This window comes from Hermetia illucens, chromosome 1, assembly GCF_905115235.1.
Source record: "Hermetia illucens chromosome 1, iHerIll2.2.curated.20191125, whole genome shotgun sequence".
Classification (NCBI taxonomy): Eukaryota; Metazoa; Arthropoda; class Insecta; order Diptera; family Stratiomyidae; genus Hermetia; species Hermetia illucens.
Genome location: NC_051849.1, coordinates 172,598,234 through 172,742,412, shown reverse-complemented (window position 1 = coordinate 172,742,412; position 144,179 = coordinate 172,598,234).

Below are 144,179 nucleotides of genomic sequence, written 5' to 3'. Positions count from 1 at the left end.
CATCGAATTGTGGCCAAATAAAAGAGTACGCAAAAAAACGGCGATCACCTAGAGAACCAAACGATTCCTAAGAGAAAAAAACGCATACAGGATATTCCGAAAAATGGTACTTAAAGTTCAAAAGGAAAGCATACGAGTATGATCAAAGTACGAACATCGGCTAGCATTGCGAAACCCAAAGGGAACGAAAACAATGAATGAGCTAAAGTTACCAACAGATAAGCGACTGTTATCTCCATCAAAGGCAACATGCCTTACGAGGAGATACTCAAAAAGTTCAAATTTGACCCCGACCTATTACAACATATGCAAGGCGCAATTTAATTTGGAGGAAATAACGGAGGGGTCTATTGTGAATTTTCGAAAAGCCTGTAGCGGTACCCAATCGACGGCAACACGATTGTCAATGAAGGCAGCAGAGAAGTTGTTGCCGGCTAGATTTGTTCGGATTGGATGGGCAGCTTTAGAGAACGGAGAGGTGCTTTAAATGCCTCATGTGTTCAGGGGCAAGAGAGACATACACCTTTCAGAGATCTCGGAATTTGAACTGTTGAAGAGATTTTCAGCAGAATAGGCGACAACAGAACTTCCGAGCTGAATCGAATGCTAAATAGGGCCTTTAAGCTCGGGTAAATTCCAAACCGGATATGTTTTCTGTTTGGAATGCGCATATCCACGCAGAAACTTGTACTTCTGTTTATGGGTTTCAAACTCCCAGCCATCCGAATACAGAATCTTATAGACACTATGGAAAAAATAAAAGACGAGCGGACAGAGAAGAACCAGCTTTAAAAACATTTTTTTACAAAACATTAAAAAATGATGATGATAACATGCTCAGCTAGAAATTTTCAGTGTTATTATTCATTCAAGTTCTATAAGTCTATATAAAGAAAGTGGAAAGACGGAAGCCATATTCTAAACCGGAGTAATTCACTGGGCAAATATAAAGTACCAACGGAACGAATGAGAAAAAATCCTGGTAGAATCCTAAAATTGGAGAGGGTTAAACCACCCATGTGACTTAAAATGAAATCAGGAGAACGTCAAACGTTCTTGATAATTAGAGCAAGGGATGCTTCAGATATAAATAAAATAATTTGAGGTGTTGCAAACACGCAAAGTTCACACCTTTAAGGAATGGTTGCGGCCGCCAAATTAAGTGATAATCGGAGCGAGTAACGTCAGAGAAAAAAGCATGTCACCAAATTCCAATAACGTTTTACGAAAAACGCCTTTGCTATTCATTAATTTCGGCCACTTTGTGGCAATTTCTATATTTAATTGATGCATGGATCCAGGAATGAAAACTAAAAAAACTAGCTGGGCTGCCAGTCGCATCAGCGAACAGGCTCAAATGCCTACAGTTTCGACGCTTGGCGGAAAACTGACAAATTGAGGAGATCCACCCAAGCTATTGTAGAAGATGCTGAGTTGGAGATCATTTAGCGAAGAACTACGATCAAACCCGTGATTAATATTTCGCAAAGAAAAAACGCTACAAAACACGCTAGTCACATAGGTAACCTAATATCCGGTGTCCACAAGCGTCCTGAATTCTATGAGATTATCATATCTGATCACTGCGAGATAGCTCAGGACCTCCCGACACAAACTATAGTAGACGAGAAAGCAGATGTTGCCCTAATCAACAAAATCATCAAAAATTGCAAAATATAATGCCTGCATTCAAGACATGAATAAAAGTTTGAAGAAATCTCAAAGCGATCCAAGGATTTGCAAATTGCGGTTTTTTTTCAGACAAATGCATATCGTAAAATCGGTATGGTTAGCGAAGAATTTAAGCGCAGCCATTTATTATCATCATCAACGGCCTAACAACCAGTCTCCGGTCTAGGCCCACCTTAATAAGGAACTCCAGACATCCCGCGCCTAAAAACGGGAAAAATTGTACGAACTGATCCTCCAGGTTGGGGGTTGGGTAGGGCTGACCCTACACGGAAAACCGATGCTACAAAGCCGCGAAAGGAACCTCGGACAAAATGGATTTTACAACGACAACAGATTAACGATTTGCGCATTCTCTCATGGAACATGCGCTCCCTGTATAGACCGAATGCTGCTGAGCAGCTAGCCGATTCCCTGTCCCAATATAAGGCTGATTTAACAGCGTTGCAAGAGATGCGATGGACAGAGACCGGTTTCCTGGAGAAGAGCCACTACACCATATATTATAGTGGCCATCCAGTAAACCATCTGCTCGGAATAGATTTCTTAATCAACCAAAAAATGAAAACTGCTGTTATCGGTTTTGAAAATATAATCGAAAGGCTATGCACTCTGCGTTTGCGAGGCAAGTTCAGAAATATAAACCTTATAAATCTTCACTCTCAACAGAGGAGACTGCAGAGTCGGAGAAGGATGTCTTCTACGAGGCAGTTGAGCCTGTCCTAAGTATGATATCAATATCATACTAGGAGATTTCAACAGTCAAGTAGGGAAGGAGCCCGTATTCAGGCGATACGTCGGCTCCCATAGCTTACATGAGGATACCAATGATAACGGGCTGGCATGGTGCTCCGAGCTCGAATTACGCCACCACCTACAATCCGCTCTGACAATCAGGTGAGAGTGACTATTGAAGTCATGCAAAACACGGCCCTCCGCGACACTTATAAGAGGGAAATGGATGCCGCAATAACGGCAGTCAACAGAGGTCCTGGAGATGAAGCATCAACAAATGATTTTCACAACCACCTGAAGAACGTTATCATTGATACTTGGACCCAGCCGCAAAAAAAATTGGAACGGCTGGTTTGACCATGAATGTAAGCTAGCTACGGAACGCACGAATGCCGCATACCGAGTAATGTTGTATTCTCAAAGAACGCGAGCCCGCACAGAGACTTATCACGAACTCCGTCGAGCGGAGAGGCGATTTCACAGACAGCAAAAGGAAGCCTGGGATAACCAACAAGTCTGTGAACTCAAAAAGTGCAGGGAGCAAACGCTCCAAGCGCGGAACGTTTACCGACAAGTCAGCAGGATGAAGCTTTATATACCTCGATGCCCATCCTACCGAGACAAAGAGGGAAATCTGATTTTCGACAGAATGGGCATATTGGAGCCATGGGTTAAGTACTTTGATGAACTACTGAGCAACCGGAACATCGGTTATTTCCCCAACTTGAATTGCTCCTTGCAACTTTCATAATAGGTCGGGGTCACATTTGAACTTTTTGAGTATCTCCTCATAAGACATGTTGCCGTTGCTAAAGATATGGGGTAAATGTCAACTCAAATGTTTCTATATAGAAATACATAAAAGATTTCATACCTGAAGCGTCTGTTTATCAATAGAAGGGTACTAACTTTATGCCTCAAGTGATCTTTGAAAGAGTGGTGCAATTTTTTTTCCCACGAATATGGTCGTGTGGAGTATCAAAGAGTTCAATTAGTCCTTTCTGAAACTGCTCCCATATTTTACATCGGGTTAAACGTAGGGGAATAAAGGCTCTATATATGACCCCCAAAAAGTGTAACAAGTCTCGTTCTCCGAATCTCTCCAGCCGAAAAATTTGAAAAAAGTCAAAACGGTGTATCGAAATGAAATCTAGGCCTCAAAATATATCCCGTTTCTAATCTACCCAAATAAAGTTAATAATAGAATACTAGCATATTTGAGAAATTTCGCTGGGAACTCTCCTTAGGTTCATGCCACAGTTACAAAATTTGACACAAGGATAAGGGATAACATAAGACATAACTTTGCGAAAATTGAAGGAAATCCAACTGTTATTAACAAAATTATAGAAGGTAAAACTTTCACATTTTATGTGAATTTCGTGCATTCCGCAATGTATATGACGTCATAACAAATCAATTCGTCAAAAGTACAAAAAAGTGAGCTCATATGAACAAGGAGTTGCAGGAAAGCATTTTGCGTTAGTTTTTCAATAATTTATGTATCAATATTATTTACTCGAGACAGATATATGTATATATTAATATGTATATGCTATTGAAACTCAGGGACGATGCCTAATTCTGATAGATATATTTGTAGATTAAACCAGCGGTATTCAATATACGTACTATATATGTATATATCTATGCTTTTGTACGCAAAGTAAATCGGAGGTTGTGTACGATCAATTTATATACGTGCATGTATAAGTACAGTATTCGGTAATAGGCAACGTTTGTTTGTTTACGGTGAGCACAATATCTACGTCTGCAATATGAACATATAACTTGTAGTCTGACAAAATATGAAGGAATATTTTGGGTGTTTAGCCATATACGAATGGAAAAATTTGCCTAGGAAGTTTCTCAGAAAGATGAACACCAAAGCTTTATACCCGAAGCACCAGCTTCCATTTTGCGTGGCGATTTTTATAATGAGTGAGAATATTGAACAAAGAGTTTGATCCAATTTTCTTTTTGAGATCACAACATCGTCTATGTATTAATTGAAAATGTTATAGAGGGTTTATAGTGATTAAGTGATATCTTGGGCATATGAGGGGTACAAAGCATTCAAACAGGGTCGATAAACTGCTGAAAACTTACCTCATTGTGAACACGCGTCGACAAGTTTAGCAGGAAATATCGTCGAAAAAGTGAAAGAAAATGTCTTTCCATCAATTTTGGTTGGTAGTTTGAACATAAAACGCGTCGTAGGAAAAGGGGTGAATTTCCTTAAAAGACGGTATCATAAATAGGTCCCTGTTGGCACCCTGCGGCAGAGCACCTTCGAAAAGTGCTTCCAAGATAGGAGAAACACATTCATGTATTGCTTCAAATTCTACAGACAACCAAATACATGATAGATTTATTTATTAAGTCGGGAAACCGGAAGATGGGCGCTTCAGCTACGAAAGCTTTTGTGTATTTCTTAGTACGTAGCACGTAATATATCCATATATTATGTGAGAGTATCCACTTTCGGGTGATATTGACATTCATAGTCTTCAATTTTCAAAGAAGCGGCAACTTTAACGTATTATACCTTTGTTAGTATCAGTGCAATTTCCACCAAACTTGGTGAAAACATGCTCAATAGCCTATATCACTACAAAATTTCATGGTGCTAGGATAAATTTAAGGAGTGTTTCCAGTCAATTACAAAAAATTATAGTAATATACTATTATTAACTTTTTTTGAACAGATATTGGTATGGAAAGTATTTCGGACCCCAGGCACCATATGGTGGCAGCCTCCTGATTTTTTTCAGATTTTTCGGTTTCTGAGAATGGCCCCCTTAAAGAAATTACTACTTTCGACCCCCCGCACTCCCCACCTTTCCAACAAATGTCAAAATTAAGACCGGCTTCAAAAAGTACTAACCGAGACCTTTAATTTGATACCCCACATGGCTATATTTAATGAAAAAAAAATGTACCCCCCCCCCCCCTTTTGCATGGGGACCCTCCTTAAATTCAACATAAGAAGTATCTCACTGTATGTATGAGAGTTCACAGTTCCTACCTTTCTACCAAATTTGGTGTCAATTGCTATAACCTTCTCTGAGAAAAATGCTTGTGACGGAGAGACGGACAGTAAACCCATTTTAATAAGGTTTTGTGTTTACATAAAACCTTAAAAAGGTGCGTTTTACTTAATAATACTTATACTTTTGTTTTTTGGCAGAATTAAAATATTTCAACTTGTGATAGAATTTCGTTTCATTTCGGCTTTTAATGTGTCAAGCTTTCTTGTTGTCTATCTTTGGATTTATATTTACTATTGTCAATAAAATTGATTTATCTAATGGAACGGTTCAATTCTCATGCAGTTTAGATGCTAGATGCTAGGTTTTCTCTACCTTTAAATCCCCCTACGGCCTCAAAACAGAACTTTGGATTTCCACACGAGAATGGATGAAAATCCTCATTCAAAAATGCTGAAACATATCTGCATGCTCAATAAATAGAAGATTAGGGTGAAGGAAACGCTTCCTGTTTCAGCAGTATTCACACTGAACTACTCAATCTTAAAAATTTGCATTTCGAATTTAAAACATTCGTGACAATTCAAAGCAGACCACTTTTGACTCTATTGAAAGTTGATTTCGAAATATCTTCCCGTGATAAAATTCCGAAAGCCAAGAGCTCTTACGCATGTTCATCATCCTGGCATGGTCATAATTCACATGCAAGCATTTCACCAGTGTCCTCATCATCCCCACACTCATCTTCCAGCACCTCTCGTCAGAACGTTTCAGTTTCATGTTCAACAAATATTTTTGCTGATTCGAACAGAATTTTTGCATATATGAAAATTCAATTTTTTCAAGTTAAATGTTTGAATTAGAATCATAATTTGCATGAGATTTGAATATTTGCCTATGCCTTGTATACAGTGCCGGGATGAACGGAAAACGCAAATTTTCCACCCCACAGGATTACCATATGCTTTTCAAAATGCGATAATATCATCATAATCATCTTTTCCCCTCTTTATTTTTCAGATAGTGACTATGGCCAGAATCACCATCGCTCCATATCGGATTTCCTCCAAATCCTAGCCATGAAGGCCTCCCCAATTATACGAGGCTTACCCCACCTCTTGCGCTCACTTTGACCGCAATAAATTCAAATTGTATTTTCACGTTTGAACGGTTCCGGGTGCCATCTTTGCCAGTCAATATAATTTGGAATTCGGCACAACTGTAATAATTTCGACACAATAAAATTTTATTGTGCGAAAAGTCACCAGATATGACAAATAGGAGTGGAGTGTTGTGTCCTTGTTTTCGTTTAGAAATGCCTCCTTTCTTATTGATATTCACTGGAATCGGACACTGTTGGACAAAGGGCTGGTTGCTTATCTTAACGGGACACATTCAAGGGGTTGAATCGATGAAAGAATCTCCACTGACCGATAGTCACGTTTTAACTGTCATGAGAAATGCAAAATACTATGTGATATTTGATGTCGTGCAGGAATCACTGGGTGATGTTTGAGTGAATATTTACTTTAAATTTGAATAAACGCTTTAGGAAGGAAGCGGACCTAGGAAATTAAATGTACTAAAGGAGTCCAGAGTTTAATTCATATGACGGATGGTGGGGAACGATAAATGGCTCTCATTAGGTAGGGCAAAGTTTAGGATGATTTGTTTATTTAGCTGCCAACCCTGTCTAAAATTTGATCTATAAAGAGTCAAAACAGAAGGAAAAAGCTGGTGATGACCGTCCTGAAAGTCTATGTTTTCAGTCCTTCGATGAATTTTCCCGAACCAACTTACAAAGGCCAACAAATTCGATATTTGACTAATCTAGTAATTTAACATGTCACCGAGGGCGACTGTAATTATCAGCTGAACAGCTGCCCATCTAATCAGCCGATCTCTCTCGCTTTAGTTCCTGATTCCATCGGTTTGGGCCTTCAACTTCCAAATTCAACGAAGACACAGCAAAAGCAACAACTACAAAAACCCTCCCCATGACGTTCAATATTCGCTTGCACTATTTGGAAATTATAAGTATCATAAATAAAATTTAGAATTGTTCAAATATAAATGGATTCTTGAGTTTCTGGGAAAGCGACCAATTGTTCGGTTTTTTAAAAATATAAAAGTATCCGGTCAAGACATGTTTTAATAACAAACTTTAGACATTCTGGGTTTGCCCCGATGCACACCAATTCGATATCCCTGAAAGCTGTCTGGAGTCCTGGGCTCCGCCATCACAAAATTTGAGACAGGGTCTACCTCGCCTTCTTTTTCTGGCTGGATCATCCCAATTCATACAGGTTAAGTGACAAGCCCACCGCAACGTGTTGAGTCGGATTTTGTTCACAACAAGACGGTCATAGTATCGCTCATAGATTTTGTCATTATAAAGGTTGCGGTTGTTGTTCCCATGATGTTAATATCGTCTGCATACGAGGTATGTTCAGAAAATAACAAGAATTTTTAAACTTCGTGGATTTGGAGAGTCTGATTGCCATTTTGTTTTTTTATTATGTTGGTATACATGCCCTGGAAGTACAATAAAATGTTCAGCTGTATTCATTGTTTACTTTGTCTGTGGTAGCCGCTATTGTTAGACGTGTTTGTATGAGGTTGGCGATTTTCGATAGTTAAAAAAATGAATCAAGGAATATAGAAATGTAACAACGTGTGCGAAATGTTAACAAAGGCTTATGTGAGTCTGTTATGAGTAAAACAAGAGTTTACAAGTGAAATAAGCTTTTTTAAGAAGATCGTGAAAAGATTGAAGACGATGAATGCCCAGGACACCGCAGCACATCAGCAATCGATGAAAACGTGGAAAAAGTGAAACAAATAGTTATGAACAATCGCCGAATCACAATCAGAGAAGCCGCTAATGATATCGTCATATCGATCGGCTAATGTCATGAATTTTTTTCGAGTGGTTTGGGTATGAAACGTGTGGCAGTAAAATTTGTTCCAAAATTGTTTAATTTTGATCAAAAGCAGCGGCGGATGAAAGTTGCTCAGGCTTCACCCAATGAAGTCACTGAAACTGAAACATGGTATAACAGGTGACAAAACATGAGTTTAAGGATATGACGTAGGAACTAAAGTTCAATCGTCCCAATGAAGGCATTCTGGATCGTCCAAGATCGAAAAAAGCTCGACAAGTGCGGTAGAACGTGAAGATAATGCCGACTGTGTTCCTCGATTTTAATGGCATAGTGCATCATGAATTTTTGCTACGAAGTCGAACGGTCAACAAGGAGTAGTACCTACAAATTCAATGCCATTTGCGTGAAGCAATTCGAAAAAACACCCGAATTTGTTGCAAAAAACGTTATGGCTTTTGCACCATGATAATGCACCTGCTCACACTTGTTTGCACCTCCAGCCTCCATATTCATCCATCATGGCTCCGTGTGATTTTTTTCTATTTCCAAAAATAAGGAGAACCTTAAAAGGGCGTCGTTTGCAAGTAATGATGGCATTAAATGCGCATCGTTGTTAGAGCTGAGAAGTGTTTTGGCAATTGGAAGAGCCGCTGCATAATCTCTAATGGAGACTATTTTGAAGGCGACAACATTCAAAATACGAAAATTTCCGCTATTGTCTGCACACCCCTCGTAGGTCAGTGGTAGAGTGCATTTGGAGAGGTGTTTTTTGCATTTACCTCAGCATCGCGGATCACCTTTTCCAAGGTCAGATTAAAAAGGAAGCATAATAAGGCATTGCCTTGTCTTAGACTGTAGTTGATGTCGAATGGTCTCCAGAGTGATCCCGCTGCATTTACTAACTATAGCTTCGCAGCATTGTTCAGGTGATAGTCAGTCTTATCGATTTCGTTTAGATACTGAATTTTCTCATGGCTGTGTTCAGTTTTGCCCAGGCTATGTTATTATAAGCGGCTTTGGAATCAATAATAAGATGGTGCAAGATGGACAGTTAAACCCTTGAGTGTTTAACGTAGGTACCTGTCGTGGAGACTTAATCCTACCGTCTTCTTAATACACGGATTGATTTTGTGACCACAATCAGAGCCCCGCTGAGACAAGCAACAACGGTACCAGTCTATACCAAGTGCATGGCTTAGCATTCATACTGGTGGATGCAAGACATACCTGTTGAAGCGCAACACCACGCCGAAGCCCGAATTTCTCTTCTCGCTTGAGCATAACCACAACCCCCATGAAACTCCCACTAGGGGGCCAACCGCAAATAACGGAGCTGTACTCACATACAACGGGAGTTCACCCGAAGTATGAGAGTCCAGGAGCTATCTCGGTTCCCATGGCACCAGTATACCCCTAGTAAGGTTTCCTGATCAATTGCCACTTCAGATGAGTTCCCGTGCATACTCGGGTCTGATCGCCCTAATTAGGCCTTTGGAGCATTCGCCTACTGCATCACGGCCGACAAACCAAAGTGAGTACAGCTTCTCCCGGTGCCACCATTATGGAGGTTCTTGGTTTTGGTTTGGCCGACAGGGAGTGCAAGATGGACAGATTCCAACAGTTTTTCCATCGCTTGCCGCCGAAAATCTGATCTATTGCTGTTTCGTCTGGAATGAAGCCTCTTTGGCACAGGCCAACGTTGTGGATTTCCTGTGTATATGGGGTGTTCTGGCCTAGCAAGATAGTGGAGAATATCGCATAGATGGTACTCTATAATTACAGCATTGCGTGGTATCTGTATTTTAGAGATTTTGTGTAAAACTAAACATTATTAAAATCGATTCATTGTCTCTCTGTCGGTCTGTCTGCCGGCTTTGTTTAGAGATGGAAGGTATCAGCATATAGAAGTTGAAAACACCGAAAGTGGGGGAGTTTAACCCACTAAAACCACCTCTATGATGTGGGGCTGGTTAAAGCCCTACCCCCTTATTCCTACGGTGAGAATTGTTTTCTTCCTGTAGCTTCGAAGGTCATGCATTCCATACTTCTTGGTATTCGATCATTTGCGGAATGATCGTCTCTACTTGTCAAGAGAAGTTGAAGCTGTTCCCTCTCATTTGCAAATCTTGGACTTACGAAAAAGGTCCTTCTATTAGTTTTTCTACTCAGGACAGAAGGGAGAATCATCATTTCCAAAACGATGTAAATACCTATGCTATACGGCATACAAACCATAGCAGTCCCAAGTACAAGTAAAGGAGGAGGGTTTGAGGCAACGTACTTTATTCTATCGTCAGTAGAACAAAAATAAAATGCTAAGATCTGGGAAAGAGATAAATAAAATTAGTTGGAGTTACTTCATTATGATAAATCCTACATGATCTCTCTCGGTGATCCCACGACAGGCCGAGAAATGGGCAAAGGTTGGTCCGTAAGCAAAACAAATACGTGTCTGCACGCTAAAAATTGGCACCTTAACTGGAAAGACTGAGGAACTCGCAAGAGCCCTTCGGAAAAGACGCACTGATATCTACGCTCTGCTCGATGGTCTGGCGGTGAGAATGGCCACAAACTTTTCTATTTTGGCAGCCCGTACACTCTACGACAAGGGGATGCCCTATCATGCTTCCTCTTTAACCTGGCCCTCGAGAAAGTAATACGTGATGCAAAGGTAAATGCAAGAGGTACCATCCTGTTTGAATCCACCCAACTACTAGCCTATGCTGACGATATCGACATGATGGGAAGAACCACCCGAGACGTACAAACTGCCTTCATCCAGATCGAGCAGGCGGCGCGAGATCTTGGGCTGCATATCAATGAAGGCAAGACAAAGTATATGGTAGCAACGTCAGCCTCGAAAACCAACCAAACAACAACATCAAACCGCACTGGTCAAACAAGAAGAATAAGGATAGGAGAATACAGCTTTTAGGGCGTAGATAATTTCTCCTTTCTAGGGTCGAAAATCATAACCGATAACAGCTACGATGATGAAATCCGCGCACGGTTGTTGTCAGTCAACAGAGCCTATTTCAGCTTACAAAAACTGTTCCGCACGAAACATCTCACCATAGGATCAATGCTCTTACTGTACAAGACAATGATCTAGCCAGTCCTCATGTATTCCTCGGAGACTTGGGTTCTTAGCAAGAAGAATTGCGACCCTTTGGCCGCGTTCGAGAGGAGAATCCTCCGAAGAATTTTTGGCCCCCTACATGAGGCTGTTCCTTATCAAGACAGGCCTAGACCGGATACCGGTTGTTGCACCGTTGATGATGATACACTCAATACTGTGTTAGCATTGCCATCTGAGAGGGTTTCTATGATGCCATTAATGAAGTCGAACGATTCGATGACCGGCTGATGAAGCTCATAATTATATCAGCTGATTGCACTGTTCATTTCTTCACCGCGTACACACAACAAACAGGTCGTCCTGATGCCGACAAGGATGGCAACTGCATGCAAATACCTGCAACATGCATGCTGATGACTATATCATCATTGCAGGCAACCTTAATCATGTGGGCCACGTGGGTGAAAAGGCAGACGGTAACAGGTGCCATGAGAGAAAGGGATCATCGATTAAGAAATCGCAATGGGAGTGGCGAGCGCATAATCGATTTTGCCGAAATTTTACCTACGTCACTGATTGCAAAACCGTTTCCTATGAGACCATCGCACCTCAACATCGGCCATTGATTGCCGTCTTGCGACTCATCGTGGAACCAATTTAAAGACACAACCCATAAAGCGGCCTCTGCAACCCTCGGGGTCACCAAACTAGATAAGCGGTACATCAACCGAGATACTTGACTTTGGACTGACGCTGTTGAAATAAAAGTTCGTGAAAAGAAACGTCTCTACAACAAGTTTCTCGACGATAAAACACTCGCAAATTGGTAAATTTATAAGAATACCAACCAAAAAATTTGGACACTCGGGATGGCGGGAGAGATCTGTATCGACTTGTCGAAAGCCGACACACAGGATATCGAACACTTCTGTTACGTTAATGACAAGAGCGGTACTTTGAATTCGTGTTGTATGTGCGTTCAGCTCGGTTGTTGCGGTTGGCCCCCCAGTGGGGACTTCATGGGAATTGTAATCACAGTTGAGGCGAACAGAGATCTTCGGGCCTCAACGTGGTATTGCGTTTCAACACGGGAACCGGACTCCTTAGTTCGGTAGAGAGTTATGTAGGGCTCTGATTGTGGTCACAAAATCAATCCGTGTCTTAAGGAGACCACGGGATTAAGTCCTCGAAACAGGAACCCTCGTAAAACCATAGAGACGAAACTGTCACCGCAATTGAAGTCAAGGAGCAATAAAACGGCATCGTATCTGAGCTCTAGAAAGCAATGAGCTTTGACCCAACACTGTGTTGAGTGAATTCTCTAATCGGGTTTTTCAGAAAGGTAGAATACTGTCTGACTGGCGAGGAAGTACCACAGTTCCAATATATAAAAAGGAAGGCAATACACGCTGCGCGGTTACCATCCAATCCATGGATAGCCTAACCGATATCCCACATGCCCAAATAATATCCTCGAAGTGTTCGTCTACTACAACAATTACGATGTCGTCTGTAGAGCCGATAAGGGTAGCTTGTCGCGGGGAGTTTGATGCAGAGCACATGGTCATACATCACGTCCCAGAGCAATGGGCCTAGCACTGGTCCTTATCGGGTACTGTACTTTATTACCCTTAATTAATTCCGTCTCTGTATTATAAACAGTTGTTCTGATAGTGCGACTTCGTCTAGCATCCGCTAGCCTGTAATCAACTCTAACACCTTTGAAATATAGATTGTCAAGTCGATTACTTCATTTGTCGTCAATTTCGTTTGCACTCATGGGATTAGGTGAAGTGTTGAAATCATATAGCTTCTCTCCTCTAGGTGTGCATAAATATGTCGAGCGTTTGTATCCCATCCTATTAAGGTCCCTTAGTTCTTGCGTCAGTGGAGGACACAAAGAATCAAAGGGTAAGTAAGTACAGGCAACTACATCTGGACACAAGCTTTCGGCTTTACGGATATTTGATTGTAAAAAATTCTAGCTCTCATAACTGATTCAATGCCATACATAAGGGCCGTCGTATATTTTTTGACATAAGTCAAATGTGTAATAGAAAACATTTTAAAACGAATGCCACGACCGGTTTCCCTCAGACCGTACTGTCAAATATTGGATCCAATCACGTTTGGTTTCTCTGAGAATTTTGGAGGTGCAGCAGAGATCAAGTCCGTATCCCTATAAGGCTTCATCTCCTCGAGCGGAGCATTCTTCTGTTTTCAATTTAACGCCTTATCAGGTTTGCGGTGTCCTGTTCGCGTAGATCCGATCTCACAACCTGGTCTCACGACATTTCCGTTCACATCTCTGGCTTCGCTTACTTCCGCTTATTCCCCAGAACCTGTAGGAGAAGTTACGGGTAGAACGGGTAGAATTTACTCTGTAGTCCCTTCGCTGGTGTGGCCACCCACACGAGGATTCCGACACCGTATACACTCTCCTCTACGCCTAGTTCCCCTGTGAGGAAGCACACAGAAGATACAGCAATTTGATCTATTTTGTATGAGTCAAAGACCGTAACTGTTCCTGAGTACCTTAAGAATCTTTTGATTCAGTTTGAACACCAAGCCTCCATGTTTCTAGATTAGTTCTTCCTGGCATTCATGAACTTTCCCCTGCAATGTCCGAAATTAATGCTTGGGTTCTGGTTACCCAGCATGCGGATGATGTTCCCTGCCTTCCTTCAAGGGCCAGGTATCCAACATTCAGCATGTTCTGTCCTTCACAGCTAAACTCGGGCCAGCCACTAGAAGTCAGATTACCTATTGGAGCCCCTTAAAGGGTTAAGCCAGCCTCGTCAGTGCACTCCAATGGAAGAGCCCACCGATTTATCCCTGATTGTTAAATCTTGACTTCGTTCCTCGTTTCATCATTGGACGATGTACAAACTAACATATGACAACGGAATGGCAATCCCTGGGAGGTGCATCAAATCCATTGCGAGAATTGAGACCTTTGGACATCTGAAGAGAATTGCACTCTCAAAATACAAACTAAGGGAAAAACCGTAGTGGAATTCAGATTTGAAGAACAGAAGTAAGCGGCAGCGGCTTTCAACCGAGCTTTAAAAATAGAGTCAGCTGGTATCTGGAATCATTACAAATATGCTGCCAAAACACCATATGGGTTATTACCCAGGCATTCAAAGCAAAGTAGAGTTTTTATAGAAGCAAATGAGAGAAAAACGTCAATCATCGCTTTTACTTTGGTACTCTAAAGCATTTAGCCGTTTGTACAGGTAGAAATGCCGCAATTTTAACTGTTTTAATCAGAAGAGTTGGATTACTTCCCTTGTGTCAATTCTAAACATACTGTATACACTTTATACCAATAAAAAGCTTCCAGAGGTGCATATTTTCAGAAAAATATCATAAAACACACAATTATGGTTCCAGTAAAACGAATTTCATTTCTTAATACTATAATACCTTCAACCCTTTCATCGCGCGAAAACAAACTCTCAACCCCAAAACACAACTTAATTGCATTCGCCGTAGCTCTGATTTCATTAATTTTTAAGAGACTGACATCATTATTATTTCATGAGTGGAGCTAATTAACAGAATAAGACAGACAGCACTAGAGTCGAATTATTTTTAATTTCAGTCTCAAATTACTCTGAAGCGAGATGAGACGAATTCCTTGGGGATTAGCAAGGAGGCCAGGAGGATTTCAGCCAGCCCAGTAAGATGTTCTTATTTGAAACATTCCGAGAAAATTAGAATCTCTTGAACAGTTGTTTTTGCGTGAAATGACAGAGTGTTTAGATGCTTATTCAGGATAATGACCAACAATCTACAAAAATTTAGTCGTAACCTAGTTGAGTGGACCGTTTCAAGGGTGAAGTTTCGGCGTAACTTTTGAAATGAAGACAAGAAATATGATAGCGTAGATGAAATGTAACAGAACAGTATATAATTAGATTCCACTGAATATTCTCTTCAGATATAACTTCGTAGGCAAATACGAACAACCAATCATAGGAGCAAATATTGAAAGACAAACATTAAATGTCGTAGAAGCGCGAAACGTTGCAAATGCTGTGCATCATCAAATTCAACACCCTTTAGAACCGCCTTAAAGCAAAAGATATCATACTCCCTAAGGATTTTCGATTAGCGTTCGGAAGAAAAAGAAATCTTGGGAAAACGGCGAAGGCAAACTGGCATATGTCACGCTCATCATATATCATTTTAGTGAATCTACGTCTCTCAGCGATTTTGTGGTTTTCTGATAGCTTCTCTCTCCAGATGACTTGGAGAAATCCTAAGGATCATACTATATTGAACTCAGTGATGACGGATGACATCGTTTATGTCATCCGAATGAGGGGTAGTGTCTGAATATTTCTCTTTCAGGCGTTCGATCCAATAGAAAATGATGAAAAAGGGTCGCCGGTACTTTTATAAGAAAAATGTTTTCGCGACATTGAGACATGACTGACATTAAAGTGAATCTGGAAATGGGAGGTCAACATATGTGTTGAAGGATTCAGGGATGTGACATGCATTGCAAATGTTCGCCTTGTGAGTTGACTGTGCGATATCAATGTCGGATATTTTAACTTCCTATATAATTTTTTAAAACGTTGTTTCTACTTAGCAATCCGGTTAAAATCTTACTTTTATAGATTAAAGCTACGAACGATTTTTTATTTATTTGATATGCATACTTTGAAAAAACGCTTTTTCCAAAGGGAGTGTCGACGAGTAGAATTAAGCAAAATATAAAATTTAAAGAATTTACCTTTCTCTTAGGTTAGCTCAATCCTTCGACACAGGATTTGAAGAAAAAGTAATTTTTGATTGCAATTAAAATCCTATTAACGAGAAAAACCAAAACGAAAATATAAAATTTTCCCGAAATACCGAATAAAAATTTTTGTTTTTCATCTACTGATATTTCCAAGACTGTCCTTTTTCTCAGTGAATTTGAGAATGATTAATACTTTTTCTTTACCAAACACGAGCCGGACAAAACGACATACACAACAGTAGATTTAAAATCCTTATGTTCGAAAATCGATTTGATATTCTCTTATATAGAAAGCAAATTTGAAAAATTGCATCGATTCTCGATTAAAAAATAATAATAAAAAGAAGGTCTAAGAGATATTGTGTAAATTTAATATGAGGGTGGAGCGTTGAGCTGAATAATTGTCCGAATGATGTCAGCTTGGTTGAGAATGAAGGTCCGCTCCTAAAGGTGGTAGCGAAGATAATAGTTAAAATAGTACTGCAAGATTCCTAAATATAACCCTAAAGCTTCATCAATAAAGCAAATTAGTTTCGTCAGTTCTTCTATTTAGTACTCCTCTAAATTCAAGGGGTTCCTTATGTAGCAGTGATTGCGAACGATTAGAATAAATTAGGAAAGAATCAATCTTTCTTTATATATGTATATAATCATCATCATCGAAGGCGCAACAACCGTTACCCGGTCTAGGCCTGCCTTAATAAGGAACTCAAAATATCCTCGCTTTGCGGCAAGGACCATCGACTCGATATTCCTAAAAGCTGTCCGAGTCCTGGCCTACGCCATCGCTCCATCTTAGACAGTTTGTACCTCGCCTTTTCTTTCTACCTTAAATATTCCCCTTGTAAACTTTCCGGGTTGAATCATCCTCGTCCATGCGGATTAAGTGATCCGTCCACCGCAACATATGGACATAGGTCGAGTCGTTATGTAGGTTACGGAATCGTCCATCCTTATGTAGGGGGCCAAAAATTCTTCCGAGGATTCTTCTCTCGAACACGGCCAAGAGTTCGCAATTCTTCTTGCTAAGACCCCAAGTCTCCGAGGAATACATGAAGACTGGCAAGATCATTATCATGTACAGTAAGAGCTTTGACCCTATGGAGAGACGTTTCGAGCGGAACAGTTTTTGTAAGGTGAAATAGGCTCTGTTGGCTGACAACAACCGTGCGCGAATTTCATCATCGTAGTTGTTATCGGTTGTGATTTTTGACCCTAGATAGGAAAAATTATCACCGGTCTCGAAGTTGTAGTCTCCTATCTTTATGCTTCCCGTTTGACCAGTGCGATTTGATGTTGTTGGTTGGTTGGTTTTCGGTGCTGACGCCATATTTTTTGTTCTGCCTTCATTGATGTGCAGCCCAAAATTTCGCGCCAATAATCGCCTGCTCGTTCTGGACGAAGGCAGTTTGTACGTTGCGTTCTTCCCATGATGTTGATATAGTCAGCATAGGCCAATAGTTGGCCGGACTTAAAGAGGATCGTACCTCTTGCATTTACCTCAGCATCACGGATCACTTTCTTCAGGGCCAGGTTAAAGAGGACGCATGATAGGGAATCCCTTTGTCGTAGACCTTTGTTGATGTCGAATGGTCTTGAGAGTGATCCTGCTGGTTTTATCTGGCCTCACACATTGGTCAGGTTCAGCCTAGTCAGTCTTATTAATTTCGTCGGGATACCGAATCCTCTCATTGCCGTGTACCGTTTTATCCTGGCTATGCTTGTATACCAATGCCAATGTACTAACTTAAGGGGGTTTTCGGGTGCATTTCTAAAATATATATCAACTTTATTTGTGAAGATATCGGAACGGGATGCATTTTGAGACCTAGATTTCGTAGACATGCATCATCGCGACTTTTCAAGATTTTTGGCTTGGATAGAGTATGAGAGCGTGACTAGATTTACTTTTTGCTTTTTTTAAACCCTCAATCCTCTATGTTTCACCCAATAAAAGAAACAATAATCAATTTAGAAAAGAACTAATCGAGCCCCATACTCTACATGGGCACGGTGGAAAAAAGTTTGCATCCCCCTTTCGCATGGAGCCCCCCTCAAACTCAACACAAAATGACGCCTCTTGCTGTATGTAAAGCAATTTACCGGCCACACCTTCCCATCGAATTTCCTGGCAATCATTTCAGCCGCTTTTGTTTAAATCGGGTGTGACAGACAGACAGCCAGGCAGATAGACAGACATTGAATCGATTTTAATAAGGTTTGGTTTCTCATAAAACTTTGTAAATAGGATAACCCCTGCACGGAATCTTCTCTCGAGACTGGTTCCATACTGAATCCCAAAAAAGAACGGTTGCAGGCCAGAATCTCATTGTAAAGTTGTGCAGTCCGGGTCGCGAGCAAACGTCTGACTTGTTTGATTGAAGAGAAGGACCAAGTGGACAATATATTATTTCTCACCATATATACTTTCTAGCCCAGATGACCTTTCTGGCTCAGATGACATAACACCAGTCATACTACAGAGGTAGCAGGGTAATGTTGTTCCAGCTTCACGAAAAACACTGCTGGAGATGCGTGTGGTAGTTTTGGTACCGAAGACCGGCAGATGTGGCAACGAGTCAAGGGAGGACTTTAAGGCAATCAGTCTAACCTCTTTGTTTTGAATACTTTAGCTTGGCGCATAAGAACCAGTCAGTGTTAGTACTAAAAACATCCAAGAAGCTCTAACCTGAATAGGATTGGAGGGGTATCTTACTCGCTGATTCTGCATTTATCTGGGTAACAGTCATGGGTCAAGACCTGACGACAATAGGTGGATGAATCTTTATATCCCAAGCCTCAAAACAGCTGAATGTAGACTTGGCATATATTTGAAATAAAGTGATGTAATGATATTCACCTCAAAGACGAAGATAGAGTTCCACTTCTCGCAATCGAACGGGCTCATACTGGAATTTTTCCCCAGTATCAAGTAACTTGATATGAACTTGTAGAGAAACTGAAGACTAAACTTTAAACTGTGAATTACGAACGCCAACATTGCTTTCCAGGCTTGAATAAACTAGTTCTTAAAAAGATAGACAATTCGCTCCACCCAAGCACTCTCAACATTCATATTCCTGCACTTCCTTCCACTCAATTTGCATAACAAGTTATTATTATATCATACAGTGCTGGAAGTTCCTAGAGTCAAAAGCTAGACTTTGGCATTTCCACCAAACAACCCTGCACTTAGGCTGGACTTCCGAAGAAACTTCGACAAATAAATTGAAAGATCCGCGTTTTACTGAAAGTTAAAAATGGATTTTGAAGCTGAAGCGAGAGTTTCAGCTACATATCTATATCGTAGAGTCTTCCAGAATACGCCAGAGGCTTTTAGGTGGAGTCGGAGTCACAGAAGGCTTGCCGGCAGATGAGTTGTAATCCAATATATGAAATATAACCATTTTAACCGACATTTAGGCTGCCATAAAGGCAGTGACGACATCCTTCAAGCTGGTATTTCAGGCCCCAAAGTATCGAAAGGGGGCACCAAAGCGCACTGTTTTACCTACATACCTACTCGTATCGGATGTGAACTACGTAGGGTTAACATTATGAAATAGGTCATAGCTATTATCTAAGGAACGTAGTACAATACTCTGACCCCAACACTACTTTTAGTCTGTGTCGTTCTGAATGCCACTCCCTCCAGAGGTCGAAAAAAGGCTCGATGGACCTTCAAATATTTTCTCACACCACTAATGTTACTCAAAACTTCTAAGCCTTTGTTAATACTTGTTTTCGTCCTATAATCGTAGCGCTCTGGTCAACACAATTTCTAACGAGGCTACAGGGTCAAATTTATTCTCAATAGAATTCACTGCTGCAGGATGACCGGCGTGTAGGCCACCTTAAAAATCCATAACGAGGAGCAGTATGCGAAGAGGGTGTGCACCTCAAGAGTTGTTGAAACAGATGGCACATTTATACAGTGAGCGCAATTTCTATAGGTGCTATGGCATTTTTAATAATTTTCAAAGAAGGCACAAATAACGCTTGCTGTATCATGACCACTTCCATTAATATCTGTTCTCGGGTTTGCTGGGAAGGCGTTTTGACATTTGCAATGTGATCAGCTGATTAGTTGTGCTAATTTCTATATTTTTATGGTGAAAATCCGTTTTCAACTGCGCAATTTCTATAAGTGCATACGAAAAAAAATTTATAGTGTGTTGTTTAGAGGGGGCTTTTTGTACAAAAAACGGTGTGTTATTAGTAATAGTATTGTTTAATGTTATATAGGTTAAAATCCATAGTCTTATATTATTGTTTTATATAGCAACAACAGTATGCCACGTGGAAAAGTATTAACTGAAACAGAACGAGTAAAAGCAGCCACTATGAAGAATCTGGGATGCAGTATGCGAGCTATAGCAAAGGAAATCGGCAGATCATTAAATGTTATCCGAAATTTTTTCAAATTAGGGGAAAAATACGCCGCCCGAAAGCACTCGAAAGGAAACAAAAAAGTTGGAAACAGGCTCATCACACAAATTAAGGATGAAGCGACGAAAAATAAATTAAGTCCGGCTGAAATTGTTTCCAAACTGAATCTTCCCATCAAAAAGAGGCGTGTTCAGCAAATTTTGCAGGCCGATATCAATTTAAAATACAAGAAACCCGCCAGTGCCATAAAACCGCCCGGTTAGATTTTGCACGGAAACATATGAAATGGGAAGATGAATGGAAAACAGTTATCTTTTCTGATGAAAAGAAATTCAATTTAGATGGCCCCGATGGGTTTAGTTGTTAGATAACCCTCCGCGTATGAGCAGAAACTTTGGTGGTGGAAGTTTAATGATTTGGGGTGCTTTCTCCTATCATGGAAAACTTCGTCTTGGGATAGTACCCACAAAAATGAACTCAGACATTTACACCGATTTGTTAGAGGTTATTCTTGTCCCATATTTAGAGGAGAAAAATAACATAGATTTTATTTTCCAACAAGATAACGCCGCCGTCCATGCTTCCCGATTCACAAAATCTTACCTAGATTCTAAAAACATAAAAATAATGGAGTGGCCCTCCCGTAGTCCCGACATAAACCCAATCGAAAACCTTTGGGGAATACTATCCAGAAGGGTTTATGCAAATGGGCGGCAGTTTAGCTCAGTCGCTGAATTAAAAAAGAAAATATTAGAGTGCTGGGGGGAAATCGATGATAATGTACTAAAAACCCTTATTAATTCAATGCCAAATAATAAGAAATAATGGTGCAAAAACAAAATACTAAAGTTTGATTGATGTCTTTTATTCGATTGGTAAAAGTGTTACAATGAAAGTGCACCTATGGAAATTGCGCACTGAAATGCTATTTTTTGTTAATTTTTTTTAAGAATAATATTTATTTCGTTATTTTTTGTTTGTATTATAATTTAAAATAAATGTGTCCACTTTACTTTGAATATAATATTTTGTTTTAACATGAATTTCATCTCAAAATTGAAAAAAATTGGGTTTGCCTATAGAAATTGCGCTCACTGTATAAGCCGGCATTGATGACAGGTTGGTCTAGTAAACGCACTATGCCCCTTGTAGGGGCCTCTTTTCTAATACAACTTCAGCTTTAATTAGGTAAAGGTTTATTCTATAGGCATTATCTTAACACCTTGATTTTTTAATTTTAGGAAAGAAATTATTCTCCACAATATCCCTCCAAAATCGCTTTCCTATGCTACCAACTGAAATAATTTAATCGAAAAGAGCACCCTGTTCGTAATCAACTGAAATTCATGAGTAAATGTAACTCCGCCTAAATAGTCATAAAACTGCATCGTCTACCAATGCATATTGTCGCATTCCATCCCATTAACTTCTTGGCTTGCCTCCATCACAGGTGCAGACGCCATAATCGTCGACAACTTCGCCATGTTCGAATATAAAGTTAATGTTAATAATCATAACAGGAAAAAAAAAGTTGAGGAAAAAGTATCCATAAAAGAAAGAACAATTTCGTGGACTGATGTTAGTGATGACGTTTTTATGCAAATTTTCTAGTCGCTGTACATGCACTTGGGTATGCGGTTCAACTAAAATTTTACTACAGGCGAGACGATAGTGGTCTGGAACTTTATGCAATTTCATGACATTCCCATTCTTTCCTTTCGGCAGAAATGGATTTTTGCTGAAATTATTATTTTATGGGTTACATTGAGTTAACATAACAGTCCGCCATGTAATTGGTACTGAATTTTCAAAATGGAATATAATGTCCTAACATCGGCTGAAATACCAATTCAAGGCTGTATGCACCTTTTTAAGGTTTTGTGTAAACACAAAACCTTATTAAAATCGATTTACCGTCTGTTTGTCTGTCTGTCTGTCTGTCTGTCCGTCACACGCATTTTTCTCGGAGACGGTTATAGCCATTGACACCAAATTTGGTAGAAAGGTGGGAACTGCGAACGTTCACACATACAGTGAGTTACATCCTTTTACGTTGAATTTAAGGGGGGGGGGGGTCCCTATACATGCAAAAGGGGGGTAACATTTTTTTTCATCAAATATAACCATGTGGGGTATCAAATTAAACGCCTCGATTAGTACTTTTCGAAGCCGGTCTTAGTTTTGACATTTCTTGGAAACGTGGGGAGTGCGGGGGGTTGAAAATGATCATTTATTTAAGGGGGCCATTCTCAGAAACTACCAAATCGAAAAATCTGAAAAAAACCAGGAAGCTGCCACTATATGGTGCCTTGGCTTCGAAATACCTTTCATACCGATATCTGTTCAAAGAAAGTTAATAATAGTATATTACTATAATTTTTTGTAATTGGCTGGAAACCCCCCTTGAATTCATTCTAGCGGTACGAAATTCTGCAGTAATATAGGCCATAATGTAGAGCATGATCATACCAAGTTTAATGGAAATCGCGCTATTACTAACAAATTTATAAAACGTCGAAGTTGTTGCTTCTTTGAAAATTGAAGACTATCAATGTCAATATCACCCGAAAGTGTACATATGCATATATTACGTGCTACGTACTAAGAAATACACAAAGCCTTTCGTACCTGAAGCGTCCAGCTTCCGGTTTCCCTATTTGTTAATTACCTATTATTGAATTGGCAGTCACTTGAGTGCGTGCTTCACTGTGCTCAAAAATAAATTGAGTAAACCAGAATTCATACATTGAAAGCGATGCTTTGATAATAATTAATTCTTTGCTTCAAAGAGACCAAAAAGAACAAAAGTTTCTAAACTTCCTCTTAAAGTTAAGGTTGTCCTGGACACGCCGATGTGCATAATTTTTACTCTTTAAGAGCACCTGCGACGACCACCACGGGCGGGAATTAGTTGACTCTTGATTGAGTTCTTTTCTCCTACACCCCCTTGTAACCCCATTCTCCGAATCTCCTTCGATTATCGCAGTTAATGCTGGATATATTCGACCATGGAATTCATCACATCTTCCCAGCATCTCAACATTCTCCGCACCACACCCGCGGGGATTACGTACCTCTGGGCTCCGTTGTCGGTGTTATACCACAGCCTCTGTGCGAATGTTAACAAAAGAGTAGAGCATGTTATCTGTGTAGATGGTCGTCCTTGGATTCATTCCATCACAATTTTAAAGACACTCCCTTAAGAATTTACGGCTGCTTCTCAGCAAAACTTCTTAACACATTTCCTCTTGTTTCGGTGTATAACCAGCTTGGGGATTTTGGGGACTTCCTTATAGGCATGCTCTTTTTTCACCTAATCGGTCTTGCCGTTCTTCCAGACAATCGCCAGACTCGGTAGCAAGCTGATCGCAGGCTGGTGAGTTCACCATTCCGCCAGTAGTTTTCTACCGAATAATGTGCTCCAGCTCTTCCCACTGTGACGCTTGGCTTAGTCGATTAGTTTAGCTGGACTTCTAAGAAGGTCTGTTCGTCCAATGCTCTTGTAATCCAGCCTGATATCCTTCTCCGCTTTGCGTGGGTTGTTTCTCTGCCTATAACTCTTTCCTGAGCTCAGAAATAATTCCACGGAAATCGCTATGGTTGTAGTCTTTACTACAGGACTAAAACAATTGAGCCGGACCAACCCTTTCCGATTACCGCCTCTCTGTCTGACACACACACACTTTTCTTAGTAACATTTACCTTTACTGTTTATCCTTTATAAAGTTAATGATTTCATTTCCTCTCCAATTTTTAACGTGCTTGCGGAAGAAAAATTTGACTGTTGGTATCGTTTTATAAATTTAAAGATATTCAAAACGCATCAAAAATCTAATACAATGCAAGCCTGGGGTAAAACCTTCGAAATTTATAACCTCGAAGTTGACTTGATTCTCATTGTCTTCACTAATTTCTTCACAGACAGACGTTATCGATCCTGGATTTGACGGAGGTTTAAGAATACAAGGCGACCAATAGGAATCGAATTTTCGAAACTGAATTACTACTGAAACAATAACTTGGATGGGGCTACTGCCTTTAGTTATTGAAAACAAATTCATCAAATATATTGATGACATCTGCTTCCTCTCATTAAGTCATGGACCTTAGGCAAATGGGTCTGGACTTGGAAAAAGAGAGAAACAAAGTCAGATTGACGATAAACAACAAAAAAATCAAAGTTTTCTGTCTGATGGATTATCATAATCTTCCAGTTATCACTAATAAGCAGACCGGCGAAGGGTTCGACCAATTTTTATATCTGCAGAAGTATTTTTTCTACCGACGGCGGCACCGAACTGGACAATGCAGCCCGCAATAGCAGCCTTAAATTCGTCTTCACTCTTTCACCCAACTTGGAGAAAGCAACTACATATTTCAACGCCGTCATCAAGCTGAGGCATTTTTCAGGTCAGCGTCCTCGCTGCTAAACTGTATAAGAGCAGTACGTTGGAAGTTACCCCCACCGTTACTGAAAAATAACCTCGTGTCTGCGTCGAATCATCGGGATTCTCTGGCTTGAGACAACAACTAATAAAGAACTTCGTTACTGCACAGATCAGATGCCCACTGACTTGTTGATAGAGAATGGATAAGTAAAAAGGTCACAAACCTTAAGATACTGTACGACTTTATTTCGCGTTATGCTATGTAATGTAATCCACTATCCCCGGATGCCCGGCGAACAGTGGACGAAAAATGGAAACTTCTTGGAAAATTGTGGAGTGGGTTAAACCAAATTACCCGAAACAGTTGTACCCGGTTGACAATTGTGCATCTTAAGTCATTAATAACATTTCACATGCCGTTTAGCCGATTCATGGGACCGCACCGGAACTTGAAATACAAAATGGGATATTGCATAAAGTTAAGTCTGAAACGGACTCGAAGTCAAAATGGGTTAAGTAGGAAAAAAGTATGGACTCGACCACGCATATGGAGTCAGAAAAACTAAAGAGTTTGCAGGGATAAATAGGAAAAATTAATGGTGGATTTTTAGGGGGTGCGTCCTAAAGGACCCACTCCCTCTTTTGGCGTCCTAGGAAGGAGGAATATAAAGAGTTTCTTCTCAAATCAAATATTTGGCTCAAGGACCAGCAAATACTTTTTCATTCAAAACTATAATTCAAAATGGACAAAGAAGAAAATCGTGGTAATTAATAAAATTAAAGCATAATATTACCAACTGAGGAGGTATTATATTGGGGAGGAAAACAAAACGTAAAATGAGAACTAAATAAGGTAAAAAATCAAGGAAATAATAAAAACTGAAGAGTAAAATGAAAATAAGAACTAAATAGAATAAGGAATGAAGAAAAATATAAAAAAATTAAGAAAACAAGCCAATGAAACAAACTAAGAAATAATAGAATCTCAGAGTCAGTCAGTTTTTCTTCGCCAAGAACAAATCATTATGGTTCCTATTACATGCATTGCTTCTACGCAATGATTTTCCCGAAATTAAATTGCTAGACTTAAAGATTATACAACCTTTGCCCTTCTGACAACGATCACCTTCTTTCGATCATTTCCTAAGATTTGCGGTCCACAACATGCCCGCAGCCACAGACAAAGCTGTTTTTCGATACACTGCCCTTTGTCGCCATGATTAATACTAAGAAAATATCCCGCAACCAACAATCCCCCGAGAGCTTTCCATATCCATTTGCCGTATAACCTTGCTTCAATGATTATGCCATAAGGCACGTTAAACAAGGACTTCTACAAAATGTTTTTGTTCAAAAACACGGAACTTCGGACTGTCGTAAGTTCACTTCAATCTTGAATTTGGATTCATAGTGCTGAGTATTTTATTCGCTTTTTGTACTGATTAATAGGGATATATTCAGGAGCAACTTATATCCTTTTACCTTCAGTACTGTCTAATTGCAACCCTCGTGAAATTCACTCTGTTTGTCCTTTCTCCCGATAGTTTGTCAAAGACAAAAACCCAAAATCTTCTCCCGGCGCTCATTATCCAAGCAAACAAATCTTCTTTGAACTTTTCAACTCTTAAACCTTCAACGGTTCTTATCAATGTAATCGCACATTTCCACTACACCTTTTTCGACACAGCTTCCCCAATTTACTTCTGTCAGTCGGCAAAACACCCAAAACACAGAATCAGCGGTACTTTCCCCGAGGCTGTCATCGCACACCCATGACCATCTTCGGCGCAGTATCCGATCAAATCCTTCACAACCGTGCGTGAATGCATAAACCCTTCACATTCCCAAGACATACCACTATAAGAAATGCATTTGCCTGCAGCCAGCAACAGCATTTGTATGTATGATCGGGCTATTTAATTTATGGGACAAACAATAACAAAAAAAGCTAATGATCTCTTTTAAATTGATTTGCCTAACTTAAGCTTTTGCTGTAATTTAAGCTTAATGAATTATTCTATTCATGAAAAGGATAATCAGAAATCCTTGTCAATACTGATAAATAAAATTTTATCAGTAAAAAAATGAGGAAGTAATAAATATTGGATATTGGGCCATTTCATCACGATAGTTTCAAAGCTATATATCATTTAGAGCTCGGTAGTATTATGTGTTGGGAATATTACTCTCTTAAGGTCACTGACCTTATAATGCCTAGAGGTTCGTCATTAGATTTATACCTGCCGAACAAATAGGACATGATAAAACCATGACTCGTTGAGCTGTGATCCTATGACTAGTTTCACATTGGGGGAGATCCTAAGGAAGATAGCAGTTAATAGTTCATGGACAATAGAAAATGGAAAAACCGTTAACTGAACCGAGACAATTCACAATAGCGCTTATAGGAAGGCTTAAAATTAGATGTAGCATTGCAAGAAACAAAAAATCCCTCTTGAATTTTATTTCATGCACTCATTCTAATATAAAAGTACTCTTATTGCCGAATCCCAATGCTGATCTTTTTTTTTCTTCAGTCTTTGTCCCGTTTACAAGCGGGGTCGGCTCGGCGTGATCGGTTTCGCCATTTTATTTTATCAAATGCCTGAGCTGAATGCAGTCTCGAAGCTTTTAAGTCCCCATCCAGCGTATCAAGCCACCGTTGTTTTGGCTGGCCTTTTGGTCGTGTACCATCGACTTCGGTGTTGGCAAGTGAATTCCCGTCAGCATGAATTACATGACCGTACCCTCGTAGACGTCTCTCTCGCAATTTTTCTACGATCGGTGCAACTCCATATCGATCGCGGATATCCTCATTTCGGATGTGATCGAAACGTGTCACACCACTAGTCCAACGCAACATCTTCGCCTCCATTACCGCAACACGCCGTTCATTATCTTTTATAGTTGGCCAACAGTCAGAACCATAGACAGCGATAGAACGGATGACATTGCAGTAAATTTTAGATTAGAGACGTTCATTGATACGTCGATCGCAAAGAACACCAGTTGTGGAACGCCACTTCATCCAGGTTACGTTGATGGGTGAATCAATTTTTTTACGCAGTTATGTGCCGCTAAAACCATCTGCTTCTCCTTCCACTCTCCACGTGGGACTCCCATATGGTATTGCGTCGGGGGGGCGGGGGGATCACAATTCATCCGGCGCTCGTATTAACATCTCTCTCATTCATTCTTCCCGCCGACTTCTTCCTGCCTAAGCTTCCAATCGATGGCTTCAATCACCTTTTCGACTTCGGTCCATACCCCCTTTGATTTCAACATATGTTCCATTATATTTTTTGGTGTAAAGTGCTCCCCGGTTGTAGCTTCCAATGCAGCCCTCTCTCCCAAATCGCTACAGATATGCTCGATAACGTCTGAACTAGGTTAGGTCGAAACCTACTTCGTCGTGGGTTCGTTCGATCCATTTCCGGATATCCCATATCATTCTGTGAGTTCAGCAGCCTTTTACTGACTCATCCGATTTCTCCTGCTATTACGCGATAGTTTCAGTTCATGTGTTGTCTTTCTTTCCCCAGAATCGCAATCGGGATCGATCCTGCTGCGCAACATGTTGGTAGTGCACTTATGCGATACGGAGTTCCAATCTTTCTCTTATTTGTTGTCTTTTTCAGTGCATCTGCCCACACTGGGGCTGCATACAGTAGGATCGAACTGACCACCCTCGAAATAACGAATCGATGGATCGGCCTTGGGCCACCTATATTTGGTAGCGTTCTCACAATCAGCGTTCCGATGTTATATGCCTTGGTTCTTGCACCCTCCACATGCGATTTGAAGTTTAGCTTCTGGTCAAAGCTACTTAACCGAGGGCGTGGAATGAATTGTTTGTGTTCCAGCTTTGATCTTCATGGATGCGCACTTTCTCCGTTTGGTAATAAGCACTACTTGCGTTTTATATTCTGCGAGCTGTAGACCAGCATTCTCTAACCAGGATTTAATGTCATAGACTGCTTCATTTGCACAAAGCTCGACTTCTTCGAGGAGGCGTGCAACAAACGTCACACCAATGGAGGTCACACCAATGGGATTCTCTCGCCTTAGTGTTCCGTTATACATAATAATCCACAAGGATGACCCTGGGACGGGCACTTGTGGAACTCTACATGTCATTTAGTATAATTTCATTCCTTCATCTGATTCGCAGCACAGAAACCTATTGAATAGGAAGTCGACAACGATAAGCACCAGATACTTCTGCTCGCCTAAGTTGACTAGGGGCTCAAGTATCTTGCCCCATCTCGCGGAATTGAAGGCGTTATTCACTACGAGTGTGATTACTGCACAACATTTGTCCTCGTCAAGTGCCGTCTTAGCAATGTTAACCACCAGGATAATTGCATCAATCCTAGACCTCCCCTATCGAAAACCGAACTGATTCTCAGAGGGACTGCCTTCCTTTTCGGCAATTGGAAGCAATGTGTTATAGATTATTCATTCGAATAGTTTGCCAGTATTATTTAAAAGGCATATCGGCTTGTAAGACGAAGCTTCACCCAAAGCTTTGTTTGGCTAGGGGACTAGTATTAATTTTTGCCTCTTCCATTGTGCAAGAAATTCTCCTTCTTTAAGGCATGTAGTGAACGCCTCGGCAAACATATTTGGTGCTATTTTCACTGCTGTCTTGAGAGTTTTATTGGGGATGCTACCCAAACCAAGTGCTTTATCTCCAACTATTTCTTCCGCAACGCCGAGAAACTCTTTTTCACTTACCATGGGAACTTCGGCGGTATCTATCTCCACAGTAGGAAGGTTAGCAGTATTCATATTCTGTGGGAAAAGATTCGTTATTCCATTAAGCAAATTAGGGCAAGAAATCGATGGAGAGCGATTGCCTTGATTGTCAATATTACTGTCTTATAGGCCCTCTCCTTCATCCGCGTCAGCTTCCTTACACAGGCGATTAAAGTGTTCACTCTTACTTTTTAAGGTAGCCACATGTACTTTCTTTCGAGCCTCTTTGCATTCTTTATGTAGTTGCTCGGATCCAAATCGGTTTCTCTTTCGCTGACTGCGCCTCCTGGCATTCAGGCAAGCCTTGTGGCGACCTCCGCTTTCAGAGTTCCTCCAAAAGCTTGGAGCTCACCACTGGGATACAACACGCCTTGGCATGGAAGCGTCACATGTAACTTTTCGTCGATCAGTAAAGCTTCATCTTCTGCGTTTTTTTTAGGCGCTTTATTTTGGTGCAGAACTTTTCCGAAAATCTCCTCGTCAAACTTATTGGCTTCCCATCTTTCAGCTGTCGTTCGGGACCACTTCATTCGTATGCCATGTATGATTTCAAAAATGATGGCCTGGTGGCCGCTATTTCTATATTCTTCACTGATGTACCACTGGAGATCCTTAGCTAAAACATCGGTAACAAATGTGACATCTATCACGGATCCCATTTCTCTCTTTCGAAAAGTGTTCGCCCATCCAGTGTTAGCAACGACAAGTTTTAGACGTGAATGAACTTCGAGTCTGCCGGTCTGTTTGTCTGTCCATCTGCCAGTCTGTCTGTCAGTCATATGCCCTTTTCTCAGAAACAACTATACCTATATCTTTCTACGTTGAGATTAAGAGAGGGGGGTCCTCATACACGCAAAAGGAGGCTGTAAATTTTTTCACCGAATATAGTAATACTTTTCGAACCCAGTATTAGTTTTAACATTTATTGGAGAGGCGGGGAGCATAAAGAACCAAAGTTTTTTAAGCTGTCTCTATACGGTGTCTAGGCCTGTTTTTGGGGATATTGATTAGAAACCTTGTTTATCCTAGAGTTACAAAAATGCAATGATGATCTCCCAAGTTTAATCAAAATCAGCCTATTACTAATAAAATTTAATTTATTGCAACCGAAAATACTAAACATCAATATCACATTAAAGTGAGGAGATTGCTATGCTAAATACGCTACGTACAAACGTACCTGGAAATCAAGAGATTGCAGATAGTTCTAATCGAATTAGGCATTTTGTCCATCTTCTAAATAATTGTTTTCTCCGCTTTTCCGTTGACCTGCAGACATTCCTATACAACATTTTCTGTATTATTCCAAATAATGGGGACTTCTCTTGCACAGCCATCTAGAATACAAGCCCCAATTCATCTGCAGACTTCTCTTAATTGCTTGGCAATAATAACTCATCCTCTTTCATATCAATCAAGCCATCGATTTTATAAAACCGTTTCGTTTCAGATCTGAAGTCAATCAATCTATTTGCAATTTTCATTGGCCTCTGGGTCTGATTCGTAGCTCCTCAGATGCGTCTGTTATCGATTCGTTCAAAACTTGAACATCTTGTAGAATCCCAGCGGACAAATGCATTTATAAAGCTGTCTAAAACCCATAATTTCAGATAAGATTGTATGCGTAAAATTGTGTTCCATATGCATTCCACATTGCAGTCATACTCTTAGCAGGCATCCTCGATTGCTTCTTATGGAAGGTAGTCCTCATATGAGTGAGCCCAATGTCCGGGCCTAACCATGTGCCTCACCAATACGCATTTCGTTCTGTTTTTAATCTTGGAATTAAATCAATAATTTACGTGACACGAATAACTTAAAAGGCCTTAGAAGGAGGCAATTATGCGTCCGACCAATCAGGGCAATGCGTCAACGGTCTTGCGAATGCCAATCATCCATGTTTCTTCTTGCTTTATGCTTTCCTTTAATATTTACGGCCGTAACTGAAATGAATAACAGCCATTTCACATCGTTTGATAATTTTCATCTGGATCTCAATTCAACTGACTTGAATTTCATTTCGGTTAATTTGATGCATACCAACTGCGCGGGGACTAACTCCGAGCAATTTCTCTTCTGGAACTCCCTGAGGTAAGTTGCAAAGTGGCAAATTACCCAGCTATGTATGTAATTACGTAATGTGTCACACATATTTTTTAATTTGAATTCAATTACCTTTCTGTGATGGTAATAACTCAGCATGGCTGTGGAGTTCTTGGGGAGTTAGGCGAGATGCATGTGACCCAGTGGAGCAATCAAGTGAGAAGTTGCCGCAGAAATGATACATCTTTGACTTTGTTGCTTGCAAATCAAATTAAAATATAATTTATTACGGTCTCCTTTCGGAATGGCTTAAAGATTGTGTTGTGGATATGCATTCAGTTTCAGAAAATTCGGAGTGCAATAGCGAGGAAAATTCGACCTTGGAAAATGTTTCTCTTTAATTCTAGACAGACTGGAATTTCTGCGTTTCTAAAAAACAAACTTTCAGATAAACAATGGTCTTACCTAACAGCAATCAAAGTTATCATGTTTTTATTCTTCCAATCTCAAAAATGTCAAGCGATGCCGGTTTTAAGGTTTCTTACCAGGGCAGAGGCAAATCGTCAGACGCTGCCTCACCTCTGAGGAGCACTCAATATCTGCGAGCCGCCACGGTCACGCTGCTTCCAGGGCAGAGGTGAAGCAGCGTGTGAAGATTTGCCTCTGCCCTTTTAAGAAACCATAAAGCCGTCATCGCTTGACATTTTTGTAAAGTTTGGGTGCAAGCCCTAAGTGAGGGGTCCATGGACCAGGAAAGAGGGAGTAATTTGCTCCCCATTTGGTTCGGTCCAGCATTAAGTTGATGCGGACTTAGGACCCCATCATCCTCAAAAAAATATACTTCCAATCTCAATTTCCCTTAAAATAACGCACTCGATACCTAAAATGCAGAAGCTTCCAGGATTTTCTGGATATGAACTTATTGCCTTGTACTTTAGATTTTCTTTTATATGGAGATGTAGAACAATAGCCTATTTACCAACAAATAGACAAAGAAGAAGCCACAATGAAAGCATCTTCCTATTAGAAGGACGATAAACAGGAGGTATGGGGAAGCCATGGAAGGCAAATACCATGTGATTTCAAGCCAGAATACTCGAGACATAGAAATCGAACTTACCCGTCGCCCTCAAACCAATGATAATTTTATTGGGCTTGAATGGGGTGATGGTTTCTCCGACATTTCGAATATGCAGTCTGCCATATCGAAACTGGAATCCGTTATATACAGAACCCAAATTTGTCTAATGGTGAAGAAAACAATGAAACAGTCGATTCCAAAGTTGCTAGATCTGGATCTCGAGAATCGAAAAACCTTAACATTTCAAAAAATAACCAAGAACTCTTGCGGAGAGAATTATGTAACCTTTACAAACAATGCGAACTTATTACAGAGACGCCGGCTTCGTCCAGAATATTAACTGATTGATTCCAGTCCAGACTGACGGACATTTCAACAGAATAATGTTGCACACCAACGAAGATTTCTAATGGGAGGGAGAAAAAACCTTCCTATAAGAAATTAAATGCGGTCCAAGATGATCGTGATGAATAATTTGAATACCAAGGCAAGCTCTGACAACCCTTGCTCGACAGGGAAACACGGTCTTGGTTTCAACATGGACCGTTAATATGGTCCAGCTGCCGGCCGACAATAGGCCAGCAATCCTGCTGTGGTAGATACGTTGAACAATCCGCCTGACGATATTAATGAGCATTGAGCGCCATTAAAAATGCTCTTTCCCCGGAATCATGGAAGCTGAACGATGAACAGAAGGGATTGAAGGTACTATTGATCGCTGTGGGTGATGACATTCCTGTCACACTCGACGTTATATACTGTGCGAAATCCCGTGAACTTCAACGTTCGCAATGAAAAAGAAAATATGTTTTTGCACTGATCAAGGAAGAAGAAACTTCTGTGGCAGTTTCTTCGAAGTGATTTCTGAACCATATACTGCATCAAGAAAGAGCTTACATGTGATCACAAATCTTTGGATGGTCCTGGCGATAGCCCTAGTAGTCGAATCCTCATGAAGAGGTGGAACAAGCATTTCACCACGGTTCTCAACTGTATCATATCTGATGAAGTTCCATTTCTTTTGGAAAAGATAGCTAGTTTGCGTAACATGCGGATACAAAAGAAGAATAATCTCGCCCATCAATGTACTCAGATGAACCAAAGACGCTAGCTTGCCAGTCTTTCCATAACGATATTTATCACCGTATCTGCAGTTTTTGCAGAGATTATTCTTTCACTTTTAAGGATATTCTGGAAATCGGAATTCTTTCCCATATGATGGCGAAAGAAGATGATTATTAAGATTCCATATAAGCGCACGTAATTTGAGCCTGGGAATTGAAAGGACATCTGCGGGTTCCCTACGTTGCAAAGATAATAATAATCCTGCAACACATAAAAAAATCACTAAACTTTGATCGACTGAGAAAAGATTGGTTTCCGTTCAGGATCCTCCTGTATTTACCACATCAATGACCACCTCTATACTTTCTGCATCATTTTGGAACCGTGCACAAAGTTTAGATTTCCGCCGCAACTATTCCTCGTCGATCTAGAGATCGCTTTCAACAGTGAGAACTGAGGGAGTAATTGCTGTTATCAAGTGGCTTATGAGAGCGCAAAATGTTATGTGCTGCATCGAGGTAAAATCTCACAGGAATTTGAGGTCCACGCAGAGTCCGCCAGGGTTGCATCCTGAAACTGATATTATTTCTTCTTGCTATCGATGATGTTCTTCATGCTGCGTTGTCCGGAGAATGTGGAGAGGTTCAATGGGTCATGACATCTTAATGGGAAGAACATCGCAGTCGGATCAATCTGGATGTCTCGTGAGAGTTGTTTCTTGAACTTGAAAGTATACACCCGGCATTGAAGAGGGGAACAAGTTGTTCTCAAAATCTGGATATTTGCGGAATAAAAGCAAATTACTACCAGCGACGGAAACGGTGTTGAGTTTTAATTTCTAAAAACTGTTTGCTAGAAATACCGCGAATACGTATTGATTATTGAAAGTAGAGCTATAGGAGGCAGGAAAGAATCCAGAATGTAACCTATGGGAGCCAATGTATCGCCTGAATACGGGCTCCGTCCCAACTTGGCTGTTAAAATCCCAAAGTATGATTTTGATATCACATCCTGTACAGGCTTCGAGGGTTCCTTCTACTGCCTCGTAGAAGGTATCCTTCTTCGATGCTGCAGCCTCTTTTATAGGGGCGTGAACGTTAATGAGGCTTATATTTATGAATTTGCATCAGAAGCACAGAGTGCATAGCCGTTCGCTTATGTTTTCAAAGCCGATAACAGACGGTTTCATTTTTTGGCTGACTAAGAAACTTACTCCGAGGACATGGTTTACTGGTTGGCCACTATAATATATGATGTAGTAGCTCTACTCCAGGAAACCGTTCAGTGTCCAAGGCATCTCTTGCAGCGCTGTTACATGAGCCTTATATTGGGATAGGGTATCGGCTAGCTGCTGAACAGCTTTCGATCAGGGAGCGCACGTTCCATGAGAAAATGCACAAATCGTTATTCCGTTGTAGTTGCTGAGTTCGTGGTTTTGAAATCCATTCTGTCCGAGGGTCCTTCTGTGGCTTCGTAACGTCGGTTTCCGTGTATGGAGGACCAGTTGATACATTTTGTTTTTAGGTTTTTAGGCGCGAGAGCCTCGCCTTCAGCCTCCGTCTGCAATTTTTCATTAAGAAATAACTCCCAGCGAGCTCACAGTAGAGGTGTTGGGGCTGGTTCAGCAAGCGTTTCCCAGGTTTTATGTTCGATCGTGGGTACCAATCCATGTTTCGTGCTGGGGCTTATACTACCCTTTGACCAACCTTGAAGCATGAAAAAGCTCAAAAAGGTTAATATGTTGTCCAAAGTTATGAAAGGGATGAGTCTTGTGGTTTTAGAAATTACTGATCCCCTACTGTTGACAATATTTGCTGCACATTTATTAGACGATGGACCAAATCCACTCAGCTAAAATTGAAGCAAATCCGTAATAAAAAAACTGTCTTTATGTTTCCAAACGGGGCAATGCACTCCTTAAAAAGATAAAAAATATTATTTCATGCTATCAACCATATTCCGATATTCCATAAATCATAAATCCCTGAAATCGTCACATTAGATTTCGTATCCGTATGGTGAAAGCCAATCTGTTGTCATTCTTGCTGTTCGCAAGCAACCATAGGAATTCAACCCCATAAACTGTAAATAATGAAGCTAAAAAATAGGTTTTCGTTGGAAGAATGATTAATGATCCAAGAAAATGTTCACTTCTTGTGATAATTTGGCACTACTCATCCAAAGAGTGTATGTATGTCAGCACCCCTAATTCGCTTCTTAAAATCTCTTGCATTCGCGCTTTTCCTTGTGGTTTCATGTTCCTAAAAAGAGTCTGTTTAGCTGCATCTTCCCAGAGAGTATATGTACGTGGACAAATCTTTCTTCCTAATTATTGTTCATCCACTCATATTGTTAGGGTGACGAAAGGCAGCATCATGCTGATATCATATTCTAGCGCGAGTATGAGCTTCCTAACACCACACCGTATCGGTTAGTAGCATCATTTGTCAAAAAAGTTTGTCACCGTTACAAGAGCAGAATGTCAAAACAATATTTCTGTTGAGAACTGTTAGCAGCGATTGACTATGTGAAGGCTGTTTTCAAGCTAACGATATTCCGCTGGGCTTTCTAATATTATTTTTCTTTATATCAATGTTTTGTCATATATTATTTTTCCACGATAATATTGGGATTCACGAATTCATTCATCAAACCCTCGCCACAATGTAACTTCAATCCACTTGCGCTCCGATGCAGTCACTTGTAGAGGCGAATTGATAAGAGATGAGGGATGCTAGGTTAAACGGGGGAAAATTGGGATTCATTTAGCGAAAAAGATGTGGAAAATAATAATAAGTAATTATTATAGTATGAGTTTCGAAATTAAAATAGCAAATGAGAGGTTTAAAGTTCGAAACTCACACAGTTGTTAAAGAATGCGACCTGATATTTAAGCATTGGTAGATTCCAAAGGGAACTATTTTAGACGAGGAAGGAACTTATTCCTACTTTCCGCAACTGATCCCTGACGAAAGGTCACCATCTACAGGAAAATAAGAAACACTGTCAAATCCTTCGCAGTGTCGGTCATTGGTCTCCCGAAGTCTTCGTCTCCACTTTTGGAAACAGAGCAGCTTTCGTCGTCCACCTATTTCAGGATCTTTCAGGTCATCGTTTACCTTCCATCCTGGAGGTTTCGAACCTTATTATGGATGGCGTCTTTTTCTCATTCGTTATTCGCCGCACAACTGAGGACTCGACTTTCGAATGCTCTGATTTTTTGCCCTCCGGTTTAGTTTATTGTTTATATCCCACTGTCGTAACAACGGAACGGACGAAACAGTATCGTATACTGTGGATTTTGTCGTGTTTTCTCTGATTGCCGTCTTTCTTCCGGGCTGTGTTATAATATTTGTCTTCTCTCCATTTATTTTAGGCATTTCACGAGGATCTCCGACACGCTCTTTTACAGTTGTCCCAGGATATTCATATCCTCCACGTAGGCCACTATGTGGGATAATTTATACAGTACTTTACCAGTGAGATGCACTGGCATTTTGCGGACTGCATACCGAGTGATTGATAACGTCGTTATATTCCCAATAATTCTCGAATATATGTCTAAATAAATCTCGTAAATCATTGAGTTGGGTTTGATTTTTCATAAATGAGGCAAAGCAGATGACATTTCTATGCAAATCTTCTGACATAGTACCGTCAGATCAAGCAGTTTTTTGAGCTTGTGACGCTTGGTTGCCACTCCCATGCCCTCTACTTTCAGTAATTCCGCAAATATTTCTTCCACAACACATATTTGTCTCGTTTGGCTCTGGTGGGTCGTTATCAATGGTCTGTCAGGACTCTTCATCAAACCATTCATTCCTTTTTCTCTAGCTTCGTATTTGATAGCTTTCTTCGCAGCATCCACATTGTATATTTCAGTTCATTCCAGTTGACAGCAATGTTGTCAGCTTTCTGAAGTCGGTTTAACGTCTCCCGACATTCCGACATATTTCCCGCGCTCAGTCTCGATCGCAGACGCACAATTAAATCGACCGTTTCCTACGAAAAGTCTGTCAGGATGCGAACTTTATGAGTATTCTTTATGTATGCATTACACATTGTCACCATCAACGACGCAACAATCGGTGACCAGTGTAGGCCTGCTTTAATAAAGAACTACAGACATCCCGGTTTTGTGCCGAAGTCCACCAATTCGATATCACTAGCAGCTATCTAGGGCCCTGGTCTATGCCATCGTTCCATCTGAGGAAAGGTCTGCCACGTTTTCTCGGTGTTCCTGGCATCTTTTCCTACCACAGATATTAATCGTAAGGGCTTTCAGGTGAGGATCATCCGTGCCCTCACGTATTAGTTACCGCCCACCGCGGCCTATTCATGCGGATCTAACCTTAACTTGATGGGTGGTCGTGGTATTGTTCATAAATTTCGTCATTATATAGGCTACGAAATCGTCGATCCTCCTGTAAGACAAACAGTTGTTGTGCATGGATGTAATATTCCCAGCACTTTTTCAGCACCTAACTAACTACATGTTGTTGTCTACTCTCAGTGTCTCTGTATACTCTCGTCATTCGATTATGTTCGTCACCACCTTCTAGCACATGCACAGCAATGAGATCCCCCTGTAGTTTTCGCAACGCAGACAATCATCCTTTTTACACACTGAATAAATTACATATTTCCTCCAGCCCAGTCCGCTGCTCGGTTGTCCAAATTCTGCTAATTAATTCCTCCTGTCCTGTCCTCACCTGTTCCACTGTGCTAAATGGTACCAGTATGCCGTTCCTCGTGAAGGTATCGTCTGCAGATCTCCTTAGCGTATCGCCTTAGTTGGTGATACTTGTCTATGTTTTTAAATGCACCCTGGATACCATCCTTAATTAATGCGTCGAAATGTGCCTTGACTGTACACTTCGACCGTGTGGTCTTTCAACTTTCCCACATTGATTTTAAAAGTCCAGCTCCCGTGGCTGGTTTTGACTATTCGACAGCGGTATGTCCCTCTAATCAGGATATGGCCGAGGCACAGTTAGCACCTCGTAGCGTCTCCATATCCAATATGTTTAAGGCAGCTCTTTTTCGATGAGGACGCTGTCGATTTGATTGGATGTCTGCCCGTCTGGTTATATCCACTTCATTTTATGTATGTTCTAATGGAGAAAGCACGCGGAGCCAAATTTTTGCTGCTGGCGAAGTCGATGCATCTTTGGACTTTACCGGTTGTTTCTTTATGGAGGCTCTGCCCTCCTCTTATGCCTTTATGGAACAGTTCGTTGCCAATTTTAATATTGTAGTCTCCCAATAATACCTTGATATCATTGGATGGTGGTGTGTCCGTATGGCTGAGTGGCTGGAGGACAATGCTATCGTATGGAAGGTCACGGTTCAAATCTCACTGATGACAGTTGAGTTTATATCGTGATTTAATGTCGGATACCTGTCGACTCAGCTGTAAATGAGTATCTGAGTCAAATGAGAGTAATAATCTTTGGCGAGCGCAATGCTGACCAAATTGCTTCCGACAGGGTAAAGTAATCCTATAGTGTACTGTTACGGTCTTGAATGGATTGTTGGAGGGCAACCCGTCCAGCCGGGTTTGGAATTCTTTTTTAAAGGCATCAACTTGGTCTTCCGTTCATGTATGGCCGTTATGTACCACACATTGAGAAACTTCATTTTGAAGCGAATTAAGTAGATTCGCTCATTAACCGGTTTGAAATCAATTACCAGCTGCGAGCACCTAAACGTGTCGTTTATGACAAAAGCGACACTGAATTCTGCTTCCTAGCTCCTTGCCGCTGCTAAATATTGTGTAAGGTCCGTAATCATTTACCTGGTTCCAGAGCCATTTCATTTCTTGGAGGGCGAGGATGCTGATGTTGATACGGGATACTTTCTGGAAAAGTTCACGCTGTGTACCCTTTCGAAAAAGCGATCGCACTTTCCAAGACCCAAAATAGGAGTCAATTTTATCTTGTCGAAATCGTTGCTGTTTGATCCGCCCAATCCAAGGCTGTATCTTGGCTTCTTGGAGACGTTGATACTTTCCGAGAAAGCGTTGTCAGGGCTTCGCTCAATCCCCTACCAAGAGGGCCGGTCTGGATAGTTTTATTCCGTTTTAAGGTGAGGAAAGCTCGGCTTCATCTACTTCGTCTGCCTTTTTGTAGCCAATAAAATACAGGAGAGGTTTGACAGGATTTTTGCTAGCGGTATACCAGATTACGGTGTCGCCCTATGATCCTTAATATCATTTGAGAAATATATGCTATGCTATCATGCCTGGTGAGGTTGTTTCTGGTACTCTTCGATTTCGCGGGTCAATTGGTTGTCTTAGGTTTCCTTCTTCTGCTTGTGAAACCGGTTCTCCTCTCGGCAGGGTTCGTGGTAAGTGGCTGCAGGTACCTCCATTCTTTGAAATTCTTCTTTGTCCGGTATACAGTATTTACCTGTTCCACTGCTAGCTTACAATCATCATCAAATCAGTCATTCCAACTTTTTCTGCAACTGGCGCCAACTCATGTTGTGGCCGTTCCAGAGATAACGCTCTTGAAGTGGTTGTGGAGAAACGAATCTCGAATACTTGTACTTCGAAGATGTGTTCTGCTGCCTAGCAAAGTGAGACTGATGTTTTGAAATTTGCCTCAGAAGCGCAAAATGTATAACCATTTGCTCATATTGTTGGCTAACTTCTCAATTTGGTTTCTTAACCTACTGCAAACGAATGGATGACCACAATAATATAGGGTGAAGTGGCTCTTTTCTAACAAACTGGTCCCTGTTGAGTTCATCTCTTGTGCCGCAGTAATAGCAGCCTTATATTGGGGCAGGGTATGGGCTAACTGCCTCTGTTCTCTACAAAAGACGCATGTATGAGAAAATGCGCAAATCGTTTGCCAGTCAAAGGCGGAATTACGTCTCCTTAAAATGGAAATGGTATGCCACTTCTGGACAAGTAGGAACTACCCATAAATCCGCTATTCCCAATAGTTTCGATGACCTCTTCAAGGCATTCCGCTCCGTTTCAGGGGTTTTCCTTCGCATTGCTTTAATTACAAATTCTATTCTATAACATCTTCCAGTTTTTGAAATCGAGCAGCGATTCACTATGTTCATCATAGACTCTGATCAAACTTCGCCACTGGTCTTTTAGGTTTGTATCTGATTGGTTATTGATCTGCACCAAGTTTGATCATATGGTCCTCTCAATCTTCAAAAATTTCTGGAATTTTTGTGTGTTTGCCACATGCTGCCATTCAGAATTTGTCAAAAAACAACAAACCAATTTTAAGCCAGGAACAATAAAGGACCCAAAAACCACAGAAGCGAATATAATTTAACATGAAAAATACTGAACCATTATGTCAAATAAATCAATTCGAAAGAATAACCCAAAGGCAAACATTCTTCTCACCACTCCCCTATATAATATTGAATAGAGAAAAACTTGTGAAAATTTCGTTTTCAGCCCCCGACAAAGTGATGTAAGGTGGCGAGATAAACGATTTTCCATTTGCTAGCGGAAAAAAGACGTGTCAAAATGAATCTTCGCAGACCTTCATTCAAATAAAAAACGTCGTTTTGTCTGCACAACGAGAAGGATACGATTCTCCGTCCCCACTGCGCTACTCATATAATACGTGGGGCCAAGTTGGCAGGCCCAGAGTAAGCGAACAAAGTGGTTGAAACCATTTTTGTCGAAACAGCACGACTTCGTGTAAAACTTGGTGGGATTTGTTTTATGATATGAAAGGTAGTCTCTCTACTTTCAGTGTCATTTATCATAATTTCTTACCCTCCGAGAAAAATGGAAAGAAAGAAAGATAAACCTCCTCTACTGTTGAAAAGTGATGACATAGACAAGTGAACTAAATTATTGTCTGTTTGTGTGCATTGGAAGGGATGTTATTCAGTTTTTTTATCGTTATTGAAACAAATATAATTTATTATTGGCTTCGTCTTGCCAAAGTGAATAAGAAGAATTTTTGGAAATTAAATGAATTACAAATAACACGAAATTATACTAGAATTAGGCTCCTATTCCTATGAACTCGTAAGCCAGTACAGAACTGGTAAACAAAAATATCTTCTAGTAAAGCTTTTTAGAGTTTAGAAACAGCCTTCAACAAAAATTTAGGTCATTGAAGAGCAGTCTCTACTTGGAGATATTCTCTTGAAAAAAATTGAAAATAAGGAGACGCCTGGAGTTCTCACTCCTCGTTGGCACCTCCTGGTCAAATTGGCGAATTTTGACATTTCAGTACCCTCGGAATCTGAGTGCAGCTCCAATGAATTGACATGGAATTGCTTCTTCTCAAATTGGCGATCAAAGAGGCTACCGATGATTAATGGTGCTTCTTTGGATCTGCGTTTAATTGCCTATTTTTCGATTAGTCGTCCTCCTGAATAACAATTATCGTGATCATTACAGTTTCTTAGAAAGGCCGATATTATAGTTAAACGGCATTTGAGCGTTAATTACAGAGGGACAGAGTGGCCGAGAGGGACCGTTACTGGCAAAAAAACCAAGATATGCCCATCCGACTAGTGAAGAAGCTTAAAAAGTCAACCACATTTGTGCGAAAATTAGACACCAAGGCCCTGACGAGGATTAAACCAAGCATAAGAACCGGTTACCCAGAAACACCACCAATAGAAAACCACTTGACTCACTTTTCCTATTTATGAAAGAGGACAATAAACAAAATAATTCCCATTATATAATGTCCTTAAGAGGAGGAAGTAAGAAACGGAACTCATGCTTAAAACTAAAAAATACGTCTGAGGGATCAAGCTGCAGAGCGTGGTAAATTCGACACAGTCTCGAATTAGGAGAGTACAATGGCGTGGATAATGACATCTAAGTATTATAACCCTCGAAACCTAAGAAAAGTAGACGAAATTCAACAGTTTAAATGTGCTAGCAATTACAACTCACTGAAATGTCCGTCGACATGCAGCTCAAAACTGTTGGGGGTCTTTTGAACACTCTAGCGCTGTTTTTAATACGGTGCGTTGAAATCACACCAGAACCTGAGAAACTAAAAGGGCAATATCGCAAAAGCTAATGCAAAGCTTAAAAATCGCAAAATAAAACAAATACCGACAGGATCATGGGTGTGGAAGATGCACGAGGCCTGTTCTCCCTGAGGTGATAATGGGGCACCGCCTTCTGTCCTGCATTATGAGTGTAAGTTCAATGGAGAGTTAAGAGAAAGGCGAAAGGGATTCTTATAATTAAAGGAAGGCCCCCCCCCCTAGGCCCGGTTGTGAAAGGAAGAGAACTGGAAAGCTTAAGTCTCAAAGGTAGGCCACTGCAAAATCTCTTTATGAACTACCCACTTAGGAGGATGTCTCCACACTTGGTAGTCAGGTACAAACTACATCACCAGAAAATGAGGAGAAGGAAGAACTCAAGCTCGGGTCGCCTGGATTAAGGTGAGGACAGCACGGCGTTGAATCTGCTAATCGTAGATCGATGACTGGTGACGAAGATTCGATAGAGACATAGGCGACAGGATCAGTAGCATCACGCCGCACTGCGACCAACTTCTCAATACTCGCCGGACTACTCTTTTAACCTCCCCTTGGACACCACCTTGTCATGCTGAAGCTTGTTGTAGTTTACTACTACTGCGAATTTTAACTTTCCAAGCGATCACAGGGCCATAGACTTCGAATCTACCCGCGACTCTGTCCAATCAAGTGATGGCGAGGCACGGATTTTGGAGCGCTCACCAGATTCATATTCTCATCTGTGGAAGACAGACTCCCTTAATGAAAGAAACTGGAAACCTGACTAGAGCCGCTCTGTCGGCAGTGTTACCTAAAATTTCCAGAAAACCTGATAGGAAGAGGCACGATAGAAACAAACTGCAGTCACCAAAAAAAAGGGTCTAATCCAGGTATGTGGAAAGGAATCCATCTCGACCGGACACTGTGAACCTGAGAACGCACCCAACTGACGATAGCGGTAGGCACTATGAAAGAAAGCGAACTCCTAGGATGCAGCAAACTCATTAGTGAATGTCTGTTTTCCAACATATATGCCTAGTTGTGGTCATCTTACAATACTAGATTATTGATAACTAGGTAAGGTGGTAGTTATCTCCATATACGTACGTCCTCTACGTAATCTATTTTGATGAACATTAAGCAATCTTACAGCATATATTGTGTCAAATGGTTTTGAACTGTTATCGCGGATGTGCAGAGTTGTGGACCTACGTTCGTGGAATCTAGAAGAAATGAAGTAATTAACCTAAAAATTTGCCCTCCAAAGACCTGAAAGCTAATCAACAGTCTGACTATTGCAAAACTGACTATAATATACAGTAAAAATCTTATTAAAACGGACGAAATGAAATTCAATGAAGTTCTCGGTGATAAAGTGTAACGTGCTTAGCAACTAAATACTCCCCTGTAAATAGAAGCATAATCGCACACTTTTGTAACGATTTGAAAAGGCTTTTCCTATTCTTCTTTTTCTTCAGTCTTTGTCCCATTCAGAAGCGGAGTCGACTCGTTATGATCGCTTCCACAATTTTTCCCCATCAAACATCTGATTTGGATTCAGTCGAGACTTCCAAATCATGCCAGTTTCTCACTTACGGGTTACAGCCCTAGTCTAACGCAACATCTTCGTTTCCTTTACCTCCAGGCGCCGTTACTTGTCTTTTATAGCCGACCAACACTCGGAACGATAGAGAGCGAGAAGGCGGACAACACTTAGGTAAATTTTAGTTTGCAGACGTTCGTTGATACGTCAATAGAAAAAATACCATTTCTGCAACACCACCTCATCCAGATTGCGCTTATGCATGAAGAAATTTGATAACGCAATTCATCATTGACTGATAACATTAACTAGAGATGTTTAAATCCCGCCAATTCTGCGCGGGTGAATTGCGCTGACAGTGATAGTACATGTTTCCTGGAGAGCAGTCGACAAAATTTCATTCAAATGCTGCTGCACTTCTTCTCTTTTTCCATGTTGGGACTGTGGTGCTTTCTTGTCAATCAGTATTCTACCTTCCTCAATAACCCAATTGAAGAACTCACTAAGCCCATTTCTTCGCTTTCAAGAGCTCAGATGCGATGTTATTAGGTCCTGTTCCTTTCCCCGATTTCAATCATTTTATCGCTTCCTCGACTTCAGTGGCGCTGACCGGCACTACCCGGGGAACAGCGATCGCTATCTTAGCTTTACTGGTGACAGTGTTGACCAGTGTTTAATCAACGAGATACTTACGGTAGAGGCGTTCCCTTTCACGGACCTTTATTTGGATATGGTAATTCCAGAGCGAAGTATCTCAGTTGATGACCACGAAGGTTGCCTAGGTCGCTTTGTGGATCATATTTTTAATTTGGTTCAACGATTCTTCTACATTCATAATGGTTGATAAACAAGAACTCAGAAACTCAACTTCTGAAACGCGCTTGTAAAAGTGATAAGAAGGAAGACCGGTCAATCTCATAGCGTGAGTATAAGAGGCTCCTAAGACACTGAAAAAAGGCCAATACGGTCAATACGGAGATCTTAAAAGGGATGAATTCGCTCAGTTGGACGCCCTTAGAAAACTGGATGGAACCATCACGAAGTCGAGACTTGAGTCTGTACACACACTCTTGGAAGTGCCATATACGGGAGAGCAGGAAGGAGAAGTGGTTAGTTTCTATAAACGGAGAAGCCGGAGCTGCCTTAGTATCCTTTGAACACTTCAAAGCATTTGACATACTCGTAGATAGCATTCTTTCAGCGATGCTACCGAAACATTTAAAGCACCTAAGGCGATTAATAAGAAATATTTCTCTAGTATGCCTTGCACTGGGCTACGTATCTACCATTTGACAGAAGATTAAGGTAGTCTCAATATCCGAAGTCCGGCTGGTTCAAGTAGTTAGAGGCTGACGTAGCGAACGGTCTTGGTTTAAATGTCACTGGTGGCAGAGGGATTTGTTATCGTGACTGGATATCGGATACTAGTCGACTCAACTGTGAATGAATGCCTGAATCAAATCAGGATAAAAAAACTCGCTGACCACATTGCCTCCTACGGTGTACTGTAGTGTAGGTTACGGTCTTGAATGAAGTGCTCTAAATACTTCAAGCCACTGGTGCAATTGGATTGTTGCGCCAATGATTATTATTATTAATACCGAAACCTGGAATAACTAAGCAATTCTAAAGAACTTCAGGCAGACTAACTTAACATCACCATCGCTGAAATACCTAAAGGGACTCTTTGAACGTTATATTCGTGAGAAGGTGGCAAGTTCATATTCGCTAAATGGAAGCCAACATGCTTACCAGCCTGAGAAGTCTTGTAAGTCTTCTTTTCCCTTTATAGTTTCAGAGATGGAGGACGCAATCCTGAAAGGCGAATACACGATGAGGGTGCTCGCGGACCTTCAAAGGCTTTCGACTATGCACCCTTCCAAAAACTTTGTAATGCCTCCAGAGAATATGGTGTTGATGAGACTTTAGTTAAATGCTGTGCTGACATAGATATTGCCAAAGTTAGTGTGGATCGCTGCCTCACAAAAGAAGTAATGAAAGACCGACTCCAAAGTGGTGTGGTACCCTATCCCTTCTGAGAAGTATATTGGTCGACTCAGTGCTATGTAAACTGTGAAATCTCACAATATACATCGAAGCTTATGCCAATGATGGGGTGTATTGACTGTAGATCAAAATCTCGGAACGGTACGTAGGAATATACAACGCGGGTCGATTTGACTGAAAGCCTCAGGCACAGGCTTCAATAAATCCGAAGAAAAGTACAATGATCTTAGTTACAAAACGGAGAAAAATGAATCGATCTTATCTTCTAGACGTGAGCGGAATAATTACAACTTTCGAATGAACTAAAATATTTATTTCAGATAAAAACCTGGAGCAAACATGTGTAGCCAGAAATAAAACAAGTTCGCTCAATTCATGGACTGTGTAGACCCCGTGTGGATGTGCGTAGGTACCATTAGGCATGTGTTCAGCTATGCACCCTTAGTGAAATAGGTTCAGGGTGGACAAAATAATTTCCCTGTAAACTAGCCTCATTGCGATGAACTGTATGTCCAGATATTACCGCAGCTATGAACATGACAACTGGCGTAGCTCTTGATGCACTACTCAATTTGTAGCACTTATATATCTATATTCAGAGCTCTGAAATGAGAGCAGTTCATAGACTAATTCGTTTAGGTGTATGGGGAAACAACTGATATGAAGGGCTCAGTGCATTGGAAGAAATATTGCGAGAACTGAATCCAATTCTTATAATAAATTCTGATCTTCGGATTCTCATACATCCATTTAGAAGAAAATGTAAAGGGATCCGCAAACGTACAAAAAAACGGGGGCGAATCTGAAGATTGCGTGGTAGGATATACTGAGGTCTTTTAAACCGATTAGTTCACAACCAGAACAGGATTCGGTTGAAAACGAACTAAGCAAGTATGGTGACTGACAAGTAATTTGAAGACAGCTGACATCTGCAATCTGTAACAACAGTCTGATCAGCCCCTTGTTATCATCACAAATCGTTCAGGGATCAGGGGTCTGTGAACTCAATATCTACATTTAATACGATGGAACTACTCTAGTGACCTGCTTACTGTGGGATAGCAGGAAATGAATTCAAGGGTGCCTTAGCAAAAGCACGTTCAATATCTCCTACTCCGAGACCGGCCCCAGCAATTTGAGTACCAACATCATTGCCTAAGGTTGCTATGAAAACTTGGGAACAAGATTCCTATTAGGTTGTTGCACATGAAATGGCAATCAACTGAAATTAATTGCGATTTTGCTATATCAAACAACCACCAGTTGACGCTGTTGCTGTCGGATAATGAAGTATAAATACTCCTACATTTAATCAAGAGTCATTCCAATCTTAACCATCGTTGTGGTAACAGTGAATAAAAAGGACAAAAGGACGAAAAGAGCCAAAAACGTGCACTCTTTCTGTATGAGTTTAAACTCAGTCATAAAGCAGCAAACACATTTGGAGCTGATACGGTAAGCGAAAGAAACACCCGGCGATGGTTTGAAAAATTCCGGTCAGGTGACGTAAGCTTTCAAAATGAGCAATGTGGACATCCAGGATCATCGATTGACAACGACGAGCTGCGTTTGCTACTCGAACCCGACACACGTCAGTCCATGAGAGACACTGCAGCGAAACTGGGCGTATACTATTCGACAGTTTCCCGGCACTTGCAACAACTTGGAAACGTGAAAACGCTTGACAAATGGGTTTCGCATGCCTTTACGGAACGAAACGTGGCGCTTCGAATGAAAATTTCCAGTTCTTTACTCTCCTGCAACAGAAGCGATTCCTTTTTGCACAGAATAGTGACATGTGATGACAAGTGGATATTATACATAATCGTCGCCGATTAGCACAATGGCTAGATGCTGATGAGCCACCGAAGCGTATGCCGAGACCGAGCCTCCATCCGAAGAAGGTAATGGTAATTGTTTGGTGGTCTACAGCTGGAGTTATCCGCGATTCTTTTTTAGCACCTGGGGAAACGACAATAGCACAGAAATACTGTGCCCAACTCGGGGAAATGCACCAAAAATTGAGTATTCAACAGCCGAGATTGGTCAACAGAGATGGTGTGATATTTCTTGACGACAATGCACGACCTCATGTATCCAGAACAACGGTTCAAAAGTTGAACGAATCGCAGTATGAGACTCTGCCTCATTCACCATTTTCACTGGACCTTTCGCCAACCGATTACCTCTATTTCAAGCATTTGAAATATTTTTTCGCGGTAAAACAATTTAGGAATGAAAAAGCCATCGAAATTGCCTTCGACGAGTTTATCAACATCCGAAAATTGGACTTCTACCAAACTGGCATACATGCCCTTGTATCTCGCTGGGAGAAGTGCTCTGAATCGACTGGCACCTATTTAGATTAATTAAATAAATTTTTGTAAGCTTTACAGTCATTTTAAATTTTAGTACCAAATCGGCCATTTCATGTGCAACGACCTAAGAAGTTTGTCCCGCCGAAAAGCAGGAAGATTTGCAGATTTATTGTGAGTTTTTGCTAGCCATAATTCGTAATTCTCTCTCCGGCAAGCTATGGAAAAACTGTGGGAATATGGACAACAGTTGCACAATCTTTTCATCGACTTTAAAACCGCCTATGATAGCATAGCCAGGGTAAAACCATGGGAGAATTTGGCATCCCGACGAAATTGATAAGACTAACTAGGCTGACCCTGACCAATGTGCGAGGCCAAACAAAAGCAGCAGGATCAATCTCAAGACCATTCGACATCAACAACGGTCTACCACTAGAGGATGCTTTATTATTCGTCCTCTTTAACCTGGCCCTGAAGAAAGTGATTCGTGATGCTGAGGTAAATGCAAGAGGTGCGATATTTTTTAAGTCCACCCAACTACTGGCCTATGCTGACGATATCGACATCATCGGAAGAAACTCCCAAGACGTACAAGCTGCCTTCATCCAGATCGGGTAGGCGGCGCGAAATCTTGGGTTGCGCATCAATGAAGGCAAGACAAAATATATGGTGGCAACGTCAGCACCAAAAACCAACCAACCAACAAATCAAACCACGCTGGTCAAACGGGAAGAATAAAGATAGGAGAATACAACTTTGAGACCATTGATAATTTCTCCTATCTAGGGTCGAAAATCGCAATCGATAACAGCTACGATGATGAAATCCGCGCACGGTTGTTGTCAGCCAACAGAGCCTATTTCAGCTTACAAAAACTGTTCCGCTCGAAACGTCTCACCATAGTCAAAGCTCTTAGCATTCGAGAGAAGAATCCTCCGGAGAATGTTTGGCCCCCTACATGAGGATGGACGATTCTGTTGCCTACATAACGAAGAAATCTATGAGCGAAACCATGGCCGTCAAGTTGTTGATAAAATCCGGCTCAATAGGTTACGGTGGGCGGGTCACTTAATCCGTATGGATGAGGATGATCCAGCCTGGAAAGTCTATAAGGGCAATATCTACTGGAGAAAAAGAAGACGAGGTAGATCCTGCCTAAGATGGAGCAATGGCGTAGGCCAGGACGCCAGACAACTTTTAAAGGTATCGAATTGGTGGGCCTCGGCGCAAAACCGGGATGCCTGGAGTTCCTTATTAAGGCAGGCCTAGACCGGATACCGGTTGTTGCGCCGTTGATGATGATGATAATTCAGTAGCTGGCTATGTGTTCAGAATAGGAGTTCGACAAGATAATATGTATCAGTCCTGTATTGAGGAACCGGAATGCCCCGCCTATAGACGCAAGCTCAAGCATCAAATCTTTGATGGCAATGTGCTCCAGTTGCAAATTCTGTGGTATATAATCGTATCTGGAATATTTCATTAGACGCTATGCCTCTCTCCCACTTCAAACACAGACACTCTGCAATTGAGCCAATTGAGCAGCTCCTTGTATCAATGAATTCATTTGCTGCAAGGATTCGGTGTTTAGTTACTACAAAGTCCAGTAGTGGAGTTTGGCGTAGTTTATGGCTAAGGAACCCTTTCAAATTCACTATATCCCATAATGGAAATCATTTTCACGAATCCAATCAAACTTTTTTATGCAAAATTTATACTTCCGTGATTCTACTGTGAACTTATTCACGTCTATCACACCCAAGTCAAGTTATCATCGTGGCCATAGTCAACGCATTCATTCATTTGTTGCTTTCGTATCCATTTGAAATGCAAATTTCTGATTAAAGTGTTACCACCTTCCACCCCGTACGAAACCCTTTGACATTAAAATTTTGCTACATTCGATCTTTACTTTTTGTGGAAAACATTTGCATATAAATTGCTTTCCTAAAACTATGTACATATACTTTTGATACCAATGCGGATGCCGTTCTCAATAATAATCACACCCGTAAAGATTTTTTTATTTATGGCGTTATGGCATCCTGAATAAAATGGAAGGAGTGCTGATGACTCGTACGTCTGCCCTCGTTTTTGAGGCGATGACTACTAAAAGTTTGTCCGTCTGTATCTCATTTGTCCGTTGGATGTTCTGTAGCTTATCCTTTTGTATGCATGATGGTTTCTGGTGGAGGCAAGATGGATGCGTTGCAGGCGTTTCCAGCAAAATGAGAAGTTTCTGTGAAAAATGTTTCAACTTTGGATATTAGGATTTCCGCTTATCTGGATTGATGATGGAGTTGTGGTTATTGAATTTCTACTGGCAGCAGAGCTCCTCACCCACTGCATGGAATAGATAAATCCCTAATTAATCGAAGAACTCCTTCAGTCCTCATAGAAACCATATAAACTTCCGATATATTTGAAAACTTTTCGATTGCTGGAAAGTAATCTGAACATTCTGCCAAGATAATGGAAATGTGTAGTGTTTGTCTGTGGTTATTCCATTCTGATATTGTTCCTTCGTGTTGCGATAGCTTCTGGCCACTTAGCACACTGCTTCCTTTGGGTACTCGTATTTCCTATCATTGCATAAGGATCTCCATTTAACAGTGGATTCTCTCAATCTTCGTAGGATGTATACCAAAAACATGAAACAATTTCCCAATCGATAAACCTTGAAACAGAAACTTGAACATACTTTGGAATCCTTAAAAAATCTGTTGCGTTCATGGCTGCACATCTTTGTGGTCATTAAAATCTCGTCAGTATATTTAGTTCACCTCAAAGGCGAGCCACTTTCTTATGGAGGATAGCAAGCAATATGGCATGAACAGAAATTATGAAATCAAAATAAAAGCAAAAATAGATGACGCATGGCATCTGTGCGACAATTTGCTTAGAACAAGACAGGCAATTTAGGGGTCGCATTACAATCATATCCTCGGGGCCACCACAGGCGCTTGTCGTCGACGACGAAAAAACCCCTTAATCTCTCTTAGACGATGGGTGGTTTTTAGCATACGCGCGCCATAAGATGGTCTTTCGAGGATGTTCCGCTTTGACGGATTGACGAAGATTTATGAGCCCGTCAACAATTGAAGGATGAAATTGAATGGTGGACCACGACGGGAGAAAGTACGTTAACAAATTTGAATTTACTGTATGTACGTTTGCCTGCCAACACCTTACAGGCAGTGTCAAGATGCTCAGTAATTTGTAAAGAATCTTGTTCATGTATCAGAATTCAGATAGTGTCTTTCATTTACATCGAATGTCAACTTTTAAATTGATGAAGCGACTAATGTGGTCATATGTATATGCATTTGGTGATGATTAATGTCTCGCATCATGATCAAAGAGAGTATTAGTTTTTAATTAGAACGGATTGGATTTCAATTTGTATAGACTTCAGATATGTGTTATATGGTCAACTAATTAGAGTTTATAGTATTTAGATACATTATAAACTAAATCAACGCTGAATAATTCAAAAATTCATGAATAGTGAACGAAAAAAAGCCCATATCAAATTGGGTATAGCATGCAACCTGTCTGGTTGGTCAGTTTTAAAATTGGAGCAAAACAAATAATACCAAATTTACACCCTGATATTGTCTGCACTCGTTTACAGACAAGGAAGACTTGGTTCTTTAGAAGCTCTCAAACTCCTGATAAGTGTACGAAATCAAAAGCGAATATTGCCTGTTTTCATTAATCATCGAAACAATTTGTCCCATCAACTTGAAGCCGAATTGATGAAAATTGGACTCAATATGGATACATTGGTGTCGGCAATCATTTTATATTTAATTTCCTTTTCCTTTTGATTGTGTTGCTCTTCGTGTCTCCCCGCCCAACTTCCTCCCGTTCATTGTTTCTTGTGTATATGTCCCTTCCAATTCCTTTCAACAACCTCTCCCATTCTTCCTTCCCAGTTTCTTCCTTTATGTACACTTGCTCTGCCCTGAATTTTAATACCGCCAAAAACTCCTTTCCAACCTCCCTGAGCGCCACCTCTCTTTATTTCTTTGCGCATCCCCGTATGTCAAAACCGACGCTCATCACCCCGCGGTTGAATTTGAAGCAGAACTCCTTCGTTCAAAAGCCAAAACCAAGCGTAAACCCACTAAGTTCAACTTCCGCAAAGCCAATTTTGACGGTGTGAACTCAGCTTTAGCTTCTTTCAACTGGGTACATATATTAAGCAATTCATCGGGTGATCAAGCTCTTAGCACCTTCAACAACATCCTCTCTGATCTCCTCTCCTGTTATGTCCCTTCTTCCCCTCCCTGCCTACGTTCGTACCCAACTTGGTTCACAACGGAATTTCATATCAACATTTGCTTGAAACATACACTGCGAAAGAAGTTTCGGGCTTCTAAGAATGACGCCGACCTTGCCCACTTTAAGGCTATACGCTCTATTGTGAAGTCAATGGTCAGAAAAGCGTGTAAAAGGTACCTATTGAGCGTCGAAGCCACCCTTGCCCGCGGTAACTTCAAACCCTTTTGGTCTCACGCTCGCAATTCTCGTAATCCCACTCAATATCTACCTCCTTCTATCAGCTTCGCTGACTCCACAACCAACGCCCCACAACAATCCTGCGACCTACTCTGCACCTACTTCTCTTCAGTGTTTTCTCCCTCGAGCCACCCTCTACACCTTTCATAACTACAGACTCCTCCGAATCTCTAGCCATTCCTCTCCTTACGCCTTCCTTGGTTGAGTTCCTCATTGGTAACCTTGACCCCAATGTCGGACCTGGCTCCGATGGGCTTCCTAATCTCTTCCTACTTAACTGTAGAAAACACGTTTCCCTCCCCCTGTGTATAATCTACAACAAAAGTCTTTATGAATGCTACTTTCGCCGTTTCTGGAAAGAGGCCCTTATAATTCCCATCTTCAAGAGCGGAGACCCTTCCCTTACAGTGAACTAGCGCCCCATTTCTCTTCTCTCATCTTGCTTCAAAATCCTAGAAAGATACGTCAACGACTGGTTGACCGCGCACTTCGGTCACCTCATTGTCAAATAGCAGCACCGTTGACCATCACATTCTCCTCTCTAAACTTTCATTGTTAGACTTCCCTCCCTCAGTCATCCCCTGGCTTTCCTCCTATCTCTCATACCGTTCCTGCAAAGTTTCTTTTCATGGTCACTCATCTGGTTCCTTCTCTCCTTCCTCTGGTGTTCTCCAAGGCTCTACACTTGGCCCCCTGCTCTTCCTGTTTTTTATCAATGACCTTGCTAACATCCTCACCTGTCAGAATTTGCTTTACGCAGACGACCTTAAATTGTTTGCCTCTGTTTTGTCTCCGTTGGACTGTGCTCTCTTACAGTCCAACCTTGATAATTAAGCCCGTTGGTGTTCGGTCAACAAGCTAACACTCAATGTCAACAAATGCCACTGGATGCGCTATTCCCTTAAACCCTCCCCACCATCCCCTTCCTACTCTCTTAGTAGACAACTCTTTTCACTACTGACCTCCTTCAAAGACCTGGGTGTAATATTCGACGATAAACTTCGTTTCAATTCCCACTTCGTTGACATCATCAATAGAGCTTCCAAAATGTCTGGTTTTATCCTACGTTCCTCCTCCGACTTTACCTCAATCCAGCCCTCCTTGACACTCTTCAATTATCTTGTCAGAAATATCCTTGAATATTGCTGTGTAGTCTGGTCCCCCAACCCCATCCGTCACTGCCGCGCTCTTGAAGCTCTACAACGCAAATTCACCCGGACCCTCTTTTACAAAAAGAACCTTCCACGAGTTGATTGTCCGTCACGACTCCGCACCCCCAATCTCCCCTCCCTCCAGCAACGCCGTATCTTCCTTGATGTGTGTACTCTTTTCAAACTCTGCAACGGTCTGATGAACTGCTCCGCCAACTCGGATACTACTTCCCGTATCGCCTCGTCCCATAACACACGTAGTGCGGACATTTTTGATGTACCCTTCGCGGAGCTCGCGATTTACTTTCACTCTCCGATCCCGAGGTTTTGCTGGTCCTACAATGCCCTACAGCTTGGGTCCTTTGACTCTATGTCCCTCTCTGGCTTTAAGCGTAAAATATGCCATGTACTTGCTCTTCCCTCTGAGGACAATATGTAATAAGAAATTTGCTTTCTGTGTATTGTCCTCATTAAATAAATAAATGATTCCGAATCCATAAAGAACTGGCTGTTTATGTGATGATGGTCGTAATAATCATCAGCTAGCCTATAAGTGAGTCTGTTGACTTGAGGCTTGAGCTCGTATTCTCTTCAACCATAAGGAATAAAAATTTGTAGTCTAGCGAATTTGCAAATTTCTAAACTTTTTGTACCACCAGAAATCTGACATCTTATGCGCCCATAGGCGCAGCACTCATATAGAAAATGTACCGTAAATTCCTCTTACAAGAGAGACATGTATTATATTGTAGAATTCTGACCATATCCCTTGCGGCCAGTCAGCCTCAATAGCCACAATACTTCTGCAAGTCCTCCTGATTTTCAGCAGGATAAAATTAGTGTGTTTGTTTGGTGGGAATAGTCAAAGTTTAATATGTCTAGCGACATTTAGGCCGTGCCCTTTGTCCTTATGGAACTCCTTTTCACGGCTTTTGATAGCAGCATCAGCCAATCCCACTGACACTCCAATTGCTGGATCCTGTCTCGACAACGCAGAAATTGAACCCTTTTTGCTAAAGCATCCGAGATTTTGCTTTCCTCTACCCCAGAGTGATAAGGTACTCAGCATAGATCCATTGTATTGAATCTAGAAGGAGAGTTAGAAGGATTTCCATGTTGCTAAATGATTTCTGAGGTTATCAAAGGGCTGCTTAATGCCCTCAGTGCTACTTCACTATTGTCGCAAATGACGACGCGTCTGCCTTTCAATCGTTCTTCAGGTTGCTACCCTTACGATTGCATACACTTCACCCTGAAAGACGGCAGTATATTTTCTCAAGGAAAAAGCCCCCATTTGTTTTTACACAAAAGGCAGACTCCTACTCCAAAACCCTATTGTGTTTTCAATCCAACAATGCAAAAGACCTAAGTATATATGGTTCGGGTAAGTTTTCTCCACTTTTGAAGATAACATCGTATCTAACACCAAACAGTTGTGTGGGGATTTGGAAATCGGGAGATTTTGATAAAACTGTACACAATTCTCCCAACGGGATGGGATCCAATCTCCTGTGCCCTTCACGTCCGTTACTTCCGCATAGACCAAAGCGTATTAGCCTATAAGCTGCTCTCATTGCAGTGCTCTGAATTTATATATCCAAAGGGTGCAAACTGAGCTGTACCGGATATTGCTCATGGCTCCGGTAACACCCAGACATACAATTCTTTTCTATGAGGCTTGCTTATACTAAAAACTGTTTGATCTCAGTTCGACCGACCACACAACAGATGTATAAGCGAATATCGGTCTAATGATGGCATCGTATGTATATCCAGATGACAGAAGCAAGTGGCGAAGGTCCGACTGCACAGCCCCTAGGGTGTGAGAGCTCGTTTCATCTTTGCGTTATATATCTTTTCGAAAACATCTTCCTATCTATAATAACATCAAGATTCTTTGAAATAATTAAGACTTGCTTTTTTCTATTCGCTAATGATATTTATTATGGCTGCAAATACCGATATTTTGGGAACCACTTGGCCTCTTCATCAGTGATCACAAGTCAAGTCAAGGATATTTTTTTTTTGAGAATTGTAGGGGTCCTAAGTTTGCATTAACTTGATTCCGGACCGAACCACCCTCTTCTTTTGGTCCACGTAGAAAATGTTAGGCGATGACGGCTGAAATTAAATAAAGGAGCACTTAACATCTGCGAGCCGCTTCGGTCACGCTGCTCCCAGGGCAGAGGTGAGGCAGCGTCTGACGATTTGCCTCTGCCCTGGTAAGAAACTGTAAAGCCGTCATTGCCTAACATTTTTCAAGTCAAGCACTTGTCAGCACTGATGAAGCGAACAAGTGGCTCCCGAAATATTGATATTTGCAACCATAATAAATATCACTAGTGAATCGAAAAAAGCAAGTCTTAATTATTTCAAATAATTTAATCGCTAAAAACACCGCGTAATTACACTTAGACTAAGATTCTTTTCCTCCGAGAGATTAAGGGTTACACTCCTCACTTCTGGAAGGCCAAGGCTATTCAATCTCCTCCTTTCCGTAAATGATCGTGGTTTTCTTTGGATCAATTGAAAGTCCGTGCACGAGGCATCAACTACCAATTAAATCATCGGCGCGTTACGATTTCTACTTACTCCTTCCAGGGTTTCGACCGACAGCTAGCACAACCACGTCATCCTCATAAGTTTGGGCATATATTGGTAGATTTTATAGTTCACATAGTAGTGATTCGATCAACATACTCCGAAAAATGGCGACAACACATCTTTCGTTGCCTCAATTCAGATCGGATCGGTTGAACACTTACCAGTTACAAGTTTTTGGAAACGGGCACAGTCAAAACCACCTTGAATATCCACGCATCAACCTCTCCTCTCTTCAATAAATGCCATTCAAGCCATTTGCTTTCAACGGTTCGGAGGACAGTGTAGCAGCTCTCGTGTTTTCACTGGTAATCTCTTCTCTCGCAGGACTCCAAGCCCACTTGCAACATTTCATGTGGAAAGGTTTGCGGTAACTGGTACACACCCCCTTGTGTTACTTTCCCTCCCAGATGAGGTATTTCTAAGAAGGTTTGCACAGATCCAACTCTGGAGCTCATTGAAGTTCCATCCGGTTTTCTAAGATAGTCCAATTTGGCCCTATTCCCTTTTAAAATCTCTGCACCTCCTCTCTCACCTTCCATTTTCTCACGGTGAGTGCTAAACGAGTTTTCTTTCGAACTTCTTATGAACGCTCACTTCTCCACGCTCTGAATTCCTGAAGTTTAGCCAGTCTTCATTTTTATTGCTTTTACAAGCACGATTCGATACTCATCTGATTGATTCGCTGAGATTTTTCGGTTTTCGTTTACACCAGAGAACCCTTTTACCACACTTCGATCAATCAAGGGAGTGTTCATTGTCAAAACTCTACCCGATCTGTTTTCCTATAGTTTGGTTTTTTCATAACACTCTATTCGCCGAAAATTGTCAGAAGAATCTCTAAATAACGGCGGTCTGATAGTGAAACATCATCTAGCACCCGGCAGTCTGAGATAAACATTTTTGAAGTGCAAATTATTGGATCACTTACTTCATTTCTCCTTGGTCTGACGAATTTGGGGATACACACCACATATGCAATCATGAGACCAACTGAAGTCTTCAAATTAAATAGTCCCTCTCCTCTAGGATTGCTTACTTCCCCCCACCAATAAGTTGAGCGTTTACATCACAACCTATGAAGAGTTCCGTAACGCTTCCAGACTCCTCAGTTATTGTATCGATGAAGGACCCAGAGAATCATACGGTAGGTAGAGAAATGTAGTTATGATGCTTTTCCTCTTAATAGGATGACCGAAGCTAAGTCTAAGATACAAAATTGTCTTAGCATGGTTGCTCCCAAAAAAAATTGATTCCATCTTCAAGATCTCTCATCATCGGATACTGACACCGTAACACAAATTTTGATAAACTGTACCTATGGCTCTTGTGCTAAAAAATATAGGGATAATCCTGCAAATTCGGTAGCCTTGTTGGAATGAGAAAAGAAGAGGCCTTGATATAATGCAAGTTCATTTGACTAACCTTCATGTTTTTAGTTGTAAGTATTCTAAAGTGAAAATCGCGACTTAATGAAGAGCCTGTCCAGCTTGACCTCGCTTTCCACGGAATGTTGCGTCCGATTTCTTTGAATATTGCCACATTTGGTGGTGCAGTGACTTTTGTATGTCCTCATTTCCAAAAAAACCTCGTCTTCTTCCGAGTATCTACCGCTATCGTCGGCTAAGAACCTTCCCAGGTTCATAATCTCTGGTCTGCACGAATTCACTTCCACATAGTGATATTAGATCAGTTTCCTTTCTTTTCTTTCTTCCCCTTTTTCCTGTAGAAACGGAAGAGAAAGTTCTGATAGATAAGATTTAGCCGCTAGTTCCCCTCGTTTGCGGTTGAAGAGTCTTTCTGCCGAGCTTTCCTCTTTTGCTAGTCGAGTTTTCAGTCTCTCTTATTCCCAGGGATTTCGAATCCTGTACACATGTTTTAATTAGGATGTACGCTTCACGAAAGCGGGTACAACTACCTTATGAAGGCCCCTTCGAAGTCCTCGAGCGAGGTCGACATCATTATAGCCTCAACGTCGGTGGCCCGGTCAAACGGGTCTCCTTGGCCCAGCAAGAAAACGCGACCAGGGTGAGAGGTGTGCGACCCATCCATTTTGACTTGCGGCAGCCGAGTTGGGGGAGCCGTGCGTCTGGTTTCTCGTTGAAACCCCCTTTTGGTTTCAGCTGGAGATGGAATGTTTTGGCGGAGCGAGCGGCTTGTGTGTGTTTTGACCATCTTCAGAGCAGTAGTGAACCAATAAAGGCTACCTTATCACGGCAACGTGGTGTCTTAGGAAGAGGTACCACCACCGCTGAAATGGGGTATAATACAGCGTAGTTAACGAACTCCTATAGGAATTCACAAATACCGAACCTTAGGGCCAGAGTTATGAAGAGGTCCACGGGTCTCTCACAACAAAGGGGTGGGCGCAGAGGTTATTGCTCCAGGGAAAACGTACTTCGAACCAATATTTTAAGCGTAAATAAACGGGTGTACGTTTCTGTAGCCTTTTTAGCCAGTTCATTCGCGCCTTCTAGCCCAATGTCTTTTAAAACGCAGTATATCCAGCCCTTATTATAAGAGCCAAGTGTATCTAATATATAAAGGTATGCTCACACCAGTTTAGATTTCGCTTAATTGGTTCTGAGCAGCTTGGCAGTCATTTGGCTGTCAGTCAAAATCGCAGATCTTAAAAATACTGATATGTTTAGCCAGCGGTTACTTTTCCCTGTGGCTAATAGCCCCTGCGCCCGTTCTCTTCGCTGCAAGGGACCTAACAGTATACCAGATAATCAGTTCCAATAGTAGCACAATTGTAGCAGTAGCTTATTGCTATACTCTCCCATTCCGCTCTGTGGCTGAACGATATTTTACATTTCTTTTGGAAATGAAAATTCATGATCATATTATACCTCAGCATCAATAATTCGATTTACCGTCTACAAGGAATGTTAATCTTTTTTCGTCAGCTCTTCGTCTTGCTGATACCCACGTCGTGTCTAATGGTTATTAAATATCCCAGCTTCCGCTACTTATTAAATGGTGCTATGCCTGTCTTCGCTAGACTGATGCCCAGTCCAGCCCTCCTGCATTAGTAACCTATGATTATGTTACCGATATCAATTGGATTCTAAAATATGCGATGTCCTCATATTTATTACCCTTACCGATGAATACCATATCATCAGCGTAACTCTGGGCCATCAAACCAGTATTAGCTATCTCTTCTAAGAGTCGACACCAGCGTATTAGTATGGTATCCTATGACATTCAAAGTCTTAAAATGCATGCATGGGGACTCCGCTTAAACTCGACATGAAATTATGTTACTCATTGCATACGAAGGAATTCACAGGTCCATCTTTGTACCAAATTTGCTAATAATAGGAATAATCGTTGCTGAGATAATAGGTATGATAAACAAGCAGACACATTTTAGTAAGGTTTTGTTTCAGACAAAACCTTAAAAACATGCGCATCCCTTTGGTGCCGCGTAATCACGTAATGCATCCATCAAGTGATACGAGGGAGTTTCAATTAACCGTCCTGCCCAATAATCATGCTGGCATGTAAATAGATGTAAGCGATTGCGCATTAAACGTTAGTTCTGATTACAACGTTAGTTTAGGCAAACTGGTCTGAAAAATTTAGAGTGAAAACCATTCTTTCTAGCCCGCTTTCAGAATGAAGGCCGCTTCTGTTCCCTCTCACTCCCTTTTTTTTGGGGGGGGGAGTAGGGTAGGTGAATGCGTTTACGCACAGAGTGTTGGGACCCCTTACCGTCCGATGCCTCCGCCGGTCGAGTTCAATGTTCTTCGCAATAAGACGAGCCCGAACATAATGCGCAATACGATTCCAGCTACCAGCACTCTTCAGCATCTCTCTGACAATGTTGTCTGGAGAGAGCTCCCCTGTGTCTGCATAAAGCTGCTGGCGAAGGTGGTCCCACCACTCGCAAGAGAAAAAGCTGTGTTCAGCGTCGTCCGCCACTCCGTTGCAGAACACACAATCAGGAGATCGCGCCTTCCTAATCCTGTGCAGATAAGACTGAAAACTTCCATGCCCACTTAGAAGCTGGGTAAGGAAATAATAAATCTCACCGTACTTTCTCCTCAACCACGGGTCTAAGTTGTCGATGAGCTGCGCAGTCCACCTGCCTCTTGGCCCATTTTGCCAAGAAAGTTGCCACTCGGTAAGGGTCCGTTGACGTTCTTCATGGGCAACCACCGGTAGATAGCTTTGCACTTATTGGCAAGGAGGGCAACGGGGATCACTCCCGCGATCACCATCACAGCCGGTTCGGAGACGGTGCGATAAGCAGAAGCCACTCGCAAAGCTCCCCGCCTCTGCACTTGAGCGAGGCATTTACGATGCACCTCCTAGTCAAGGGCATCAGCCCATACCTCCGCACCATAGAGAAGAACCTACTGCGTTGCTCTCATGAGGAAACGTCTCCCCAAGGCTGCGACTCCAGCTACAGCCCTATCCGCTGCTTCCACCCCCTTGGAGTGCGTCCCAAGGGTATACCGCTTATTATTACCCTCAGGAGGGAACCTTGAATGATTTTCAGTCCTTTTGGAGCGCTGCAAGGAAGATGTCATTCAATCTCAAGAGTTTCCACCGCCCATTTTACTCTAATATCGGAGCGTACCACTTTAGACACTTGCAATTTTCCAGAAAGTTAGTGTCTTCCACCGTGAGACAAAATGAGTTTCGAACAGTAGGTGTACCTTATACTCATTCTTTTCATTAAATGTCGCATCTCCTTTACCTCCTTTTGCCCGACAGACAAAGCATATTCATCAGTCTTTAACTAAGACTTCGTATAGCCTGAATGCTTTTGTGGCCTGCTCGATTCCCCCACAGAATTTCATGAATTTATTTCGCTGCTGACCTATCCTTGGTTTATTTTGTTCGGTTAAAGAGCTTTTGGACCTCTACCCTCATTGATTAGTTCCTGCGTATGAAACGCTCATTTAATACCTCTATAAAATATGTAACCTCCTTTTACATATGTCTGTATAAAATCGATTCATAATCCCCATAAATCCATCAAGTTTCATTGCTACACGTTCACCTGTTTTCAAGTTAATTGTCAGTCAAACATACAAAGAGCCAATAAATAAAAGTATCTAATTCTACAGAAGCTTACAAGGAAATTTCACTCATTGAATTGTATCTCTAGTAACCATAAATTTATAATATCATCTGCAATATATGAAAACACCCCTCTTGGAATTTATTTTGCACATTTCTCAAAGACTTCTTACTGCTTTTACTCGATCCATATCACTAAGCAGATTTTTCACTTACCTCATCGTCTATTGTCATCACAAAAAGAAAATTTTCTTATAACCTGAAAAGAAACACATTGCGCCCGAGGTAGCCGTCCCGTTTGCCATATCACAAAAGAAAAATGTCTAGCGGACCGAGTGCAAAGGGTGGATATCAATACGAATGACGATGATGATGATGATGTTGGCATGATGTAAATATTACCCCATAGGGATGCTTTGAATAGAATAAAACGAAAATCATGCTCCACATTCATAAAACCACAAAAAAAATCAAATGTCACCCTTGCGCGGATCAACTTTTCCACTTCTTGTCATTTCTTCGAACACTATTGCCTCCGCCTTCCAAGATTTCGGAAAGCTATCAATACGAAAAAGGCAATACACAGTGGCAAAGCATGAATTTGATGTTCATTGGGTTAAGGATATCACCGTCCAGAAATCCAGGGGATACGTTACCATTTCAATTTATTCCTTTTGCTGCTTTCAAATGGTGTCACCCAAAGGAGCAGGAGAGAGTTTTATCTGTTTATGACGCAAATGAGATATTCTTAGATGTCCCTGAAAGGTTAGCATGGATACTTGTTTTTCGAACAAGAAAGTGAAGTATGCTTTTGGAAGGAGTCCTAATTCTGATTGAAGAGTCATTTTAACAAATTTTTAAAAAAATACTCTGCAAGTTTACTACAAAATCCCTGAAATTGCTTGCAAAAGACATTGTGGAGGTAGGAAATACCTTTTTGCATCGGTGCAAAGCTATAGTAACATAGAACGGAAATAATATATTTAAAAGTCCTAAATAGCGTTAAGATTGGCAAGCAGGGCATTCCTTTTGAATGTGACAATTAGGGAATTATCTGGGCAAAGATAGTAGCTAAAATAATCCTGAACCACATCAAAGAACACCTCAGAAGCTTGACTGATAGAGAGCAGAGTGGTTTTTGTTTTAGATCCTCCTGCATTGACCACATCAACATCTTATGTATCATTTTGAAAAAGTTTGCGGAGTTAAAGTCTTCACTTCACCAGTTCTCATTTCGAGAAAGCTTTCGACAACGTGAGCAGGGACTGTATCTAGAGCGCTCTAATCAAAAGGGGCAATCCGACATATGTTGGCCCAAAATTACATGTGCTGCACCGAGCTATAATCTCCGAAGAATGTGAGGTCCTAAGCAGAGCGTGCCCGGGTTGCATCTTGTTGCCGATGTTATTTCATTTTGTTATGGGTTCTTCTTGCTACGGGCGTGAAGGATTTTAATGGAATATGACATCCTTTCTCAAACACCTCGACAACGCTGATGACATCTATTTGTTCTCTCACCGGTCACGAATATTGGCCAAATAGCTCTGGATTGGAAAGAAAGGGAACTAGGTTTTTTTGGAGTAGGGTAGGTGACTGCCTTTACGCACAGAGTGTTGGACTCCCGCAACGGTATCCCGTCAGGCTGCCAACTAAGCACCTCCCCGTCATCAGAAAACTAGCTTGGAACAGTTTATCCCTTTACCCTAGCACTTTCCTCCCGGTCTCCCGCCCTAAGACCCCTCAAGTCAGGAAACCCACTCACCAACGGGAGGAGATAGGAGGAAGGGAATTATTAGTTCAAGGAGCCCCTTACCATCCGCTCCATCTACAGATCGAGCTCAATCTTCTTCACAACAAGAAGAACCCATACGTAATCCGCAACACGACTGCATCTGCAAGAGCTCCTCAGCATCTCTCTGAATGTTGTCTAGAGAGAACTACCCTGTGCCTGCATAAAATCACTGATGAAACGCATCCCAAATTTCATAAGAGAAAAAGTTGAGTTCGGTAACGTGTGCTACTCCAATGTAGAACACACAATCAGGAGATCGGGGCTTCCCAGTCTTCAGCAGGTAAGACTGAAAACCTTTTACGCTTAGAAGCTGGATTTGGAAATGTTGGTTTTGGTTCAACCATGAATCTAAGTTAGCGATGAGCCGCGCAGTCCATCTACATTTTGGCTCATTTTGTCAAGAGAATTGCCACTCCGTAAGTATGCGTTGACATCCCTCACAGGAAACCATCATTCTTAAGTCTTAAGTTTTCGTAGATAGCTTTCCATTCCTTAGCAATAAAGCCAACGGGGATCACTCCCGCGATCACTATTACCGGAACTGAGACATTGCGATAAACAGACGCCACTCGCAAAGCTCACCGTCTCTTCATCTGGGCGAAGCTTCCTACGTGGAGCATTAGATCAAGGTATTTAACGGCTGGATTTGAGTCTATAATCAACTCGTAGATTGATGTGGGACCCAAGGTCGGGATTCTCTTTCTGGTCGAGATGACTACTTCTGTTTTCTCTACCAACATACCAGCCAAGTATCCTTGGCGGCTGTTCTACAATATGCCCGGCAACAAGTGCCGCAACTTTGTCTGCATAACCAATCAGGCGGGACTCTTCTGGCGTATCGAGTCTTAGAAAACTATCGTAGGAAGCGTTTCGGAGGTCCGCCTCTAGCATGGATCCCTGTGCCACTCTGACCTGATCTCTATCCTACTCTGGCCTGCTAGCGTCTAATAGGGTAGTGAGAGGTCTCTCAGATAATCACTCAATATCCGCAAGAAATAATTTGGCAAGTGGTATAAATTTAGAAAGCTTATCCTAATATGCCTGTCCATCTTACGGAATTAAAGGCATTTACGACATCAAGCGTTATGAAGAACAATCTCCGTCGAGACCAACGACTATGTGCCTCAACTTAATTAACCGCGTCGACGACCTCCATAACACCATCCACCGAGATTCCCCTACTCTGAACCTAAATCGCCTTACGATTAAGTCCCCAGCAGCACGGACTGCTGCAGCGAGTCTACTTCAGGTCAGCTTTTTGAGCACTTTCCCGGCCCTATCAAACATACACAGCGGTCGGTATGCAGACGGCAGCTCCTCCTTTTCCTTTCCCGTTTAGCGCTAGTTTCGCTACTTTCAGCGACGTAGAAAAATATTCTCCTTTAGGGAAGCGTTAAACGTCCGAAGCAACAAGTCTAACCGTTGGTAGAACGCCAGTTTATAAACTTCCGCTGGAATACCATCAAGACCTGACGCCTTCTTATTTTTCATAGTGAGAATTGCCTGTTCGAGCTCCTTCATGGTGAAAAAGGGAAGTCGTTGACATTAACCCGTACAGGACGACCAGAAAATGATGCCCTTTAGTTTAGTTTAATTCTTCCCGCCTACGGTGTTCGCAGGCTTTAGCGAATCTAAGAACATTCTCCAGAGGCAGAGAGTGTGCAGATTCTTCATTGAAGAAAACACTGCCGCGTCTTCGTCTGAGATCTGAGGATGCCGGGCAGCTACATAAAAAGTGCAGGGTCGTCTCCTCATCCTCCTCACATTGGCTGCACATACCCCAAACCACTACCCCAATCTTTTGCATATGGTAATTTAAGGAGCAGTGTCCCATCAAAAGCCCTACTAGGGTTTTCTTGTCCCACTTCTTAAGGGACAACAAAAATGCCGCTCTAGTGGCCCTAAGCTCTTTCACAAGGATTTTCGCTTGCCGGCAAGAGTCCCAATTTCTCCATTCGGTTGCGTGAATCCTTGCAATTTCACCCTTCAGAGTAGACTTGACAGTAGATGGTCGGATTCCAAGAGCTGGTTCTGGCCTCACTATTCTGGATCCAGACCCTCAGCGAGCCAGTCTGTCAGCTTCGTCATTACCAGCGATGTTAGAGTGCCCCGGCACCCACATCAAGAATGTTTCGTTCAGTCGGCCAAGTTTCAGCAGCACCTGATGACAACTCCACACCAACTGGCTTGGCTGCCGCCCGACTGTCGGAACAGATTCGAGCGGTGCGACCCCTCCACTTTTGTCGCAGACATTCTTCTCCTGCCAATGGAATGGCATATATCTCCGCCTGGAATGTGGTCGTCATTTTTCCGAGGGTTCGACCCAGTTCTATAATCGGATTCTCCGAGAACACCCCTGGGCCCGATGCACCCTCCGTGACTGACCCGTCGGTGAAGATTATTAAGTCTGTAATCTGAAAAAACTCATGGCCATTTGTCGACTATTCTCCTCTTTCGGTGATTACCACAGTATATGTCTTTTCAAAGACGAATCTGGAAACCATATGATCGGCCGGCATCAGGGCTACTGGATGTTTTTCATGGAATTTCCAGATAGACGCATGACCGTGTGATTGGCCGCCTTTCCACACCCCAATGGTATCGATGTCCTTACAATGGGGTACTAAGTATGCAGGGTTTCCGAGTTTATTACCAAGTCCCCACGGGTTCCCATTTCCTTTGTTGAATAGGTTCTACTAGCCCCGAGTTTTGGTTTTATTTTTTACGCTAGTTTCCTTTTGGCCGGTTTGTACCCTACCTTGGTGGTGCATGCCTCCTCGTGGGCGTGGCATGGTTGTGTCAAACTGCGGAGCTTATAACTACCCCTCAGTATTTCAGCAGTTTTCGTCGCCCGCCAGTACATAGGCTTGACAAAGCTGGTTGCCCCCGGGACAAGGAAGCTTCACAGACTATCATTACCAGATTCATATCTGAATTTACGACAGTGTCAGAAGCTACGTTGCCACCCCCAAAAGTGTCCTTCAGGGCGACTTTACCTGTTTCAAGAGCTTCGACGAATCTCCCGACCGGTGTAAGGTATGCGCTGAAAAACGTTATCCCTAAACAACGAGTTCAAAGCTATTCCATCCACTTTTCATGTCGAGGTCTTTAACCATTTCTTGGCCTGCTTAATAGTGTGACGAAAGCATTGTTTTTCTGCCGAAATATGAGGAAAAATTCCAAAGAATTCTCTGTGTAAATTTGATCGAGTTGAATACAGTGGAGTACTCCATCCATGCTACGAGTTAGTTTCAATAAGCTCAAAGCATGTTACATTTTAAAAATTCCACCAAACACACGGCAAAATGGATTTTGATAACGTCAACAGGAAGTATATCTAAAGTACTCTATGGAAAAGGGGCATTATGGAAAGGTTAATAACTGTTTGTTTCGTTCTATATAATAATATTATTAGTGTCGTATTTGTAATCAAATTTTAACGCTTTATTTAACATACTTAGAATTATCTGATTTAAGTCAAATATTTAACGTTTTGTTCGCAAACTTGTTGCTATTTAGAAGGCAATTCCATTATCCCCCTCTTATAAAACCCCCCTCCCTATTTGCAAAAAAACTCAGACAGCCAGTTTTCGCAAGCTTCGTTTGAGGCTAACTTAGTAGCACCAAGAGCGTTTTGCATGGACCGGAAGAGATGGTAATCACTTGGTACCAGGTCCGGACTATACGGTGGGTGTGATAGGACATCCCATCCGAGCTCCCGCAGCTTCTGGCGGGTCATCAACGATGTGTGAGGCCGAGCGTTGCCCTGGTGGAACAGAACACCATTCCTATTAACCAATCCTTGCCGCTTCAGGTCAATCGCCTGTTTCAAACGGTCGAGTTTCTCACAATAGAGGACCGAATTGAGCATCCGGGCCATAGTTGAGCAGCTCATAGTGGATGACTCCCTTCCAATACCACCAAACACACAGACAAACCTTCCTGGCCGTCAATCCGGGCTTGGCGATGGTTTGGGCCGGCTCACGTGCTTTGACCACCATCTTTCTCGCTTGAGATTTTCGTACATGATCCACTTTTCATCAGCAGTCACCATCCGCTTCAAAAATGGGCCGAATTCGTTCCATTTCAGCAATGCATCGCCGGGGTTGATTCAGTCCAAGCGATTTTTTTGCGTCAACTCGTGTGGCACCCAAACAGCCAGCTTTTTTTGGAATCCAATCTTCTGCAAATGGTTCCAAACAATTTTATGGTCCTTACCCAGTTCCTGGCCAATCGAACAAATGCTCACATGCCGGTCTCCTTGAATGATTTTGACGATTTTATCGGTTTCTACGACGATTGGCCTACCAGTACGGAGTATACCTTCGACATCCACTACACCAGAACGAAATCGATCAAACCAACCATTTTTACCTCTTAGTAAAAATGTAAAATATGGCGAGTTTCTTGCTTGGTGGACTCCATTTTTGACGCGCTATAACTTGAGACTGAAACGTACGATCATAAAACTGTCAAAGAGACGCCTGTAGTCCAGGTTGTCGTCTTCAAATCGCCGTATAGTACGACCCGATGCGATAAGTACAACACAAGTGTCGTCCTCTATTGACAAAATACGACATTACTTTTTCCTCAACCTAATATTTTAGTGGCATCTTTCAGAGGGCGTGGAGGGCTTCAATGGGCCATTTTGTCTCTATGCAAACACCTCTCAATCAAAGATATTGGGGAATATGTGTGGTGAAGAACTTGTTTCTCTTCTTCAATATTGAAAGTAAATACCAACAAAACCGAGGTTCACAATTTGATGGGTCACCACACCCTTCCTACATATGACATTAATGAGCATTAGGTATATCTAGCAAGCGTTGTTTCTGCCGGCAACGGCGCCGAGAGTAATGTTGGTCGGCATATCAACAGCGCTAAATGCAGCTCTATCCAAAATCAGGAAGTACACCGTCATCAAGCTTTCTTGGTGCTGCTATATGGGAGCTCCACGCTTTCTAATTTTCGTTTGGAATTGAGGGAGCCCCGCCATCCATTTTGCGGTGGGCCTGAACGAAGAGAAAAACCTTTTCCCAACTTTTCGGCCATGGGCCGTTCTTTTAAAGCACAGGCAAAGTTCAAAAAAGCACAGACGACTATGAACTCATCAGAAGTTACCTCAGCTCTGCAGCTTGACCGAATTGGTTAGTGGATGTTGTTCATTTCCATATATTAATCTAGAAATACGACATGGATGTGAATTATATTCAAACGACAAATGATCCAAGAAAAGAGGAGAAAGTTCCTTTCCAACTGGTCCAGTCAGGATCCCTCAATTCGAAACAAAAATTAGTTCAGCTTCATTCAACTTAGGACAGAACTACCAAACGGCTTTTCATTAGTAGGTTACTTGTGCCCTGGACGAAATTTGGTATATATTTTTTGTAAGTTTCCATTAACTAATGCCTACGTTATACCTTCGGAGTACTCTGGCCTAAGTTCTGATTGGGCCACAAATCTGTAGATGTGTTTACGAAGTCTTGATGATAACAGGTGATAGGTCTCTCATCGAAAGAGGTCGGTAGGTTCACTGAAAGTTATATCATGCAATGGTGCATATTATCTTGGGATGGTCGACAAATAGGACCCCCTATAGCTAGGTGACACGGAACTGCGGAGGAAGAATTTAAGCTTCTCGAGGAGCATTTTTCATTTACCTAGGTTTTTTCTCCGCGGCAACTGAAGAAAAAACTTTTGGAATATTTACATTGGTTGCACCAGCATTCATCGACTTCAATGCCGTCTTTGGCTGCGATTAATAAAGGCAGGATCATATAGATGGTGGCAAAGTCAGCGCCACAAATCAAACAAACTACAACATCAAATAGCACTGGCCAACTGAGAACAATAAAGATAGGAGAATACATCTTTGATACCGCTGAAAATATCTTCTATTTTGGGTCGACGATTATAATCGATAACAGCTATGACGAAAAAATTCGTCCGTGGTTGTTGTCAGTCAAATGAACCTAACATAGCTTACAAAAAATTTTCCAATCAAAACGTCTTACCATAGGACCAAAGCTCCTTCTGTACAAAACAGTGATCTTGCTCGTCCTCATGTATTCCTCGGAGACTTGAGTTCTTAGTATGCAGACTCTAGCCCCCTTTCGAGACAAGAATCCTTCGAAGAATTTTTCGCCTCCTGTTAGATGATTGATCATTCCGTAGCCTATATAACAACGAAATTTTTCAGCGATAATACGACCGTTTCGTTGTGGATGAAATCCGACTGAATAGAATGTAGTGAGCGGGTCACCTGATCCGTTGAGGTGAGGTTAATCCAGACTGAAAGATGCTTAGGACAATATCTATGATAGAAAAATAAATTCTGCCTCAATTTGTTATTAAGGCAGCCGCAGACCGGACACCGATTTTTACACCGTTGATTATGATCCAAACGTCGTGTTTTTCTTGACAAAAAATTCATGGAAGAAAGTATAGCTAAAAAGGCAAGGTGAATTGTCTTTCACTAAATTATAGTATACCAGACCAGCGTTGGACGGAAGTGGGTGCCTGTTTAAAATAATTATTGGGGGCGGGCGATAGAATATATCGAAACTAAACGCAGCAGCAGCTAGCCAATGAAACGTTATAAAGCCTGGTGTATGTTACGGGTAACTACAGGTAACTACCCTGCTTTAATCTAATGAGCACTTTATCAAAATTTCAAATTTTCGTCAAGAAGTTTGCTCAAGGTGATGCTTATCATCTAACTTTCGGCACTTGTCGTTGATGAGTTGACAAACGCTCGTTCCATACTGAGAGACAGACACTCATTAGATGCTACTTAGAGACATGTTTGTATTCTGTAAATGTCAGAAACACATTTCATAATACAGTTCGTACTCATCCTTTTCTCAGCGACAGCGACCACCCGTCCTAGATATTGAAGCGAATATATGGTTGCCAGCTTTCAATACTGGGCATAAGGCATACCCACGTGCCATTGCTTCCAGCACCTGGCAATCGTCTTCAATTCCGCTCAGGGCTTTTGGTTTACTAGAGAGATATGTTATGCATAACAAATGTTTTGCCGTCCGTGGTTGTATATTTAATCCAGTTCGAGGACCTTTTGAGCCTTCGTAGAAACTGCTTTCTATCTTACGCAACTCCTAACTTAAAGAAACAGTTTGTACAGTTTGTCCCTCCTTTAGGCGCGGGAGGCTTGTCTGAATCCTTTCCCACCTGCAATTTTTCATTAGGAACAACTTCCAGTGATAACCATGGGGAGGTGGAGGGATAATTTGGTAGTAAAGCTGTTAGTGTTGATTCAGCACGCGTTTCATATGTTAGACCAATAATACCCTTTGGCCTCTACTTTCATTTTTCGGTAAATTTGCATCCTTAAATCTAACGTAAACGTCGATATGGAGTAGTCGGCATTAATCCAGACAAAAATAACTTCATGTAACCTTGAAGAGAAGTACCGCCTACTTTATAACAGACCACAAATAGTATGGCGCTTATGTGATGTCGGAAATTTCAGATTACCTTTGCTAGATTTATAAGATAAGCAATTCTTTTAAAGGCTGTTTTAGAAATGTTTGTTTTCTGAGTTCATTTAAAAAATGAAACGTTTTTATGGACCTCAAATAAAAGGTTTCATATGAACGAGTCAACCCTAATCTTTAATAGAATAATCCCAAGTGCAGATATCTCATTCTCTTTACAAAAAGATTTCGAAAACGAAGAAGCTCACAAGCCTCCATATGAAAATAAGATTATCTACTCATTGTCTTGGAAGCTATCTGTAAATATGTATGAAACAACCCGAAATAAACCCGCATACATCCTCCCAATGTCTGATGTCTCTCGAGAATTGACTACGATTTATCCAACTAATCTTGCACGTAAATATCCTTGAGTCCTTAGCCCCGTTAGCATCTCAAAACGTAAAGTTTTATTTCACAAAAACCTTGCTACAGACACGAAAAGGGAAATGATATTATTTTAGTCTCAGAATGTGATTATCTGTGAAATTGAAAATTAAATGCTCACACAAGGATCCCCTGATGTCCTATCCTTTCCTCCTTCCTCCGCGCACGGTAATTTCTCACCACACCCGTTCCGATCCCATCTCTCTCTCTCTCTAAATCCTGGAAGTATAACGGAATAATTGACTAAAAAGCATGCATATACATTATTCTCTCCATTTTTAACTCCCTCAATTCGCAAGGCTTAAGAAACAGAGAAAAAGGCACTTACGAAGGAAGGGCAGAAATGTTACCTCTGCCATTCCTGGCTGGGTACTTGGTGCTGACAGAAATGGGGGTAAACAAAAATGATGAGATGGCAGCTGATTATTTCGAGACTAGTTTTATGCTCAAACGCATTTTGAGGTAATTACATCATGGAAACGATCTTCTGGAAATAGTTCGAAAATATAGGATGGATGCTCTCTAATCAGCTTTGCACTCTTCAATGCCACTAACTTTATAAATTAGAAATTGAATAACTCTTACACCGCAACTATCCTCCTACTGGCATTAAACTATCTTGTAATTAATTTTTGTCATCGGATAAATTGTGACCCGATGATGGGAAAGAATTGAGTTTTTAGGATGCGATATAAGGTGGGAGCCGAATTTAGGTTAATCAATTTCTACTCATAACAGATTAGTTTTCGCTTGCAGAAAAGTGATGCTAATTTTATAGAATCTTTTAAAAATTATGTAACACACTTCGGCAAGGTAAGTCACGCCATAATACAATAAACGACAGAAGTGCCACCCTTTGTTAATATGGAACCATTGCTTGCTTCGTCTTTTGATCGTTCGCAGTAACCCCTGGCGAGTAAGTTGAGCGTCAAACTCTCGATCTCACTATCCCAGATCGTCGTGCAAGTTTGTGTAAGCCTTCGTACTGTGCCGCTAATACACGGCTATCACTTGTACAACATTAAGTGGGATGATAATGGAACTGAAACACTGTCCGATTAAAAATCAGATTGAAAAAAAATAACATCATCATCATAATCAACCGCACAACCGGTGTGCAGTCTAGGCCGACTTTACTAAGGTATTCCAGACATCCCCGTTTTGCGCTGAGGTCCACTAAAATCCCTAAAAACTGTCTGGTATCCTCGCCGCCTACCAAAAGTTCTTCAGAGGGTTCTTTTCTAGGAGGTGGCTAAAAGTTCAAATTTTTTATTGCTCCCAACCCAAATCTCCTAAGAATACAGGAAGATTGGCTAGGTCATTGTTTTGTTCAGTAAGAGCTTTGACTCCTCGCGATGCGCAGGGCAAGCGCCGGACGGGTACACGCCGATAAGTTGCGTCAACCACTCCGAACACGATGTACTGACGATAACTTACGGAGAAGTTTTCTAGGACTCGCCAATCGTCCACAGATGGTGCCAGAGATTCCATTCACAACGTTGGCTTGGGTCAGGTGTTTAAAGCTACGAGCCCGGTTCTGGCTGCCATTTTCAGGATCCGTTTCTCTCTGGAGTCCGGCATGCCCATTCGAGGGCCCTAGCATTAAAGTCACCGCCTACCAGGACGTGACGATAGCCCAGGCACTTATTTAAGGCCACTTCCACTTCGATCTTTTCTGTGAGCCAGCCAAGATAAGCAACGAGAGCCTTCTTTCCCAGTAGCCCCTTGACCACCTCGAAGAACGTATGCTTGCTCGTTGTCTTCGGGCCTAGTTCCACAAGGACTCCGCACTTATACTACATTATCTTCGAGTTGTATCTTGTAGCGGGTTTTGCAGCAAACCCGAGTTTCTGTTACTGATTTTCGGTTTGTAGCCCTCTTGTCTATGGACAGATGGGTCTCAGGTGGCGTAGCGAGTTTTTTCCTTTTGTTCTTCTTCGCTTTCTTTTTTTGGGCCCTGGAAGCTACTTGTCTCCGTCATGCGCGTCTTCCTCTTACCGCTTATTCCCCAATTCGCTTTGCAGCAGGCAATCTCGGCAGGAGATGCGGCTATTTCTATTTTCAGTGCGTCTTTCGTTGCTCTCCAGGTTCGTATATAGAAGGAGATGCTGTCTGGTAGTCCCTCCAGTTGCATTAGCTCCACGCTTTCGCTAACGTTCTTCTGGAGGAACGTTGCCGACCACTTACACTTCACCACTGTTGCGCATTTCCTTCCTTCTTCAGTTCTAGCTAGGAGGGTCGACTGCGTTTCGATTCGTGTCTGAATCCACCTGCGCAGGACTAGTGATTTTGGGCTCTTTTCCGGAACAGGGACACTGCAGGGTATTAGAATTGTTGTCCCTGTACCGTCAGTCTCGCCACTTTGTACGGTATTCTCTTTATTTGGGCACCCCGGTATCACAGCCCTCTCTGTCTCTTTCGCTGGTCGCTGCAGTGACCACGCATTTTCGTCCTTCGCGCCTGTTTCCCTGATAATTCGTCCATTTTTTGTGTTTTGTTAGGTTTGTTGTCCACCTAAATTTCAACAGCGCATCATGTACAAGGGGAAGGGGGTCGCAATAGTCAGGAACAGGGGTACTCTGGGCGACAAAACCCTACCCCAGTTCTCGGAGGCCCGACTACGTACCTTAGCTGAATGAGGTCCACTAACACCAAGTCATTGTGCATTCTTGAAAACAAGATTTAAATGTGTCTGATTCTGATCCACAGTTAGGGGCATACAAGTCGATAACCTCGAAAATTAAAGAAAATGGGCCTCTCCTTCCTGTTCTCTCTCTCTATACTAGATCCCCTAGAATGTTGCATGGAATTCCCACGATATGGTTTCCCTACTACCGGGATACTATCTTTTTGACGATGATAGAACCTGCCAGAGATATCTCACAAATCTAGCTAAAGGAAAGTATTTCATAAGAAGCAACATCCTACCATGACTATCGATATCAGTAACCCGGGCATCATCAGTTAGAAAAAACTACAATTCTAAGTAATGATCAAATAGCTGCAGCAATAGGGCAAGTTCTTCATAGACTCATGTTTTCTGAGAAGGCATTGTCGTTGCGAATACACAAGTCAAACCAGATAGCGATAAGCAAAGAGTAAACTTGTCAGACATAGGATTATCGGGAACTTTAACGCCTGGACTAAACGGTGAGGCAAGTTATGACTTAACTCAGTTGTATAGAGCAGGCACAGCAAGGTATATACCATATATACGGTTGCCATCTATAATACTTCTTGATGGGGTATAGTGCGTCAACCGCATCTACGCGACATCGTACAACGTTTGCTGAAATGAACGCTACATTCTCCCTCCATTGTGGGAGAGGGCACGGGGTAGCCAGCAATGCAATTGTCGCCCCCCCCCCCCCTAAGAATACCACTTGTTCTAAAATGTCCCGTAAGATGTTGATGTGGCCAATGCAAGAGGATCCGGAGCGGAAACCAGCCTGTTCTCTGGCGATCAAGCTTTCCACGCATTCTTTGATGCGTTCCAAGATTATCTTTTGCGGAATTTTAACGATTATCCCCTCTATAAGAATTGTCTTGAATTCACAGGATTTCCCTCCGAGTGAAAGTAGCAAATCTGCAGTCACTGCAGGCGCAGAGGTAAATAAATCTACGGGGACACCGTCGTTCCCAACTAATAGCGGAGATGTTATTCTTCTGTTTCGAGGAGCAGCCCTCACTAGCATATTACGCCAGATGTGATACGATTAAGAACCATTCAGCAAGTCGTGATTGAGGATGAGGGATCGGCCGTTGTGCCGGATTTTGTCACACCCCTTTGGGACGCGGGAGACGATCTGAATAGCAACCAAGAAAAAAACGTTTTTGAGGGAGACCAAATGCTTATCAATATTCTCAGACAGATGACTCAGGGCTCTGTCCTCCGATCACCAAGATAGCTCTTGCACTGTTGAGCAATAGCTGGATTATATGAATGGACGATATCGAATTTGAAGCGTCGTAGCTCTCCAACCCCGAAAGCAAGCAACCATTCGATTCTTACGAACACTTCTGTTATTCGTAAAATAGCAAATCTGGCTTTCGTACGGTCAGTTAAAACCCCATTGACCTTATGCTCTGCGCTCAAATGGCGAGACGGTAGCAGCTACAGATAACTACAACACAGAGTCCGAAAATATACCTAGTTCCCCAAGGCGATAGTTTAGTTGGCAGTGACCAGTGAAAATTCCCACTATGATTCGGAGGTTCTTCTTTGCGATGTGTAAACAGTCCTTGGGCACTCGAATTCGTATTCCCCAATAAACACCCTGGACGACTCAATTCCTGATAAACTCGCCCAGTATATTTCCCTTTGACGTTCCTCTCCATTTTTTAATGTCATAGCCACGAACTCGTTTCCGATTGCATAGAAGGGTTCTGGCCCGTGTAAAAGCGTCCCTGCTCCCTTCTTGGCTAACTCTTCCACTGCCTCATTCCTTTTCAAACCAACATGGCCTAGAACCCAGAGTATCCAGACCTTATTATGCGAGCCAAGCGTATTCAGTCCCTCAAGGAGTTCCCATATCGGGTTAAAGGTTGCACTTGAGTGCCTTGATCGCCGCTCGGCTGTCAAACAGAATAGAAATTTCTGCCCCCTGAAGATGGTGTTCATATATATATATTATCTTTCCACCTGGAATATGCTATTGTGCATACAGCCATTGGCTCCAAGTATATTTTCCTTGGACCAATGACCCCGACACCCGTCCCGTCTGCTATTTGTCAGTTGAATTAAGCCATATGTCACAGCCACGCTCTCTCAATTTGCCGTGTTACTCCAACGTGTTTCAAACTTCTTATCGAGTGAAATCCCGTTGCCATGTTATCCCTTACTGTCAATAATTTGGAGTACCGCCTGAAAAGAATATCAATCTTCCTTCGATTCAGGCCATTCCTCACTTCAATGATACTCCGTTGGGCATGTCCTTCATCGCCCCACTGATACGCACGCAGATCACTCTTTGGAGTTTGTGTAATTCCAGCCGGTAAGTGTGTTGACACCGATATAGGGGATTACGCATTAGAACGTTAGTTATGATATTGTTGTCTATAACCTTCTTCACCGTTTAAAGTACAACGATGTTAAGCAAATTGATCTAAACGATTTAGGGTGAAGAGGATCATCTTACCCTGGCCAGCCCGTTCATCAAGGCATTCGCTAGAGTTATGTCTAGTACCTATTGTTTGGTGCTTGTCACAAATGTTGGAGTGTTCCCTAAGTTATATATCTCTAACTTATTGGTAAGAATAAATTCAAGAAAGCACTCAATTCTTCGATTAGGATCGCTGCTTCCCCAGACTTCGTGATAGGCTTTGGCATCGCAGTCGAGGAGAAGTGGTAGCGCCCTCCTCTGACAATACTTTACCATTTTAATGACAAACACCAGTGGTATCCGGATGTCATCTCTTGGGAAGTAACCCGCGGGCACGACTGCCTCCCGAGTGCTCCCCCCAGCTTCCAGTGAGACTTGGATAGCCACAGTCTCCAATCAGGAAATCTAAATTAATTTTAAATTATGTTTTAGAAAGATACAAGGTCTTGATTTTTCGCAAAAACAGTCCCAAATTACCTGCATGCTTCCTAATTGCAACCCACGACTCTGATCCACGGTACACCCAGACCTTCCGAGCCAGCACTATTCGAATGTTCTCCTAGGAACTTTCCCTTGCAATTACTGGGCTACCTTAGTGCTAGCCATCAGCTCCATTATTGTTCGAGGCTCTTCTCCACTGTCGGAATATCACTCTTCTCCCTCGACATGGCGCTCCTTGCACGTCGCTGCCCACCCTAATCCCTAGAAGATCTAGGCGCGTCGTCCAGCTTCTGCTCTTTACGAGGCAGCATGTCTACTTCCCTGATTGATCTATTCTCTTTGCATCTATGGCCTCCGAGATTCCTTCGGGGACGTCGGTAAGTTTTCCACCCGATGTCTTCTCCGAAGTATCTTTCCTCGACATTTCCCTATGCACGTTTACAGATATGTTGCCAAACCTATAGTTGATATGGCAACTCCGACGTTTGATCCCCTGCAGGGATCGGTCATCCACCCCGATCGGGAGGAGTCTATCCTTGCTCCCCACCTTGCTTCTGAAAATTCTCCATATTCGCGTATCGAGAACCTCATTCTGAGCGATTAGGAGGCCCATGAGATCTTTCGTCTCCAGTGCTGCGGCTTTAGGAAGAATACTGTCACCATATGTGCTTCTGGTATATCATCACCAGCACATGTCGACAGTTCTACTACTCTTAAGCCACTCCGCAGTGTCCTCCGTCGCGCAGTTTACCCGTGTGTGACCTGGTCGAAAGGCAATCGCAGTGAACACAAGCTTCGCAGTTCATCCTTTGCACATCCGCCTGACGACAAAGTCTTCAATACTTTCCCGCTCGTCACGAATGAATATTTACTCGGGAAACAATTATAGCAGTATGGGCAGTTGAATGCTGTTGACAGTAATAGCGTAGCTAATGGTAAGCTTCCTGATTCCTGCTTTTTCACCTGACCTACCCGAGTTTTCCCCGCTCTTGGGTTAAGGTTTGAGTTTTCGGGAGCATTCCCCAAATGTAGGTTAATCTCAGCTGCTCCTCACTTTCTTGGCTCCGATAAAAATGGCTTAGGTTTATCCTGAGCCTTCTTAAGGCCTCTTCTGTTTTTGAGCCTTTCTTCAAATAACGCAGATATCATTTAGCACGTGCACCACTGAGGCGTGTCTCCTTCCAGACGTGTGATATATTGATCTCAGAAATGGTTTTGCTTGTCTTTACTTTTTGAACAATGGTCTTTGTTGGTTGGAATCCTAGGCCAATGTTGACATCCACTGCTTGACGTCCCCAATTTTCCCTTTTTTGGTATAAGCACCTGGCTTTCAGTATTTCGGAGATGTACTTTCGCCTGATTGACCAGTTTTTGTGCGGTACGTGGTCCCGCATGTGTGGTTGTAGTTTTTTTTTTAGTTTTTATTCGTGTACTCATTTAATTCCAACGAGTATGTGGATTAAGAAGTCCGGCGTGCCATAGCTCCCCATAGCACGATAAAGTCAAACTTACTCACTGAGGCAAATAGGTATCAGTTCGCTCAAATACAGTCAGTTACCCCCGACTGATAGACTGGCTCGCCGAGGGTCTGGATCCACAATGGTGGGCCCAGAACCAGCTCTTGGAATCCGACCATCTACTGTCAAGTCTACTCTGAAAGGTGAAATTGCAAGGATTCACGCAACCGAGTGGAGAAATTTGGACTCTTGCCGGCAAGCGAAAATCCTTGTAAAGGAGCCTAGGGCCACTAGAGCGGCATTTTTGTTGTCCCTTAAGAAGTGGGACATGAAAACCCTAGTAGGGCTTTTGACGGGACACTGCCCCTTAAACTACCATATGGAAAAGATTGGGGTAGTGGTTTCGGCTGTGTGCAGCCAATGTGAGGAGGAGGAGGAAACTGCCCTGCACTTTTTATGCAGCTGCCCGGCATCCTCAGATCTCAGACGAAGACACCTTGGCAAGGTTTTCTTCAATGAAGAATCTGCACACTCTCTGCCTCTTGAGAATGTTCTCAGATTCGCTAAAGCCTGCGAACACCGTAGGCAGGAAGCCATTGAATAGGCAACTTACGGGGATAGTACAATGGGCCTAATAATGGCCTGAGTGCTCGGAGCTGCGGCTCCCCCCATTTAACTAAACTAACTAAACTAACTACCCCCGACTGCAGACTACCCAATAGGTACGGTTCGCAAGACACCCTGGATTGGGAGAGATGTTTTTCTACTCCACAGTCTAGATTCATAGCAGAAAGCCACATATCACCCTCGAAGAGAGGCAGCTCACTCTCAGATAGAGACAGGTTGTCCCCAGCTATATTCCGCGTCAGTATATCCTGCAGTGCTTCACCCCATATCTCGACTTACTGGGCAGTCAATTCCTGCATCGGCTGTCAACCCACAAATTTCACTTTCCTTACTCCCAAAGATGCATTTCACTGCCCTCTGCATACTTAACAATTAACAATTAACGTAATTTATCACCTTTCACTCGTCTATTTGCCAGAAGCTAACATACTCCGTAAGGGAGTAAGTACGAAATTCAAATAAAGCTCTACAAATTCTCATATTTTTATTCGCTTCACACCATAAGCCCCCTTTAACAAAATCCACATTCATATACAACCAAAAAGGATTAAAGTCTTTCTAGCTCAAACCTTGAGTTTTAAATTACCAAAGCGGAGCAAGGCAAATCTTTAGTGAATAAGGTCGAACATTCTTTGGAGTTTCTCCCCAACATGAAAACCACCGTCTCTGTTGAAACACTTTGTCTCGTCAAGGATGGACAATGTGTTTTAACTGGACTGGACTGGCCAAAGTGTCAGGACATTTAATGTATCCTATTAACACTTTGAAGTTGGATTCCTTTTGAGAAGCTTGAAGTCTTTTTGGGAGTTTTGAAATCGGAAACGGTCTCCCATGTATAGGTGAATATTTTTCAAAATAAAAAGTTGAGAGAGTTGTGAACCTCTCTTAAGATCGATAAAGGAAGGAAATTGAGTAGATGGGAAGTAATTAAATCCGATTTGCTTTGTTTCTAATTTGAGCAAGAATAATGAAGGTGGCCCCATTTTGCCATAAATCTTTTGACAAACATAATTATTTCCACCTAAAAATACTAGTGTATTGTCATTGAAAATGAAGAGGGCCCTCTTCGGGTACTGCTGGGTAAAATGTGAGTTTACATACAAGGATTACCTAGCATACGAATTCGTTTACCATGGAGAAGATTCAGAATTGCCAAAGTATCGACTGACCTGAGTCTAATTCACATTGATATCTACCTAAATTTTCTTCCAACAATAAATCTAGCAATCACTTACTCTCACCAGCCAATTCGCTACAATAAAGTAACAAATGTGTGAAATGATGCCAAATAGCTCTTTTATTAACTGAACTCGTCCAAATTAAATTAGGAATTGCTACGTAATAGAACATCCGGCCAGACATCCGAGATTTATGGACACATGACTTTCACGCAATTCTCCATTGACCGAGAGCCTAATCAAAATCCAACTCCCTGTTGGCGTGTCCTGGTCACACCGATTCAACCGAATGAAAAAGAATTTATGACCCGTCTGGCCAAGGCTGATAATATGAAATGTAGCAATTTTCGGGAGCTCTAGCTCTTTCAGTCCTATGACATGCACACTACAGACGTATATAGTACATATGTGTAAGGATACCATCTTTTCTGGCAATACGTATCAGTCCACAAAAGAAAAATGTTGAAGAATGATGTAGTTCCTCTCTGGCAGACTTCCATAGGGACAAGAAAATGTACATATTTGGGCGTTTCATAAAATAGGAAATGCACAGAGACAATAGCAAACTGAGCAAAATATCCTGAATTTGTAGAATTTCTTTTCTAAATTTTACTCCATTAAAGTCCGTCCTATCTTTCTATTTACACGGAAAATGCAGCAACGACTTTCAAACACTACTTCTTCTTTCACAAACCTGTAAAAGACTATCACTTTCCTCTCTTCCGTTTCTTTTAGTTTGAGATAATTGGTTGGAATTGTATCCGGGGTGCCAAACTTATATCCTTCAAGGAATTGTTCAACTGCCTGCCTTACTGTCAGAGGCAAGAAACCGCGGTCGGAGAATGAAAAAGAAAACAAAAGAAAAGTATCTCATAAAAAGCATTCAGTCGTAACAGATGTCCAGAATCCACCTTTAATGGTCGAAGTATCCAACCTTAATAGGTGCTTCGACTCGAATTTCTTTTCATTAAAACTTCTCGGCAGGTAGTGTTTTCGCGGGATAAGGGAGGAGATCCAGCCAAGAGCCCCCATTAGTCGCGGGAAACCGAAAGGAGACTTCATATTGTATGTGGTACTAAATTGAAAGTTTTTTCTTTTTTTAATTTCACTTTTTGTTCAAGTTAGGCAACGTTAGTCCTTCCTTTCATCGAGAAAAGAACTAGGGAGAGTGTTGATATCCGCGCTGCTGAAATTTGAATTAATTTCATTAATCTGTCTCTGAATGAAAGAAAATATGTCGATTATTTTATAGGTAAAAAAAATTGGCAGTAAATAGGCCAGCGCAATGTATAATAGATGAACACAGATGAGTATAAACACGGTAGATTTTATATGAATAGAGCCTTGCTAAATGAATGCGGTGGCGAAAATCATAATCAATATCGAACGCTGTAAAACTAATGGCAAAAATTAATTTATACATGTTCATTCTTGCTTGTTTTTTATCATTTTATTCACAGAGACCCTCTCACTTTTGAAACTTCCCGAAAACTCTCAAATCCAGGCAAATATTTCTAATAATAACAAAGAAATTTTCAAATACTTCACACATGTTTTGAGAATAGACCTGATAATGTTGTATACTTTTAAATTCATTTCGGGCGCTTGTTTCAGACTAAAGCGAGATGCAATGCATAACAATCATGAGATTAGCGGGGATTTTCCTTCGAGGGGCGGCGGCTCGATACAGAATTATAGAACAAGTCACAATAACTTCTGTTGTTGTCCCAACTGACGATGAATTCTCGCTTTATTATATGGGCCGAAAATTAGCGGCACATTGAGCAGCGATTCGAAAGTGAGCAAGCAAATGATCTGGAGATCGAATTTTGGCGTTGAAAGGAATCGGAAGGCGAAGGATCGTAGGGAGTTGATGATTGAACCAGGAGGAGAAAATACTTGAAAGATCTTCGGATGGAGTGAAGCATTGTCGTGGTCTCGCTGAAAAAGAGAAAAAACAAGAAATTGATTGCTGCTAGAATTGTCCAGTTGAAAAAAGTCAGAGTATTGTCGCTGCTTTACTTCGATCTGCGGTTCACCGTAAGTACCCTCTAAATTTTTGACTCTTTGTCGATTGTGTCGTCTCCGCTCGCGGCCGCGTAACGATGGCCAACAAGATGATGCAAGATTGATAGACAAGGGTTAGCTTCCTCCAAACTACAATTTTTAGTTTTAAATGTAAATATAAATTTCGGGAGCGACCTACCCCGTTCATCAGTACAAAGCTACTAAATACAATTGCGATGATAATGTTCTTTTATACCTATTCATTACTCACTTAAATTACTTTTAAAAATTTTTTAAACTATCAACCAAAAAGAGGATTTGACACTGAAAAAGTCTCCGGACAAAACGGCTGCAAATTTCCTCGGCAAGTTAGAAAAGTCCTTAGGGGAACGGCCAAAAAGCAGGAGATTATGATACAATGTTATGAAATCACGACCAAGGAGGAAATCCACGAGGCCCTAGAAATAGTTTGGACCGCTTGATTTGCAAGAGTCCACAATCAGACTACTCAGGAAGGCATTTGAAGGCACGCAAACGTCAACTATAAGCTTACCGGCTGAAACTACATTCAAACTGCTGGTGGCTAGTAGAGTAAAAATAAACTGAGTCGTTTGCCTACTCAGTGAGCAGGTGTCCCTCAAGCGCTGCTTTAGATGCTTTCAAATTAGAGACATAGCGGTGAAATGTTCCTGTGAGTATAATAAGTCAAAAAGGTGCAGAAAATGTCGAGCGAAGGTCATATGTTCAGGGAATGCAAGGCTGACCCTGAATGTATGTTTTACAAGGGAGAAAAAGGGAGTCAATTGTCGGCACAATGCAGGCAGCAGCAGATGCCCAGTGTTTAGGAGAGCCTTGGATGCAGTAATGAAATGGAATCTATAAGAAGGGAATCAAACAACCATAATCAGAGAGCCAAATGACAACAATGAGAGTGGTGCCTAAGCTGCAGATGTAACTGGCAAGGCGGCAATATGCGGGGGGGGGGGGTTTCTACCTTTCGTTGGACAGGATCAGTCAATTTGACATATGTGAGTACCGCATTGGCGGGAGCAATGGTCTGGTTTGGCAGAGATCAACCGGAGGAGAATTAACATGACTTACCGCTTAGTGGCGCCAAGGGTATGCAGCGCCTTCAAAACAATCGCAGGCGGGCAGCGTGTTATTTCGGGAATGATCTTGATGAATATTCCGGTAAGTGAGGCATCGTTTGTACTAGAAAAGGAGAATGAATCCACTTGAAAAGGATACAGAATACCGAAAGGCGGTAAGGTAAGAGTCGTTGAAAAAGTGACAGCAACGGTGGGATGACTAGCAGAGTTGTCGCTGGACGCACACTTTGTGTTGAGGAATGGATTCACCGACGACACCGTGAGATTAACCTTACCTAATTCCTGTTAGTGGTTACAGGAAGTATTTGCACCAATTCACGTTGGATGATTCTTATTTTTGCCTGACTATGAATGTACACCTGAGGACTGGGAGCGTCATGTTCTGCTTTCCACGATTTTGATTAGAAAGGAGCAACCTGGAAGACTCCCTGAAAATCAGCATAAGTCTGCAAAATATCGTCGGAGAAATGCTGAAGTCGGGGGGAAACTGGTGATGAACTCCGCAATCAGAAGGATTTAGGTGGAACTTGGAAAAGCGGAAGGCGCAAGGAGGAGAGGAGGAGAACACTGGAAGGCGTGGTGACTTAAAGTGCAGTCCGTAAAGCATTTCTTCGCGGGGTTTCCGTGGGAAAGGAAGAAGGAGGAAGTTTGGAGTGCTTTTAGTGGGTGTGAATCCCATATACTGCTGCAACCTCGCACAGCAGTATCTTTCTAAGATTTCCACCTTTATCCATAAAAAAAGACAGACAAACAGGCAGACAATAAACCGATTTTATTAAGGTTTTGTCTTACACAACACGTATTTAAGAACTTCAAATTATTTGCTAAATTCAATGTTTGAAAAAATATGAGATTTATACGATTTACAAAAATGTTTCATCCGACGGTTCTGGCAAGGGGGAAAACTAAATCACGTAAAAATCGATCAGACACCAGTCAAGCTGCTATACTATTTCCCTCCCGAAGTATTATTAAATTAATGATTTCCTGGATACCAAGTTTCAAAGGAACATTGTGGCAAAGGCAGAAATATACAATTCACTAAGAGACCAGCAATCCATTCATACAGAATAATAGAACTTGAGAGTAGTATATCCTCTCACTAGTCCTTTTCCTGCTGCTCAACGTATTGTTCAAACGATTGTCAACGAAATCCTTCAATTAGACTCAAAGTGGCGCGAAAAGTGAGCTTATCATTTATTTAAAATGATTTGCGACGAAGTTGCTCGACAACTCCTTTGAACAATCTGCGAATTATAATCAAATGAAAGTGCTGCTAAGCCCACGACCAGCAATCCGGGGTAGCAGAACAAGGTGATGTGAGAAATAGGGCGCAGGGGCGTCGGCTTATTAAAGATTCAAGTAGGCAAATTGCTCTGTTAAGCAGCTAAAAATCATGAATCCGCAGATAGACAAAAAGACAGACGAACCAACAGACAGACAAGCATGAATTCATAGCTAGTGTAATCACCGATTTGAGTAATACAAGGACAAGAACATGCAGGGCGGAAAATTCAACTTCTTTGTACGTTTCTCTACAACTTTTGCATAATTTATTCGATGATGATTATGGAAACCATCCTTTATGATTTCCCATAAAAGTTGATATGTTGAAATTCGTTTTCATCCCCCTTTTGCCTCTCGTACGTTTGCCATGAACATGGTGAGTACTTAACATCCCTTCGTACCCTTCATTTCGTCCTTTTTGAATTGTTAACAACATCCCGCGTCATCACATTCATAAGTGGAACATAAAATTTTAGAAAGGAGAAAAATTCCAATTACATTAATTCAAGTCAACAGAAACTGGGAACAGGATGGATGAGGATTACAACAAATACTTGTATTATCTCTGCTCATATTATACCGTGGAGTATTGTCAAGTTGAAACGTAGTTGAAGGACTCAAGAAGAGGCGACAGATTGAAATCCTATTTGAGAAGAAACGTATCAAATCGAAAAGTGTTGCAAATTTCAAGAAAAACCTACAAATTACTTAAGAAATAGTTGTCTGGCCGGCGCCTTATTGCTTTTACAATTTAGATCAATCATTTTACGGAGATTGAATTACTCACTTCAGAACGTAATTCCTTTTTCACACGAGATGAACAATCGCATCTATCTACAATTGGGTTTTGACTTTAAGATATGTTTATCCCTTTCATGACTACGAAATAAACGAAGACGAAACACATGCATAAATTGAAAATCCTCATGTGTCCTTTTTTACAGCTTTGACATAATACCCACCAACTGAATATTGCCGAACGTGCTTACCCGAAATGGACAAGGGGTAGATGGCATCAATTTCAACGATTCCCATTGTTTAATTAGCTGCTGATCAATCATAATTCATCACCATGAGAAATTCAAATAAATTTTAGGATTGCCTCTCCTATTTTGGCAACAGTCAGTCAGTCGGCAAGGAGCCCTGTTTTAAAGAAGGGTAATGACTGCAAAGGACTCATGTGAATCAATCAAACGGGATGAAGTCCAACATTTCGAGTTTTATATGTCCCACGTATGTATATACGTAAGTATTACCCAGCTAGTTTTTTGTTTGGATATGGTGAGAGAATAAAACGAATGAATTTTTTTTATGCAGCAGAATCAATTTGACAAATTGAAATGTTTCTGGTGGCCTTTTTGAGGGACTTTTGTCCACTTTCTAGCAACTGAAATTTGGAAAATTAAAGATACATACATTCTATATATTATATATATGGAGATGTAAAATTACAGATGTATAATGTTTTCCAACTTGATTGGCATCACTTGTGGAATTTATTTATTATTTTTCGTTTGCAGAGGTATCTTGTTCCAGAGTTAGATATTACTAATTGCACGATAATTAGTGTATAGTATATTCCAGTGGTCAAAGGGTAGTATAGGTCCCAGGGCGAAAAGTGGATTGGTACCCACGGTGGAGCATAAAAGCTGGGAAACGCCTGCTGAACCAACATCAACAGCCACCACCACGTGGTGACCGCTGGGAGTTCTTTCTTAACGAAAGGCTGCAGACGGAGAAGGATGAAGGTGAGTCTCCCACGCCTAAAAACGGGACAAATTGTACCAACTGGTCCTCCAGGTTGGGAGTTGGGTAGGGCTGATAACCCTATACGGAAAACAAGTTGTTACGAAGCCACAACAGGAACCTCAAACTGCACGGATTATACAACGACGAACCTGCAACAACAACGGCATAACGCTTTGCGCATTTTCTCATGGAACGTGCGCTCCCTCTACAGAGATGAAGCTGATGAGCGGCTAGCCGATACCCCGTCCCAATATAGGGCTGATGTAACAGCGTTATAGGAGATGCGTTGGACAGGAACCGGTTTCCTGGAGAAGAGCTACTACACCATATATTACAGTGGCCATCCAGTAAACCATGTGCTCGAAGTAGGTTTCTTAGTCAGCCAAAAAATGAAACCTAGTGTTATGGGCTTTGAAAACATAAATGAGCGGCTATGCACACCGCGCTTGCGAGGCAAATTTAGAAATATAAGCCTCATTAACGTTCTCGCCCCTACAGAGGAGACTGCAGAATCGGAGAAGGATGCCTTCTACGAGGCAATAGAACGAACCCTTGAAGCATGTCCCAGATATAATATCAAAATCATACTTGAGGATTTCAACAGCCAAGTAGGGACAGAGCCCGTATTCAGGCGATACGTTGGCTCCCATAGCTTACACCAAAATACAAATTATAACAGACTGCGGATTATTCAATTAGCAGGGTCACACGAAATGGTTTATGGAAGTCCTTGGTTTGCGCGGAAAGCGGTCCACAAACATACGTGGGCCTCTCCAGACGGGACCCCTTTCAATCAAATTGACCACGTGTTGATTGAACGCCGCCACCTCTCAGCCTTGATGAATGTCAGAACATATAGGGGAGCCAATATAGACTCGAATCACTAACTTGTTGACATGGTGCTCCGAGTTCGAATAACAACACACTCAGAATCCTCTCTGACAATCAGATGAGAGTTAACACTGAAGCCATCCACAACACAGCATTCCGCAACACCTATAAGAGGGAAATGGATGCCGTAATACCCGCAGTCAACAGATGGCCTGGAGATGAAGCATCAACAAATGATCTTCACAATCACCTTTATCATTGATACGGCCACAAACATACTTGGCCCCAGCCGCAAAAGGAGCCGGAGCGGCTGGTTTGACGATGAATGTAAGTTAGCAACAGAGCGTAAGAATGCCGCATACGGAGTAATGCTGCATTCTCAAAGAACGCGGGCACGCGCAGAGACTTATCACGAACTCCGTTGAGGGGAGAGGCGACTTGACAGACGGAAAAAGAAAGCCTGGGAGAACCAAAAATTCTGTGAATTAGAAAAGTACAGGTAGCAACCGCACCAGGAGCGCAAGTTTTACCAACAAGTCATCAGGATGAAGCCTTATACACCTCGATGCTCATCCTGCCGAGACAAAGAGGGAAATCTGATTTCCGACAGAATGGGCATATGAGAGCGGTAGGTTGAGTACTTTAATGAGCTACTGAATAACCAGAACATCGGCGAGTTGGAGGTCCCGCCAACTTAAGACAACGGACAAATACTATCACCACCAAGTATAGGAGAAACAATTCGTGCAATTTATCGGCTTAAAAATCATAAGTCGCCAGGAGCCGATGGAATTACAGCCGAATTGGTTAAATATGGAAGCGACCAGTTACACCAAGTGGTTCATCAACTTGTGCTCAAGGTATGGGACAGCGAATCAATGCCTGACGATTGGCAACGAGGCATTATCTGTCGTTTTCAAAAAAAGGGGGATATAACACGGTGCAGCAATTATAGAGGTATCAGGTTGATGAGTACCCTCAATAACATATTCTCCGCTATTTTGCTAGGCCGGATAGCCCCATACGCCCACAAAATCATTGGCTCATACCAAAGAGGCTTCACTACAGGCAAATCAGCAACAGATCAGATTTTGTCTGTGCGGCAAGCGATGGAAAAACTGTTGGAATATGGACACCAGTTGCACCATCTATTCATCGACTTTAAAGCCGCCGGTGATAGCATAGCCAGGGTAAAACTGTACACGGCCATGGGAGAATTCGGTATTCAGGCGAAATTGATAAGACTGACTAAGCTGACCCTGATCAATGTGCGAGGCCAGATAAAAGTAGCAGGATCACTCGCAAGACCATTCAACATCAACGACGGTCTACGACTAGGGGATGCGCTATCATGCGTCCTCTTTAACCTGGCCCTCGAGATAGTAATCCGTGATGCTGAGGTGAATGCAAGAGGTACGATCCTCTTTAAATCCACCCTACTGCTTATGCTGACTATATCAACATCGTGGGAAGAACATTCCGAGACGTACAAACTGCCTTCATCCAGATCGAGCAGGAGGTGCAAGATCTTGGGGTGCACATCAATGAAGACAAGACAAAGTACATAGTGGCAACGTCAGCACCGAAAACCAGCCAACCAACAGCATCAAACCGCACTGGTCAAACGAGAAGAATAAAGATAGGAGACTACAACTTTGAGACCGTTGATAATCTCTATCTAAATCACAACTGATAACAGCTACGATGATGAAATCCGCAAACGGTTGTTGTCAGCCAACAGAGCCTATTTCAGCTTACAAAAACTGTTCCGCTCGAAACATCTCACCATAGGGTCAAAGCTTTTACTGTACAAGACAATGATCTTGCCAGTCCTCAGGTATTCCTCGGAGACTTGGGTTCTTAGCAAGAAGAATTGCAAACTCTTGGCCGCGTTCGGGAGAAGAATCCTCCGAAGAATTTTTGGCCCCCTACATGAGGATGAACAATTTCGTAGCCTACATAATGATGAAATCTATGAGCGATACCATGAGGTTGTGGATAAAATACGGCTCAACAGGTTAAGATGGGCGGGTCACTTAATCCGTATGGATGAGAATGATCCGGAAAGTCTATAAGGACAATATCTATGGTAGAAAAAGAAGACGAGGCAGACCGTGCCTAAGATGGAGCGATGGCGTAGGTCAGGACTCCAGACAGCTTTTAGGGGTATCGAATTGGTGGACCTCGGCGCAAAACCGAGTTGTTTGGAGTTCCTTATTAAGGCAGGGCTAGACCGTATTAGGCTCGAATTGGCCGAATTAAATGTATTCCGCACATCCAATTTGTTCCATGTCTAACATCTACCGGTACGATATCACCCACGATTTAAATTTTTGATGAAGTTAATAATTAATTGAGCACTATAGAGCACCAAGAATGGGTGGACCTATCCAAAAATGTCGATAAAGGAAGATACAGAGCACATAGAGCCAATTCTAAAGAATATTTAGGAGCGCTAAATATGGGCCTACCAGTACTTCTTGATTGAAGATTTTGCTAATTTCTATAGCGAAGCCTGAGAAAGAAGACTATTCAAACGCAAAGAACCTCAACTTAGCATCAGTCTGGCTGGAATCTGGAAAAAACTGGTTGAACGTAACATTCATGTGAAGGTACTAACACCGCACGCGCTGAATGAAAACCAACATGCCTATTAACGCGAAAAGTCCGCTCCTCACTCCTTCCAGAAACAGGACGCAACTCTCAAAGGTAATTACAAAATGGGGGGGTATTCATAAACATTTCAAAAACTTTATACTGCCGCCAGAGGGCATGATGTCGATGATACATCAATTAAACGGATCCCAGCAGCCTCTTCCGTAGCATAATACTAACGCTAATGCTATACTAAACTAGACGTTGATCTCTATCTGACTCCAGATACAACGAAAACCTGCCCTTAAGAAAGTGTCCTATCGGCACTTCTGTGGAGTTTTTTGATCGACTCATTACTATGTGAAATGAAAAATCTCCGAATTCACGCCCATACGGATGACGTGGCTGTGCTAGCTTTTGTTCGAGATCTCGGAATGCTGTGTGAAATCGCGTCATTGATTTAATTGACGGTTGATACCTTAGAACTCTCAGCAAATCCAAATAAAATTACAGTAATATTATTTACGAAAAGGAAGAAAAATAATTACGCTTGTTCTCGAAATATGGGAGGAATCACCTCCCTAAAGTTCTCCGAAGAAGTGAAAAATCTGGGTGTTATTCTGGATAAGAAGTTTCCTTGAAACAAACATGTTAGGGAAAAATTAAACGAGCTCTCACAGCCTCGACATAGACACTTACGTCTCATATGGTTATCATGTGGCCGATGTTCGCTTATGCATCAGGTGTCATGAGCGGAATATCCGGGACAGCTCTAAATGGATTACTCATTTTGCAGTCCATTTTTTTCAGTTTTTAGGTTGAAACATATTCGACTCTAAAGGCAGCAACCTGACTGAGCGATTTAAAGGCAAACGTATCTCATTTTGCAGCGGTAGTCAAGCTGCGCTAAGGACGTTGAATAGTAATTTTATCACCTCAAAAATCGTTCAGGAATGTAGAGACCGATTGAACCCTATTTCTAGATTCAGTACGATGGATCTAGTCTAGATGCTTGGTTAATGTGGTGAAGGGAAATGATATCCCTGATGCCTTAGCAAAAGTGCGTTCAATTTTCCCCATGCCTGGACCGGAAACCAGCATTTGGAGTGGCAGTAGCAATAGCTAAGGCTGCTCCAAAACCTGTTAGACATACAAAACGATTCTATGCAAATTTTATCTTGTCGAAAAGCAGGAAGACTTTCAAAAGCATTGTGAGGATTCATAATTCACTAGCTGAATACATGTTCAGAATAGGAATTGTACAACATGATACTGTCCATTACACAATGAGAATGCGGAATTCAGGGAACATTTCCTTCGTAAAGGCTCCGCCTGTGGACGCATCAGTCATCAGAACTTTGGTCCTAGTATACTCCAGCTGCAGTGCGATACTGAACGAACGACATTCCGTTAGGCGGGGGAATCGGAAAGAATTGACCACAACGGCTTGATCGCTCAGAGAGTATACCTTCACCCCCTCTCCCCATACATACACACAGTCTGTCAAAATCTCAATAACAGAAAGGTTTCTCGCTCTAGCATTTTTCTTGTAGCATCCAAAAGACCTTATGACAGGTTTGTCAATTTTAAACATCGGCAGTAGCATCCATGACCCATCAAAGATTCCATTCATCAAACCTTTCTTTCCTTTCTTCTTCGCTTTGTTATTCGTGACTTTGGTTGGGTTTCGTTTCGCTAGCTGACATTCTCACTTGGGGCATATGCCCCTTCCGAGCTTTGGATTCCGTTTCTTGGAGCGATCAGCATGCCTTTTCCGCTTTTAGGCATCTGTTGGCTCAATAGGAATTCCGCCTCTGCGCCTCGCAGTGTTTCGTTTTGACGTACGTCGACGGCTGTGTCATTTGTTACCACTTGGGTCACCGTTGACACATTTGGGCAACAGGTTTAGGCTTTTCTGCTGAGGATGCAGGGTGTCCTGGGTCCACATCCACTTGATGGCGGACCGGACAACTTGGGAAACAACTTTTGGGTTATACACCCAAGTTTATCAAAAAAGTTGATTGACGATTTCGTCCAGGGCAGAGGCAATCAGACGCTGCCTCACCTCTGCCCTGGGAGAAGCGCAACCGAAAGTGGCGACAGGTGATAATCGCCCCATTTATATATAATCGCAAACACGACATGAGTTTGAATTATATTATGGCTACGTAAACAAGGCGAAGTAAATTTTTTGTTGAGGTTTACACTTTTCCTTGCGGTTTCTTTCTTCCTTTTGCAACCCACAGTAAAGAGCCTTAATGGCTTTCACCATATCTTTAATCACCTGATAAATAATGTACATGTGCTTGATAAACTCGGGCAGCTATTTTAGCCTCAAACTACACAAAGAACAATTCTTCCAGGTCAAGGCTCTGTTCTTCTTCACCTTTAGCATTAACTAATCTTGCTGAACTGCGTCTTTCACCGTCTTTCACCTTCGTCTTTCACCATCTTTCAATTCGAGAAAATTGACGGATTGCTCCTGAATAGATCTGTTTCCTGGCCTTGAAGTGTCTCTTGAACAGATGCGGTGGGTGTCCAAATCGTCTTCGTCGCCATTCTTCGCATTTGTTATTGGTATTTTTGGTGGATTTCCGCTTAGTTTGAACACCTTCTACTCCAAATCTAAATCATTTGTAGCACTAGATACCACAGTCGACAAGTTGTCCACGACCGACGCACTTTGGTCAGGGAATATCGACGGTCAGAAAGCCGCTTGGTAAAAGGGTTTCAAGCCCCTACATTGTACTTTTACTCCTTTTCTCCTATCCTTCACATAGTCATTTTGGTTCACGCACCAAGGGGTCAGTCAGTCACAGTCTGAAAAAGAAAGTACATAATCTAAACATATACTGCTCCAAAACGTTTTGCCATCGAATATAGTCATGTGGGATATCATACGAAATTAACTAGTTAGGGGATTAGTGCTTTTCGAATCAGCTTGAAATAGTTTTGACATTGGCTGCAAAGAAGAGGAGTACGGGTATCCGGAAAAAGGCAATCACGCATTCTCGGAAACTACCGAACCGAACAACTTGAAAACTACTCTCCGTTACAATTTCTGCTCAAATAAAATTACTAACAGTATATTTTTATATTTTGAAAATTTGCTGCGAACCCCCGTTAAGTTCATCCTAGATCCGTGAAATTGCAGCGGGATAGGTTTTGATAGAAAGCATGATAATGGAAGTTTTGCTGGAAATAGTGCTATTTTGAACAAAGTTATAGTAGGCCAAAGCTATTCCATTCGCATCAAATAAGTATTCGCTAAGAGATAAAATGTCAGCCCCACGTCGAATTGAATATGTTCAAAGTATTTACACTGCGAGCTATATATAAGTAAATCATCGTGGAGCCAAATACTTTTACATAAAGAATCAACAAAACCTTTCATACCTGGAGCGGCCAGCCAGTTTCCGACTTGTTTTATTTTCCCTACTAACATCAACTCCAACGTAAGAGAGATTAGAAGCCCAGAAGGCCTTCAAAATGTTTATCCTCAGCCACTAATATTCCAAAAGTTTCAAAACTTTTTTGCCTTGGCTTATTAGCGATCCTGTCCTTCCCAAAGTATACTATGTTTAATAATTGCGAACCAACAATGTTACTTCTGCCATTGCCAAAGGCAAAAGGAAGGTGTATTACGATTTGCAACAATTTACTGGATAGTATGGAAAATATTTTTCTCGAAAAGTAGTATGTCTCTTGTACACCCCTTTGTGGAGTATAAGGCACTTGTCGGAAAACCACGAGGGCTCCGATGACTTGTAGGTCCATAGCAGGAAAAAATGGGGTTGCAGCCCGAAGATACCACTTTAGGTTTAAACTACAATTGCAAGCCCAATCTTACCTATGGGACGGTAATCTGGGTAGAAAAAACTGAACTCGGCACACAAGCCACAAACTCCAAAGACTGGATTGCGTGTGTATCAATGGGGTAATGAGGACATGCTCAACGGCATGCCTGGAATTCCTTCTAGAATTAACCTCCAGGAAGGCAATCTTCAGGATGACCGGGAGTATTAGTGAGACGGGGAGCTGACAACGATTTTTGACATCTCAGTTCAAGACACATTGGAGTAACAAGGCAGACTTGGTACACCGACGGATCCCTCACAGTAGACGGGGAGTGTGCCGGTGCCATTGGTCTAAAGGAAAGGAGCCAATGGTACACTAGCATTTTCCAGGCGGAAATATACGCCATAGGCAGATGTGCCTCATTTAATCTCGAAAGGAACTACAGGGGGCAGAACATTGCTATTCTCACCGACAACCAAGCAGCGATCAAGGCACTTTGGTCCAACCAGGTGAACTCTAAACTGGTATGGAAATGCCTTGAGAGACTGAATACACTCGTCCAACAAAGTCCAGACCTTACTCTGGGTTCCAAGCCATGTTGGGTTGAAAGGCAATGAGGCAGCGGACGAAATAGCAAAGAAGGAAGCAGGGATGTCTTTACATGAGCCAGAACCCTTCTATGGAATCGGAAACGGGTTTGTGGCTATGACATTAAAAAATGAAGAGGAACGGTTGAGGGAACTATACTGGGCGGGCCTACCAGGAATGGACCAGTCCAGGGTGAACTGTTGAAACCTCACCAAGAAGAACCTCTGAATACTAGTGGAGTAGAATTCTCACTGGTCACAGCCGGCTAAAGTATCACCTAAGGAAGCTAGGGATATCTACGGACACTGCCTGCAGGCTCTGTCCGGAGAATCCTCTGTACACGTTCTGGGACCGTCCGGCGCTTGTGCAAAGTAGGCCGAAGCATCTGGGACAACACTTACTACCAGATGCATAGTTGAAAGATCTGGAAGTAGGGAATATACTAAAATTCATAACGGTTATAAATTTTCTTGAGATACTATGATTAATAGATACACTAGAACCAGCAAAAAGGGCACAATCGTTCTTTAAGAACGCGGTGCGACTTCCCCTAATAATGGGGCATAAACACACTGGAGCAGTTTGATTATCTTTGCACTTAATATCATGGAACTGATAAGTCTTAAGCAGTGGGAGAACACGAAGACGGGCATAAATGCACATAAAAACCTGAATTCCAACGACGACGAATTAACGAGATCAAGAAAATGACTCTCAACCAACTCGGCCATCCCACCCTTCAAAAGAAGCAATTCCATTTCTTTTAAATTCAAATTCTAACATTGGTCTTCAAATTATTCTATGTACCAACTACAATGTAGAAAAGAAAAGAGTAATGATAAGCTGAACGACAAAAGAAAGTACCCAGTAACAAATAGAGACTACATAAATCTATAAGATTTCTTGAGCACTTCACTCTGATCAACCATTATTTCAGGACAGTATCTTGAACTTTGCTTTTCGATATTTTGTTCCTAGATTTTGAGTTTGAATTACCTCTTAGTGATTTTAACTCTCACTTCCGTAACTCCTTAATTGAAACTCCAACATCACCCAACATGGTATACCACAAGAATACCCTCCAGGCCGCAATTACCATCTCCAAAACGAATTGAGTCAATTCAATTGAAATTTCATGTGCAATATTTCGTCACTTGATGATAATTGAATGTCCGGCATTTGAAGTCAATAGCACAGCACGAAGCAGGACCAATGTGTCCATTCACATTCCACCAATCCATCTATCCGCCCGTCCATCCATCTATCGAAAACCAACAGAACTCCAAGCGAAGACCTAACAAACTTAAAGAGGGCGAAAATCTGTAATAGCAATTAATCTATGTCCACTTGAATGTTGTGTGACATTTGCACTTTGGGGCGTCCCTTGTTCCTGTTTGTACCACGCCATCACTACGACACGAGGCTCGTCAATTTCAACGGAATTTCTAACGGTCAATATTGTATCGGGACCTGAATACCCTAACGTAGCTCCAGCAGGTTTCGAACAGGTTCCTGTCTAATTCATTCAGGAAATCTATTTGAATATTTCAATTTAAATCTGCCACATTTATAAGGGATTCGTTCCATGTGAAACGTTTTCTCCTTGATAGTGGATCCAGGCGCGAATTTGAATGCAGGAGCGAAAGAATAGGCAGTGTTGTCGCTTAGATTTGAAAGTCGTTCATACGATGGCTATTTTCACCGCAAAATTTCGAAATATAGCTAGGTAACACATCCTCTATGGTTCCAACACATTTTTCATGCTTTTCACTTCCTTAATATTTTCTATAATCGCAAGGACATATGGTTAAATATTACTGAAGTGGAACAGAAACTTAAAGTTAACTTCATAATAAATGAAAAGAAGTCTACAGCAAACCCTGGCGCACAGCATGCATTAAAAGAAGTAGTCATTGTTTCGATAAATGTTCTGGATATGTATGACTACAATGTCCTGTGGATATATGTCTATAATGCAAAGGTTTACTGTATAAGTGTTTTCTACTCAATTCATTTGTGCATTGGTCAAAAGGCTGCTACCATCGTTCCTCGGACGCTGCAGATGTTTCTGTAAAATCCTTCTCAATATTTCGGTTCACCAGCCACGTGACCACTGAATCGCTTCAATGGATTTCACGGTTACAACAGTATTTTCACCAATTGATTAGATAAATCAGTAACATGGAAGCACAGGGTGAAATTAATGGAAAAGCAAAACGTTGAAATGGTGGAAAATTCATTTTGAAACGTTTAGACTAGAGAGCGCTTGAAGGAATATTATTGACAACTGCATTTTTCCAATTTATTCATTGGAAAAGAAAACGAAACTATTGAGAAAAACTATATTCTCCTTACAATAATTCTGCAATTTTTATCTTTTCGAATGAGATAATAAAGAATCTTAATGACCTCTAGGAAATGTTTTACATTCCATTGAAAAATGATCCTAAATATTCATGTTGGACAAGATGGTAAAAGCTTCTAGCTTTTCAGGATCTTCATTGTATTGCTACCAATTTAGAGAATGACGCAACTACTCCGAATATCAATTCAATTCTGCAGTCTAAAGTTAATCGCTTTCGGCACATGATTGTCGTTTCTCTAGCCAAAAACTTGGTAAGCAGGGGACATGTTAGGCATTTAATTTGTCGCGACACAACACGAAAGAGTAGGTCAGACAAAACCGCTCTTCACTGATGTGTGGGAGGGTGCGCGACGGACCCTTGACTTTATGGCTCTTGTCGGAGAGTTGGGAGTATCAAGCGATATTACACTCTCGGATCACAGGGGCATTGATTTCGCAATCAGCATGGATCCACCTCCACCCGCTCCATTTCGGAATCGACATAAGTCAGATTGGGCGGCATACAAAACACAACCGAGCGCCCGAGTCCCTGAGAGACGCATTTCATCTACTACTAGCACCCAGAGGCCTGGAGTGATGGCGCCACCCTGGGGCGTGCCCCTGCGTACAACTCTGGTAAGGTGGCTGAATTATCCTGACTCTTAGCATGGATATTATCCAAAAATACTTCTCCAATCTAATACTGGTCAAGGCATCCCTGATGAAGTTGGTACTAAAGTTCTTAAATGCTCATTCTATATCCAGAAAGGCAGCTGGAATATACAGCTTGAACTGCCGGAACCCCCCAATCGTACTAATTACCTCCTGGAGAGCGGAACTTAAAGAAAGGCGTTGTCCCCATAATCGTCCTTAAGTGGATGTCCAGAATGCGTTCTAGGGCCTTCAACACGATAGAGATGAGGCTAATTGATCGAAAGTCCTCCGCGGACTCATGGTCCCGCCTCTCCGCTTTCGGTATGAAAAACAATTAATGCGCGTCTCCGAGACTGTGGTATATATCCCAAAAAGATACAACTCCAGTAAATTTTGACAAGCCACGGCACAACGCTTCCCTATTGCTTCTGTAACATGACTGGCTCTGACTCACATGCCTCCTCGCTGGCGGGGAAGTATGTCTGACTTAACAGCTACAGGGTTTCACCTGAAAATTCCAACCAGGAGCCTTCCGACCTTTTCAGAAAAGATGGCTGCTATGTTTTTGGCCAGAATCTTACTCGCAGATTCGCTGGTGCTTTCAATGTGTTGACAATAATCGAACCAGGACCCCCCCCCCCCCCCCCCCCTGCACTTCTTCAGGTTCTTACATGGCTGTCATTATTTGTGCCTGTAGCAGATGTTGAAGATCCCCTGGTCAGCTTCCTTCCACAGATTTTCATTCCAACACGGTGGTAGTGTCTTCTTGCTGTACTTAGCAGAGCACGGGATTTTAAAGACGATTTCGAATGCTTTTTCCTGAGTTCCGACCTTTGACTCCAGTTGCTCTGTCGTGACAATCTCCACACAACCTTCATAGTTCACTGTGTTGGGAAAGTGGAAGGTTGGTGTACTGTTGCACACCGATAGATTTATATAAATAATATGATCAAAGAATGACTCACCTCTTCCATTAATTTCCCTGCTGCCCCAAAGCATATGCATTGCATTGGCGTGGCAGCCTGTCAACAGGTTAGCCTGCTTTGGTATATGGTAGACATCAAATGTTGCAAAACTTCTGGTGGAGCTAATTGATCGTGAGCCAAATAAGCCTGCTGCGGTTTAACCACGACTGGGTCCCCGGAACTCAGGTCCGGTTTCAGAAAAGCGTACCGACTCTTATCTGCAAGAATGCATGCTCCATATCTATGCCGATCAGCGACTCTTGTGCTGTGGAATAAGTTTTAATATTTACTTTGGAGCCCTTTGATGATTCGGTCGGAGTAAGTTGCTCCCCAATTGTCCGGAACGGCATCAAGTTGATGCGGACTTAGGGCCCCACAATTCTCAAAAGAAAAATACTACAGTTACTAAGCATTCTAGAACTTATTGAAGCCAGCCATTGTGGAGTTTTAGAGGTGCACATAGTGTCTTCATTGGGTGCTTCTTTAGTTGCTGCATTAGGAAAGATCCTTACTAATGTGAATGACTGTGCTTTGTGCACTCACCCGTCATAGCTTATTCGATGCTTAACGTACAGTAATGAACCAGGGGAGGACAAGAATGGACGAACTATTCAAAAAAGATTTTCAACAACAAACACACTGTTCACTTTACTGATAACATCGTAATACTTTATGCCACGGAAATGTGATAACCGAAATGAATTCAACGCCTTTTCATTTCTTCTTCAAAACGAGAAACAAAAATAATAAAAATTCCTTAAAAATCAAACAAAATAGAAAAACCTTCCGGCATTGCACCAAAAGAAAGCACAGAGAACTCTACTCTAAGGCAAGATAGGATATGGACTAATAACATTTGCTTCCAGAGGGAATAAGCTCAGAAGGCTATTGTATATCCCACTTGGCAAGATTGGTCTGAACATCGAAGTCGATGGTAAACGACCAAAAGGCATGCCGAAACAACGGTATCCTGATACACTGGATGGGAATTGAAAAGCTTCGAGATTGCTCCCAGATCAAGCATCCGATAGAGCAAAATGGCGAAACCGATCACGACGAGCTGACCCCGTTTGTCAACGGGACAAAGAAGAAGGCTATTGTATATCTGAGCCTATTGCTTCACAAATAAACAGAGCTCGTGAAACCAAGCTTGCAACCAAGTTTTAAGAGAATTATGTCATTTCTATCTGACAATCTTAAAAAAAAGCAGCAAACTAAATTATGCTGCTCTCTAGTATTATCCAAATTTTTCGGGGCCAAATTAGCAACGACTTGCATGACTGCCGTCATCCCTAAGACGGAACCAGATCGAACTTAAATAAAAACATTTTTTCGTGATTCTTTGGTCCTCTGTTTGCCTCCGCTAACAAGGCCACAAACTTACCTCTGAAACATTCATATAGAACTAGAGTGAAGACATGATTGTAGCAGATACGATGTTAGTGCCCACTATATTTGTTGGGGAAATTCCTGTATCATCGAGAAGAGATCCGGACTATTAGGAAAGTTAGTAGGGAACGAAGTACAGATCCTCGAGTTGGGTAAAGCAACTACTATCATGTATATCCGTCTAAGCGGGAAGTCAGAGGCAACAAATCCCCCAAATCTATATATTTTCGAATATATCTCGGGCATACTTGCACATGCTTATTTTCCAATTTCTGACATGTCATACAGGGATCTCAGATTTTCTAATCAACCTAAGTTCCTTTCTAAAAAAGGCTAAAAACACTGTTAAATAATAGGAACTGTGCACACTTCTAACTGGCCACCACACTCTAAGCAGCATGCTTATAATAATATAATAATAATCGGCATCTGCCGAGATTGTGATAACTCGGAAATAATAATCATTGGCGCAAGAATCCATATTGGCTCACTACAGTAGACTGTTATTACCCCGATTTGACTCAGGGACTCATTCACAGCTGGGTCGGCTGGTATCCAACGTCAGATTACGATACAAATCCCACTGCCACCAGCGAGATTTGAACCGCGACCTTCCGTACTACAGCCTTGTGCTCTAACCACTCAGCTATCCAGACACACCATGCTTGCTAGAGGCAATAGTTCACTAGCTAGGATATTCGAAAAGCGATACGGCTTGAATCGATTAGCTGTTAATCAGTTTAATTTTTCATATGCTAGACTGAAGCAAGATCCACATTGTCATCGGCTGGAAGTCTATTAACGTATGTTGGGGTGCCCTCTCCTCTTGTTATGGACGCCTTACCATGAATGCCAGGTATGGTGCCAGGGTGCTTGGGGACCAACTTTGCTAACAGCAGAAATTCAAAGACTTTGCTGCCTACACCTTAATGAAGCAGTATGAGCCTCACCGTCCGCGGCAAACAAAACTATGTTACATCTACTCCTCATTCATGTGGTTCTGAACCGGGAAGCAGCAAATGATTATCAATTCTAAAGTCATACTGAACATATAAGTCCCAGAGATCTCTTTTCAAACATCAAGCGACTCTAATGCTAGCTGGTCTTCTAGTTTCCAGATCTGTATCCTATTGTAGACAACTGAAAAGAGGAACAGTCGGCAAATGATCGCAAGTTATATGGGATTATATACATACTAATTTTCATCGACGAATCCATCATGGAAGGCAGGATTGGGGCCAGGGTTATTTTCAAAAAACTATTTTGACAAGAATTGGGTTATGGCCGAAAGACCGTTCTGAGTGACCATCGACATCAATTCTTGTCATTACAAAAAGCGCCCAACGTGGGGCCTAATATTTCCTGGGTTCGGACCAACATTTCTTTTCAGTTTACTTGAAGCAATGGAAGATAACCTATTTCGGCGCACAACTTCATTTTATTGTGTCAGATAGAGAAACAATAGTTGTTAAAATTGTTCTCGACTAGGCTCCACTTGCACTTCACTTCATCTTTCAAGTTCTGAATTTCACGCTTTTCTTCCCCAGAAGCAAGTGTGACTAAACCTCAATTTTCATTCCCACCTGGTAGAATAGAGTTTACTGTCCTATGAGACTTAACGTCTCGTAGGTGATTGCGTTCCAGAAGTCTCTGGATCTACGGGCCTTTGCGGCTATATGTTGAAAGCTACTGCCGTTCGAGCTTCTGAGGAGTATCTTTCCCTAACTTTATGTGAAACAGCTATATCTTCGTTTCAATAATTGGAAAATAGAATATTCTTTCTTCTTAGTTGGAATGAAATGACAGATGAGGTGAACCTGTGATGAAATACGGAGGCTGTGCCGTTCAGTGATTCATCCCCACTTTGTTCTCTGATTTCAAACGTGGAAGATTGACTTCTCGCGATCCCTTTTGCTTGATTTTGGTTACCCAATACTCTGCGACGGGGAGCAACTCAATTGGGGTTTCTCCGTTGATAAGCATTGTGGAATGATGTTTTCCTTTGCAAATGCTGCAACAATTTTTTCAGGTTGGAATGGCATTTTGACCATCCATGAGTTCTATGCAAGTTGTTTATAGGATTGAAAATTTTGTGTGAGAGGAGACCATTTTTGCTGGAGGAGGAGATTGGTCGCGAAAAGGGCTGCTGAGTTGTCTTGAAGGGAGTGACACATTTTGGTAGCTTGGGAAAGTCAGAAATTGTCGAGTATGAATGGTCTATTTAATTTCGGTTTGTAAATAAAGGAAGCAAAAGCAGACGCGTGGAAGATTTCATCTCGTGGACACGTGCTTGAAAATTTCTTGGTCGTAAGGTTTTATTTTTGTTGTACGGTTCGCACCTTCCGAAATCAAAGTAAAAGTAATCAAACATTAGTGAAATATCATAGTGAGCAAGTAAAAAGTAAGCGGCATCAAAAAGGAAGGTTTTAACGTAAAGCTTAAGAAATCTGTGTCGTGAGTAGAATTTGAATTCTATCGCGACTAACCAATCCACACCGTATTCCGCATAAGCTACAATCACGATAATTTCTGGCCCGGAAATGTGCTCCATTGCAAAAGACCGGACTGCGAGAAACTTATGGAGCAATCGAAAACACCAATTTAAACAAGTCTGGAAACCAAAAGCTTTTTTATATAAATACATTTGAGTGTGCGTAGAAGGTAATATATCCATATATTATGTGAGAGTATCCACTCTCAGGTGATATTGTCATTCATAGTCTTGAATTTGCAAAGAAGCGACAACTTTAACGTATTATAACTTTGTTAGTAATAGTGCGATTTCCACCAAACCTGGTAGGATGATGATCTGTGTCATAGCCTCCATTGCTGCAATTTCGTAGTCTTAAGATGAGCTTAAGAGGGGTATTGCAACCTATTACTAAAAATTATAGTAGCATACTATTATTAACTTTATTTGAACAGATATCGATATGGAAGGTATTTCGGAGACCAGGCGCCATATAGTAGCAGCCTTCAGCTTTTATTTTCAGATTTTTCGGTTGAGTAGTGTCAGAAAATGGGTCCGTTAAAAAACTCCCCACCTTTTTAACAAGTGTCAAAACTAAGACCGGCTTCGGATAGTACTAATCGAGACCTTTCGTTTGATACTCCACATGACTGTATCTAGTGAAAGAAATGTATACCCCCCTTTTGCATGTATGGGGACCTCCTCTTAAATTCGACGTAAAAAGATGTAACTCACTGTATGCGCGAACGGTCACAGTTCCCACAATTCCACCGAATCTGGTGTCAATCGCTCTAACCATCTCCGAGAAAACTGCGTGTGACAGACAGACAGTAATCTGATTTGAAAAAGGTTTTCTTTTACACATGAAACTTGACATGCGTATGCACGACACTGTCCTCTATGCTGGTGCAAAATTTAGTATTCCTAGAATGAACTTAAGGGGGGTTTTCAGTCAATTTCTAAAAGTTGGTAATATACCATTAGTAAGTTTATTTGAGAAGAAATCGGAATGGGACATATTTTGGGACCTAGATTTCATCTAAGCGCGCCGCCTTTATTTTTTTCGGAATTTTGTGTTGGGTAGTTTCAGAAAATGAGTCCTGTCTCACTTTGAGTGTGTACATTTTGACTCCTTTCTAACGCCCTTGGCAGTTCAGGTCAAAACTAATATCAAATTGGAAAAGTACTAATTAAGACCTTTCATTCGATACTTCACATGACTATATTCGATGAAAAAAAATTTTCATATCCCCCATTTACATGTATGGGGAGCCCCTCTTTAAATTGTACGTAAATTTATGTCATTCACTGTGTGCATGGGATTTTATAGTTCCCATACGTCCACCAAATCTCGTTCGGATCGGTTTAGCCGTTTTGGAAAAAAACGCGTTTGACTGACTGACAGACAGACAGACAGACAGTGACTCTCTACTGGCAAATACTGGCGGCGTCAATACTTTTCGGAGACGGAATATGGGATCGGAAATAGACCTCACCTTTGTTAGTGATTCATTATCTAAGGATCTCCAATGGCATGTGAGCAGGGAATATACGCACAGTGACCATCAGGCTATCATCTTCCAGATGGAGCGTACGACAGGAGCAAAGCGAATCAAGAACACTGCAATATCGGGTTGGACCTCCAAAAAACTTTATGCAGAAATGTTCGAGGAAATACTTCTGCAAGAAGCGATGCCGGTGGGAAATGCACGAGAAAAGGTGGCGCAGGTCCTTGAAAAGTTACAAAAAGCTTGTTACACTTCCATGCCTCGCCGCATGGTACTCAAAAAACGAATGCCCAACTTCTGGTGGAATGCCGAAATCGAAGAACTTCGTAAAGTTTGCCTTAAAGCCAGAAGACACAGCCAACGTAGCAGAAACCGGTCTGAGTCTGAAGAGTTGCACAACCAATATAAGAAGGCGAGGAAAGCATTGCAAGCAGCCATCTTTAGAAGTAAAACTGAACACTTCAAGAGGTTATGCAAGAAAGCGGACTTCGACCCATGCGGAGGTGCATACAAGGCAGTTATGGCAACAACCAAGGGAAAGCGCTCACCGCTGATCACCAACTCTGATTTGCTGCGGGAAATCACTAGCACTCTCTTCCCATACGTTTCAAGTGAGTCGAACCTACCCACTGTCCAGGTAGATCCCGGTGAAATTCCCGAGGTAACCACGAAAGAAGTCCTGGAAGCCGCGAAGAAGATTGCCGAAAATAAAGCCTCAGGTTTAGACGGCATTCCGAATAAAGCACTGACAGTGGCCGTCAAGACAGTTCCAAGGTGGTTCTCTGAAACGTTTACCACGTGCCTCAAAGATGGGATTTTCCCGGAAGAGTGGCGGAAACAGAAGCTTGTGCTAATCCCGAAGCCAAATAAACCTTTGGGTGATCCTTCGTCTTATAGACCTACATGCCTGCTAAACGGCATCGGCAAACTTTTCGAATGGGTCATCTTCAATAGGCTTGTACCAATCACAGAAAGGGAGGGTGATCTCTCAGACAGGCAGTTCGGATTCCGAAAGGCAAGATTTACTGTCAATGCCATCAGCACAGTGACGGAAATTGCGGAAAAAGCAATGAAGGCCAATAATTCTTGCGCGGTATTTACTCTCGATGTGAAGAATGCCTTTAATACGGCAAAATGGAACAAAATTGCGGCTTTAACCAAATTGGGCGCTCTTAAATATCTGGTGCATATAGTCATGGAATTTCTCTGGGAGAGGATATTGTGTTACGATTCGGACCTCTCCTGTGGATAATAATGTATGACGGAATTCTAAAGTTGCAACTACCCAAAGGAGTGACAATCATTGGCTTCGCAGACGATATCGGAGTAACTATCGTCGCACAAGACATTGATGAGATCGAGGTACAGACGTCGATAAAGATCAGGATAGGAGAACACATAATACAGTAGCAGCCAACGCTTAAATACCTGGGAGTTATGGTTGACCAAAGACTGAAATTCAAGTCTCGTCTTGGAAATTTAGCAACCAAGGCTTCTGGAGTGGCTACATTGTTGGCAAGAATGTTGCCAAATATAGGTGGTCCTAAGCGAAGCCGTCGGCTCCTGATCTCAAGAGTTGTTAGCTCCATCTTGCTTTATGCAGCTCCAGTCTGGGCATCTTCTTTGAAGGTGGAAGCAAACAGAAGAAAAATCGCAGCCCCATACCGATTGAGCGCATTACGTACGTCATGCGCTTACCGTACAAATTGTGTGATAGCCGGCATGATCCCCATCGACATCTTGGCGAATGAGGGTCGGCGCCTGTATGAGCCATCATATGCAATCGGTGAGTCTTATACCAATCGTCGGCAATCGGCACAAAGTGATTCTATTTTGGAATGGCAGAAAAGGTGGGATAATTCACCCAAAGGACGCTGGACACACAGGATTATTCCAGATGTCTCTAAATGGATCAAGCGAAGACACGGTGAGGTTATTTACCACCTAACTCAATTCCTAAGCGTACAGGGAGGGTACTGTGCATACCTTTATCGCTTCGGGCGTGATGACTCCCCGTATTGCCCAACATGCGTGATGATTCCGGAAGATGCGGAGCATGTTGTTTTTAACTGCCCGCGGTTCGCTGCACACAGAGCGGAGGCGGAAATTGACGCGAGGCACGGTTGACACCCGAGAATATCGTGGACTACATGCTAACCTCTGAAACATCTTGGAGAGCGGTGGAAAAATTAATGAAGGCGATCCACAATCTGCTGAGGAGGGAGAAGCTTCGGAGGAAAGTGACAAATAGCGACAGAAGCCGCAGTTCATAACTGATCCTGCCCCACGATGTAATACCGAAATGGCAGTCCCGCGGGGTAAACGAAGGAGAAGGAGGTGGTTTTGGTGAGTAAAAGTCTCACATAACCGTATGGCAGGAGCCAGCGGTAGGTTTTGAACCTTTCCACCTTCCAACGTATAAAAAAAAGTGACTCTCTACTTATCCTGTTATTTTTCTATGTCTATTTTTTTTTTCTTATTGATATTTTCTTTATTCCTTTATTTTTTGTCTTAGTTTATTGATTTAATGTTTATTAAAAATTCTTTTTTTATTATTTCTCTTTTTCTAAACCATTAATGTTTACTTGTACTGATTCTTATCTTTCTCATATGGTATATAAAAGAAGAAGAGATTGAAAGGAACTTGAGATAGATTCCTTTTAATTTGATGGTCTCCTCCCTCCCTACTCCTCTCTAGTGCCGCAAAACTCCTACAGAATGGGAGATCCTACAAAATCGTGGCGTGAGGGTGTGAAGGAAGGGCAAGAACCCCAGAGGTCGCCCATAAAACATCTGAAGCAGGGAACATATGGATCGAAGGAGTGATCCATCACGGATCTTCCCTTTTGATCGCCACACTCAGGGCCGAAATTTCAAGGCTCGAGTGTTTTTTTTTCTGTATTTTCAGGTTTAACGCACGAGTGGTTATTTTGTTTGGCTCGCGCAATCCCCCATCTTTAAATATTTTTTAAGATCCGGTCCAGACCCACGCACCGGCACACGTGACACGTGAGTTTTTTTTAAATGACATGTGCGAGATCGAATCCCTCAAAGGATCTGATCCCTCTAGAGAATGGTGACAATATTTGAAACAAAGATATACGCAGTTTTGTTGATATCGATTATCTGCGACAAAAATTGACGACGTCGCACTGTCTCGGCAGTCAGCCTTTTCAGCATTAAATAGCAACACCAAATCAAGTTAATTGGTGTTGAACTGTCACCAGTGGCCGCTGCAACTTGAATGGTTGAAAGAAATATTTCTGATATGAGTGGAAGGGGACTGGAACATCGATAGTAATGAGGAGGCCTACAGAGTCTCCTCTGATGAGTGTTCATAATGCCGAATGGATAAATTTTAATTCCTACCAAGCCTGCAGAGCGGCATTTGTGTTCTCTCTTAACAAAGGAAATATGAAAATCTCAGTATGGATTTTAACGGAATACTACTCTTCAAACTAACACTTGAAGAAAATTGGGATTGTTAGTCTCGGCTACATATGGGCAATGTGAGAAAGAGAAGGCGAAGGTCCTCCATTTCTTATGTAGCTGTCCGTTCTCCTCGGATCTCCTTCTACAAAGAATCTGCGCAAATTTTGACTTTAAATAGACAATACGTTGACAGGCGAAATAGTATATATTGAGCGAGTTTTAGGTAAATTTCTACTAAAGGCTCTTACTTCAGTCCCACACGAAATCAAAGGATAATCAAAACTGCCGCAAAATTCCAATTCGTTCTAGGCCTTGTTAGAGCACTTCATTTTAGTCTAAATAGTACACCAGGGGGCACTGTGATCAGTATTGCACACGCGCGTTTTGGAAGGGCTGAGAGATAGAAAGGGGAAAAGCCGATTAACGCCCTCCCACCTTAAGGTCGAAGTATCGCTCTTGGTCAAATGCATGTTTGAGATTTATAGCAGTGAATACCAACCCAGACATCCCGGTTTTTTCGCCAAGGTCCACCAATTCAATATCCCTAAAAGCTGTCTTAGGCAGAGTCTGCCTCGTCTTCTTTTTCTACCATACATATTCCCCTTATACACTTTCCGAGTGGGATGATCCTCATCCATACGGATTAAGTGACCCGTCCACCGTAACCTATTGAGCCGGATTTTATTCACAACCGGACGGTCATGGTGTCGCTCATAGATTTCGTCGTTATGTAGGCTACGGAATCATCCATCCTCATGTTGGGGGCCAAAAATTCTTCGGAGGATTCTTCTCTCGAACACGGCCAAGAGTTCGCAATTTTTCTTGTTAAGAACCCAAGTTTCCGAGGAATACATGAGGACTGGCAAGATCATAGTTTTGTACAGTAATAGCTTTGACCCTATGGTGAGACGCTTCGAGCGGAACAGTTTTTTTTAAGCTGAAATAGGCTCTGTTGGCTGACAACAACCGTACGCGGATTTCATCATCGTAGCTGTTATCGGTTGTGATTTTTGACCCTAGATAGGGGAAATTATCAACGGTCTTAAAGTTGTATTCTCCTATCCTTATTCTTCCCGTTTGACCGGTGCGGTTTGATGGGAGGAACTTCACTACTCATTCTTTTATCGTATCGCATCTGGTGGAGTTGCACCGAAAGCAAATGAGATGGTTTGTCATTTACACAAAGGAATGAAATCATTTCGGCCATCAAACTGCTTAAGCGGAGTAAACATGCCAGTGTCAACGAGTACAGTTCCTCCAACACTTATAGCTTCTGAAGAATTACACTTGGTATATATAACACAAATATTTAGAGATAATTTTTTAATTGAATTTAGTACAAACGAACCAAAGCCATTTCTATTTAAGACACAAAAGGCTGCAATGCCACAAAGCATTTGTAATCTCCCCGACCAAGCTACGACGGAGACATAAAGAATATATGTAGCTTACATATTGTTACACTTTTCTCAAACTACGAAAAATTTCACTCATTCAAATCGAACAAAAGCTGCTAAAATTTAGTGCTCACCCTACACAACCTCCAAAAATATCTCCTGTAAAACAACGACGGAAAGCACCTATACATCTGAAAGGTGCTAGTGATTTGCTATGCGAAAAATATTGTTCCAAATTTGGATTGCTTTCAGAACACATAGATCCTAAATCCAATGTACTTTCCACTGTCCTGACATTAATCTCAATTTGCCTCATTGGCACGCTTTGGCACGCTTATTCGAGGTGATACGAAACACGAGGAACTATACATAGACGCTAGCCAGGATACGCCAAACGGAAGTGATTGATCTAGCGGAAAATAGGACAAAGGCAAAAAGGCACTTCCTAAAATCAGGACAGCCACCGCCGTTTCACGATTCCATATAGAAAGACCTGCCTAATCGTGTGATTCTGGACCTGGAGTCCTTGTTCTTTGTCCTTGTTCGCCCGTAAATAGACGTAAAACATTTTGTGAGTCAATAAAACTTGTTAACAGAGTAATTGTCGGCAATTTATTTATTTGTAGTAAAAAGCTTCTGGTCTGTTGTCCTTTCTCGTATCGTACGTATCGTTTGTGAATGGTCTATTGTTTGGTTGCGCTAAAGCCCGAAGGGTAGTTTTTAAATTGATATAGGACAACAACGAGCGAATGATGTATGAGATATTGTGCGTATTGTACACACTCATTCTGGTGCACCGTCGTCCTAATAGCTGGAGGGTGGCGATGGTTGGTCAATTTACCAAGGGTACGGAACACCTTTTTCATTCGTTATCCACGTCGAAAGTTTTTCTTTGGATATTCATCTCCAGTTATCTGTTGAAATATTAGGAAGCTTGTTGATAACTCGGACTATTAATTAGGAAACTTTCTGGAAACCACCTTGGGCAATTAAATATGTGTTGGCATTTATATTCTTGTAAAAATTAATTCCTTACAATTAAGGGGTTAATTTATTGCTGGAAGTAAATGAAAAGGAAGATTATAAATGGGAGGAAGGTTATAAAACAAGGACAAGTTAGAGTTTTTCCTTTTTGGGTGCAAAGAAGGGAAATGCATTTACGCAAAAGTTCCGGACTCCTGCCTCAGAGAAATGACTTGCTAAAATACACACCTGGTGCATTTAGAACTATAACCCTGATCCGTTTGACATATTGCCTCAGATCAGGCCTATTTAGTGTAGGAACACAACCCTATGGTTCAGGGGCCTCAGCTACCGCGCCATTTCTCCTATCTATCTCCTTCTTTTTCACCTTAACAATGTCTTGAGTGTAACGTGTCACTCTACTCCATGTCTCTTCACTCTGAGAAAGTCAAGAAGATGCTGTGAAGTTTTAAAACGCATCGACAGATTTCAAGGAAGTTGGAATCTTTGTTGGTATGGTCGAAAAAATCCACCTAAAAATTCCCATTTTCCTATAAAAGATCAGGCAGGCTACAAGCGGATTCTTAACGAAATTGAGTAGTGAAGGGTTGTAAAAGGTATAAGGAGTCAAATCAGGGTAATAATCTGGGTCGAGCGCAATGCTGACCACATTGCCTCCTAGTGTACCGTTACGGTCTTGAATGAAGTGCTCTAACACACTTCAATGCCCTGATCCAAAATGGATTGTTGCGCCAATGATGATAATTATTATAATTAATTTCGCCGTTATATAGGCTACTGGATCGTCCTTTCTCTTGTAGGGGCCCAACAATCCTTCGGAGGTTTCTTCCCTCGAACGCGGCTAAGAGTTCAAATTTGTATTTACTAATAACCCAAATCTCCGAGGAGTACATGAGTTTTGACCCTTTGGTGAGACATTTCAAGAGGAGGTTTTAAAGTTGTACTCTCTCTTTATTGTTTTTAGTTGACCGGTGCTGTTTGATGCTGCTGTTGGTCACTCTTTCGCTGTAAATGCGATCTGCTAGTGAAAACATGAAATTTGTTTGATATTTTCTTAAACGTGATCAATTTTGTGGCTTCACGCGACTATACAGGGTATCCTGTTCATGTTGGTAGAAATTTTAGTGGTGAATAGCACCACTTGTTTGAGGGAAATTGGTCCACGCAATGAGTATTCTATCTTTAACCGTTACATAGGCGTTTTTCGTAAATAGTGTCAAAAAGCTTTTCCTTCTTAAAAAAAAATAAAATTTCCGACTCCCTCAATCATGTAATCCCAGATTTGATACCATTTTCAGAAACTACATCAAATTTCTTATACATGGGTATTGTTTCAATTGTAAAGGTGATAATCCCTTTGAAGATGTAACTGTTCAAACTTTAATGAAATTCCAAAATCGATTGGAGAAGCCAGTCTAACATTTTTAACTCGTACTTCTGGGGCCATTTGATGGTCGATTTTGCTCTGTGCTTCGTATCATTGTCCTGATGGAAGACAATGTCTTAAGCATTAATTAATTAATTATACCGTGATAAAATCTACGATGTGCTTGTAGTTTAATATATAAATAAATAAATAATCCGTATGAGTAATCATGATCCTGGTAGAAAAGGAAGACGAGGCAGACACTACCTCATATAGAACGATGCCGTATGCCAAGACCGCAGGCAGCTTTTCGGGACAGCGAATCGGTGGGATGTCGCAAATTATCCCCAGACCGGATATCGGTGGCTATGTTGTTGACAATATGAAGACGAATTTGGCTTTCTAGAAAAACAAATGAACCGAGTCGTCACAGAAAAGATCATTTGAATGGCGGAAATACTGTTCTACAAGAATCTTGTATGCACCCCAAGCTTTTGATAAAATTGGGCACGAAAAATTATATTTTGAATTTTCTATCTATGCCTGTCCAGGCCTTTTAGACAGCTACTTCCTGGACCTTAAGTTAGTAGCGAAGCAAAAGGACTTTACCTCGGACCAATACGATATTCTTTCTAGAATCCGATACATTATATGTATATGAAGCAAACATATCAACTAACGGTGACTTGTGATGACACGCTTAAGGATCCCGCAATTCACAGCATGCATTTCAACTGGACAATGGCACTTTTTAAACCTGAGCGGATTCCATAACAAATTTGGCTTTCATTGTAGAGAATTGAAGTTAGCGAGAACAAATGCTCATACTACTAAGTACTCCCATAAATACTGTTACAACCAAAATACCTCAAAATTCGTTAAAATTGTATAGCTACCAGATTATGATGGTTAGACTTATATCAACCACATATATTTGTATTTGCTCTAGTGCGTCGGCTTTGCCGTTTCTTCTGTTGAAATTCAATCGTCCGAATCAACACAGCGTGCCGAATCAGCTACTAATCTAGAATATAATGGTACATCTCATTCAAAGCATGAACCAATTTACGACATCAATGCAAAACATGATGCAAGAACTGATACGAAACCAGACGCAGATTCTCCGAGCCCTTCTCGCAAAAAATTAGCCCTGCTACAATTTGCCACTAGAATGCGAATGGTATTAGCCAACATAAAATGGAATTACAAGTATTCCTTGTCAACAGTGGGAGCACAATCTCCTTATATCGGAGACTCATCTCACCGACAAATATAATTTTATGATACTCAGCTACAACATTTTACGATACTAAGCACCCTGATGGAAAAGGTCATGGAGGTTCAGGAATCCTAATTAAAAATCAAGTAAAGCATTGAAACACTTTGCTAAGGACCCACGTCCATATGCTTAGTAGAAGGGGGGATCCGTTTACAATTGCCGCTATATACTGTCCTCCGAGATTTACCATCTTTGCAGAACAGTTTGTAAACTTCTTCAACTCACTTATTATAGCTGGGGACTTCAATGACAAACACACGTATTGGGGCTCGAGACTGACTTCACCTAGACGCAAAACTCTCCGGTCTGCCATATCGGCGAACTGTGAACACGATCTATTATCCAGCGTCCATCCAACCTACTGGTCAACTGATCGTCGTAAAATACCTGCCCTTATCGACTTTGGCACAATGAGAAATATAAAAAGAAACCAACTATCTGCGCATCCCTGCTTTGATCTAAGTTCCGCTCCTTCGCCGGTTCTCATTACTTTTTCGAATCTCCAATTAATCTCTACCGAATCTGCTAAACTGACGACAAAGAAAACTGATTGGCTTAACGATTTGGAAATATATCTCTTCGCATTTAAAAGCAAATGTGTTCTTGAAATCAAACATCGAACTAGACCAGGCTGAAGTATGAGCATCAGTTGCCCTGCATTCAACACCGAAGTCCCAATGTGCAGTTTCAGATCATCCAAAGTGTTTAAAAATAATAGACAACCTTATAAGAAAAAAACAACAGCTGAGGCGTGAATGCGCACAGTTTAGATTGCCGAATTCGAAAAAGAATCTGGCAGTGGCTAAAAATGAACTACAAAAAGCATTGAAAAAGAAGAAACATAAAGATCTGATGTGTTTCCTTGAAAAGGTGTTAGACACCTTTTCCGATCACGAATTATTCCCTTTGGAGAACGGTGAAGAAGCTCAATAGGCCAATCCTGCGCGAATCACCAATTCGATTGTCGGACGGCAATTGGGCGAGGAGTGATACCGAGAAAAGTTTAATTTTTGCTCAACATTTGAGAGGCGTTTTCCAACCAAACCCACATATAACGGGGGAAGAATTATCACTTTCGATTCCCACAGGTGTACACAACCGATTCGTTTCAAGGTCTCCGAAATCTTAAGATTCTCGCAAGATCTCATTGATCCCAAAAAGGCTCCTGGTTTCAAGCTTATTACGGGCAAAATGATCCAAGAACTGTCGAAATCTGCATTCACTCAACTGACATACATATTTAATGGTGTCTCACGCCTTGGCTACTTTCCGAAATGCTGAAAATTGTCTCAAATACCGATGATCCCGAAGGAAGGTAAAGATCCTACGCTCGTCACTTCCTAAAGACCGATAAGCCTGCTTCTCTCACTATCGAAGCTATTCGAGAAACTTCTACTGCCCAAGCTACAGCAACACTTGGACAAAAAAGGGGTTATTCCTTCCTACCAGTTCGGATTCACAAGAAAACATGGAACTGTTAAACAAGTTCATTGACTAGCCTCCTAGATAAGCTCTGCTTTGCCAGGTAGCCGTACTCCTTGACGTTGCACAAGCATTTGACAAGGTCTGGCATGAAGGTCTCATCTACAAAATCAAGGAAAAGCTACCTACGAATACCCATAAAATTCACGAGTCGTATCTAACTGATAGGAGATTTGTTATTAAAGAAAAAAGTTTCACATTACGAGAATGTAACATCAAAGCGGGAGTACCCCTAGGTAGCGTCCTAGGCCCTCTGCAAACCTGCAGTATATATCAAATAAATATACTGCAGGTTTGCCCACAACGGAGAGCCTATTTTCTTCTACCTTCGCTGACAATACGGCGATATTCTGCACATATTCAAATGCTACTGTTGCATATCAAGACCTCGAGAATCACATGAAAGAGGTTGAGCAATGGTTGGCCCGCTCGAGAATCAAAGTAAATGAAACAAAATCGAGTCATATCACTTTCAGATTTAAGAAACGAACATGGCCTCAGTTGAGTTTAATGACGTACCCATTCCTCAGTCTAAGGAATACAGCCAGGCAGAAGGTTTACTTGGGGAAAACATATTAAGACCAAAAAACTCAGGTCAACCTAACATTCAAAAGCCTGCACTGACTACTCAACAAATTTTTCAATTTTTAAAGTGCTAACATACAAGCGACAAGGCCAATCTGGACTTATGGTGCACAAAATTGAGAATCTGCTCGTACATCCAACATGAATCCTTCAAAGAATGCATGTCTAAAATATTGAGAAAGATTACTTTCGTACTGTGGTACATCAGAAACCGCGACTTGGGGATCTTACAAATAAACGACGAACTTAATCAGCTGAAGTTAACATAAGAACACATTTCTTGCCTTCATGATTTATTTATGAAGATACTAAAAAAACTAAAACTGAAATAATTAGCTTCCAACTATTCTATACGTTGGGTGAAGGATGTAGACTGTTTTTAGATTTAAGATTTGAGCAATTTTCGTTATTTTCTATGTAGTAGAAAGGTTCAAAAATGAATGTGATGCAATGAAAAACGAGGACTTAATCAAAAATAGAACGGTCAAAGGCAAAAGGCTTTTAAAAGAGTACGCAGACAACAAGCATCGAACGATCCTCTTTTTGTGACGAAAAAATTGTCACCGTAGAGAAGTCATTTAGTAGGAATGACAGATGTTATGTGCGATCATCAAATGAATCTTTATAACTAGTACGAACGGTTCAACGAGGTCATCACCCCGCCATAACGATGGTTTGGTGAGGTGTTAGCTATAATCGCCAACAGTCTTCATTTATGCGAAACAATGGTGAAAACATCGCCAGCAGTGTACCAGCAAGACATTGCTGTCATTGTTAAACCTCTCAGTTAATCACTTTTCAAAAATCAGCTTTAGATGTTTTAAGAGAATCTACGCGAGACTCGTTTAACTTAAAGCTCTCCCGAAAAGAACGTTACCAGTTTATTTCTGCAAGTCCAAATCTTAATCCATTAGACTACACAGTGTGCCTGTTTTAGATGGCATGGTGCGCTGAAATAAGGACTCGCGTAATAAAACATTTTTGGCATCTATTGTATCTAGATATAGTGTAGAATATATGGTCAAAGTGATTTTTTGATATTCGAAGTCTTTCGGGAATTATAGTGCTAAACAAATAATGTCATATGCCAGATTTCTGACCATCGTCGTAATAAAGCGCGTATTTATCGGTCCGAATGACGTTCGAATAACTTCGCTAAAATCATAAGGAATGAAGCCAAGGCTTTACATGTGTTTCTTCAACAAACCTAAGGTTTATGGACTATGTATACCAGATTAATGGTCAGTTAAGATTTTATGCTTAAAAACCGCATTCTACTTTAGTTGCTTATCATCATCATCATCATCAACGGCGCAACAACCGGTATCCGGTCTAGGCCTGCCTTAATAAGGAACTCCAGACATCCCGGTTTTGCGCTGAGGTCAACCAATTCGATATCCCTAAAAACTGTCTGGCGTACTGACCTACGCCATCGCTCCATCTTAGGCAGGGTCCGCCTCGTCTCCATTTTCTACCATAGATATTGCCCTTATAGACTTTCCGGGTGAGATCATCCTCATCCATACGGATTAAGTGACCCGCCCACCGTAACCTATTGAGCCGGATTTTATCCACAACCGGACGGTCATGGTATCGCTCATAGATTTCGTAGTTATGTAGGCTACGGAATCATCCATCCTCATGTAGGAGGCCAAAAATTCTTCCAAGGATTCTTCCCTCCAACGCGGCCAAAATTCTTCTTGCTAAGAACCGAAATCTCCGAGGAATACATGAGGACTGGCAAGATCATTGTCTTGTACAGTAAGAGCTTTGACCCTATGGTGAGACGTTTCGAGCGGAACAGTCTATGTAAGCTGAAATAGGCGCTGTTGGCTGACAACAACCGTTTGCGGATTTCATCATCGTAGCTGTTATCAGTTGTGATTTTCGACCCTAGATAGAAGATTATCAACGGTCCCAAAAGTTGTAGTCTCCTATCTTTATTCTTCCTGTTTGACCAGTGCGGTTTGATGTTGTTGGTTGGTTGTTTTTCGGTACTGACGTTGCCTCCATACATTTTGTCTTGCCTTCATTGATGTGCAGCCCAAGATCTCGCGCCGCCTGCTCGATCTGAATGAAGACAGTTTGTACGTCTCGGGTGGTTCTTCTCATGATTAAGGGGGTCATCCCGTGTATCGGATTCGAGGAATCGATTTTTCTTTTGGCATCAATTGTATCTAGATATAACGTAGAATATATGGTCAAGTGATTTTTTGATATTCGCAGTCGTTCGGAAATTACAGTGTTAAACAGAGAAAACGTCGCATGCCAGGTTTATGTTGATCGCCGTAATAAAGTGCGTATTTATCAGTCCGAATGACGTTCGAATCACTAATCATAAGAATTGAAGAGAAGGCTTTACATGTGTTCAAGAAACCTAAGGTTTATGGACTAGATATAGCAGATTAATGGTCAGTTACAATTTTATGGTTGAAAATCGCATTCTACTTTTTAAATGCGTTTATCTCGAAACAGAAATGAGAAATTGCAGTAGTATAGGCTATAACGTAGAGCATGATCCTGCCAAGTATGGTGGAAATCATACTATTACTAACAAAGTTATAATAGGTCAAAGTTGTCGTTTCTTTACAAATTCAAGAATGTGAATGTGAATATCACCCGAAAGTGGATACTCTCACATAACATAGGGATAGATTACGTGCTACGTACTAATGCGGCAAATGCAACCTTTCATACGTGAAGCGTTAAGCTTCGGGTTTCCCGACTTGTTCTTATTCCTTAGAATATCGGCAATAAATGCTATTATTCTAGTCTTAAAATCTAACGTTATTTTGTTTCTACACTATTATATTTATTTATATATACTTATAGTATCACAACATTTATGGGAGTACCAGATATATATCACTTTCACTCTCAAAAACGAAGTGTATGAGAGTAAATAATCAAACTATACTTCAAAGTAAAGGCGTCAAATATTTACATTTATTTATTATTTATTACATAAAATAAACCTCAAGGCAAATAATATGCGTTGGCTATTAAAGAAAAAACGTAAAAATTTGATTTGAGAGCAGAATTTTTTATATTACACGGTTGAGTCATCAAGACCTAAAAATGTTAGCTACAGCATCCTTCAATCGAACTATCCCAAAATATATTGCATCCTCCACCAAACATGAAATATATAAAAATAATCCTTTTGATTCTTTTGTCCGACTAAAATAAAACCTAAGCGCTTGAACAAGGTCATAACCATCTACTAGAATATCGGGTACTTTCTAAGAGTTTTCGTTAAAAAAAGAGAGATTAATTGAATTTAATCTGTAAACAAATTAATAAATAAGCGAAATAAGTATTACATCACATTTTGGATATCTTTATATATTTAGGCAAGTAAAAGAAATGTAATATCCATTCTAAAAAAATCTAATAACATTGTACATTCGGTTCATAAAAGCATTTGCTCATATCATTCCTGATAGAAGCATAAAACTATCCTAAAATACCCCATCCTATCCTTCAGCCCGGAAAGCATTACCTCCGTTTTCAAACGAGTACCTCAAAAGCATTCCTCATTGAATCTATTCAATATAAGGGCCATTGCCACAGCATAATCCCCCTCTAAAAAATATATATGCGTAATAAAAACTCGGAGATTTTAGAGATTTCATGGAAATTTCAAAATTCCTTTCCACATATTCGCATAAATATAAATCAACAATAGATTCAATGATGATTCAATGAACATATTACACACCCTCACGTTTCAGGGAACGTATGTGGGCTATGAAATCGCGCATTTCAGGATAAATCCGAATTCTCCGGGACCATTTGAAAAGCGTTGAACGGCAAAAACGAATCTACACACCCGCAGTCATAACCGAAGATAAGAGGTTTTTCCTTTTTTTAAATGACTCCCTATTTTAAAGAAATCGACTTCACTCTCAATAAGAGGCCATGATAAGTTGGCCATATCCCAAAATAAATTGCCCACGAACCATATTTATATCTGCTTGTAGCCATTTTAGATAAAAACACATACGCTCTCGATGATATGTGAACTTATTTTTTTTCTGGTTACTTTACCGTGTGAAATCGAATATGTGGGGGAAAGGAGAGTGTTATGAATGGCTTTTCGATATGCCTGCAGATCGTGAAATTACATCCACTGGAGGATTTGAAGAAGATACTATGTCACTATTGAGCGACTCAGGGAAATACAGAGGAAACGTACGTCGCTTAAGAGTATATTTCACCCTTTTAATCCATTTTATTTACATTTCCTAATTCAAATTTAATCTAATATCTCAATTTGATCCCATTTTGATAAACCAAAATATTGCAGCGAGAATCTACTATAATTGGTTGCTTTTCTTTTTCTCCAGCAACATCCCCAACAATATTAACGCCCCATATCCATTTGAGTCAGAAATAATAAAACTTTTCAACCCGAAGGTGGTCCAAATTTCACCTCCCACCTAATACAAATCCCTCTACAAACATGATCCTTACGAACACATTGAGAGAGGAGCGCGACCTGAAAGATGATTTTCGCGTTTTTATATGAATCTATAAGCACGTATCCATCACAAAAGGATAATTCAGGGGATGATGATGGTATCATATTCGCATTCAATCCTCTGATATCATTTGATAAATCAATAACCGGCAGAATCAAACGCGTTTTTACACACTACTCATCATCCGTTCGCTATAGTATGGTAGCGTTTCACTTTCCAAGACCATGCGTTACATTGGCGAGATATTTTCAAAAGATACAGGGTCGAGTATGTGGGACGGATGGCATATCGACTGAGTAAGTTCCATGATAACAGGATGTGCCAGCATTTTTCTACTTGGCCCCTTCGTTTGGGTAATAATAAAGAAACGCGTTCTGTTGTGCGTTTATTCATATGCTCGTTGATTCCCTCATTTTTGTGGATGTAATGTACGTGGGTTCCGCTCAGTTATGTCGATATTTCCATTGTAGTTTTTCAATGAAATATAAAATCCAGGAATATTGAATTTCACACAACAGTGGCGAATGAAAGGAGCATTTTTCATTGCTTCAAAGATTTGGGATTCTTGCGATTTTAAGATGATTCGATATTTTCCAATATAAGACCGCATTTCAATCAAATGAAGTGTCATTTACAGTTTTGATAAATGGAAAATTTCATTATTTAAGAAGAACCATATTCAAATTAAAATAGATACATTTCAATTACCGGTATCTTTTTTAAACTAATCTAAATTTAAAACAATTAATCGAGATACTAAGATAATCGAACAAAATCAGGAACCAAATAGCGTCGAAATGATAAAATATTAAAGCCACAAAATACTTACACTCCTTTCACGTCATAAACCAAAATCGCAAAGCTATTCAAAAGAACACCAGGAACCGATCGTTCTCAACAGTCAGAGAAGATCTAAACTAGACCTAGAAGAAGTGACCGTTCAAGATCATCAGTGCCCCCAGTGACGATCAATACACGCTTCTCTCCGTTCTCTCCAGATACAAAGTTCATTTTGGGGGGAACTACTAATTAAATTAGCCCATCACTATCAAAGCTCAAAATGTCACGATCAATAGTCAATAGAATAAAACGATATTTAGGTCGGAGAATATTGAAATCAGCACCATAATTCCGTCAAACATGATTTTTTTCCAATCCTTAGAATTTTTAATATTTTAATGATTTAATTTTACTGTTATGATAATAGATTCCCAAAATTCGTAGTGGTGTTAGACTTCAATCTCTGGTAAATTATAAAGGGTGGATCTTGGTTTAACATTGCGTGCCAAAGTGAAAGAAGACGTTCCCGCCCACTGCGTTCCCAGGCTTTAGCGAATCTGAGAACATTCTCCAGAGAAAAAGGGTGTGCAGATTATTCATTGCAGAAAACCTTACCAAGGTGTCTTCGTCTGAAATCTGAGAAGGCCGGGCAGCTGCATACAAAGTGAAGGGCCGTTTCCTCCTCCTCCTCACATTGGCTGCATATAGCCGAAACCATCACCCCAATCTTTTTCATAAGGTAGTTTAAGAAGCAGTGTCCCGTTAAAGCCCTACTAGGGTTTTCATGTTCCACTTCTTAAGGGACAACAAAAAACCCGCTCTGGCAACCCCAGGTTCTTTCACAAGGATCCGCCTGCCGACAAGAGTTCAAATTTCTCCACTCGGCTGCGAGAATCCTGCAAGGATTTCACCCTTCAGAGTAGACTTGACAGTGGATGGCCGGATTCGAAAAGCTGGTTCTGCCCCCATCATTGTGAATCCAGCCCCTCGGCGAGCTAGTCTGTCAGCCTCCTCATTACCAGCGATGTTTGAGGGCCCCGGCACCTACATCAGGAATGTTTCGTTCAGTCGGCCAAGTTTCAGCAGAACCTAATGACAACTCCACACCAACTGGCTTGATATGTCATTGCTGTTTAGTGTTGATAATGCGCCTGACTGTCGGAACAGATTCGAATGGTGCGATCCCTCCATTTTTATCGCAGACATTCTTCTGCTGCAAATGAAATGGTATATGTCTCCACCTGGAATATGATCGTCATTTTCCCAAGAGGTCAGGCCATTTCCATATTCGGATTCTCCGAGAATACCCCTGCGCCCGATCCGCCTTCCATGACTGACGGTGAAGATAATTAAATCTATAATCTGAAAAGACTCATGGTCATTTAATGATAATTCTTCTCTTTTGGTGATTACGACAGTGTATGTCTTTTCAAAGACGAATCTGGAAACCATATGATCGGCCGGTATCAGAGCTACCGGATGTTTGTCAAGGAATTTCCATATAGATGCATGACCGTATGATTGGTTGCCTTTCCACGCTCCAATGGTATCAAGCATATATGCGCCATTGGCTGCTTTCAATTTGACCTCCAAGTGAATGGGGTAGATTTAGGATAGCTCCAAGTGCCTGGTACTGGCTTATAGTGGAAGCTTATATTTCTATGAATCTGAAATAGACTTCGGTGTATACTAATGTTAGAACTGCAAAGAAGAAACGACGCAATAATCGCACTGTACTAGTTGCACAGTTACAGAGGCGCGTGTTTAAATTTCTTTTCTCCAGGTGCGTTAAACTCGGCTTTTTACATCTTGAAATCACCGAAGTTTAAGTTTGACACATACCACCTTGTATATTGGTATAAATCTATACAGACGAAACCAACACTTATAACGGTACCCTCATTAGATCAGGCTAGAAACTTCTCTGAGAAAATTTCGAAGTCTTGCCACCATTGAGCGGAAGGCCTTGTAATAATCGGTAAATGACTAATGAAATTCGACTCGGATCCACTTCCATAGATCAGCACACAATCAATTAATAAACAATCTACCAAGTAATCTTTTGTAAGGGCATCCCGCGGGATTGATAGAACTACCTAAAAACCATATTCACCAAGCTAATAGAAATTTCTTGCGAAAAAGACCGAGTTTTTTGGTGACTTCAAATTCGAAAAACTCATAGAGGGATCTCCAGGGGTGATTCCTAAAGAACACCACTCCTTCTCCAGAGGTTCGCTCGCCATTCAGCTGAAATGGGATTGGCGATGTGGCTACCATTCATACCTCTTCCTTGCCAGCCAAAGGGGAAGTGCACGTAGATATCATTGGATAGGCTGAGTCTTGCTTTTTATATTCTCAATGGTAAAACAGAAGATCCTGTATGAAGAATTCAAAATTCACTACCCAAACTAACCAATAATTAAAAACCCGGTTACGTTTAATCCCAATCTTTTGTAATGGCAAAATGAAATTGACGATAACCGAAAAACCATCCTGAGTGACCGGAGACGACAAAGTCTAGAAATCGCGAAGTAGAGTAGAACTCCGCGAAGAGCACGTTGAATATGTTTGCGTTACGTGTTTTATAAGATGCACTACAGCAGGTGATGTCGTTATGTGCATAAATCCAAATAGGATCGGACGTTGTTGTAGGAAGGGGAGGTTCAGAAAGCGGAGGCAGGAGGGGAGGTCCACACAGGGGAAGTTTTTCTTAAAGAACAGGGAACGGGAGAATTTAGGTCGCATATTTTCAGGGCGAGGGTAATTCTCAAGAGCCAATTGAAAAAAGCTAAAGAGGGTTGGCTGGAGTCAAAATTAAAGGAGGACCGAACTATACCATAAAGCCTGACAATTTTTTTTGGTGAATTCGAGGCAATGTGTGTCGAAGCGGAGCTTATTGTCGGAAGTAACTCCAACGCCTTGAGTGGAATTTAAGTTTAATAAGGAATGTCCGTTAAGAGAGTAGAAGAAGCAAGACGGTCAAGATTTTAGCGAGTATCACACTTTCTGACGTTAGCAGAACACCAACGAACCAGAGTGTCTAAGATTGAAACACAATCCATATGCGACGATATAGGGGAAAATTTCTTAAAGTCGTCGGCATAGAGCAAACAGAGGCAAGAGAGGGGAGGGGGGATGAAGTCGTTGATAAAAAATTAAAATAATAAAGGACCCAGCATATATCCCTGCATGACGCCAGAGGAGGCAGGATCGGTTGGAAAGGTAAGAGGCAAGTCATAAAACAAGTGGTATGGGGACGATTAGAGATGAGAGTTTGGATAAAAGTATCTTGTGATTTACAGTGTCAAAAGCTTTAGCAAAGTCATTGTAAATAGTATGCACTTCCCGTCGTGAATTTACATGTTTAGCGACAATGTTGGTAAAGTCGAGCAAGTTGGAGGCAGTGGCTTAAAAAACGGTTTTGCTCTTTCACTATGTGGTGCCCAAAGTGTTAGGTTCGGCAATGTACGGGGGGAGAACCCTTTGAATACTTCAGCCCTTAGCGTGTCATTCTGCAAAACTTCATATGTCGTTAAGCCGATGCGTGGAAAGATATTAAATCACTTAGGGGGAAATTTCATAGAGAGAGAGAGAGTACCTTTCTGAAATCATTTCTGGAGGAGATGTTAGCACTGATGAAGGGAACAAGTGGTTCTCGAAATATCGGTATTTGCAAAATATAAATCAACACTAGCGAATTTTGCCTATTCGTTTTTATTATTTTAAATACTGTAATGTTTTCGAATTGCCAGCTTCCGCAGTGGGTCGACCTACTTCATGTCCAACTTAGTGGGTTATTTCATACCTGATATAGTGAAAACCACCACTTTTAGATTTTAGGGAGATATTACCTAATTTCACGAACTGACCATAGGCAGCCGAACACCTACCAGTTCCTTTAATTGTTGTGAACCTTGCGGATAGGGAGGAGGTGGGGAAGAAAAAGTCTTCAAATCGAAAAAAATTAACTCAGAATCATTTCACTATAATTCCATCAAGGCCATGCAGAGCCAACAAAAGACTTCATGTAGACGCAATAAAACACTAAATTTGAAAAGAAATAAAACAAGTAGGGAAACTGGAAGCTGAACGCTTCAGGTATAGAATGTTTGTCTTGGGAATGATTATTACTTCCAACTTGACAACGATCTCCAATATTATGACCTGAAGATGTAAAGGCAGAGTGGAAACCCCAAATAACGCCACACAAGGGCATCTGAAGCAGGAGAAACATCGATTGAGGATATGATCGGACATGGACCTTCAATCTCCATCGCAACACGCGTACAGAGTTTTACGATTCCACGCGCGCAATCGAGCCGTCAAATTTGTTTATTTTATTTTCAGCCTTAACTCGCATGTTTACATCCTATATATACTAACGATGTCCCGCGTTTGTTTGGTTTTCCGGTTCCAGTGCGTACCTACGAATCGGCTTGCGGGCACTTGGAATTTTGTAGAATGATACGTGAAGGACTGAATTGTTCACCCCCACACTTTCCCAAACCTGACTAGAAAAGAGGTGAGCATGCGCACACCGACGGAACACTTCAGTGGAGCTTCAAAATTTGCGAGCGGATCTTCACGGTAGTTTCTGCCAAATTTTTAGGTTTTTGAGATTGCACTCCCATCTTGATCGGTTCTGACCACCCAGGATGGTCTTTGATCATCATTCAATCCATTTAAGTCATTACAGGTCCTTGACAATCTTCATACCACTAAATTTCTTATCTGTAAACTCCTTACAATCTAGTTGATACAATCGGGTTGATCTTTGCTTAAATATAAACCACAACAGATAGACATATATGTACTATTCCTAGCTTTTTTTTATGGTAATATCATTAACATTATTCGATTTTTCTGCAGAAACTAAATACTTCTAGGTGATAATTCAGAGCTTCTTACAATACACGATTTCAATGCCCGGCACACTGCCCAGTTGAACTCTCGAATAAATGTCATCGGCTGCCAGTTCTAAAAACTAGCTAGCTAGCATAAAATACTTTTACTCGGCTCTCCCTTCCTTGGATAATAAGAAGGAACTACTCATACCTTGACCGTTATTCGATAAGCAGAAATATTTCTGATGATCCTAGTTCAAACATTTTTCAATTCTATAAGACCGTTTTTACCATCAGCGAACGTGATGCATTCATTCAATATGTGCATTTTTCCGATTGAGTGCATCGCCCACTGTACCACAATCACCAGCTAGGCAGTCATTAGTCAGTCCCACAGAGGTACAGTCTCCCAAATTCAACTCCCACAAAATCAGTAATTATTTTTAATGTAATTTCATGCCATATCAAATATGGATGCACCAACAACAAAAAGGCTTTGTATATTTGATATGTAAAAATATTTCGCTACCCGATCAGTTCATTTATGCGTAGTTAGTAAGTAACAATAGGTAGCAATTTAAGAAGTCAGATTATCCACCTTATTGCTATACTGCCACTCTATAATACTTTATGGTGAAGCAAATTCCTAAGGAATAGACAACTTTGTTCTACTATAACTTTGTTGACAATAATACGATTCCCTTCAAACTTTCCAATGTTATGCTTTACATGTGTTAAAAAGCGCATAGTCTCAGAATAAATTTAAAGGGGGCTATCTAATGATCAACTATCTTTTGTTAATAATAGCGAAATTCGCTTCAAACTTTGCAAACTTCGTTTCTGCAAAGTCTTGCAACTCTGTGATGAAGTTAAAAAGGGCTTTTTAATAAAATTCAGAAATAGTTTTTAACCCCTCACACCCCTTAAAACTGTAGTAGTAGTAATCGAGATCCTTCAGCCTTTGAACCTGACACGGTTAGATTTGAGACACAAAAAGGCTGCGCTCACTCTCCACTTGAATAGGACCCCCTTCCCCCTAGCTAGGCACAAAATCATAATTCACTTGAGTTGGATTTCTTTATCTGAATTTAACAGATGTTTGCATTCACAACCAACGGTTTTTTCACCACTTGTATAGACTATTTAAATCAACTACCTAAGCCCACAAAATCATGTGGAAAACGGCTCCAGTAGTGCAGGTTCAATTTTTCACAGCTCTGACTTGACTTGACTTTTTGAGATAGTCAAGCAAAGTAATAAAGATACTTATCTTTAACATTCGGAAGCTTAGCTTACATTCCAGAATAATGTCGATTGAATCAAACGTAAAGACGTATGGGAAAGGAAAATTTTCTTAAAAAATATGCCTACTAACAATGGACAACAAAAAATGAGTGAAAAACGATCCTACTGCCGCAGCAAGCCATGTAACCACTATATCTTTATAAAAAAAATGTAATCATAAGCTTTTTCTAACCGACTAAAAATAGTAAATTTAAGTGGTGCCCCTTAATAAAATTCACATTGGAAGCAAATTACGAAAAGTTTCAGTAGGCAAGTGATGCCTATCACAAGGCGTCTGAGATCGATTTGATTTTGTACCTAAAGATATTCTTAGCGGATGTGGATTTAATATTGTATCTACACGGTGAGCAAATCTTTTAAAAAAAAGTTAGTTTGAAACGAAATATGCTATTGCATATATGTATGTAAGTGTTCGTACTAGTTTATTTCAGCAACTTAAGTTCGGACATTTTCTCAAATTTTTGGTTGATAGTAGTGCAATTAAAAAATCATTTTTGCTTTAAATATTTTAAAAGCACAGATAGAAATTCAAAATATGTGTTTAGGAATATTATACATTAAATGGAAGAAGACGTGGTCTTGATATGGAGCAAATTAACTTAAATATAGGCGGAGAACCCTTAACAAGGGCTGGGGAGAAATAGATTCTTCATAAAAAAAGAAATAAATTTCACTCTAATGTGAATTATTCATTATTATGACGAATGAATGAATAAGATGCTGATTTGCATGACTTAAGATGCTTTACTACATCTTAAATCATCGCGCGAAATTGATAAGTTTGAACTGCTGTAATTTTGATAATAATAGCCGGATTTCCATGAAACTAGGATGATATACTAGTGGTAGTTTAGTAAGTTTCTTGGTTGGATATTGGAATGAAACATATTTTGAGGCCTAGATTTAATATAAGCGCATCAGTTTTACTTTTTTTTAATTTTTGGAGTAGGTAGTTTCACAAAACGAGTCTTTGTGTACATTTTGACTCCTTCCTCGCGCACCCTACAATTCACGTCAACACCAATACCAAAAGTACTAATTGAGACCTTTCATTTGATATCACACATGACTATATTCGGTGAAAAAAGTTTACATCCCCCTTTAAGCTTCACGTAAATTTATGTCACTGTTTGTAAGCTTGAGATATAGTAGTCCCTATATGTCCACCGAATTTCCTCTTAATCGGTGTAACCGTTTTGCAGAAAAGTCAGTGCATGACAGATAGGCAGACAGACAGTGAATCGATTTTAATAAGGTTTTGTTTTCCACAAAACCTTAAAAAAGGACTTGTTTTTGGAATCAGCTAGGTCCACTGAAGAGACATTGATCAGTTGTCGTAGTAAAGTAGCGACACAGCGTCAACAAGCCAAGGTAAAAGCTCCAAACGAAGAGATAATCACGGAATGCAAGAGCTTTAATGAGGTCACCTCACAGAAAGGTATCCTGTCTGTATTCAAAGGATATTAGCAAGTCTTACGGAAGTCGACTATTATTCACTTGTCCGCGGAGACAGCGACATGCTACGGAAGCAAATATGGCTAAAAGGATGTTTTAAGAATGATTTATATGGCAGGGTCTTCGCTACTTTGATTCAACATAAGAATGAAATGATGACGTGGTGGTAATTTATGACCCGCATCGAAAGTATGTCAGAACCTCTAGAGTATATGATTCTGTTAAGGGAAAGTCACACCGCGTTCTTAAGGAACTATTCTGCCCTAGATATGAATATGATACATCGAGTAACGTCACAATACGTCATAATCATATTAGTAAGTGACTACCAGGTTATTTTCCTGGACATTAGCTATGGAGCGACCAGCAAGAAGACAACCAGAGGGCTTCACTAGCGTTTTTGAAGAAGATACATTTCTAGTCACTTCAGAAGCAGTCGATCACCTAAAAACGTTACCGAGAAACATGATACTATCATAATGAGCCGACGATTGCTCCCCAACAGGAAACTTAAGAACCAGAAATTTGATTCGTGAAAATCTCGCTGCCTCCAGAAGAGAAGACTCTGTTAAGGGGCTAAATCGAGGATGAATCCAACCTAGAGTAACAATATCGACAACTGCAAAGTATACATTTTTGAGCGGACAATATCGAGAAACATACGGAAATATTGCACAAAGCTCTATCTTTATGCAAACACTGTCCACAACGTCGTAAGTTCTTGTTACAAAAATAGTAACTCTTTTTCCGCAGTATGTGAAGGTTTTAATCTAACTGTGCATCTTCACATCACATGCAAAGAGGAAGAAGAAGTAGAGTTCTCGAATACATTCACATTCACAGGGATTTACTGGCACTTTCGATTTATGCATGGCGAATGGAATGTTTCCCTGACAGGAGAAAAGATAGATCGACAGAAGCTGGTTTTACCGCCAAAGCATCAAAACCCACCGAATGTATATCTTCAGATCGAACAATCTTTTAGACACCATAGTAAGATGTTGAAGAGGCTGATCTGATATACATACAATGGACTGCTCTCGTTGATTGAAGAAACCAGCAATAATAGAGCAGATAGTCTCGGAGCGACCATATAAATTTCGGCTAACTCATTTTATTATCAATGCAGTAGTGAACGTCAGAAATCAACCACGATATATGATACCCCGGCAAGTACTGCATGGTAGTAATCCTAGACATATTAAGTGCATTTAATTCGGCCAATGATGGTTAAATCAAGGCAACGTTAGCAAAATTTGGTGTACCTAACTACTTAGCTCGACTAATACGAAACTGCCTTTCCGAAAACTCCTATGGTACATTGTCCTGGTAGGAATACCTCAAGCTCCTGTATTCGGACCTCTGTTAAATCAAAATGTATATGTGCTCCAACACTAATTTTGAAGACCACTTGGTGGTGCTTCTAGTTATGAAAGGCATGAAACTGAAACATGAAGCGCAAGTGGACACGCTAATATCACCCTAGTTAGAAACGGTCAAAAGTGACCTGGCAAAAATGGAGCAATATTATACACATAGACTTATCCGGATTAGTGACCATCTTCTGCAAATCGATCATTACGATTATGCCAAATATATTCTCAGGCGGTACTTAGACTAAGCTCATGAAACGGAGTATTTTAAGGCCTGTAAAGCATGTGCACAGGCAACCATGTCTTTTTCAGATTTTTTGGTTGGGTAGTTTCTGAGAACGGGTCCTTGAAGTAACTACCTATTTCGAACCCCGTACTCCGTCCTCTTGCATCCAATGCCAACACTAAAAACTGTGTGTTAATCGGTACCTTTGATTTGATACCCCACAAGACTATATTCGATGAAAAAAAATACACTCCGTTTTTGCATGTATGGACCCCCTCCCTTAAATTCTACCTAGAAGGATATTATTCACTGCATACATGTGCATTCACAATTCCCACCTTTCTACCAAATTTCGTATGAATAGGAACAACTATTTCTAAAGAAACGAGTGTGACAAACAGAGAGTAAACCCATTTTAATAAGGTTTTGTTTTCAACGAAACTTTAAAAATATAAGCATTAATAACGCAGCAAAGCAGAGTCTAACCTTCATTATTTGAAGTGAGTAGTTCATATTTTAGAACGTGAACGTTTTTTAACCGTGAAAGGCTTGAAGCTCTTTAATTCAATTTGTTTGAAAAAACTGTTACATTGCGGAGCCACAAATCGAATAACTTGAAACTTGCAGGAGCGGCTTTATTGATTTACTCCATTTCTAAAACTACTTTCAATTAAACAGGGCTGCGGGTATGACAACATTCCCGCAAGTGCAGCTACCTCGTCTAACTTAATTCGGGTCAGGCTTACCGTAAGACTTGGAACGAAGCTAGTATCTGGGAAATGGTCTCCCAGATACTAGAGAGAAGATTGAAATCTTGTCGGAATTAACTTTTGATAGCGCCCAATATATTCATTGAATGTAAAATTTGTTCATAGACTATCATCATGGCTTTTCGAAGCGGATCTTATTTTTGATGTTGGATAAAGCATAGGGAAATGAGGTTTCCAAATGTATGCCCCGAAAAATATAACAGGTCTTTTTCTCAAAACCAATCCAAAGGAAAAATCAGAAAAAAAGTCACAATAGTGCACCAAATTGCATCCAGATCAGACATTTGATAGAGCCAAATGGCGAAGCCGATCACGACGAGCCGACCTCGCTTGACGGGACAAATGCTTTAGAAAAAGAAGTAGAATTAATAATATAATAAACAATTTTGGTAAGTTTGAAAAAAAATTAATAAAGTTATTGAATGTCAGAATTACGTATTTCAAACTGCGCCATGCTGTTAACATAGTATGCTGGTCCCAAGCCCATGTAAAGCAAGAGGGTTCCAGGCAACGTACTCTGTGCTATCCTCAGTAAAACAAAAAGAGTATAGTTGGAGTTATTTCACTATGCTAAATCCTACTTCTACCTCTCTTGGTGACAGGTCCCGCGACAGGCCGACCAAGAAAATGCTTACAATGTCGTTCCAAACATGATGATCGGATTGAGTCACAAGCCTCGGAGAAATGCTAGGGCGTTCACCTCAGTCGACGTGGCAGGAAGGGCCGCACTCCTGTCGAGATATGGGCAAGGGTTCTTGACGCATGGACGGCGTCAGGGCATAAGCAAGTTGGTCCGAACAAAACGAACAAGAATAAGTACCTGTTCGCTAAATGTTGGTACCCTAACTGGAAAGACTGAGGAATTCGCAAGAACCCTTCGGAAAAGGCGCGTTGATATCTGCGCTCTGCAAGAAACCCGATGGTCTGGTTCCAAAAGCTGCGACATTGAACGCGAACACAGTTAAAATTCACTATAAACTTCTCTATTTTGTTAGCCCACACACTCAATATGGTGTTGGCATTGCTATCTCAGACGGTTTCCGTGATGCTATTGAGAAGTCGAACGATATAATGACCGGCTGATGAAGCTCACCATTATATCAGCCGATCCCACTATTCACTTCTTCACCGCGTACGTACCACAGACAGGTCGACCTGATGCCGAGAAAGATGCCTTCTGGCAACATTTCGATGAAAAGACGCGCCTGCTGACGACTGTATCATCATTGCCGGTGACGTTAATGGTCATGTGGATAAAAAGGCAGACGGTAACAAGTGCCCAAGGGGAAAGGGGTTCGAAGCGCGCAATGAGGGTGGCAAGCGTATAATCGACTTTTTGGACACCCATGACCGTGTACTTATGAATACATGGTTCATCAAACGATTGTCTCATCTTCCTACATTTCATAGTGGGAACAGTAAAACGCAAATCGACTATATTCTCATAAGACGTCAACATTTTACCACTGTCACTGATTGTAAAGCCGTTCCCTATGAGAACATTGCACCTCAACATCGACCATTGATTGCCGTCCTGCGAATTAAACTACCGATAAAACAGTGTGAGAAACGCACTGGCCCGCGGCAAATTAAATACTGGCGATTTGGTGAGAAAAAACGATCCCACTCACACGATTACCGACCATTACGAATATGAAAGAATCGTGGGACCAAATGATAGACACGATCCACAAAATGGCCTCTGCAACCCTCGGGGTCACCAAGCCGAGTAAGCGGTACGATACTTGGCTTTGGAATGATGATGTTGAAATGAAGGCCGTAAAAAACGCCTCTGTCACAAATTTCTCGACGATAAAACTAATTGGCAAATTTATAAGAATGCCAACCGAGAAGTAAAGAAAGCGGTCGCTGTCACCCCACCGAAGCATTACAAAAATCTTTACAATAAACTGAACACTCGGGATGGCGAGAGAGATCTGTATCGACTTGCAAAAAGCCATAACGAACATACAAAGGATATTGAACACTTCTGTTGCGTTAATGACAAGAACGGTACTGTGTTTACCAACCGTCGAGCCGCAATAGATAGATGGCGAGAATACTTCGAAAAGATTTCAACTGAAGAATTTGCTCATCCTCCACTTCCACAATTATTGGCGACATTTGGACCAGTTCCACCTGTCAGCGTCGTCTCTTTTTGTGCTCGGGGGCCCTTCGGGCCTCGGCGTGGTGTTGCGTTTCAACACGGGTGCCGTACTCCTTAATTCGGTAGAGATTTAGGTAATTCTTGCATCCACCAGTATGAATGCTAAGCCATGCATTTGGTATAAACTGGTACCGTTGTTATTTGTCTCAGCGGGGCTCTGATTGTTGCCACAAAATCAATCCGTGTCTGAAGAGAACCTTAGAATTAAGTCTCCACGACAGGTATACCTACGTGAAACATTCATGGGCTTAACTGTCAGCGCAACTGAAGTCGAGGAGGTAATAAAACGAATGAAATCGGGGAAAGCCACAGGACCTGACGAAATCGCATCTAAGCCCTGGAAAGCGAAGAGCTGGAATCGAACACTGCAGCTCAGTGAATTCTTTAATCGGGTTATTCAGGAAGGAAGAACCCCATCTGACTGGCAAGAAAGTACCACTGTTCCAATATGGAAAAGGGAAGGTAGTCCAGCAGAATGTTCAAATTACCGTCCGATCCGGTTACTTTCCCATACCATGGGGATTTTTGAACGCATTCTTGGCAACCGTATTCGCGAAATCGTTGAAATAACTGTGGAACAGCATTTGTCGAAAACTGCGGAACTACTGACGCAATACATGCTGCGCGGTTACTCATTGAGAAATACCGTGAAAAACATCGCCCTCTTTACATTGCATTTCTGGATCTAGAGAAAGCGTTTGACCGTGTGCCACACGAACTCATCTGGAATGCTTTACGACAACGCTTAGTGTCAAAAGAACTCATGCGCTGAGTTCAATTGCCCTACCACGATCCGAAAAGTAAAGTTCGAAGTATGGCGGGTGTATCAGAACCGCTTCGTGTCTCTGTTGGTGTTCATCAAGAAGTGCCCTCTCATCATTCCTCTTTGTTCTTATTATCCCTACACACTGCTTTATGTAGTTGATGTTTTCCTGGCATCTAATAGCAAAAATGATCTCGAGCAACTTGTCCAAAAATGGAATGATCGCCTTATGCAACACGGTCTCATATTCAATCTAAAGAAAACCAAATTTTTGATGACCGATCTCCATGAAACAGACACAATCACTGTCAGCGGCAGTGATCTGCCCAGAACTGAGCAATTTAAATACCTCAGGTCAACGCTGTCAGCCAATGGAGAACTGCGTTATGAAATTGCTTCGCGCATTAACACAACCTGGATGAAGTGGCGTTCCACAACTGGTGATCTTTGTGATCGACGTATCAACAAACATCTCAAATCTAAAATTTACCACAATGTCGTTCGTCCTGTCGCCCTCTATGGTTCTGAGTGTTGGCCGACTATAAAAGACAATGAATGACGTGTTGCGGAATGGGGACGAAAATGTTGCGTTGGACTAGTGGCGTGACACGTTTTGATCACATCCGAAACGAGGATATCCGCGATCATTATAGGGTTTCACCGTTCGCGGAAAAATTGCGGGAGAGGCGTCTTCGATGGTATGGTCACGCAATTCGTGCTAACGTGAGTTCACTTGCCAAGATTGGTCTGAACATCGAAGTCGATGGTAAACGACCAAAAGGCGAGCCTAAACAACGGTGGCTTGATACCCTGGATGGGGCCTCGAGACTGCACCCAGATCAGGCATTTGATAGAGCCAAATGACGAAACCGATCACGACGAGCCGACCCCGCTTGTGAACGGGATAAAGGCTGAAGAGAAAGTGTTTTGTATTTCACGTGAATCGCATCCTAAGGTGTGTATAACGTCATCATACAAAGCGAACTCTGTAGACGGCGGAATTTGATATATCAAAAAATATTTAAAATTTTTAGCTGTTTATGAGTGGAAAAACGTGTACACGAAATTTCTTACACAAGATGAACAGAAAACCTTTATTCCCGAAGTCTTCAGATTCCGATATGTCGACTTGTTTTCATTTCTTTAAATTTTGAATGGCTATGCCATATTGTAAAGTTTTCTCCAATGATACATAGATGTAAAGCCTTGTTAGCCAAATATGGATTCAAGCTTGCTACTGGAAACGACTTCCGATAGTATGGTGACTGGCAACGCTCATATGAAATCACCACAGAAGGAAAACTGGTATTCTGGAAAACCCTGACAATGTTGTTAAAAAGTACACGCTCTTGCAAAGGCCCAGTTCCGCTCATTAGTCAGTTTATTAACAATAAAACCGAAAAGTTTGTCCTTAACCGCAGTGAGGATAATGGTGGCCCATATCATTACTGCCAAAACTTGCAAAGTGCAATATTCCCATTCAATTGTTTTCACTTTTAATGACAATTACTTTCATTTACATTACATACATTAAGTTGTTAAAAGTTGAACTTGGAGATATTAACCTTATGTCCTATTGTCCGCATATTATTACTTATAGTGATTATGACTGGGCAACCAATTATTATTTTTAATTAAATTTCTCAGTGGCGTACTTTTTAGTTTATCATTATATATTTGTGTTTATATTATATATATATATATATTATATTATGGTCAGCTACACACTAGAGCTGATCACAATAAAAAATATGTATACATACATACAAATATCTTCGTACACTTCAAATCATCACATCTCATTAAATTGAGTCCGCATATTTATAAGAATAACTTCATTATTTGCAACATTGAGCTGGCGTACCTAATTATGAGGCGGCTTTTCAGACTTCCAACTTTCTACATCAATCCGCGATGCGAAATATACATCCATCTCTTACATCTAGCATATATGGTTACGTGCAAAACTGTCCCAATGGCACAATAATAATATTTTCCGCCAAAAAAAATTAAGTAGCATAATTATTTATATTTAAATGACTTGCGGTGTCGTCCAGGGCAGAGGTAACTCATCAGACGCTGCCTCACCTCTGCTCTGGGAGCAGCGTGACCGAAGTGATTACAAGGTGGCATATCAATTCAAAAACGCAACATGTGTACGAGGGCAAAAACCGCCCTGCAAAATTCAAGCCTAAACCGGCCGAGGCTAAACTAGACTTTTGAGAATCGAGGGATTCCTGAGCCCATCCATTTGGTGACGAAACTTTTTGCCATGATTCAGTCCCTCAAGCTGGCTTTCAGGACGATTAAGGCAAAGCCTGCTATCATTACAGACTCTCTCCATACTTGCAAATTGCTCAAACAAGCTACGCAATCGCATCACTTAGTGGTCGAAATACATGCCCTTGCTTCTCACCCCCTTTTTAAGTCTCTAACAGTTCTACGAGGGCCGGCACACGCGGGGTACCCAGTCAATTAATTCGCCCATGTAGAGGCTCATAAGGCTCTGGGCTCTAGTCCCACAAGTTTGGTCGAACCCTTCCCTGTACATGTTCTCATGTACCATGTATCATTTTTCTCTAACATTCACGCTGCTTTTTTTCAACCGGGGGCTACGCATACGCTTATAACTTCCGGAGAAAAATTACTGAGCCATTTTCAGACCAACCACACATATAAGTTATTCTCAAAAGGTTTGGAAACGTAGATTCGGGCAAATGTAACACTTGCATGGTTAGAGAAACTAACAAACACATAATCTTCGAGTATAAGAATTATGCCAGGGTTGGGGTTAAGGGTAGATGGTTTTTTTCACTTTCAACAAAACTTTTTTGAGTAGAGATCCTTGCATGATTGATGACCTTTTATATTTCTTTAAGGAGGCTAGAGTCAGATTATCTCCGTTTCTTCGCGACACAGCACTTCCTGCCATCCCAATTCTTTTTTCTTGCATTGATCTATTGTTACCTTTCGGCGCTCCAACTGATATACACCCTGTCAAATACCTTTAAACTACCGAGCAGCCTCTATGTGTTCGCACTACCGGCTTTCTGGTCTGGGCGGTGGCCTTTCGGATGGTGGTGCATACAGCCTTTTATTTCACTCGAAGGAATACTGAATCTCGACTTTCCGGACCTCAACCACTTTCGATTCTACAATGTATCCTGTTTTTTCCGGGACTCATTTTTGTATACTAGAACTATAATGACTGATACCTGTTAGGCTTACAACACGTATCCAGTCTGTTTGGAGAGACTTTGACACTTATATGTTTATAAGTGTGTTGGCTAATTAAAAGTCCTATTGATATCAGTCCTATTGGTATCAGTCTTCTTGGTATACTTCGTGGGTAGTATCAGGTCCTATTTGCACTGTTAGCCTGCCGGGTCCCAGGGAACAAACAAAAAAGCAACAACAACAACACTTGCTGGCGGTATTTGTCCTCGTTATAATTGATACACATGTCGTATTTTTGAATTGATACAAGGGAGTAAATGCCACCTTGTAATCCAGTGCAGAGGTGAGGCAGCGTCTGATGAGTTGCTTCTGCCCCGGATGAAACTCCAAGGCATATTGTTTTGCATCTTTAATGCTTGCCCATGATTGAGGGTTCCGTGGACCACAACGGTGGAAGTATGTTGCTTTCTAACTGGTCCAGTCCGCCCTCAAGTGGATAGTGGACTCAGCAATCCCTCAGTTCTCAAACAAAAGTCTATTTATATTTATTATTTCCGAAAAAGAAGACGGATGAAAAATGACAAATGATCGTTCGATGTAGCGCCAAAGGAAAAATGATGCCATGTAACCGGAATCATGAATAAGGAACAGTATAAACGAATACTGCAGCGAAATGCTGTTCCGTCTACTTTAAGATGGGTTTTCTTATGTGCGGAACATATCTGCCCATCTTACGGAATTGAAGGCATTTCTGACATCAAGCGTTATGAGGAACACTATCCATCGGCGGCGGTTGGGTGCCTCGGCTCGATGTACCTCATTAACGACCTCCATAACAGCAGCCACTGTGGACCTCCCTGTTCTCAACCCGAACTGCCTTGGGGATAAGTCCCTAATAGCGCCGATCGCTTCTGCGAGTCTACTCCTGATGGGCTTCCCGGCCGTGTCAACCATACACAGCGGTCGGTACGCAGACGAGAGCTCCGAGTCTCCTTTTCCCCTGCTGATCAGGGCCAGTCTAGCCACCTTCCAGCAACGAAGAAAAGTGCCCTCCTACAAGGGAGCGTTGTACGCTTGGCGCGTAAGCAACATGCCAAACCGGGGAGCTTATCACACTCCCTCCCAGGTCGGCAATTTCTGCCGTCTACCAGTATATAGAAGGTTTGTCACGACTGGCATGGAAGCCTCATACGCCGTCGTTATCAGCTTCATCACTGAATTTACGACAATGTCAGCTGCAACGGCTCCCCCAACAACCCCTTCACCGCTTCGCACAACGTACTCTTGCTAGTCGTCTTCGGGCCCAGTTCGCCGAGGGCTCCGCCACTACTCGTTTTCCCTATGAAAGACACCTCTGCTCCGTTGTCTTCGGGTTTTATCCTGTAGCGGATTTCACTATGGACTTCCGCAAATGTCTTGCCTTTCCTCGGCTTAATGAGCAGAGCCGACGGTGTAGTCCTTCGTTTCCTCGTCTTTTCTGCCCGTGGCTTTTGGTTTGCAGCCTCCTTTTTTTTAAGCAGACGGATCTCTGCCGGCATAGTCAATTATTTCCTTTGTTCCTTCTTCGCCTTCTTTTTTTGGGCCCTGGAAAGTACTTTGATAACATCTCCATCGGACACGTCGTCTGCTTTTCGCCTTTTCACCAGTTCGCTTTGCAGTGCAAACAGCGTTCTCAGCAGGGAGTGCGGCTGTTTCTGCTCTCCAATCACGTTTCACTGCCGCCCTCGGGGCGTCACATCCCGTATCGTAAGCGACCTATTAAAGGTCGCTGACGACCCCTGAGCGATTTAAGATAAAAATGGATTTTGTTTACAACAAGACAACGATCCTAAATATAGTTTAAAATTATGCAGGAATTATTTAAAACATAAAGGAACAGAAGGGGTGTTAAAAAACATAGTGTGGTCCCCCTAGAGCTAAGATCTTAACTCAGTTGCACTTTTGTGGGAAGAGCTTGATAGGAATGTGCGCATGTTGTCCCTCCTCGCAAGAAATCATGTGGAAGGCTTTACAAGAAAGCTGGAACAATATTTCACAAGATACAATCGACAAATTGCATGTATGCTGAGACTAATGCAAAAGTAATAAAATTCAAGGGTTGTTTGACGAAAAATCTGTTTAAATATGGACTGCATTTTTAACGTAAATAGTTGTAGTTTCTTTTTTGTTTTGTTTCCTTCTTGATGTATGTGTATTACAAAATAAGTATTGTAATTAATAATTAATTATACCTCTTGCTTTGTATTTTATGTTTTATTTCACTTTAATTCTTTAATGTAGGTGGTCTCAAATTTTTCACCGGAAAAGTATATATGATTTCCATTTACTCCTTGGTGGGGTAAAACGGGTCAACACACCAACGCGCCATCGTTCGCGGCTACCTGAAATGCCCTTCAGCTCCCCCAAGATTTCCTAAGATCCCTGCAGTTCTTCTGTACTTTTCTACGCCAAGTGCCCTTGGGGCGACCCACTCGTCCCCCATCTTATGCGTTATCTTACCACCGCCACTTCCACCTTCCGATCAGAACGCAAACGTGAACTTGCACCAACCAAGTTCTTCGTGCAGACTAACGACGAAGACTTGAAGCCTTTATGTAACAGTGGAGTTCACTTTCCATGAGCTACTCCGATATAGCAGCACAGAAAGAACACTACCACAGAATAGTCTCAACTGCATCTTGGTGTTGAGATGACTGCACTCCCAGATTTTAGACAAAGTACTGAAAGCGGATCTAACTTTGTTAATGCGTCGGACAGCATCCAGGTCTATGCACCGTCGGCAAACAAATTGATCGTCACCTTCAATGCTCTGTCCATTAATGCAAAGTAAAAAAAGTAGAAACGAATGCCTTACATTTTGGTTATGTAAGCACAAAATTCAAAGTGCTTAATATTTTGTGCAGTCCTTTTTGCTTTCTTGATTTCAGTTAATCACCTTGTCGCACTTCTGATGAGTTTATCGCAACAGCGAGCAGAAATTTCACCCCATGGTTCCTAGGTCTATTTCCAGCCCTTTTATGGAAACTTTCTATCGGGTTAAGATCCGGACTCTATGCAGCTTGTCTCCGCCGCCACTTGAAATGATTACTTAACTAACCAATTTTAACGATTTTCGAAGTATGCTTGGAATCGATATCGGGATGGAACAATATTTCGCTTTCAGGTGCTAGGATATTTTCAATAATTTCTGTAAAATTGTTTTCAAGGTTTTATTTGTAAAGTGCGAAAATGATCATTTTTTTAACGGACCCATTCTCCGAAACTACCTAACCAAAAAATCTAAAAAAAAAACTATGAAACTGCCCAGACCCCAAATACATACTCTCCATATTGATATCCACTCAAATTAAGATAAAATAATATATTGCTATTTGTTGGGGAAATTCAGTGGGAACCCCCTTAATTTTATCCAAGGGTTAAAAAAAAATTGTGCACCCCAACATATTTAATATCAATATCATACTTGTCTATGGCGTATATTTCCACCTGGAATATGCTAGTGTACCTGCCCATTGGCTCAAAGTACATTTTCCTTGGACCAATGACACCGGCACCCGCTCCCTCTGCTGTGAAAGATCCGCCAGTGTACCAAGTAATCAGTTGCTGGTTTAAGCTGTGTGTCACAGCCACGCTCTCCCAGTTTGCCTTGTTATTCCAACGTGTTTCAAACTTCTTATCGAAGTGAAACCTCGTTGTCGTGTTATCCCTCGGTATCAGTAATTCGGGATACCGCCTAGAAAGAATATCAATCTTCCTTCGATTTAAGCACCTCTCCGCCTCACTCATTCTACCGGCCATCCTGAATATTGATCTCTTTGCCTGTATCTGTATATGCAGATGGAGAGGGGTTAATCCCAGAAGGACCTCCAGGGATGCTGTTGGGCATGTCCTCATTGCCCCACTGATACACACACAAGCCAGCCTTTAGAGCTTATGTAATTCCCTGGCTTGTGTGCTGAGCTCGGTTCTTTCTGCCCAGATTACCGCTCCATAGGTAATCATTGGCCTTACTATTGCAGTATATATCCAAAGTAGTATCTTCGGGCTGTCACCCCACTTTTTTCCTGCTGTGGATCTGCAAGTCATCAGAGCCCTCGTGGCTCTCCGACAGTGTTTCCGACATGTGCCTTCCAGAGTAATTTTTGGTCGAGCGTAATTCCCAAATATTTGACCTCTGTTTCTCGTTTCATCTCCATATCATGCAATGTTATGGCTCTCAGGTGATCAAGCTTACGCCTCCTAGTGAATGGTACTATGGTGGTTTTGGCTGGGTTGTCAGCAGTCCCACCTTCCTGCACCCGGCATTAGTAACCCTTACTCCAGTTTGGATTCTATCACATAAGGTATCTTCATATTTGCCCCTACAGATTAAAACAATGTTGTCCGCGTAACCCTGGACTTGTATTCCAGTATTTGTTAAAGCGTCCAGGAGTTCATCCACTACCATACTCCACATCAGCAGCGGTAGTATCCCAGCCTTGAGTGGTTTTCATGATAATAGAATTTGTACCTGCCTTTATTTGTCTGCTTTCTAGCATTTTGGCCATCCTCAGTGCCAGGGTGTTTCCCACTCCTTTGCGACTCAGGGCATCTTATACCTCTGTCTGCGATGTGTTGTCGAATGCTCCTTCGATATCCAAAAACGCGCACAGTGCAATTTCTTTTGTTTCTATGGCATCCCGTAGTACCTCTTTCAGCTGATACAGAGCAGTTTCAGTTGACCGTCCTGCCCGGTAAGCGTGCTGACAGTGATGTAGGGAATTACGCTTTAGAACGTTAGTTCTAATATAGTTGTCCAAGACGGTTCAGCGCGTCTCTTCACTGCCCCCACCGATAGTAAAAATTTATTTCTCCATGAATTTAAACCCATCCGAAACGAGGGCTAGTTGCACTATCCTTTTTCTACTGAAGTTTCATTGATGGAGAAACTTGAGAGTCGTCAAATATTTGATATAACTCAGAATGTGATTCGCCATTGGTCGTCTCCTCGACGAGGTTTCTGTAATTTTCTCTCTTTGTCCTTATGTTTTGTTTTATATTTTGTCTGTATGCCTCACTTTTCTAATCCAACCCGTTCTTCCAGTCTTGCTTGCCGCAAAAACTCCAATTCGTTGGACTAGACTGCTAGAACCCTGACCTTGTGCTTCTGGCGGCCTGTTGGAGTAGGTTTTTGACAGCGCAAGGTTCGTGCGGTTGCTCCCTGTACTTTTCTAGTTCACAGACTTGTTGGTTCTGCATAGTTTCCTTTTTCCGCCTGTGAAATCGCTTCTCCGCTCGACGGAGTTCGTAATTAGTCTCTGCGCGTGCCCGCGTTTTTTGAGAATGCAACATTACTCGGTATGCGGCATTCTTCCATTTCGTTACTAGCTTTCATTCATCGTCAAACCAGCCGTTCCTACTTTTTTTGCGGCTGGGGCCAAGTATGTGTTTGACCGTATCAATGACAACGTTCTTCAGGTGGTTGTGAAGATCATTTGTTGATGCTTCATATCCAGGACCTCTATGGACTGCGGTTATTGCCGCATCCATTTCCCTCTTATAGGTGTTGCGGAGTGCTGTGTTGTGGATGGCTTCAGTGTTAGCTCTCACCTGATTTTCAGAGAGGATTGTTTTCAAGCTCGGTGCACCATGCCAACGAGATAGTGATCCGAGTCTATATTGGCCCCGTTATATATTCTGACATTCATCAAGACTGAGAGGTTTCGGCTTTCGATCAACACGTGGTCAATTTGGTTGAAAGTGGTCCCGTCTGCCTCGTAGAAGGTGTCCATCTCCGACTCTGCAGTCTCCTCTCTTTTATGAGGAATATATTTCTAAACTTGCCTGGGAAACGCAGAGTGCATAGCCTTTCGCTTATATTTTTAAAGCCGATAACAGCAGGGTTAGGTTGTCAGCCCTACCCAAACCCCAACCTGGAGGACCAGTTGGTACATTTTGTCCCGTTTTTAAGCGCGGGAGACTGGTATTTATCCTTCTCCGTCTGTAGTTTTTCATGAAGAAAGAACTCCCAGCGATCACCACGTGGAGGTGGAAATAGGGTTTGGTAGTTGAGCTGCTCGTGTTAATTCAGCAGGCGTTTCCCAGGTTTTATGCTCCATCGTGGGTACCAATCCACTTTTCGCCCTGGGACCGATACTACCCTTTGACATTATTATAATTTTTAGTAATTGACTGCAAAACCACCCTTAAGTTCGTCCTAGAATCATGAAATCTTGCAGCAATATAGGCAACAATATAGAGAATGATAATAAGTTTGTTGGAAATCGCACTATTACAAAGTTTTAATAGGTCAAAGTTGTCACTTTGCAAATTCAAGACTTTGAATGTCAGTATCACGCGAAAGTGGATATTCTCACATAATATATGCATATATTACGTGCTAGGTACTAATGGGACAAATGTCCACTCAAATACTTTTATGAAAGAAATTCACAAAACCACATACTTGAAACGTCCAACTTCCGGTTTCCCGACATGGTTTTGGTTTTTTTTTGTGGATGACAGGTTGTAGACCCATCGCTTTGAGACGCCAACCTGGGGACTAGGTCAATTGAATTAGACCTCCTTAACTAGGGGCTGTAATCAGGTTGGATGCAACATGGCTAAGTTGTCCAAAATAAGCTAGGCGTCCATCTGTACTTTTTTCTCGATTTCTCCGAACACTGGTATTTTTTAGATGTGGACGTTTGCACCTAACCGTATGTACGAATCGAAGATACTCAAGAAACTCAAGAAACTCACATCGCCCCATAGTCAATGAATATTTTCAAATCAAGCGTTAAAGTAATGATTTTCCTTGCACCTCTCTGCCTCCCTTTTAATTTATGTTTCCTCATTCTTATTTACTTAGACTCTCCCCCAAAATAAGTATAATCTTAGCGTGATAAGCGCATATAAAGTTCGATTGCTCGTATCAATGCCTCCAAATCCCAATGGATGGACCGTGAAATCCACCTCTAACTCTCGTACTTTCTCCTTTATATTCCACAACTCCACAGTACATTTGATTCGGATTTTATTTATTAATAAAAAACATTTTACCAGGACTATTCCCAGGGGTCACATAAAAATAATATTTCCCTCGTATTTTTCTTCGTTGTATGTATTTTTTTCTCTCAGGTCTCTGGGAAAAAGCGGAAAAATCGACAAGAAAAAACACCCAACAATCCGATGGGGGGCTTTCAAATCAGTGCCCTAAGTACTAGGAATAGACCAAGATAAGCAGAATTTTATGGGATTATTGTTTTTATGGAGCTCACCATTCTACCCCATACTATTCCATGGCATCACCATACACCCCAATAGCACTAAGGTTGCGTGGGGGATGGGAAAAGAAAAGTGAGTTGCGTATTGAAAAGCGATTTATACTTGTCAGGACAACGTCACAATCAGTTTTTGTATAAATCTTATTCGCACACAATGTATCAAGCGCTGACTTTATCAAAAACGATTGACTGTTGGGGATGGGGCCGAGTGGAGACTCAGTTCTAACCCCGGTTAGAACAAAACACTTCAAATTGAAATTTCATACATCGAAAATTGAAATGGTCATTTGACCGGACTACCCTCGGCGTACGAAACATGAGAATAAAATGGACAATTCATATCTCAATTTATTACTGTTGACTGACTTTCTGATCACAGTAATAGTGTTTATAAGAGGGCGAGAATAAGGGGAGGATATTGTATGTCCAAAAATGAAGGATTTCCTCGCTGTTATTTTTTATAGCGGAAAAAATTGTTAGAATCGGGGTACCAGGGAAAATTAGAAGAATTTTCTGCAGATTGGATCCCATATGCACACTCATCCATATGCACTGAGTATGTCTTCTCACCAATATTCCATTTCATCTTGACCAATTCCAATCTCCAGCGAACCAACATATGAATAACTAATGCCAGATATGTATGACCCCCGATTAATACGTCACATTCTTTTTGATGAATTGATAAGAGAGAAGATGGAAAGCGAGTTATTAATTGTCCGAAATTGTGACGAGGCACGTCTTGTGCATCTTCAAATGGAGAACATTTCAAATCTTGAGAAGTTCTATTAATTGCGGAAGTATTGACCATCAGTTCACTCTGAAACTTATTGGAACTTTGATAAAGCTACGATTTATGTTCTGATTAATAATACATTGACCTATCGATGGAAGTGTTTGATTAGCCTCAATTAGTATTGTTATTGATAGTTTTGTGAATTATAAAATGGGAACAATGAACCCATTTCGAGATAAAGTTTTGAAAATCTTTCTAAATGATCAATTGTGGGCATTTCATTGCTCCTGAGCTTCCGATTTGGTCCAATGTGAACTATTATAAAAAGTATTTACATTGTTTCGTTTTTATCAATTTTTACATTTGGTTTTTAAGTATGCTGCATTTCGACTTTGTTACTTTCGCAGACAATGAGGTAAGCAGTAGTAATGCAGCTGATACTTCTGCAAAGTACCAGCGCCGTGACGATTTTTTTTCCAAAACGGGATGGTACCCTTTTCAAATTAATCGTGATTGAACC